The following is a 136,494-nucleotide window of genomic DNA, read 5'->3' as shown; positions in this document are numbered from 1 at the left end:
CCGGCCTGCGTTCTGCCGCCTCTCAAAGCCTCAGGGCAGTGGGGAGGGCAGCCCCAGCTCCAGGGGGCACCCTGGGCCTTGAGGTCAGGGTGAACTGGACACCTCAGGAACTGGTGCAGCCTTGGGGGTGTCCTGCGAGGGTGGCCCTCATTTGCATCTGAGGGAAGGAGGTCTCCCATCAAGGTGACCACAGAGGATTCGGGTGTCCTTTCATGGTGCCTCTGAGGCTGGCCAGCCTCCTGTTGATCCTTCCAACCCAAAATAAACGGCCAGGAACCCGCCCTCGTGGTCAGTGCTCAGTTTCTGCCAAGGCCCTGGTAAGCCCTGCACCCCCTCCTGGTGACCCCACTCCCAGCAACCCCGTCCGTGAGGGTCCCGGGTCAGGAGGTGTCTGAGCTGGGGACGGGAGGCTGGCAGGTGCTCCGGCCAAGGAGACCCTCCATGCAGGGGCCTGGGCTGAAGCTCCCCCAACCTACCTCCTCCCCCACCTGTCCCCCACCCGCCACCACTCTGCCTTTGTCCCACTATCCTTGGCACCTTGTCCTGGGAGGGCCGGAGGGCTCTGAATGGGGATGACAGTCCCTACTCCCTCCCAGGGCCCTGGGGTCCCTGAGCCCCTTCGGTCACTGGCCACCGCACAAGGCCTGGTCAAGATTCCCAGAGAAGCAGCCTGGCTCCCTGCCACCACCTCTCGCTTGTCACCAGCCTCCCAAAATAGCCATCTAAGTGGCCGCCTCTGCTCCCCCACATTTCCGGGGCATCTGACAGAGAAAGCAGCTTTTGTCCCTGCCGGCCCCAAGCAGTGACGTCTGGGCCTCGGAGGCCAGGGTCCTGGAGAAAGGCCCCCTTCTCTCTGGGGCCGGCCACTCAGCCCCGCTCGCGTTACTGACCCGTGGCTGTGGGGCCACTCTGGGGTCCCGTGCCTGCCGACCGTTCCGTCTGCCAGTCCACGACCTGCCAGTCCTCAGACAGGCCCTTTTGTTTGGGGCCCTGGCAGTGAGACAGCCTTAGTGACCGGCCTTGTGGGCAGTGGGTGTTGGGGGCAGGGAAACAGGGGCGGACCTGGGGGTGGGGGAGGGGTCGGCAGCACACACAAGCTGGACAAGCACCAGCACCATTGCTATATGGGCCCGGGGAAGGTCCCAGCCTGGGGAACAAGTGTCCCAGGCGCTGGTGCCACCGACGTCCCTGGTCCCGCGTGTGTGGAACAGAGCCCTGCCGGCCTGTGGTTCCCCGGGAGCTCTGCAAGGATGTGTGCCGAGGTCCTGCCTCGGCGGGTCTCAGGGTCCCCGGAGGAGGGATGGAGGGACGGCGCGGCGGCGGCGGAAGCAGAGCCGGGCCCCAGTGGAGTGACCAGACTGGTCAGGCCCGACTGGCTCCGGACTGCAGGAGTCTATTTTCATAGGGATGCTCACACGGTGTTGAGGAGGACAGGTGCAGGGCGTGCTTATCACAACAGAAAAGGTTCTTATAAAAATAACTGGGAAAAGCGCAGGAAGTTCCACAGACTCATGCTTAACAAAGGTCAGTGTGACCAAGAGGGCCCTCGGTCGGCTAAGCAACAGCAGCTCTGGGCAGCGTACAGGTCCCAGGTGCCCACTGTTGGCTTCGTAGGTAGGCCAACTGTAAGGAATCCTTCAGGGGTATCTGTGCATGGCGAACTTAAGTACTGCTTATTGGAAAAGACAAAGGTTTCTTGTGGTTCAGTTGTCTGAATTAAATGTCTAATTGTCTGTCTAGATATTCTCCTTATTGCATCGTGGTGGGGACATTCTTTGCATTTACTCCCATGAGCTTAGACCACAACATCTGGCCTGTGTCCCGAGCCTCTTTGCCCACCTGTCTCCGTCTGTGATACCTCCTGTCCGGGGTCCAGGAGGGGAGGGGCTGTGCAGAGTTCTGAGCTCCTGTGCTCCAGCACAGCAGGGCATTCCCTCCGCAAACCCCTCCCTCGCGCGGGCAGTTGGTCCGCCCACTGTTTCATTCCATCACCGTTTCCAGGGAAGGAAGCGGGTGGCCCTGGGGCTGGCGGGGCCTCTGTTGCGCAGTCAGTCAGTCCGTGTGTGCCGTCAGAGGGACTGTGCGCAGGCTTCGCAAAACACCAGTGCACCAGAGTCCCGCCATGACGCATGGGCGAGAGCAAGCACGCGAGGGGAGAGAGCCGCGATTTCCAGCCAGAGTCGCTTCTGCCGGGTGACACGTCTCACCCACCCTGACTGTCAGCCTCCGACCAATGTGTGTGCACGGGCGCTGCTGCATGGGTGTGTGTGTGCATGTGTGCTGCATGGTTGTGCGTGTGCATGTGTGCTGCATGGGTGTGTGTGCATGTGTGCTGCATGGGTGTGCGTGTGCATGTGTGCTGCATGGGTGTGTGCGCATGTGTGCTGCATGGTTGTGTGTGTGCATGTGTGCTGCATGGGTGTGTGCGCATGTGTGCTGCATGGTTGTGTGTGTGCATGTGTGCTGCATGGGTGTGTGTGTGCATGTGTGCTGCATGGGGGTGTGTGTGCATGTGTGCTGCATGGGTGTGTGTGTGCATGTGTGCTGCATGGTTTGCAGCTGCCTGTCCTCCGTGGGTCAAGGGCCCGGTTTCTGAGCGGAGACTTGGGGCTGAGACGCTGCCCCAGAAGTGGGGGCTGGGGGCTGGGGGGGTGGGGGAGGAGAGAGTTGGGGTGGGTGGTGAAGGAGGGAGACACCATGTGGGGTGGCGAACACACAACCCAGCACGCAGGGGATGTTGTGTAACATTGCACGATTAAAACTGACACAATTTTATTGACCAGTGTCGCCCAACACACTCAATTAAAAGTAATTCTAACTTTTAGAAAGGACTGGAAGTGGAGGGTACAGGCTGGGCCGCAGCTCTGGGCCGTGTGGGCAGGCGGGAAGTGGCCCGAGGGTGGCGTCCTGGGTTTTACCAGGCTGACCCCTCCCAAGGTCCAGTGTACCTGTCCCCCTGGGAAGGGGCCTCCTCGGCTGGGATGAGGCCATGTGGGCCCTGTATGACCATGCCTTTTGTCCCAGGATGCATTGTCCACCCTTTGTGGCTTTTGTGGCTAACCTCCTGGGAGCAGTCCTCAGCTTCACCTGCATCCCCACCAGCACCAAAGGGGCCGGCACCGGAGGCCAGGCCGCCCTGGCAGGTGAGTACCCCGGCACAGCCCTCATGAAGCGCGGCGTGAGGCTCCGGCCCTGCAGCCTGTGCCCTCGGCCTCCTGCCAGGGTGGGGCTCCCTGGAGCCGGAGCTGCCCAGACCCTGGCCTGCTTGCCGGATGGCTTCCCATCCCAGGCACAGGGCTGTGTGCCCCTCAGGGTGCTAACATCATCGGAGCCAAGCTGGTTGTGGCCACAGAGGGCCTCTTCTCATTCAGGCAGCGTGGAGCCTGAGGTCCAAGGCAATGGAAGGGCTACAAGGGGGCCCCGGGGGTGCCGAGGTGTCAGCAGGGCAGAACCAGGGCAGGATGTGGGGGGCTCTAGGTGCCTCTAGGTGCCCTCACCTGGGGCAGAGGTGAGGGCCCTGCAGAGGGGACCCCCAGGGCATCCCCAGCCCAACCCCTGGGAGGCAGCACAGAGACCGACGGGTGCCTCTGCCCGGTGACAGAGAGCAGGACAGGGACAGAGAGAGCCCCCCGCACCCCCTCCGCGGGAGCCGTCCTGAGACTGGAGGCCCCGGGCAGCTGCTGGGACAGAGGAGGGTGGCGTGGGGACGGGGCTGGGGGCCTGGCCTGCAAAGTGCAGAGGAGGAGGCAACGTGAAGGAGACCCAGGAGAGCAAGCAGAGGTGGCCAGTGACCCAGCGGCGCTCAAAAAAGTCCCCTGGGTGGCTTGGCATCGAGTGTGGCCCTGCTGCCCAGGGACTGCCTCACTGGGTTGGCACACCCTTGCCCCAGTGTGGGCCAGGTCCCTTGGTGCCCAGGCCTGAGCCAGCTTATCAGAGCGGAGGCCCTGTGCTCTCTGAGCACCCCCTGGAACCCGGGGGTCCCCGAGCCTGTGCTCCTGGCAGGTGTTGGGGGAGAAAGCAGGCCCCCCCCCGCCTTGCTGGCCTGACAGGTCTGTCCGGGTATCCTAGGTGGCCCCCAGGCCAGAGTGTTTGACCTGAAGGCCATCAGCCGCCTGCTGCTGCAGCCCGGCGTCCTGCCTGTGTTCCTGGTCAAAGTGATCTCTGGCTTCCCCTCCGGTGAGTCCCGGGCTGTCCCTGGGCAGCCCTGATGGAGGCCCTGGGGACAGAGGTCTGTGCCCAGGGCACCCCCGGCCCCTCGGCCCTGTGCTGCCTGCTCCAGCTCTCTCCCTCTTGCCCCACTGGGGCCGTATCTGGCCACATCTGCCCCAGAGGGGACTCAGTCCCGAGGCACGGAGGTGTGGTGGCTCCGAGTCCTCCCTGTCCTGCAGCCCCGCAGGCCCCCTCGGAGCCCCCGTCACTCTGTCCCGGCTGTCTGGCGTGTGGCCTCCTGGTCCTCTCGGACAGTCTGAGAGGTGGAGCCAGAGCTGACAGCAGGCACACGTGTGGTTAACTCCTGAGTCCCGGCCAGCTGGGGAGGGGTGGACCCTGCGGCATCCCTGGTGGCCATTGTGCCTCTAGACCCCCACCCTGCCCCTGCTCCGTGTGGCCACGCGGAACTTCCTGCCTCCGGGCAACACTGTGCGGAAGCTCTCAGACCTGTGTGGTTCGAGCTGGGCTTCGTCTCGGACCCAGGCCAGCCCGCCGGGGCTCAGGGGCCAGACCACGTCTCCAATCCAGTGACAGGGGCCTTTGGGGGTCCCTGACGGGCCTGGGCCGTTCCTCTCACCTGGTCAGCCCCGAGACCCCATCTATCCACTGCCCTTGCCAGGTGCCACCTGTCTGGGTGTGCACCCAGCCCCTTCCTGCGTGTCCCAGCCAAGTTCGGGGAGGCTCCCTGAGCTGGTCACTGTGGTCAGGCCCCCACACCCTGGTTGTCCAGCCTGGGCTGCCGACCGTCTCTGACCCCACCTCCTCGCCCAGGGCTCTTCACGGTCATGTTCTCTATCATCTGCATGGACTTCTTCCAGCTGGAGGCCGCCCAGGCTGGCTACCTCACATCCTTCTTCGGGGTTCTCCAGATGGTGAGTGTGGGGCGCCCGGTGCGGGCCGGGGCCCGGGAGTAACTCAGCTTCCCTTAACACAGGGCTCTGGGCTGTCACTCTCTGCTCCCGCCTCTCCGAGCCCCCTCTGGCTCCCATGGCTTTGCACCCACCGTGGGCCCACCTGCCAGGGTCCCGTCTGAGAGGGCAGCGAGGACTGTGGGGCGCCCTTGGCCTGCTGTCGGCGGCGGCGTGGCTGTGGTCCCTGGCTCGCTGAGTGTGCCGCTGAGCGCCCAGCAGCAGATGGGACATGGAGGGGACAGACACAGTAGTGGGGTGCAGGGAAGGAGAATCGGGGCCCTGCGTCCTGCCAGCCGACTGCGTGGTGACGGGCTAGATCCCCCACGCTCTGTGTCCCTGAGTCCAAGTTTCCCCACTGGCGAGGCCGGCGGGCCAGCACCGGGGACCCCGGGGTCCCCATCCAAGGCGGAGTCTGGCTCGGGCTCTCTGCTGTCACCGCTCGACACCCCGAGCTGCCCGCTCGGGTCAAAAACTGCCTGAGAAGCAGCTTGAGGCGGCCTGTCTGCCAGCCCCTTGGACCCCCAGCTGCAGGCCCCGCCAAGCCCAGCTTCTCCTGGGCATCTGGGCCTGGCCCGGGGCAGTGGGGACAGGTGGCGCCGAGCTGCCGCCACCCAGGACGCCTGCCTGACAGCCGGAGCGCAGGAGGGGCTATTCTGGGACCTACTGGGACAGGGGCGGGGCTCTCGGCCTCTGCAGAAGCGCGCAGCATTCCCGCCACCTCCCAGCCTTCTGCTCCCCTTCTGCCCAGGACTGGTGTAGCCCCCAGTGCTGAAACACCCCCAGGAGGGCCGGCCTCCAGCAGCCATGGGCAGAGTGGGGAACTTGGAGGAAAGGCAGAGGGAGAGAGAGAGAGAGAAAACACAGCCCTGGCTGGTGTGGCTCAGTGGACTGAACGTGGGCCTGCGAACCACAGGGTCGCTGGTTGGATTCCCAGTCAGGGCACATGCCTGGGTGGCGGGCAGGTCCCCAGTAGGGGGCGTGTGAGAAGCCACCACACATTGATGTCTCCCTTCTCTTTCTCCCTCCCTTATCCTCTGTCTAATCTTAAAATAATAATAATAATAATAATAATACCAACACCCTAAAGCTGGACTCCAGGAGCCTTGCTGTAGATGGCCACTCCCAGCCTGCCGGGGCCAGTGGACCAGCCTGGGCTCCGGCCGGCACCCCCAGGCCCTGGAGACCGAGCCTGTGCACCAGAGGGAAGAGGGAGCCCAGAGGAGCCCAGGGAGCCCCAGGATGGGGTGGGGGTGGGGACTTCGGGCTGGGTTTTGCTTCTGGGGAGAAAGGGCTGACGCTGCCTTCCGCAGGCACCTCCTTGTGCCGCGTCCCCCACCAGCCTGCCCAAGGGCTGGTCCCCAGGGGTCTGGAAAGGCCTTCCGACTGTGAGGCGAACCGTCTGCCATCTGGCCCCTCACAGCTGGGCTCACACCTGCTGCTTCCTTCAGACCATTTCCTGCCCCGCTGGGGGGCTGCTGGATGCCAAGGGGGCTACAGCAGCCCCTGCCCCCACTCCCTGTGTAGGTTGGAGATGGGGGCTGGTGGGCCGTGGTAGCCCAGGTGGTCCTGAGGTGAGGGGACAGCAAGCAGACCCCTCTCCCCAGTGGGCCCGTGGCCCTCTATCCCTTGGAGACTTTGCTCACCTGGGCCTGGGCGTGGCCTTCAGGCTGGGCTTGCCCTGTGAGTCATGACCCTGGGGAATGTCCCTGGGAGAAGACCCACCAAGGGTAGGAAGAGCAGCGCAGAGAAAGTGTCCCCTCTTCAACCAGCTCCTGGGGCACAGCAGAAAGTGGAGGGCTCAGGGACAGGGCGGTCGCAGCAGGCAGCCTTGGAGAATGCTTCCTGTCCCTGGGGACATCACCTGCCCCCACCTGGGGCCCTGAGCTGGTGAGGCCAGCCCTCTGGGCCTCAGTTTATCCAGTTGCAATTGGGGTGGTGGCCTCGAAGAGTATGGGGAGGACACAGCTGCCCCGGGGGACAGGACGAGGCCTCAGCTGGGCCAGCTGGACTGAGGGCACACGGGGCACCAGGCACCGGGCTCAGCCCCTGGGTAACCACCTCTCCTCCGAGCCCTGGCTCCACACCGTGAGAGGGGCAGGCCCTGCCACCCAGGTGAGGGGACAGAGGGGCTGAGGGAGCGGAGCTGGGGCGGGGACACATGGAGGCCAGGTGACACCGGAGGGGCCTTCGCAGGAGCACAGGGGCCTTCCCAGGCTGAGCATTTTCTAATGGTAAGAGACGGACTTTGCCCCAGAAGCCAGGGCCTCCCCCAGCGCCTCAGCAGCCCAATCCCCACCCTTCTCACACTCCCACGTTAGTGGTGCCTGAAAGGAAAGAGACGAGGCTCGTTTTGAACTCGGAAATTGGCCTGTGAGTGGCTGGCTGTGTGGGAGTGTGTGTGTGTGTGTGCGCGCGCGCGCGTGCCTGCGTGTGAGCCACCCGGCCCCCTCCCCCATCTCCTAGGGATGTGGCGGCCCGCCCTTCTGCCCTAGAACTGGTGACTGCAGGGGACCGGGCTGCAGACAGTGGGGTTCCCCAGCGGGGGGGTGGGGTGGCCTCGGTCCAGACCCTCCTCTGTCCCCCTCAGGTCATCCAGGGCCTGGTCGTTGGGCGGATGAGCAACCACTTCTCGGAGGCGGCGCTGCTCCAGGCCAGCGCCCTGGGCTTCAGTGTGGTGGGCCTGGCCATGGTGAGAGCATCCCCCAGCTGGGCACGCCCACCCAGGGCCGCCCTAACGGGACCTCAGGGAAGGGCCCTCCTGCCACAGTCCTGGGGCCCCCAGTCACCGTGGCCCCTGCCCCGCTCCATGCCAGGCGCTGATGTCCAACATCCTCCACTTCTGTCTCCTGATGCCTGGCCTGGTCTTCAGCCTCTGCACCCTCAACGTGATCACGGACAGCATACTGACCAAGGCGGTCTCAGCCTCGGACACGGGTGAGCGCAGCATCCACAGCCGGGCCCTGTGAGGGTTGCACCTGGGGGCCAGAGGGAGGCTTCCCGGAGGGGGCACCCGGCTGGGCTCCAAAGCCTGGGCTGGATCTCACTAGAAAGAAGGAGGGAAAGATGGCCCCCCAGGTCGGCCCCAGCTGCACAAAGGAATGGGGGTGTGAGTCTGAAAGGCTCCCACAGAAGCCAGTTAGGAAGAAAGCCCAGTGGGCGGGGCATGGGGCCGAGGGCCCCAGAGGGGCAGGCGTCCTGCCAGGCCAGGGCCCGAGTGGGTCTTCTCTTCCCTCCCAGAACGGCACCCGGGGTTTCGATGGTGCCTCCTGGGTGGGCAGGTGAGCAAACGCACACAGCTAGTCACGTCCAGGAAGCCCCAGACCTCCGGGGGGACACCGGGGTGCCTGGGCCACAGTGTCCAGGCTCTGACACCCTCCCTCTCCGGGCTGGTGCAGGCCCCCCCCAGGCTCCTATGGAGGCCTCCTCAGCAGCAGGGATAGAGAGCCCAGGGCCCGGGCGGCCTTCGGGTCACTCGCCTATCCGTGGGGTGGGGCTGATGGAGGTGGCCCCACGGGAATGGGGGTGGCCAAGGAGCGCCAGGCCTCCTCTCGGAGCGGCCTCGGGAGCCTACGGAGCCCCCAGACTGGGGCTCTGGGGCCCTGAGAGGCCAGGCTGGGCCCAGAAGGCTTCCTGGAGGGGGCGGGCCAGCACTTTGGAGAAGCCCGGAGAAACTGGTCTGGAGGTGAGGGCGGGGCCTGGCCTCTTGGTTCCAAGGCCCCACCCTCCGCCCAGAAGGAGCCAGGAGCTGGTTCCCAGCGCTGGCCTGGGAACCTCGAGGACAGAGGGGGCGGTGAATTGCTCCCCAGTGTCCGTGGGCGATGGGAGAGGCTGCTACTCCGTTTCCCGCAAGGCCCTGAGCTGGGGCGGGGCCTCGCCAGGCGGCTGCCCCCTCACCCAGCCAGGCTGTCCAGCTCCGGGAGCCTGGGCTCTCACCCTGCCGGACGGGGGCCAGCAGGCAGCACCAGGCACAGGGGCAGAGGCGTGTGGAGACAGGGTCAGGGAGCTGGGTGTGCAGCCAGCCAGCTGGACCCAGAGCGTGGCGCCCCCGCCCCTCCCCTCCACAGGGACCATGCTGGGCCTCTGTGCCACTGTGAATCCGCTGACCCGCACCCTGGGGCCCATCATTGGCGGCCTCCTGTACCGCAGCTTCGGCGTCCCCGTCTTCGGCTACGTGCAGTTTGCCGTCAACTTCCTTGTCCTCCTGGTCCTCTGGAGGCAGCCTCTGCCCCAGAAGACAGACAAAGTCTGGTAACCTTGGCCCCTGGGCACATACTGCCAATAAATTCTCAGGACCTCTTCCAGTCTCATTTCTACAGGGGGCCGTCCAGGCCTGCCTGCAGCTAGCTGGGGCCTCGGATGCGGGCGGGCTTCCTGGAGGAGGGGCCTGCCACTGGGCCCCGGGGCTCTGGGGAGGGCAGAGCCACCCAAGTTTGTCCTAGTGAGAAGTGGGCCCTGCCCCCTGCAGGCCATCACGCCAGTGAGGGTCCCCCGTGCTGCCGCCCAGGCTATTCTGCTCAGGCCCCTGAAGACGGGACCCCTCTGCCCTGACGTCCCGCCTGCTCCTCCGGCATCACCCTGGGCCTCCGGCGGAGCCCACTGCCCACACAGGCCCTCAAAAGTTGTTCCTGTTCATGAAAGGAAATGCTTTCTACTTTTTAAATTGATGTGATGAGAGGGACACTGGTTTTGTTCTTCCACTTACTGATGCATCACGGGTACGTGCCGACCAGGGACTGAACCCGAAACCTTGGCGTGTTGAGACAATGTTCTAACCAACTGAGCCACCGGGCCAGGGCTGTGGGTGTTTTTCCCTCTCACCTGGGTAGGGGAGCCCACCAGGTAGACCCAGACAGCCAGGCCGGAGAACTGGGGCACGCCACCCCCCAATACCCCCACCTGGCTCCCTGGGGAAAAGGCGCTGGGCAAGGGAGGCCAGCAGCTGCTGTGGCCGATGACTGGTGCAGAAAGAACAACCTTGCCGGGGCCCGCCGTACCCCCAAGATGGCGAAGGCCGCCCCTCCCCACAGGCGAGCGTTGCAGGAAACTATTAGAGCTCCCAGTCCTCAACTTCAGAAGTCCACAGTCCCATCAAGAGGGGCCTGAGGGCCAGACCTCCTGCTGGACCCCAGGGACGGGACTCTCGCCCCTGACCCTGGTCATCTGTCCAGTGATGGGGAGAGGTCTCCCAGGTGGGGCAGCGTGGGGCCGACCCTGGGGCCTGGGGACTCCTCCCCAAGGGCACAGGGACTTTCTGACTGGCCCTTCTGGAAACAGTCCCTGGCATGGGACAGTTCCTTCTCTGGACCCGGGTCCCACCCGCTCCCCCCCTCCACCCACCGTTAAGGGACAGCCACGGGCACATCTGACCCTGGAGCCCAGCTCGAAGGCCTGTGGTGGCTGTCCCTCCCCAGGGGCAGGGCGAATAGCCAGCTCTGGGGCCCAGTTTCGGTTCTTCACTCTCCTCCCCGCTGCCTCCCCTCCCAGCACCAGCCCGAAACGAAGGTCCCTCCCCAGCGGGGATCCTGTCCTCTGTTCTACAGTCCCCCTGGGCCTGGTCCTCACCCATACAGCTTCCAGGTTGGGGGGCCCCTCCCTGAGCCCACCCTGCGGGGCAGCTGGGCAGGCGATGCCACCGTGTCAGACTCCTCGGGCTGCTCCACCCCAATGTCCCAGTCTGGGGCCACTCAGAGGCCTCAGCCTCCTGCCAAATCACTGGAAATGCCACAGGCCTCCCCCGACCTGCCCAGCTCTGCCTGCCTTGCTGGCCTGACCTTCAGGGCCTCGGCCAGTGGAGCCTGGGAGGAGGACCACCAAGGCTGGATGCGGCCCGGCCTGCACTGGGGTCAGGTGGGGGCTGGCGCCAGAGGGCTGAGCCGGTGATGAGGGTGGCATGTGGGTGGGAGGGGCAGCTGGAGCTGGAGGGGAGGTGTGTGCTGACCTCCAGGGGACCCTTTGTGAATGACCCCCCACCCCAGCGAGCACTGCCAGCAACCCTACCGCCCCACTCACCCCTTGAGCGGAAGTTAGCCAGGCCAAGCGCCCCGGCACTTCCTGCCTCCAGAGGGGCTGCTTGGTAAGGGGGTGCCACCGGCCACCCACTCATTCCGGCACTCCCCTGCCCTTCGGACTGACCCCTCGCCACAGTACAGGCCTGCCCGGACCCCGCCATCCCCAGGAACATCACCACACCACGCGGGCGGGTAGAAAAAAGAGCAGGTCCCGTAGTTTATTCGGAATGGCAGATGCAAAAACAAAATATTAAGACGTACAGTTTGACAACAAATGACCACCAAAATAAATACATAGATAATCCAATAACTTAACGCGCCCGCGCAGCGGGGGCAGGGCTCGGCGGCTCCACAAGAGAAGGTCCCCTTCTGCGGGGCAGGGACGCAACCCCCGCCTCAGTCCTCGCTGCCGTCCGCGGGAGGAGGGGCTCCGGCCACTCCAGGCACATCCTGGGCTCCTGTCAGTGGGGAGGCCCCGGCCCGACTCGTCCAGTGTGGGGCTCCTGTGGGCAGAGGAGGGGTCAGGGAGCTGTGCCCGGGCCAGGATGGAACCCCACTGCGGTTCCCCTGGGGGCCCAGACACCGCAGGTGCCAGCGACGGCTCTTGACGCGTGCCCACGAGCCTCCGAGACTGCCTGGCAGCCGGTCCCCTTTCCAAAGTGTCCCCCTGCCCTCAAAGGGCGGGACCTTTCTCCCCACCGCCGTCTGCAGACCGGGGATGACACGAGGCGGCACTCACCGCGGCGGGCTCAGGGCGCACGGGCTGTCCGGGGCTCCGGGGCCGCGGCGGGCGCGGCGCGCTCCCGGCGGCTGCGGACGTCCTGCAGGGCGCGGCGGTTCTGGAAGTCGATGAGCGCCAGCGTGATGGCCGCGTTCCAGCAGCTCTCGCCCGCGCAGCGGAAGTCGATCTCCTTGCGGTCGGTGGTGACGATGGTGAAGTAGACGTACTTGCCCGTGCGCTCCACGCAGTCCACTTTGAGGATGGAGTGGAAGCGCAGCTCCTTGGGGCGCGCGCCGGGGCCGGCCGGGAACAGGCTCAGGCAGTCCGGCGTGAGCACGCCGCGCTTCTTCTTCCACAGCTGGAAGAGGCTGTCGCTGCGCTTCTCCAGCTCGCCCTCGCGCAGCACTTCGCCCGGGGTCTTCATGTCGGTGGAGCGCGGGGCAGGTTGCGCGCTCGGGCGGTGGCGAGGAGGGCAGTGCGTCACAGCGGGGACCGGAGCCCACTTTATAGGGACCCCGCCCCGCGCTCCCGGCCCCGCCCCGCCCCGCCCGGGCGCGCCCCCTCGAGATCACGCCCCGGATCCGCTTCGGCGCCCAGTTCCCCTGCGCCCACCCGTCCCTGCCCCCTCCGCAGCCCTGCCACCTCGGCTGCTGGCCGCAACCCCGCCCGCGGTCACCCCCTCGTTTGCGTCTGCAACTCACCAGACGACCCTTCTGTGCTCTGGCATCCCGGGGCGCCAGACCCAGGGGAGGACACGCGGTCCCCACCCCGCCCCGGACGCCGGCCTCGTGGAGGAACGTCCGGCCCTGCCCGGGGTGACTCAGCGCCCGGGAGCCCCGGGAAGCGCCCGCAGCCGGGGCTGGCCCAGGGCGGGGAACTAGGGGTGCCCAGACCCCCCACCCTCCAGGCGCCCTGGCGCTGAGGTCTCCCCTCCGCACTCTTGGGGCAGAAGCGGACCGTGACCCCCACTCCGGTTCCTCCCACACCCTGGGGCCCTTCCCGGGGAGAACTTCCGGTGTCCCCACCACAACAGGCCTTGCCGCGCACCCCACCCCCCCACCCCCGCCCCGCAGGCCTGGCCCACCCAGAGTGAGTGTTCTGACCCCCCCATTTCTGGTCTGCTGGGTGCAGACAGGGACACGTTTTTAGACTGGCAACACCTGGAAAGTGCTAGAACAGCTCTGTGTGGTGCTCAATAAATGTGAGGGGTGGAGGCCGCTTGGGCCTCCCTCCCGGGGAGCCTTCGACTTGGTGTCCCGACCGACTGGGGCGGCTCTGCAGCGACCAGGCGAGCGGGCGCGGGGGGCGGGCCCTGGCCCCGCGGGTCAGCGGGGGCGGCTGAGTCATCGCCTGCCAGCCAGGCACAGCCGTTTTTTTATTTACCCTCTTCCTTTAAAGGGCTTAACAGGAGCAGGAACTGATCGTTGACTCCTACTGGTTCCCAGGGGTGGGGGTGGAGATGGCCAGGGGATTTTGGGGGTGCACAGCCGTTCCAGGGTCCGCCTCCAACACCCACCGCAGCTGTGACCCACCTGAGCAGCAGAGTGGAGGGGTGCCCACCCACCTCCATGTTGCAGGGTCCCTGTATGGTAAAAACGCAGGTCGATGACAGCAAAGTGTCAAACCAGGTGCCAGACTTCCTGGGCACAGGCTGGTGAGGCTGGTCCTGGGACCGGCCCTCCCCGCCTGCCCTCACTGTGCGCCCCGGGTCAGTCTCCTGACCTCTTGGAGGGTGGTCCAGACCCTGGCCCTGTACAGTCACTGTGAGAAATAAGGGGGCTCGCTTGGCTCAGAAAGGGGACCAGGGCCAGGCCCAGTGGTCCGCCCCACCCCTGACCCCAGCAGTGTGGTCAGAGGACTGGTTGGGGGTTGGGAGAGCAGGACAGGACCTGTGAGTACCCATGGGACCCAGAACTCTGACCTGTGGTGGGGAGGACAGGACAAGCATGGGGGCCAGGGGGTCAACGTTCTGCCAAGAGAGGGGAAAGGGGGAGCAAGTTTGGGGAGAGGGAACACAGATTCCCACCTCAAGACAACCTTGACAGAAGTGGGGGAAAGGTACCAGCCACGGACTAGATGAGGCTGCTGACACCTGTGGGGCCTGTGCTGGGGCCTGTGCTGGCCTGGGTGGCGGTGGACCCACCTCCTCCTCCCAGAGAAGGGGGTGCTGCCTGCCACTGCCCCTGGGGAGCCACCGTGAGCCCACCCCCGGGGGTCTGCTGCCTGCCTCCCCCCGCAGGGGCAGGCAGTGGATCCAGAGCTCCCAGCAGACACTGCCTAGGCACCTGCTGTCCTACTGTGCAGCTGCAGGCCTTGCTGGTGCTAGGACTCCCAGAAAAGAGGATCCCAGTGGGTACATGGTGTGTGACTGGGGGAGGTTCTGGGGCCAGGGGACGGAGGAGACAGCTTAGGGGAATCCATGGTGATGAAGGGGGTCCTGAGGGTCAGCAGGGCACAGACCCAGCCTGGGCACAGACCCAGGGCTTCGCCGCCCCACCCCACAGGTGTACATCCGAAAGCCCCAGGGAAAAGGGACTGGGGGAAAGGGCAGCAGCAGCAGAGCGGAGGCGGGGCCTGAGGGGGTTGGAGGCAGCCGCCAGGAGGATGAAAGGGGAGTCCAGGCCAGGCGCGTTCCCCTGCCCTGCCCTGCCCTGCCCTGCGCTGCGCTGCTCTCTGCCCCTTGGCCTGGCCTCTCTAGGGAGGGTGGAGGGGACAGTGTCCTGGAGGTGGTGCCCTGACAGGTGGCACCGGCAGGAGCTGGGAGGACAGGTCGTTTTGTGGTGGGAGGGCGCAGGGACCCCAGGGAGAGGGTGGGAATCCGCCAGGCCCCAGGGCCGAGGCCCACTGCCCTGCCGGGAAGCTGGGGCAGAGGCGGCTGGTTCGTCCCCGCCCTCAGCAGCCACTCCGGCGTCCCTGCTCCTACCACAGCCTGCCCAGCACGGACCTGGAGTGGGGGCGGCCCGGTGCTCCCCACCCCACAGATCCTCCGAGTCCCTCTGGGACACAGCTGACCCCTGTGCCCACTTCTCCCAAGCCAGGGACGGGGCAGTGAGCTGGCAACACCGCCTGAGGATCTTTGAGGGAAGCCCCTCCTGGGGCCACCAGGATGGCTTCCCACCAGGGTCCCCACCCCACAGGGAGCTGCAGCCCAGGGGTCTGGGCCAGGCGAGTATGGGAGAAGGAGCCGCCGGTGTCACGTCTCTGTGGTTGTGGAAAGGACTTTCAGGGAATGAGATCTGAGAGGAAGTGACTGACTCACCCATGGTCACCCAGCCAGCCAGCAGGGGTTGAGTCCACTCTACGGCACCCCAAGGCGTGGGGCAGGAAACAGCCCCCCGCCAAGTGGCTGAGCGGGCTCCAAGTTGGGACCTTGGGTGGTTGCTTCTCAGGAAGGGGCTGAGCCTGGCTGTGGTTCATGGGTGGCCCCAGGCACCTGAGGTCGGGCCAAGTTTACTAATATTTACCCAAGGAGGACGCCTGGGATGTGGGGCACTCGTGGAGCCCGAGGGGGCTCCCCACTGCGCCCCTGCCCCACCATGGCAGCGAGAGGCTGGTCCTCAAACCTCTGGCCAGGGGGGTCTGCCACCCCGTCCAACTGGGCGAGGGTGTCTGGCGGCCGGAAGGAGGGCACCTCTCCGAAACTCAAGTGAGGTCATCCCGCAGCAGTGAGGAGCAGAGCCCTGAGGCCATCGCGCAGCCAGCCCAGCGACTGCTGGTGAGGGAGCTGTGTGTCAGGGTGGAGTGCCTGGGGCTCAATACCGCCCCTTCCGGGGGCGGGGGAAGCTCAGCGCTTCCTAGCCTTGGAGACCCTCGCCCTCTGGCCTCCTCCAGGAAGCCCTCTCAAATTGCCAGCTCCCACCAACTAGAAATGCTGGGCCCTGGGGTCCCTGAGCCCCAGGGAGGGCAAGGGAGGGGGCCCAAGCTGCCTGGAGCCATAGCACCAGAGAGCCGGCCTGATGCCACCGGACCTGGGCCCGAGGGAGGGGCATCTGGCCTCTTCTTGAAGCCACAGCCTGGGAAAGCGAGAGGCCCAAGGGCAGGATGCAGGAGGCTTGTCCCCACCTGGTTTCCAGCTCTGTCGGCCTGGCCTCAGCCACTCAGGTTGTGTCCCTTGAGGCTCCACGTGGCTCCCGAGACCCTCAGCTGCATCTGAAAGGGGAGCCTGGCCTCACAAGGCCCTGGGGGTCTAATGAGACAGTGGTGCCACCGGGCTCACCCACCCTGGCTCCCCGACAGGTCCGCTGGCCCCTCAGAACCCTGTTTGCGAGGCACTACCAGTCCCCGGGATGCGACGAGTCTAGTTCTTCAGGGCCCTGCTCAGGAGGTGTTTTTGAAAAGAAATGAACTCAGAAGTACCTAGCTTGCTGCCTGCAACACCCACCTCTCTGGTCGGAGCAGTTGAAGTCGGTGGAGACCCTGTGCTCGTCAGTAAAACGACAAAACTGGGGAGGAGGGGTCTAGAGTAGGGGGACTGGGGCCGGGTGTCCCTGAAACTGAGCGTACTGCCAGGGCCTAGCTCGTGAGGACAGGGGACCTTTCTGGAAGACTGGAGGAACAGCGGATGAATGAAGGAATGACACGGAAGGAGATGTGACTAAGTTAGGGGCTCTGAAATCCGTCATGTCTTGGAGAAAGACACCAAGCAGGAGCCACGGGAAGCAGAGGCTGGAGACCCCCGGCCCGGCAACGCCTGGAGACCCGAGGAGCTGAGAGGGGCAGGCCAGACCGTCCTGTGTCGAGGGAGCACAGCCCCGCTGGCACCTCGGTTTCTCAGACCTGGAGGCCGCCAGCGACTCTCAGAGCTGGGTTTTCGAGGGTAAGTGGGAGCTCTGCAGGGCGCCACCCTCCTGGGCACACTCCGAGCACATCTGGAAATACAGGTGGAGATGCCACCGAGCCCAGAGGCATAGGCGGAGGCTGGGCCCCCCAGTCCTGGAGTCCTCACTGGGAGTGGACCGGTAGGGGACAGAGGGAGCGGCCTCATGGCCAGTGGGCTCCTGCTCAGAACACTGTCCCCACAGGGCTCCCACTTGGAAGGCTAGAGGCCTCAGCAATCCCTCTCCCCACCTCCCCCGCCACCCCTAGCCCCACTCATTCACTGATTCTCCTGCCTGGGCACCGTGGCCATCTGCCAGAGTGTCCTAGGGACATGGTGACCAATGACCACACACTTGTTGGCTTCCAGAGGCTGGCTGGCTTCCAGAGGCCGGCAGGCCCACAGGTCTTCCAGCTGCAGTCTGACGGTGCCCCCAGCCCTCTGCGGGATGCGGCGGGAGGACCCGCTGGGTCTGGCCTGGGACCCTCAGCAAGGCCCCTGCCCCCAACCAGGACCTGGGTGGCTATCTCATTTCCTCCCTTTCTTCTCAGAGCTCCCCCAGCCCTGCAGGTGTACCTCTGAGTCCCCCTCTCCTCCCACCTGCAGGACTAGGAGAGGGGCCCAGGAGAGTGCGCTTCTTCAGGTCAGAGGGGACGAAGGGGCCGGACCCCGTCTGCTCCCAGGAGGCCTGGGGTCCTGACCCCAAGGATGGCAGCTCGAGGAGCCCTGCTGGAATCTTCCAGCTGCTGACCCAGGTCCCCCCACACCCCACCCCTTACAGTGGCCTAAGGCTGGGGGAAGACCCCAGGCTACCCTGGCCACTGTCTGCCCACACCCGAAAGGTCTGTCTCAGCCGGCAGGCTCCAGGGAAGGCTGGTGAGGGCAGCAGGCCTGTCCCCAGGGACTCTGGAGGATGGAAGCTCTGGCCCAGCGTGTGCTGGCCACCTGCCCCGCTTCTCCTGGGCCCAGAGAAGGTCCTGGGCCAAGTCCCCACGAGGCCGGGCCTGGCACAGCTGGCTCCAGGCCAGGCCTCTGGTAGTCATGGAAAGTAACATCCGGCCACCGCCCACGGCACACTGAGTCAGCACGGCCAGGCTGGGCCAGTGACTGGTGACATCTGGGGCATGTGGGGCTCTGCCCTCTGGGCAGCAAGGCTGAAAGGGCACTCCCAGGTCAAAGGCTGGTGGAACCCAGGCTTTCCTCAGAGTGGCTGTGCAACCCGAGGAGGGTTCCAGGCAGACAAGGTGCCGGAGAACCACACCAAATCCGGAGGAACCAAAGTGCTGCTGGGTACTGCCGTCTGCCAGCGTCTCCGGGGTCGGGGTCTAAGCACCCCCGCCCCCAACTAGGTTCCCTGAGGTTGAGGCGGGGAGGACGAGTCTGCCTCCAGAGGAAGGAAGCTGGGGAGTCGTTGTGAATGGAAGGGGACAAAGTCCAGGAGCAGCCAGGCCAAGAGGCTGGGTGGGCCAGCTGGCGGGGAGCCGGGGGTGCCACTCCAGGGCAGTGCTGCAGGAGACGGCCTGCTGAGGGGGTACCCCCCGCTGCCGCTCCCCCTGGACTTCCTCTGTACGCCACCCCGAGGTACGGGGGGACTGACCGAGATCGGCACCGCCGCCAACACTGGCCTGGCTGAAGCTAAGGGCCCCACCCCCTCCCCAACCTGCCCCGGGGGAAGGCCTCAGTGAGACTGCTGGGCAGCTGGAGGGGGCTGGGGAGCCGCCTGCCGAGCTGTCTGCCCACGGCAGGTGTGGACAGAGGCTCCCTGCCAGGCTGCAGTGGCCACGACTCCCTGACTCAAGGGGAATGCCAGAGTTTTAAGCGAACCACCCCAATTTGGGGCTTCTAAGAAATCAGCTCCACTGAGGTGTAATTCACACCCAGGAGCCGCGTGTACCCATGTGAGGCGAGTCCAGTGGACACACCTGTGTAACCACTTCCTTCTCCCAGACAGCACCGCCCCCAACAGGTGCTGCGGATGCTGAAGATCCCAGAAACCTGTCGCCCACCTGCCCCCACCCCCTCAGGTCCCTGCCGCTGGGACCACTGTTGTAGGGTGCACGGCACTGCTAGCCGCCCCCATCTCTAACTCCTGGCACCTGGTGGAAGCACTGAGCCACCTGGGGAGGTCCTGCCCCAAGTCCTGCTGCCCCAAGTCCTGCTGGCTTGGGGCAAAGCCGGGCCCCCTCACAAGTCGGCGCGATTGGGAGGGAGCTCAGAAAGCGCAGCTGGGCCTGGGCTGGTCTTAGGCGACAGCCAAGACCTAGGCCTGAGGGACAGGCACCACAACAGGCCCCACACCCTCCAACAGAAGATGGTGTTCGGAGAGTCACCCTGAGAACAGAGGGAGGGCAGCAGAGGCCAAGGGAGTAGGGAGTGGTCCTGGACCCTCCCTGGACCCTCTGAAAGCAGCGTCGTGGTGTCTGGGCCCAGAGGTCAGTGGGGACAGTTGAAGCAGCTGTCAGATGGGCAAGGTGGGGTCCTGTGGTGGCTGCGCCGAGCTGGTGTCCACCTGGAGCTGCAGCTGGTGCCACCATCCTACTGCCTCGTGGCTGGGACTCTAGGCAAAGCTCCCGGGAGCTCCGGGACGTCCTGGCACAAGTGGCAAGGCCCAAACCCACCTCTGGAGGCTCTGCAGTGTCCCTGGGGCTCCAAGAGCCAGGAGGGGCCTGCCCCTGGACAGGCCTCAGGCTCCTGGCCACTGGAAGGCCACCTTCCCTTTCCCATGACTGTTCAAGAGGAGCAGATGTGGGCCATGCGGAGGATGAGCTCGCAACAGGCCCGGGTGGGGGCCAGGGCCAGCCACAGCACAGCCCCTCAGGGCCTCAAGCCCACCAGCCCACAGGGGCCCCACCGACCCAGAGAAAGTAACGTGGGCCTGGGGACCCACCAGGCACAGGAAACACAGCCTGGGAAACAATAGAAAACCAGAAAACAGGAAGCCCTGAACCTGCCCACACCACAGGCCCCACGGCAACAGCCCAGGGGCGGAGGAACCACATCCATGGGCCCCGCCAGCCCCCCAGGACCGACCCCCAAGAGACTGCACAGGCACTGGGTCTGTGTTCCACAACTTTAATAGAATACTCTAACTATTCTGTACAAATTGAAAACGGAGTCTTCAGTTACAAATGTATCTTGAGTAAGGCTGAGCACTCTCCAGGCCTGGTCACAGTGTGGACCCGGCATCCTGGCTGCCAGGGACCGCGGTCACACACTCAGAAACCCCACACGCCATTCAAGGCCAGGTCGCGCCGAGCCCAGGGCTTTTAAGACAAGGTGGACGTGGGCTGACAACTGGGAGCTGCTGAGACAGATGCTGACACAGGATGGCTGGCCCTGCCCAAAACCCCACCTGCCTGAGGGTCCCCAGGGCAGGGGGACAGGCTCTGCCAGGGCAGATGGTGGCAGGAGGAAGCAAAATGCGTCCTTCCACACAGGCCCACTCCTGGGGGGCCGCCACCCCTCCTCCCAGTGAGGTCGCCAGGGCTCCAGTCACAAACATGGCTCCAGACACTCCAGGACAGGGGGCCGCAGGCACCCAAGTCCTCACAGCACAAAAGGACAAATAAATACGAGGACGACCACACAAGCCCTGCCTCAGCGCCATGGGCGCCCCGGCCCCACCCCAACCCCGAGAGAAACAAGAACTGCAAAACGGACACACTGAGGAGAACGGACCCCACTCTCCAGCTCCTCCAAGGAACCAGACACAGAAGACAGGTGGCTGGAAACGAAGCGTGTGGTGTCTTCAAATGAGACAGGAGCAGAAGCTCCCAGACATCTGCCCTAGGCTCAGGTGACCTCCCACCCCCACCCCTGTGGTCTACGGGCCCCCCCAAGCCAGGCCTGGGAAAGTCTACGAGCTGCACCCAAGGCTGAGGAGGGTGTGGGCGTTAAACCTCCTACTTCTGAAATGCATTGAAGCTGCCACTGCACAGGTTAAGCAAAACCCTAAGGACAAAGGAAGAGGGAACGTGAACACCATGCACGAGGAGACAGGTCCGGTGCGGGCGCCGCCAGGACAGGGCCTCACTGCTGCTTGCACTCGGAGGGCTGGCCGGGCTCCTTCTGCCAAGACAGAGACCAGACTTCAGAGGACCGCCCCAGCCCCACCGAGCACCCCCACCCACCAGAACCACCCATCGGTTCACTCTAACCCGAGTGAACCGGAACAGCCACTACACATGCACTTCCCGACAGCAATGAAACAGAAGCTAACTTCCCGGGAGTGACATCGAGGCAGCCTGCCATCCCAGGAGGCTCTTGGGCCAAGAGTGGCTCCTCAGGCCGCAGGATGAACCGAGTCACAGGACACCAGGTTCTAGGGCTAAGGGGTAGCCCGCAGTTCTGGGGGACCCACTGCGCCGCCTGTGAGTCATCGGCATGCCCCCCGCATTCCACCCCCATCCCTGGGAGAGGACCAACATTTGACCCTGAAGGGCTCCTGTTTGGCCCCCAACGCCCACAGGAGGGCCCCTTCCCCTTGGCCTGCTTGCCTGGCCACCAGGGGGCGCCCCCACATCTAGGTATCGGGACCTCCAGAGACAGGCCACCCACCCTCCAAGTACGGGAGTGGAAACCCTATCCTCCCAGAAGAGGAACCGAGGGCCCGACTCCAGAACCACTCCAACGTGACCTCTCGTGTGTACCCCCCACTGGCACCCAATGACCAGTGCGCGCTGTGTACAGGCCCCATGGCAAGCCCCCCACCCCGATCTGAGCTAAGCACCCGCATCACTCCGCACGCACCCTGGCGTGCCCGCGGAGTCTGAGAATGACCCGCACTACGGGGCTGTGGAGAAACACGCCTGGGGTAACATAACCACCCCCGCTCAGTGCCAGCTGGGGCTACAGCTCACTCTCTGGAAAACCCCACTGAGAGATGAAACCCCACATGCAAGGGGCCACGGGGACAGAATGACAGTCCTGGAGCCCGGGGTGATGGACAAGACAAGCTTGCACCTACAGAGCTGGCCCTGGGGCCCTGCCAGCACTGGCCAGGGCCGACAACAGGCCACTGTGGGGCAGGGCCCAGGAAAAGGTCTGTAGGGTGACATGGGGGCCTGGGGCAGGTGTGCAGGACAGGAGGGACTTTCCATTCAACACCTGCATGGGAATGACACGTGTCACATAATGGTGCTGAGTCCTGCCACACATAGCTGTGACCAGGAGGCACACATTGCCTCCTTGTCCACCCCAAGACTGTGGAGGGACCGAGACCAGGAGGAAGGGCTGTGGGGAGACTGGTGGCGTTTGGCCTGTGGCACGGGACAGCACCCAAGTACAAGCCTAACACCCTGCCTCACACCACGAAGTCTAATGGCAGCTTGGCCACCCAACAGCGGTCAGTCATCAGTGAAGGGAGCTGGCATTTCAAAGGCACAAACCGAGGGCAAAACCCTGCCCACCCTGGGCCCGGCACTGCAGCCTGAGCACACGCCCAGCCCCGACCCGAGGCCAAATAGACGGTTCTCGGTGCTCCAGAGTCACTGGCCGGTGGGGAGTGGGAGACAGTCTGGCAGACACAGGGGGGCAACAACCTAAAAACAAAAGTAAAGGATCAGCCCTGACCCTGAAGCATCAAGAAGCACTCCACCTAAGATGTGCCTTCAGCCCGGACCTGTGCCCGCACGAGGGAGCCAGGAGGACAGTGCGGACAGACCTTCACAGGTGCTGGTCTGAGTGCTCACACAGGAAGTCCCAGCTTCCACAGGCACAGCTTCGAGGAGCTGGCTTCCTTCTGGCCAACAAGGGGAGCCCCATGACCTCCCAGATAACCCTGCCTATGCTGGTCTCTCAGCATCCGTTCCCCAGCCCCGCTGCCACGACCCCCCTCTCCAGGAGCAAGCGCTGACGGCCCCACACCATGGGGCCCAGCAGCCCCCGGGGCCCACAGCGGGCACTGCCCTTAGGGAGGCAGAAACTCAGCCAACCCATCGGTGCGCACGGACACCTCCGCTGCCCAGGCTGGCAGCCATGCAGGTGAGAGGCTCTGGCAGAGTCCAGTCACCCCTTCACTACCCACTGGTCTGCACGACGCCTGAACCCTACAGGACTGAGCAACTGACAAACACGTCCAGAAAAGTCACATCTCCTCCTGCCATCTCCTACTGCCCCCTGGGGGTGGCGGGGCACAGGGGCCAGCAGGGAGGGGCAAGGGCGTGAGGAAGTCCAGTCTGCCTCCAGGACTGCCGTCCACTGGCTCGTGGGCCCCCCACCTGCTGTCACCTCCTAGAACCCCTTCTCTCTGTGTCCTCTTCCTGGAGGGCAGTCCTGTTGTCATGAAAAATGCCACACCAGTGACCCCTTGGCTGTGTGGTCGACAAAGAACACTGGGCTCTGCCAGCAGGAGCCAAGGCAGCTTCTGTCGGTCGGCTTCAGAAGTGCACACGACACGCCCTGCATGTGTGTGCCCACACGGCAGCACCCTCTGCACCCACAGTCACAACAAGGCACGGGTATCAAGCACAGGTCGACATTTGGAATTTAGGAATGAATGAAATTCCACCTTACCTAGAAATGCATGAATGATTAACAGATAAAAATTACACCTAAACGGGGAAGAGGGAAAGGAGCGGTCAGCGGGGAAGACGACAAGGGCACACGACCACACAGGGAGCAGCCGCCCTGCTCTCTCAAGGGCCACAGGGCAGCACCGCGTGCACGCAGGCCGTGCCCCGCGCCCCCGACTTCCCTCCTCTCCCGCAGGGCAGACCCCGCCGGGCCCCTCTACAGAGTGCGCATCGGGCCAGAGGAGCCACAGAGGGCAAGGTCCAAGTCCCGGACCGCACGCAGCTGACGGGTCTGGCACTTCACGGCCCCGCTCGGCTCGCTCCTACCCGTTCCTCACCAGCTCCCAACAAAGCCACTGGGAGGCCTCGAGAAGGGCGGGGACCGACGGTCCTCTACCTCCTAAGGGTTTGTGGCCACTCGGTGAGAACGCTCTCCCAGAAACCAGACGTGAGGAAAGAGGACAGACCCCAGGAGGAAGCAGGAACAGGAGTGAGGTGCCCACTGCCACCGAGATGCAGCCGGACCAGACAGTGCCCCGAGTCCCAAGCACGCAAAGCACACCACCCTCAGCCCCGCAGCCGACCACGGAGACCGAGGTGGCCTGACGGCAGAGAAAGGGCAATACGCTCCCCTGGGACTCACGCTCGGTGGGGCAAGGTGTCCCCACCACCCAGTTCTGTAACTAACAGACACCTCTAACCACCCCGTCCCCAAGTGTGACCCACTCATCCCGGGCCACAGGTCTGCATCACCCTGTGGCCCCTCACCAGCTGCCACTCAGAGGTGAGCACAGGTGGGCTTTCAAGAGTCGCCCTGGGAGTGACGGGCCAACTCACAAACGTGAGCGTTTCTCTGAGCATATTTAACAAGTGTCGGCCCCCGTGCCCCGCACCCCCACCCCCTCATAGCAGAAACGCCTGCGTGAGCATGCGCATGCAGACACACACACACACGAGGGAGCAGACGGACCCCAGGACCAGGGCACTGCCCGCTCTGCGCCAAGATGGGGAAGCGCAGAGACAGCGCTGATTAACTAGATACACGTGCTCTGAGGTGCCTGGCACGTCGGCGTCCCGACAGCCTGTGAGAGCTGATGGGAGGCAGGTGCGCTGAGCCTTCCACCAGCACCCGAGAGGGGCCCCTGGAGTTCAGCTGACCTGAGACCAGGAGTAAAGCTCAGACTCACAGGTTAAGTTAAGGGGGCCACCCACTCGTTTTGGTCAGGTTTTCCCTAAAAGCCCCCCGGTCTGTTTTAAGTTACAGACACCTACAGGAGTTAAACTGAGTGTTCTCAGCCCAAGTGCGATGGTAAATTATAGTTACAATTCCATCAGTCTCTCCAGTTCAAAAATGGTAACAGCGCCACCCAACCCCTTCTTTGCATCCTTTCCAAAAATAAACACGCAAAGTGCATGCGTGTCAGTTAACTGATCACCTTCAGAGAAGGAAAGCGCCAGGAGGTGACGGTCATGAAACAAGGCTCTGCCCAGGAGCACGCCTGAGAAGGGCTGGGAAGCCCTGCACTGGCCGTCTGCACTCGGCACGCAGGCCGGCACCGGCTATCTGTGGCCGGCACCGGCTATCTGTGCTCGGCGGCCCTCTGAGAAACCGCTTTTTCTGACTGGAGGGGACACGCGCGCAGCCCGCACACCTGTGGTCTGGGCGGCCCTGGAACCACTCACCTTGGGGTTCACCTCGGCATCATCCTCGTCCTCTCCCTCCTCGTCTCCTAGTTCCTGCAACGGAAAGAGTGGACAGGACCTCAGTTCCCATGGACTCGCCACAAGTCAAAGTGACACTGCGACTTAGAAGGAACCGACTACCATCGCTCACAAAGGACTAAGTCGCCTCTTTGGACAGTTAGTCTTTCACGGGTATCTTTGGTTGTCAAATAACCCTGAAATCGACATATTGGTAAAACGTGTCTTCTGCTGATTGATCATTTCCTAAGATGCCCTTCAGCAGCTGAATGCAGGGTCGAACACAGCAGGACGCCGCAGTGGCATCTGCCATCGGCCCACAGTCTTCAGCAGGACCCACGGCTCAAAGGCAGCGTCACATGAACACCGTAACAAGGTGTCAGGGTCTCACACGCTCCGCACCCCCCAGCCCCCAGCAGAGAACCTGAACGCAACCTTGGGGCAATGACCCTGATGCATACGAGCTGGTCTTACCTCCTCTTCTCCTTCTTCACCTTCTTCAAACTGAAAAAGAAACACATTACTAGGTTTCGAAAGCATGGCAGCCACCCGACCCAGACACAGGTCCCATCCATCGCCCCCACTGAGCAGAGGGCAGCGGGGCTCCGGTGAGCCAGGTGGGGCCAGCACTGCAGGAGCGCTGGCCCATGAGTCTTGCCGCGTTACCAGGAGGCCGCTCCCTGGAAACCAGTCAAAACAAGGACTGAGGGTGCGGGTGGAGAAAGGAGACTGTCAGCCTGGGTGTGCCCGGGACCCAACGAGGATGCTGGCTCATCTCAGCAGACCAGTCACCGATGTGTCATTTCGTACCCAGGACTGTGGTGTGGCACGCGTGGGCGGCACTCCGGCACTGAAGTCGGCTGGCCTTGAATGAAGGTCGCTCCCGCCCAAAGATACCACCGGGGGCTCCCACTCAAGCTCCAAACACCAGACTAAGGTGAAAGCCTCACCAACAAGGGAAACGCGAGCACCACGGGCTGCACGACACCCGGTGCGTGACCACCCAGCAGGCTCTTTCTGACCATGCTTCTCGTCAGAGCCCACCCAAGTAAGACTCAGGCTAGTGCGGGTGCTGGCGCAGCTCATTTCCAACACCAGGCCCAGCCCACATGCTCTCCAGCCCCCGCCAGCACCCAAGATGGGAGGGAGCTCGGTGCCTCTTCCTTCCAAGTAGCCCGAGCAGCCCGACCAGGAAAGACCTTTCAGCGCCTCGCAGCCACGGGGCCCTCACAGCATGTCAGGTCAGAAGCAGCTAAAACAGGCTTAAGGGAGGGTTTTCTGAGGTTCTGGACACACCACGTCACCGGACCTCCCTCAGGGAGCTCCGCAGGGACCTGTCTCCAACACACGTCCCTTCGGCAGGGCAGAACACTGCAGCCCGAGGGAGGAGCAGGGCGCTGGGGCGCATGGCAGACCAAGCCAGAGCTGCTCTATCCACTCCACCGTGTCGCCAACACTTCCTGAAGCTTGGGTCTCAGCAACTCCTGGAGCTCTGCAGTGACCCAGCACCAGGCCAAGCCCCAGGGCCCTGCAGCCCGCGGGGGCATTTAACACAGGAAGGTGGGGGAGGAGGCCTGCACAGTGACCAGCAAGGGGACAGGCCGGGCCCTCCTGGCACCTGATGCCCAGCGAGCAGGGAGGCCCAGAAGCGCCCAGGAGACCCCAGAGCTCTGAAAGCAGGGCGAGCACCCTCTGAAATGCCCCTCCAGTAACGTGCCACGAAACAAAACCTTGTCCCCATAAACCAGGACCGCCGGGCCTTGGTTCCAAAGGGACCTGCCTCAGGCGACAGCCGCAGAGCAGCGGGTGGGCTGGGCTCGGCTCATCTCCTCCAGCGGAGCCCGGGCCCGAACCCCTTTGGGGCCACTGTGCCGCAGGCCAGCATGAACCGGCTCTACCAGCACGGACAGCGCGCTGTGGCCAGACCTCTGGGAGTGGGGCCCCTCCCACTGAACAGTCACCCAGAGCTCAAAGGCCTTTAACAGGATGCAGCACCCCCCCCGGGGGGGTCTTAAGGAAGCCCTGGAGTGAGCCAGCAGGTGCACTTTACACACAGGGACCGCTCGGGCCGCCTGCTGCCCCTGCTGCGACCCTCTCTCCCACTCCCCCAACGCCAGAAATAGCGCGCCGTGTGTCCTGGGGCCGTCCCTGAGCACCTACGTTGTCATCGTCCTCCACGGCCTCCCCTGTGAAGTACAGCACAGCCCGGGGGACTACCCGCTCACGGAAGAAGTGTCCAATCTCGAAGTCGGAGGCCAGCGTGAACTCGGAGTCTTCATCCTGAGAGAGAGGGCCTCCACGTCAGCCCACCCAAGGGGCGAGCATCACGCTGTCTCCCCACACCTGGCCCTCACTACTGGGAGCCTGACTGAAGGCCCCAGGTCCAGCAGTGCCAGGTGACAACTGCCACAAAGTCAAGCAGACTTACAGGAACACCAGTGAGGTGGTGAGGGGGGCAGTGAACACACACGCACCCCAGGGTTTAGGCAACAGGACCAGGTGAAAAACAAGCAGGTAACTACTCGGGAAATACAGCCTTAACAGCAACGTAACATAAGGGGCTTTTAGTAGCGACATAAATCTTACCAGTGATTCTCCATCCCCAGAGGCTAGAAAAAAAGACAAAACATGTCCGTGTTACATTGACAAGCAGAAACATTCAACCCACGCAGGAAGCTGGTCTGACAGATGACACGTTAACAGCCCACGGTGCAGGGCTGTCCCTGGAAAGGGCCCAGGCTGGGTGCCCCCTGGTGGACGCCCAGCGGCTCACAGCCCCGGCTGGAGAACACTGCCCTGGGCCCTCCACAGCAGCACGGACACCAGTGCCCACAGGAGTAGGGCCCACAGGAGTAGGTCCCACAGGAGCAGGTCCCACAAGAGCAGGTGGGCGGGGACGTCGAGGAGTCCAAGCAGTGGCCCCGGAGGACACCAGTGCCCTAAGGGAAGCTCTAACTCGCATCTTGCAAAACCACACTCGAAGATTCTGGGACATGAGGGGGCAACCTCCGGGCTCTGAAGCCTCAGAGAAGTCAACACCAGGTTTCTGTCTGGAAAGGAGGAAGGGGAGACGAGGGCACTGAAACGGCTCCACGATGTGGACTATGCCTGTGGGTGAGTGTCCCTCATCTCAGCTCCGCACTCAGCCATGACAGCACGTGACACAGCCAGGAGTGAACTGAGCAGGATGGCCAAGACCGAGACTTAGGTGAATCCACGCTCGGTGAAGCCCGGTGACAGTCAAAGCCCTGACTGTGGAAATGCCTGGCGGAGGCCCTGCTGTCCGCCAGGGCTGCCCACTGCGGGGACTTGAGTGCTGGGGGCAGAAGCACGAGGCAAAGGCCTCCAAGCCTTGGCACGTAAGCATCCCACAGGCTCTTCGAGACTCAGGTTTGGGGGCCCTGGCCTGAGGTCAGGGATCAGCACAGAGACCTCCTCACAGGACCTCAGCCCCTTTCTGTGGGTTTAGGGACAAAGAGGAGCTGGACGAGCCACCTCACGTCCCCTTCACACCGGAACCCACCTCGCCAGCTGCGACGAGCTTCTCCACCGCCACCTCCCACTGCCACCCCTGTCCACCTTCACGGAAGTCCCCGCTAGAAGCCGGCCCCACCTAACTCGTTAGAAGGAGCCGGCCAGGTCGGGAGGCACGGCTGGCAGGCGTGTCCTCCCCGCACACCGGGGAGCTGCAGGTCCACCCCCAGTCAGGGCAGGCGGGACCCGTCGTGCCCGTCTCTCCCACACAGGTGTCTCTTTCTGCCACTCCGCCCCTGCCTCCTCCCTCTCAAGGCAATAAGCACATCCTTGGGTGACGGTTAACAATAAATGCAAGCTCTACCGAGCTGGCAGCCACAGGCCACGAAGCCCGCCCACCTGGGTACGCTGTGGGCGCTGCACAGCAGCCTCACCCGCGTTGCACACGCTCCGATACAAGGAGCGTGAACCGCAGTCCCCGGTGAAGTCCATCGGATTTCATCAAGGGCTTAAAATCCCATTCCAAGGACACTTCCGACCAACCAATGTGTCTACACCATGAATTCACAGGTGCCCTTCCCAAAGGCCACGCAAGTCTCCAAAGGGATCTTCCCTGAAAAGGAACCGGACCGGTGGACTCTGTGGCTCTTCTCACCCCCAAACCAGCACATGCTTCCATCTTCCAGGCTCTGAGACAGGCCACAGAGCACAGCCACCACGATGGGAGACTGGACTGCAGGGTGAGGCGGACCTTGGTTTGGGGGGGGAGCCCCCCTCGCAGCCCCGGACAGAAAGCCTGCACGCGCTCAGTCCCGTGGCAGGGCCGGCGGCAGTGCTTCGTCTGACTGGTCCTGCTCCCGTCTGTGGCACACAGCCATGCTTGTTCCTCGCACGCTGTTGTAACAGGGCCAAGGGCTCTGCCTCCCCGTTCTCTCTGCCCCTACCTCTCAAAGAAGAAACCCCATTCCCTGCTCACCACAATGTGGACGTCTCCAACCCCCCTGGGCCCTATCCGGCCCTGCAGGAGAGCGACTAGGCGGACAGATGACTCCAAGCTGCGCTGTGCGACCCGTGTGCACCCAGGAACGTACACCTGCGGCGTGGGGTCTGTGGCGGAGGGGCTTCCAGGGAGGCCCAGGCAGGTGCTCGGCGCCTCCTCAGAACGAAGCCCAGGGCCACCTCTGCTTCCCCTCCAGCTTTGAGAACCCCGCCACAGCCCTCCTGCGCCCCCACCCTGTGAGAACAGTGCCCCCGAGGCTCTCGAGTTCTTTTACACAAGCACAGGCTTGCCCGCCGTCTGACAGCGTTTCTACGAGCTCTCTCGTGGTCACCATCTACTCTACGGAGCATCTAGTGTGTGCCTGAACCCGAAAACCAGCCCATGAAACCCCACGAAGCAGCACGCGACCTAAAAGAACACTGGAACGCAGTGGGAACAGGGACGGCCTGACACGTACACACCGTGCACTGCGCACCCGAGTGCCACCTCCCACTTCACCCGCTGCCGGGTGCCAACTGAGATGCCACTCTGCCACCGGCAGGACCAACTTTGGCAGCTTTCAAGGTGCCGTCCTCTGCCTGTGGATGGTGGATGCAGGTGAGTTCGATGCACGCACTCTGCCTGCACTTCGCTCACGACGATGGGAATCCTGTCTAGCCTCCCATGGAGCGCAGCACCCTCCCAGCTCAGTGTGGACAAGGCCCAGAGAGGACGGCCCTGTCAGAGCCACGGGCTGGGGGCCGAGCAATGGGTGTGGTCACAGGGAAGGCACTCAGTGGGGCCGCGCACACTGCTTGGGGTGGACGCTACTGCCAGTGTCTCGGCTTGTATGGAACACCCATTGACCCTGACGGTCACTTTCCGCCTTTTTCCCTAAAGATGAACCCCTCTGGGTTTTCTCCGGGGAATAAAACAGACACTAATGTAGGTCTGTCTGTGAAAGTGGAGCGGTGGGGCAAGGGCTTTTGGAAAGCGGGGGCGCCCGTCTGTGTCGGCCCGCACACCCCACACTCACCTTTGAGCGGGCTGAAGAAGTTGAAAAAGGAGTCGTTGGGGACCTGCTTAGTGATAGTTCGGACGGTGCCACGGCCCTTGTGCTTCTGCTTTTTCTTGATCGTTTTGACCGTGACGTTCTTTCCTTTCTTCCAGTCAATAGTGCACCTACCGGGACGGGACAGCCATCACGGTCGGCCCGCCAAGAGGAAGAAGACCCATTACTGACGTGCACAGCAAGTGCACGGCGGCTCTAATGCTGAACCTGGACGTGTGATGAAACCCGCCTGCCAGCCAAGCACCCCAGGCCCGCCACCACTCTGAGTCCCCAGCACAGGCCTCCAGAGCAGCCATGGCCTCACGTCCCCACAACTGTGTGCGCAGACACTGAAGTGTGTGTTCCATCACCAGCCCCAGTCAAGGTGCTTCAGAGCCTGTCACCCGCTGCCCTGGACAACCCCCAGAGACCACCCAACGTCAGCACGTACACATCCAAATTCTCAAGACAACCCAGCAAATGGGACGAGTTGTGGAAAGGAAGCAGGTGACCCCCCATACAGACACCCAGTGCAGAACACACAGGGTCCAGGGGTGCGTGCTGAGCAGCCCTGGGGGGCCGGGCACAGCACCCTGAGACTCCCCCAATCCCCTTGGTCCAGCATGACCCCTGACGGCACCGGAAGGGGAAGCCAGGCCTGCCTCTCCCACCACGGCGGCTGGCCTTGGGCAACGACCCCATCAAAGTCAGTCCAGCCGTACGAGTGTGACCAAGCGTAGCTAAGGCTGGAACTGTCCACACGGGGAAGGTCATGAGGACAAGTACTTGGGGGTTCCAGTGAATAGAAATGATGTTTCAATTCAAAAGAAACATTTTCCCAAACCACCTCAAATTAACCAAGAGGAATGAACTCAAACTACATTCACTCCTCGGTGACCTCAGACCCACATTGCCAAGGTGCCTGGCCATGAGTGGAAGGGCATTTCAAGTGCCCACCAACCAGCCAAGCAAGCAGCCGACCCACGCCCTGCTGGCACAGCACCGCATCCGCCACCAGCAGCCCCATGCCAGGGGAAGCAGCCCAGCTTCATGACAGTGACCAGAGAACCCCAACCCCGTTACAACGGGGATGACAGGCCCCTGACCCACACCCCTCCCACGTCACCAGGCAACATCTCCCAGCACTGGCTGCCACATCCCCGAAAAGAAAGTCGATTCAATGTAAATCTTTGTCTACTGGGCTTTTCGGCAGATCAACAACTCCCTGCTCTATTCCTAATGTCCCTCTTACTTGCAAAGCTCTAAAATCACCTCCCGGTCTTGTTCCAGAAAAAGGCAAAACGGCGCTCCTCACCCGTCACAGTCGACGATCTCAGGCCCTTCGAAGGAGAAGGGGTCGGCCTTGTCCGGCTCCGACTTCATCCTGTACGTCTTCGTCAGGACCGCGTTGGAGAAGTACTCGTTGGGCCCGAAGTGGAACTCCAACACAAAGGACTGGAAACAGAACGCGGCGTCACACCACCCAAAAGTGACAGGTACTCAGCGACCGATTCTTATCAGCCCCACAGAACTTACTGGAAACCAGCCCCTCTCTAAACAGGACAGCACAAGCAGAAGTCACAGTTAAAAGGGCAACAATGTGGCTATGTCACAAAAAATTCTTTGTGGCAAAAACTTAGTCAAAAAGTTAAAGGACAAAGGATAGGCTGGGGGGGGGGTCCGTAGCCTTTGGTCTGCAGAGACAAGTGGGGTCGTGTGTGCCCTCCAGGTGGGGTGGAGGGTCTGAAGGAGACATGGGGGCTGCCAGCCCGCCCCCACCCCCTCCCCTGGACAGACACAGCCTCCTCAGCCCTACGGGAAAGTGGCAGACCCATGGGGGGAGAAGAGCAAGCACAGCCCATGGCAGTGAGAAGCCCTCCTTCCGTCGCAAAGCCCTCCACAACCTGGAGAGACAGGGACTGGATGGCCCGATAGGAAAAACAGACAAAAACGTTCCAAGTGGCCATCACAAATAAAATCCCACGGCCGGCAGGAGAGATACTCACGTTTACGACTATCGACAGAAACGAGACATCCCCTTTTTGGTTTTTTTTTTTATTTTTTTATTTTTTTTTAAATATATTTTATTGATTATACCATTACAGTTGTTCTATTCACCCCCTTCTTTCCCCTCCACCCGCACACTCCCTCCCCCACCCTTCTCCCCCCCTTAGTTTATAACCACGTGTCTCAAGTTCTTTAGGTCCTGTATTTCCCCCACTATTCTCACCCTCCCCCCTATCTATTTTCTACCTACCATCTATGCTATTTTCTGTGCCTTCTCCCCCCTTCTCCTCCTCCCACCCCCCTGTTGCTAACCCTCCATGTGTTCTTCATTTCTATGGTTCCACTCCTGATCTAGCTGTCCTCTTGGTTTGCTTTTGTTTTAGGTGTGGTTGTTAATAACTGTGCGTTTGCTGTCCTTTCACTGTTCATATTTTTCATCATCTCTTTCTTATATAAGTCCCTTTAGCATTTCATATAATAAGGGCTTGGTGATGATGAACTCCTTGAACTTGACCTTATCTGAGAAGCGCTTTATCTGTCCTTCCATTCTAAATGAAAGTTTTGCTGGATAAAGCAATCTTGGCTGTAGGTCTTTGGATTTCATGACTTGGAATACTTCTTTCCAGCCCCTTCTTGCCTGTAAGGTCTCTTTTGAGAAATCCGCTGACAGTCTGATGGGTACTCCTCTGTAGGTGACTGTCCCCTTATCCCTTGCTGCTTCTAGGATTCTCTCCTTCATTTTAGTCTTGGCTAATGTAATTATGATGTGCCTTGGTGTGTTCCTCCTTGGGTCCAACTTCTTTGGCACTCTCTGAGCTTCCTGGATTTCCTGGAAGTCTATTTCCTTTGCCAGACTGGGGAAGTTCTCCTTTATTATTTGTTCACATAAATTTTCCCCTCGTGGCTGTTTCTTTCCCCCTTCTGGTAGCCCTATAATCCGGATGTTGGAACGTTTAAAGATGTCCTGGAGGTTCCTAAGCCTCTCCTCATTTTTTTGAATTCTCATTTCTTCATTCCTTTCTGGTCGTTTGTTTCGTTCTTCCTTCTGGTCCATTCCATTGATTTGAGTCCCAGTTTCCTTTCCATCACTATTGGTTTCCTGGACATCTCCCTTCATTTCAATTAGTTTAGCCTTCATATGTTTCTCTAATTTGTGACTGTACTCTACCAATTCTGTGAGCATCCTAATAAATAGTGTTTTAAATTGGGCTTCTGAGAGCCTGGCAATCTGTTGGTCGCTTAGAGTTATTGGCTCTGGGACTTTGAGTTCTTCTTGAGCCATCCTTTGGGCTATTTGTGCCTGTTAAGTAGCAGGAACGGAGCCCTAGGTTTTCACCAGAGCAGGGCAACTCAGTTGCTGGGTTGTGACGCTGTACATGGGGGTGGGGTCAAAGAGGAGCAATGGCGTCCCGTCTGCCACCTCCCACGGCTCTGGCCGCAGCTGCCACCGTCACCGGGGCCCTCGCGTTTCGTCCCACTGCACGTGAATGTGCCACTGCTGTCAGCCCTCCACCACTGGGTTTGCCCCCTGGGGCCTGTGTGATCCGTCTCACTGCGCGAGAGTGTGCGACCTTGGTCAGTCTGTTCCGTACCCCGACTAGTTCTGGGCTGCCTGCGCTCCTAGATCTGCCCTGGCTGACCCAGCTCTGCTGCTGGTTCTGCCTCTTACCGTCCTCGTTGAACGGTTCGTATCTGGATGTGTGGTAGTTCACCAAAACTTTTGTTGTATCCAAACTTGGTTGTGGGAGAAGGCACAGTGTTTCCACCTATGCCTCCATCTTGGCGGAAGTCGAGACATCCCCTTTTTGGACAAAACGCACAAACCACAGAATGTAGGGGTGACAAGTGTTCGGGAAACCTGGGGCACCCACACTGTAAGGAGCTTTTGGAAGGACAACTTGGCAATTATCTAAGTGAATGAATGAGTCAGTAACAAAATGAAAAACACCACTCCGTGCCCCCTACCAGTCCGAAGAATTCGCCCATCTGCGAGGAACCGTGCGCACACACACACGCAACCACCTCACCCCCAGGGTCACGAAGGACCAAAGACAGTCTCGGCCAGCAAACCACAGCGAGTGTGCGAGGGCCGCCTCTGGGCTCAGACAGCCGGGGTTCCGATCTCTGCCGGCAGCACCGCGTGACTTGGAGAGTTACCCAGTGCCGCCACGCCCCTCGCGTGACCGTGATGTAAAACTAACCAGCACCCCCACAGCTGACCTGGCGAGCAGCCCTTGGCAGCAGCACTTAGCACACGAAGGGGAAGGGAAAGCAGGGCTCTCCGGAGGGCGGTGAAGGCAGAGAGGCCGCGCGGGCTCAGAGCACAGAGCCAGGCGATGAGAGGCCCGAGGGACTTCCTGCCAGTTTCTAGAACAGACAGCAGAGGGCCCAGCAGGAAGTGTGGACGAGAACCAAGGAGCTGGAGCTGCGCTACTCCCCCACCCCCACGGGCCATTCTGTACAGGGAGCGGTGGTCACCTTTCCTCTCTCCCTGTGCCCCGCCCCTTCTCCACACCAAGTGAACCTTCTTTCTGTTGCCCGACTTCTTCCTTCCCCTAAGCCTCTGTTTATGAAGAGTAACCCACACACACTGGGGTGAAGTGTTCGATGGACCAATAAAAAAGGGCCCCAAGATGAGGCCACGTCATCTGCACCCCCCACCCCACGAAGAATGACGTACGACAGTGGCTCTCCTCTCTGCCCAGAAAACCGACTCGGTGGCCACTGTCTTCGCCAATACTGATCCTGAGGAGACAAACTCGCGTCCCCAACCTCCATGGCTCCTGGGGTCAAGGTTGACAGCAGACGTGATTCTCTGTGCTCTGCTCTAAGCTTGAATCATCTCAGAGAGACCCCCTTTGTTATTTTTGTAATAGAAATTACCACAAAAACGGAGCGTGGAGAAACACTCTCTCCCGAAGGAGTGCACGCTCTGGGCGTCACAAACGTTCAGATCCACTGACCCGGTCGGCCCACGAAAAGGAACCGTCAGAAGTTTCAACCCACACTTGCACTGGAGGGTGCGGACCACAACGCAACACCTCAGAACGAGGCACAGGTGGGGGTGTGTGACAGAGAAACCACTCAGAGCCAACAGACACACTAAGACTTGTGTCCTGCCCGCAGAGCCCGTGTGACACAGACAGACGGCACAACAGTGTCCGAGCTGCACCCCGCCGCTGGTGTGTGGGGGCGCTGGCCCCAGAGGGAGGGAGGGAAGAAGCTGGTGTGGACAGGGCCAGGGCACAGCCCGCCACGCTCTGAAGCCGGGCAGCTACACTTCCCCTTTGCAGTGTCGGCGACATCGGTGTTCCACAACAGCCAGCGAGGGCAGGGGACTGTGCCGGCGACGGCTGGAAGCCGCGGCTGCTGGGCATCCCCAGATTTTCTGCAGCAGCACTGTTCCCTCGGTCCCCTCACCACGCAGGAGTCCAGCCTTCTGGGAGCCACGTGGGACGGATGGGCGGGAAGCACACGGGCCGAGGGAGTCTCAGACAGCGCCCAGAGAGAGCAAAGGAAGGAAAAAGGAAATGGACCCAAAGGAAACGGCGGCAAAATGAACCTACATGGGTGACCCGTGAGAACGCAATGAGGGGAAAAGGATTCACCCATCTCGGCAGATGAGGCCCCAGGGACACAGGCGACCTGGAGGGGGGCATGCGATGATAGCAAGGCCTCTACTTATTCAGAAGAAGGGACAAGAGGGGACACTGGGACACCAGGGTGCTGCAGGAGAAGGCCCCCACCACCTGGGAACAGGCACTGCCCCGGTTTAGGCCCGCACCCCACCCTGCAGCAGGGTGGCGATGCCAGTCCCCTCCCACAGAGCGGCAGACGGGAAAAGGAGTGGGACGCACGCTGCCGTGTCCCCTGCCCCACCAGCAGTAAGGGCCACCTGAAGGACTAGAGAGAAATTGCACTCACACTGGCCCTCACCCCCACCCAAGGCAGGTGCTCTGTGACAGGGTGGGGGAGAAGAGTCAGGCCAGGGCCCCCCCAAGACCCCTCACAGACAGTCCCCAGGGGCTTGTCTCCAAGATCTGAAACTGAGAGCCATCGGCCAGGCACCCAGTCATGTGTCACTGGAACTGCTCTGGCACTGGAATGGAACCCGTCAGCCACGGCAGGTTGACGGGTCACGAACAGTGCTCCGGTGACACCCCGCTCAGCCAGGAGGGGTGCACCACCCCAACACAACACGTGGCCTCAGGTATCTCGGGAAAACGGGTTCTGTCACAAACCAAAGAGCAGAGGAGATAGCGTCTTTCGGTCTCCCGCATCTGTAGGCGCTTTTCTGAACAGACGCGCAGCAGGTCATTCCATCAGTGCCTTGGGTCGCTGGTCAAGTACAGCTCCTACCCACTGTCCTTTTAGACAGACTTTACATACCACGTCCTTGAAGATGTAGGGGATGCTAAGGAAGAGGATGGCACAGGGGCAAACTGGCCAAGAAACAACAGTGTGCCACAGGGGATACCACATGGGCCCAAGAGTCCAACCCCATGTCCAACTCCTGCACCTGCCTCCAGACAGCGAGTAGCCGAAGTCACCTGCCAGGCTGCCCTAACTCTCTGGGAGCACCTGGCTCCAGTCACCCAACATGTGAGCAGTGGGTCTGACGTCTTGCTCTGGCCCCAAGCCCTTGACGCTCAGTGTCCTGACGCCCCGACACCAGCCAGAGGCTCAAATGACTGGTACTCACCATAGGCTGTCCAGGCTCGGAAAACTTCACCTGAATATCCTGCAGGTGTTTCAAGATCGGCTCATCGTATTCCTGAACGGAGAGAACACAGGAGCCTCCAGTGAGCTCTGAGAGACGATCCACACGTCCCTGTTGAGTCGCCGGTGCATCACCCCTGGATGCTGGACAATGGGCCCCAGTGGAGTCCCGTCCTTGTCAAGTACTGACTCCCAGGAAGCCACCCAACCCATTCCCCGATGACCACTGGAGGAGACAGCAGAGAGGTGCCTCATCACTGGCAGCCCTCAGAGCCAGGCCTGAGCACAGCGCCTCCGAGGCCGGGACAAGAGCCCCGACTGCGCCCGCACCACAGCCCGCTGCACCCGGGGCAGAGGTGCCGCCCGCAGCGAGCGGTCCGAGCATCTCCAAAGAGACAGAACCATGAGGCAGGCCTAGATCAGCCATGGCGCTGGCAGCCATTGCCCCCACACTGGCCTGCAGCAATGAACACACGAAGCCCGCCCCACGGTCACTGCCAATCCGGAGTACTTGCCAGGCATGGCTGAGAACTCCTGGCAGGCGCCAGAGCGCCCAAAAATGGCTCCGGCCTTTTCAGACGCCACCAACGCTGTCATTACAGAAAATCCAAGAGACGGAAAGAAAGGCAAGACTCGAAAGCCAGAGACCACCCCCCAGAGTGGGGCTTCACCTGTAGAATAGTCACTCCCTAACCCCTGCCGACTAGGGGCTGAATGGGAAAGGCTTCTTCAGGTTCCACTAAGTTCTAAGAACTGAGTCTGACAACTACCAAGTTCCCAATATTAAGAAGAAAACAGCCCACGCTGGTGCAGCTCAGTGGATTGAGTGCGGGCCTGTGAACCAAAGGATCTCGCGGTTCGATTCCCAGTCAGGGCACATGCCTGGGTTGCAGGCCAGTTTCCGGCAGGGGACCTATGAGAGGCAACCACACGTTAATCTTTCTCGCCTTCTCTCCTTCCCTCCCCTCTAAAGATAAATAAATAATATCTTTAAAAAAAGAACAAAGCAAAAGACAGCCAACAGCAGACACTCGGCAAGTCTCCAGATGAAAAGTAACCTGGTCTGAGATCAAGGCTCTGAGCCCTCACATCACTGACAGCATCTGCGCCTTGTCCCAAACACTCAGGTGGACAAACGTCTTCTCTGGTGTGTCCCCAGCACCACAGCACCAGGTCTACAAACACATCCCTCAACGCAGCAGTGCCTACTGGTATTTCTCCAAATCCAAGAAACAAGCACTGCGTCCTGCCCAGCCCTTGAGGACAAGAGCTCCATGTGGCCGAAGTGCAGCGCTGCCGCAGAACGAAGGGCCCGGAGGCACGGCCCTGGGCACCGAGAGGAGGACTGACGCCGCCCCCCTGACTTTCACAGCCTCCCTGCAGCCACCCCCTCCCCGGCCACCCCACAGAGAACAGGACTCAGGTCCCGCTGGTCGCTGGGACTTAACAACCCACGGACGGAGCCTCCGACCACCAGCCGCCCCCTGGCACTGGGTCACCGTGCCCACGACACCTCACTGCCCTCGCACAGATCACTGTGCCCACGACACCTCGTGGCCCCTGGCACCGGGTCACCATGCCCATGACACCTCGCCGCCCCCGCACAGGTGAGCAGCTGCCAGGCCAGCGAGTCTTTGCACAGCTTCAGGGCAGAAAGCAGCGGGACTCTGCAGCCTGAACACCGCAGCCGCCACCAATGCAGAGGTGTGGGGAGAATGAATGGCAGCTCACTGGAGAGTGCCCAAGGGCACCGCTGTCCTCAAAACCAAGGGGGTGCAGGGGCCAAGTGCCATGACCAACCCCTGGGCACTAACCAGCACCAAGGGCTGGTCACCCTGGCAAGTCACCTGTTGGCACAACAAGCCCCCATCACTGAAAACCCACCACCATGTGCTGTGGGCCCCAACCAGCAGCACGGGCATCACCCTCAGGCCCCACCCAGGCCCACGGACTCAGAACCTGCTTGTCCCTGGGAAGGGCATTACTACTGAGGTCTGGGACAGCCTGTCCTGTGAGTCTGTCTGTCTGCTCCGCTGTGCGGGGAGTTCCCAGAACACTTCCCTGGGGCACACCAGAACCCCGGCTCTTCTGAGCCACATTTTAGACGTGGCCCCAGTTTGGAAGGAGATCGAGACCACTCCTGAGTGGGGAGCACAGCGAGAGCCTCTCCACCTGCACGGGACGCCGCCAAGCACCTCTGAGCCCCAAGGTGGGCTGCTCACCTGGACCAGCTCACTCAGCATGTCCACATTTCTGAAGATGGTGAACCAGAACTCCGGAATGCCTCTGGGGCTGGGCTCCTCCGCGGCTGCAGCCTCTTTGTCTGCTATAACGACTTTATTCTTCATGTCCCCCTGAAGATCATAGACGCAGAACAGAACACTCACCACAAAGCAATGCAGTGGCAGTCGGGCAGCTTAACGTGGGCGCCCATTTCAGAGCCCCATGCAGACTGCTGCCACAAACCCATGACCTTGGAATCGGCATCTCCAGGCCACCAAGCAGGTCACGATTTCAAATGTTTCTGGGGACAAAGCACTCAAAGCACCCCCCACCCAGACGCAATCTTGTGATGTAACTTAAACTGGCAGGAAGGCTGAGAGGTGGTCTGAGGAAAGGCTGTGTGTGAGGTGTCCATCTGGGGACCGTCACCCAGATCCACACACAGCCCCAGGGGCCACCGCACCCAGAGGCCTGCCCAACTACAGGATGGCAGCTCCAATCGTCCCACCAGACTGAGGCACCATGGGAACACGAGGGTGGTGACCGGAAAGGCTCAGTGGCAACGTAGAGATGCCGGGACCCCGAGGAGGGAGGTGAGGCCAGCACTGCACAGGACTGAGCCACAGCCCCGGCTTCAGCTGGCCCAGACTCTGCGAGTTCTCCAGACCAGAAACACACAGCCACCAGAGTTACACACACTTCAAGAAAACCCCTAAAACTTCGGTTCACAGGATGGAAGCTCGCCATCTCCCCAAAAGAAATGCAGGCTGACAGAGAGAACTGGCTGGCATGCTGGGACACTCTGTGGCAGTGGAAGGGGACTCCTCATCAGAAAAGGCCGTGAGCAGGTGATGGACAGGGCACGTCACCAAAAGGACCCCTGACTCCTTCACTTCAAGTGGTGACGGGCACTCTGGCAGGATGTTTCCAATGTACCCCGCCACATCCCCGCTGGCAGGTGACCACCACCCAGACACATGACTGAGACTCCCACAAACGTCTCACTAGTCCCCACTCAGGCGACACGTCCCCGACCCCCACCCCGCACACTGTGCAGAGGCGCCTGGAGGTGCCGAGCTGGGGGCAGGGGTGTCTGGCTCGCTGCAGTAACTGACGCATGTGGTGAGGTGCGGGGCCCACCGGCCGGCTGCTCAGTGCGTGTCCACGAAGACCTCGGAACACCCGGCCTGGGGGGGGTAGCACCTGCTGCCGTCAGCCCTTTTCTTTGTGAAGCTGTCCCAGCCACCGAGAGAGGTTTCTTACTCCTACCAGTACCGAAACAGAACACCGGTTGCAGTTGATAAAAAACAACAACACGTCAACTTACAGCCAATTTGTCCTCCTCTTCATTCTCACTGTGCCACTCCGATTCCGAGTCTGTCGGCTCGACGTCGCCAGTGACGAACTCCCTTCTCTAAGTGAGAGCGAGACCTTCTTAGAGTTACGTCACTCAGAAAGGCAAGAGTCAAGGCCACAGGTCTGTAAATGTCTAGGAAAGGACTATGAACACTGAAGGCTCCTATAACTTATTCTAAGACCCGAAGTCAAAAAGGGCTTAAGAAGTAACCTTCACTGATCTACTGTGTAAACCCGATGCTTCAGCTCAAGGAAGGCTGGGAGGTGAGCCTCAGGGCACGAACAGTGCTGCCCACCTTGTCGAAGAGAGGCTGGTAGAGCGCTGCGTACTTCCTCTCCAGGTCATGGACCTCTTCGTAGAACTTGGCCTCTATGTGAGCGCACTTCACCTGAAGCTGTTTCAGGGCGTTGATTCTTCTTTTTACCGCTTTGGGTAAACTAAAGAGGGAGTTAAAAAAAAGCTGCATTTCATTAAAATAAATTAAGGTTAACAGAATAACATCCTTACTATGAAAAAGAGCTAATCATTAAGAAACGGACACGCGCTCCAATGGGAGGATAAAGGGGGGGGGAGCTAAGGAGACAGTAGACAAAATAAAAATAAACATGGAAGAAAATCCATCTCATAAAACGCCCAAGAGAACGTGGTTAGAAAATCCCGCCTTTCTTTCCCAAGTGAGCGATCATAAAAGGAGCCAGCCCGGCCTGGTGAGGCAGGGAGCAGGGCAGCCCGGGCCTCGCTCCCAGAAGCAGTGAGAAGAGGAAGACGGCCCTTAGGCCCAGGCACGCCCCCCCACCCCCGAGGACGTATCCCCAGGGAACAACCAGGCGTCTGTGTGCAGAAACATCCACAGCACCTGCCTCCGTGCGTCCCATGCCCTGGGGGGCTCTGGCAGACACCCCAAGGGAGCCCAAGAAATGGGTCGCTCTCTTCTACTGTCAGGCAACTGGGGGCCTCTCTGCCTTCCCACACTCTTCTAGGCTCTGAAAGACATTGCAGTTTGTGAGCATCGCTTTTGTAAATTGGAAGGAAAAGCCACGTTCAGCCTTTGCTCACAACCTAGAAGGCAGAGCAGATCCTTGGGCTCCACCACAGACCAGACCAGAGCAGACCCCCCCACCCCACTGGCAGCCCAGCCCCACCCTCCGAGCCCTCCACCACGGGGACTGAGTCCTCGGGGCGGAGCTTGCAGTGCACACATAGCCCCTACGCTGGGTTTGTCACAACCAAGGCCACCTCAGGCTGAATGCTGTTCACCAGACCCCAATAAGCACGTCTCTGGGACTCGGGCCGGAGAGCGCGGAGGCACAGAGTACGAACCCCACAAAACAGTGACAAGCTGGCACCCGCGCAGTTTCTCTGCACTAGTCAGACGCTTTGAAATTTCCTAAAAAAGTTTTCAAGTCCTCCCGGTGGAGCACAAGTAACAAAGGACTCTAAGCAAACCAGACGGGGTGTGCCCAGCCGTCCTGAGTCAGCACCAGTGACAGCGGCGCCCCCTCTGGCAGGCGCTTCAGATGCAGGGCACCCACCCCACAAACCCCGCCCACCACCCAGCTTCCAAAGCAGAGAACTGGGAACACCTCCCGAGTGGCCTCCAGGAGAGCCCCCATCCAGACAAAGCAGACCCCAAGTGCCCCCCGCCCCCCTGTAACAGCCTTCAAACACACAGAGCCCCACGTGGGGAACCATAGAGAGGGGGGAGGTTCAGAGACTAAGCTGCACTGACCGCGGGGACAGGCCCAGCAACAGCCCCTCCCTTACAGGAGGAAGACAGCCTGGCCAGGGAAGGGCCAGGCCAGTGAAGGGAGCCTGCTGGCTGGGCAGCGCTCGCTGGGCAGCACTCGCAGGACACGGGCCTCCACTGAGGCCCGGGTGTCTGTGCTGCAGGCCTCAAGGGGAAATCACGGGGCAGGGGCTCTCAGCTGGCCCGGAGCCACCAGAAAGAGAAAGCGCTTTGCCCTCCCCTGGCTCATCTTCCCTGCGCCACCCAACTCAGGCCGGGCAAGGTCCTCTCAAGTGGCCACCAGATGGCGCTATGCGCTCACCTGCCAGGGACCCCCACCAGCCGCCTCCTCCCCATCCTCCCCATCCGTGTGGGTCCCTCCCTCCACCAGACTCCAAACCCAAGTAAGCTCATCTGGAGCCCAGTGCCCTGCTCAGCAGGCAGCGCTGCCAAATGAAAAACACACTGTTTCTATTCCATGCAAGTCGTTTTTTCTTCTTTGTTCCTTCAAGTCACACGTCTCACCCACAGCACACTTACGTCTCGATGTAGCTGGAAGGAGTGTGGGAGACACTGTCGAGGCGCTCCTGCAAGGCTGCCAGGACCTGAGGGTTCTGCATCACCTGGTCCGTGAGCGTCTCTGTTCAGAGTTAAAAAAAAAAATGCAGGGAACTGTCAGGCGTGCTCACTCCAGAGCAGCCAAGAGCTGGGATCACCAACTCATGACGACTCAGCCACGTTCATCTACTGTAATTTCTAAACACAGCAAAGTGGCTTGAAAAGATGTGTTCTGAAGAATACTTAAAATATATTTTACAGGCATGGGATACTCCCTGTTAATCACCTGCGTGGGTGGGTGGGTGGTTAGAACCTACTGAAAAGTACCAAGACTTTTGGGTCTCACCTTGGCTGGTTAAGCCCCAAATCTCCAACTGAGGACACCATCACTTCCTATCATCTTGCCCCGCCCCCAGGCATCCCGCCCCATGGTGGGGCCTAGAGGCGAGCAGGGGGTAAACAGACAGATGGTCTCTCAGAGTGGGTGCCCACTGGGGCCCAGCACTTAGCCAGCAAAGCCCAGCTCTCACCAGTTCCCTGGTGGCCAGACTGCCGAGTGCCCTGTGGTCCACCTCCACCTACAACGTCATTCTGCCCAAACCCACCTCCTGCACAGGTGTGTCCTGACCAGCCCCTCGCTGAAGTCGCTTGCATCCTCTGCCACACTGCCTGTACAGCCCACACTCAAGACACCAGCAGAAAGTGGGGTATGTCCTTCCACCCCACTCTCACCGCGGAGCTGACAGCGCCTGGCCCACAACACTGACTCAGTGTCTGCAGGCCCGGTCCCCTCCCCCTGGCTCCCTAGAGACTCAGACGCAAAGGCAGCCAGGACCCGGCACTGGCAAGTGCTCTTTTTAACCAGGAGAGACCACCACTGTGCGGCACCGTGTTGAGTGTACACAAGTGCTACACACAAAACTGGGTCCTACAGGTGGCCACACCCATCCCCTCTAGCTCTGGCCACTACAAGGCCTAAAAACAATGACACCTAGCACCTACGTTTTGGTTTTTAACTCTCTCCACTAATAAATACAGGACCCCTTCAGTAACTGACAGCACCCAGGTATGGAGCAAGGAAAGTTCGAGGGAAGACAGCGGAGCGTCACTCGTGCCACAAAGCTACCGAGAACTGATGGGGTGCGGCAAAAGAGCGCAGAGGCCAGCCCGGAGGGCCCCTGCAGTCACGCGGGACAATGTGCACACCAAAATGAGTAATGGTGGCCACTGATGAACAGGTATCCTGTGTCCCTACAGCAACACCGAAATCGACAGGTCTGACAGTGGCCACACTGGGCAGGGTTGTCAGATTTCGAACGGCCGCCTCTGCCCACCAACCACAGTCAGCACTGGCTCAGCGAGGGTCGCCAGTGGGTGCGAGTCTGATGGAGGACAGGGGAGCCCAGATCACTTAGTAAGAGGACTCTTAGGATGGACCATTCTGGCAGGTTGGCGGTCCTAACCAAGTCACCAAGCCCAGGGCCCGCATGGGCCTAGCTGCACCTCCCCCGACCTCGAGGCCTGCTGCCCAAAGGGCAAAAAAGTGGGGGAGTGGGGGTGCCCCACACAGGAGACAGACAGAGCCACACACGACGCACGCTCGCCACTAGTCCTGGGTTTGGGCGTGGGGAGCGATGCAGACCCGCTGAGAAGCGGCCCCACTCAGGTTACACTTCTTGGTGGCGGTCACGAGGGTTCACTCCAGTCTCAGAAGTTCACACTAAACTGTTTCAGGGGCTCTGAGCCAGTACATGTAGAACTTGCTTTTGAAGAGTTCGGAGAGAGAAAAGCGTAGTCAGACTTGAACACGGAGGGGAGGAAGCACACCGGTGAGTCGATGGGCGAAGGGTGTTACTGAGACACAGCCCAGCACAGTCAGGGGAAGAGAAGGCACCGACAAAAAGACCGGTCACTGGTCAGTCCACATGGACACCAAATGATCAGAGTGTGCATTTCCTATGATAAAAAAACTCCATCCCTGGCTGATGTGGCTCAGTGGACTGAGCACCAGCCTGCGAACCAAAGGGTCACGAGTTCGATCCCCAGTTGGGGCACACGCCTGGGTTGCAGGCTGGGTCCCCAGAAGGGGACCACATGAGAGGCAACCACACACTGATGTTTCTCCCCCACTCTTTCTCCTTCCCTTCCCCTCTCTCTAAAAATTAAAAAAAAGAAAACTACTGATTTTCATTTTAATTAGTCTAAATTTCCTAAAGGCTTTTAACTCTTTGCACTGTTAACAAACGTTCCAGAGCAGGAGACCCCGCTCCGCGCACAAACGCTCCGACTACTAACCCCCCTCGTGCAGGGACTGACCTGTGGCACTGGCATCTCTCCCGGGCTCCGTGGACTCTGACGGAACTCCATCTGAAAAGCTGAAACAATGTTGAACAAAAGTGTTACTGTAAAGAAAGCTCCAAGGACAAACAGCCCAGGGCATTCTTATCTAACTGCTAGGAGGCGTCTCAGTACTGACTCCACGTTACACGTGACTTTGTTATTAAAACACTTGATCATTTAGCAAGCCCACCATCCCCCCACACCCACACCATTCTTCACAGTTTTAATTTCCAACCTGGAGCCCTGGCTGGTGTGGCTCAGTGGATTGAGTGTGGGCCTGCAAACCAAAGGGTCACCGGTTCCATTCCCAGCCAGAGCACATGCCTGGGTGGAGGATCAGGTCCCCAGCTGAGGGTGCAGGAGAGGCAACTGACTAATGTTTCCCCCTCACACTGATGTTTCTTCTCTCTTTCTCTTTCCCTTCCTCTCTAAAAGCAAAGAAATAAATCTTAAAAAAAAATGTCTACCTGTAACCCTAGAAAAAAATATGCTCCCGGCTCTCAAACCAAACCCACCAACCAACCAACATGGTGAGGAGGGCTGCTGACCACAGCAGAGCCCACCTCTGGGGTGGGGGTGGGGGTGGGGCAGTGCCCACAGCAGCCCCGTGAGCCAGCCACACAGCTCCACACTCGACTCTGCCTCACACTCGGTCTCCGCTCTCAGAGAGGCCCAGACACGCCCTCCGTGCCCACGGCACACCACGTCAACACTGCTCACCACAACCCAGTGGGACCCTCGGCAGGAGCACAGGACCATGCCCTGGGCCACAGGGGCACAGAAGGTGAGGTGGTGTCAGGTCAGTCACAGGGCTTCCCCTGGCGGCGCTCCAGCTGGAGAAGCAGGAGGTCCACTTCCCACCAGGGTTTCAGCCTCAGTGTCTGAGACGCGTCCCCGTGGGAGCAGCTCTTTAAGGGGCTCAAGTCCATGGGGAAAACGGGGAAGGGAGAGCACCATTGGCTGGAGCACCTAAGATGTTTGTAAAATGAAGCTCACCTGTCACTCAACAACTAAAATTGAAACTTCAATAAACACAGTCCATTTGGCTTACCTGTTATCTGCCATCTGAATGTTTTTATCTCCTAGAAATTAAAGAAGAGTTGTAACTATTAACATTACTGAACACTCACAAACAAAAATTAATTGGCAAATGCATTCTTTTACCAGCGTTCCCCACACGGACACGATCTACTTATTAGGAGGCGCAAGGAGCACTTTCTGGGGTGATGGGCATGTTGGAGACTGCGAATTGGTCACCTGGACGCATACACTTGCCCAAACTCGTCAAATTACACACTTAGGATCTGTACACTTGAGTGTGAGTACACTTTACTCATTAAAAAACTTCTCCTGCTGGCACTAAAATGACAAGACTTCAGAATAAAACCCGCCAATTCTAATTTGCCTTATCTCTAAGTTTTAGTAACAGGAATATGTATTTATGCAAGACCAATTATTTTACAGCAATTTAAAGCACTCACTGGTGGGTGCACCGTCGGGGGCTTACTCTGCACACTCTCATTTTTACAGAGAAGGTGCAGCGCGGATGTGAGGACACGGAACACACTCCACGTGATCCCTCTTTCACGAGACTCGTAGTTTATCTCCAGCTCGGGCAACTTACACCTATGAACATTAAAGCTAGTGCTGGAATGAATACTTTTTAGAAACCACTTGACAATGAAATCTCAGAACCCCACCTAAACGCATACAGCCCTTAAATGAAAAACACAGTGAAGCCTTCCTAATGTAGGTTCTTCACCTTGGACTCAGCAAATGCCCCTCAGAGTCTCTCGGAAGGTTCGTCACAGGCTGACCGGTCTCATCTGTGGGTGCTTCAGCGCCACCCAACCCCCTCAATCACAACATTTTCAGGTAAAACAAACACCCTTCATATTCAATAAAAACAGCTTCAACTGAAAATGACCTGCAACTGTCTTGTATTTAACTCAACCACATTTTCCTTAGGTAATTTTGTTTCAAAATGAGACATGTGAATTGTTTTTAAAGTTTAAAATATTACACTATCTTTTTCAGAAAACTAAATGAGTTAGGGAGCAGATGAAAGCATCAGAACAAAAAAAAGCAACAAATACAAACAAAAAAGGGCAACAAATACTACATCGGCTGGGCTGAGGGGCCAAGTTAGAGCAGGGCCCCGGAGAGCTTTCCAGGGTCCCCCGCACCTCCCCCACTCCAGGCTCACCCCCAGGAACCCCAGTCCCCACACCTTCTGGCCCTGCCTCCCCACACTTACTCCCAGCTCACGCTGCTCCGCAGGGTGCAGGGACGAGCACGGACCTGCAGTCACAGGGTTCCCAAGCGCCACAATCCACCCCTCCACACAAATGCAGAGTGTGAGGCGATTTGATGTGCGGGGAGCAAATACACTTCCCACTGACCAGCCATTAAACACCGCGGGTTTCCCCTCACGATGTCCACGTCACCCCAAGTCACCCCAAGTCACTCCATTACAGCTCTCCACAGTCTAACCCAGAGGTCCCCGAGCCCCAGGCTGTAGACCAGCCCCGGTCTGTGGCCTGTTAGGAACCCGGCCGCACAGCAGGTCAGCAGCAGCGAAGAAGCTTCCCTCAAATTACTGCCTCCTGTACCCCTGGCCCTGCCCAGTCCGTGGAAAACTTGTCTTCCCAGAAACTGGTCCTGGTGCCACAAAGGCGGGAGCCGGCTGTCTCTCTCACTCACTCACTCACTCACTCACACACACACACACACACACCGCCCCCACAGCCCTGCCAACACTGACTGCTGGGAAAAGGTGCTGCTCTCTTGGGGCAACGTCACTGCCAGCTGAGCGGACAGACTCCGGAGTTCACCACCTGACCAACAACCACTGAGCCGCGCACATATTCCACCGCCTCCTATGCCAGCAAGGGGCCTCCATAGCAGCGCCTGCCTACACTTGACACTCAGTGGCTCACCCACGGAGGGAGCACACCCAGAGCACAGGGGAGGCCACGGGGGCTGGGAAAGAGGAGCTGGCGGAGCCAAGGCCACCTGGCCAGTAAAATGCAAAGGTGGGTTTCTGCCCCCCTAAAATACCGGTGGTGAGCTCACACTCCCAGAGACAGCGCATTCGAGAACAGGAAAGGGGCTGCAGTTTGCGACAGGCAACTGGGCTAGGACCGCTGCTTTCTTTTGGTTAGAATTTTATATTTTATTTATTTTCAGACACGGAAAAGGGAGGGGGAAACAGAGGGAGAAAAACATCAATGGGTGGTGCCTCTCACATGCCTACAAACCAGGCATGTGCCCTGACTGGGAAATGAACTGGCAACCTTTCAGTTTGCAGGCCAGTGCTCAACCCACTGAGCCACACCTGCCAGGGCATGGACCGCTGCTTTTATGGGCACAGTACAAAGGGGACACCCAAGCAGGGGCCACTAGGCAAGTCCGCTGGCTCACAGGTGGGAGAGGTTCTGGGAGGTGCTCACTGGTCAGAGGATGTCTCCATCTTCTGTACGCCAGCCACTCACGAGACCCAAGTCCCTGGTCTAAGTTTCATCTTTCTGAGCGTGCATGTGTGAGATCCTCCATTTCACACCCTTGCTCCACTTTAGACTAAAATCCACACATTTCACACCCAGACCCTCCCGACCCTCCCCTGCCGCCACCACCCACTTCACCCCCTGCAGCCACTTCCACCCGCTCCACTCAGGACCGGGGACAACAGCTGACATCTCTGATCTCCATCAGGGCCAGGCCAGGACCCTCAGGTCAGTGGCGCCCCAAGACGCCCGCTGCCGAGAAGCGGCGTGAACGCTCCTCCCAGCCCGAACCACAGGTGGTCCAGGGCCCGAAACATCATCTGGCACAGCCAGTATCTGCCGACGACTCGGCACCTACGGCCAGTCCCAGGCCAGAGGTTCGCCCCCTTCCCTTGTGCTGACACCACTCCGCCCAACGGACCTCCACTGCCATGGTCCACTAGCGGTGCCCACCTGTGTGAAGGCTCGTGCTAGTTCTCAATCCCACTGCCGGTGACATTATGGCAAAGTTAAATTAAGCCAGACACAACGTTCTCAAAAAAATAAAAAAGCTAAATCAAGGACAGAGAGAAAACAAGAGAGTGAGTTTAAGGAACGGGAGAACAGCAGTAAGCCCAGCACGCACTGTCTGGGGCAGAGCAGACCCACAATAAACGACCTGCTTGTGGCCTGGGTTTCAGTCCTGTCCCCACCATCTCTTGTGCGTGTGGTCTCGAGTCAACGCCCATGAACTAAAGGCAGAACTACACGCGTGAAGTGCTGTGCCCAGTCCGCTGCCCCTCCGGGTCTCTCCCTACGCTCCTAACTGCAGTGTGCTCACAGAGCATCACAGCTATGGCTTCGCGAGAAACCGACCAACCGGCTTAAACGCTGCTCCCTTTACCTGAGGACAAACAGCGCAGGGGCAGCGTCACAAATGAGACATGGTTCTCTCGGCCAAGTTTCAGCAACACAGAGGTGGGGTGGGAGGCGAAAAAGGCAATCAAGTGAAAATACGAAATGGACACTGGACAAAAGACTAGTCTAAAATATCCAAAGGAGGTAGAAGCGGGCTCCCCCACGAGCCTGCAGTTCTAGGTGTGCACTGGCACACACACATGCGTGACTGCACAGACGCGTGTTCTGCTTCCTTTTACACAAGATAACTCATAATCTGACAGTTAACTTACTTTTACCCAAACAACAAACCTCTTTTCAGGGAAAAATTTTTTAATTTTTGCAGCAAATTATCCAACGTAATGTTAAATTCTTAATTTTAAACTGAAAACATTTAGTCTATAGGTTAGAGTAATTATGACTTCAAATTGGGCCACTTTTGAAAGTAGCTGTGAGCTGGGAATATAACCCAAATGTTTATGCCTTTACCACGTCTGAAGTCGAAGGTCCTCAAGGCCATGAGATAAGCGACTGGGGCCCCTAAATGGAATCCATGTTTCTGGGAGAATGTAGAATCCCGCCAGAGTCTGTAATTCTTAACCATCAGGTTGGGGCCACGTAAACCCCACAGCCTGAGTTCTGGGTTCAGTGTGAAGGGCAGTGCTCTCACCCTGGCAACCTGAGCAGGCTGGTCGGCCCCTGGGGCCAGGTTCAGACCTCCAGCAGCACTGCCCAGGTCAGCTGAGGACCACACTGGAAGGGACAGAGGAGCCACCTGTTCTAATAAGGAGCCAGGATCCCTCCTGTAGGATACCCCACGCCTCCACCCAGAAAACCTGGCCAATCCACACAGCCCCGGACAGCCCCAGCCTCACCCGCCTGATCTCACCAGCAGATTCTTTACCTGACCTATCGCCACATTCCTTAGCATCAGAAGACAACTGGGTGGAAATCAATAGGCCAGAAGGTAAGTGAAAACAAGTGTGAAGACCAAATTGCTCAGACAGGTTCCCAAAACAGTGGCGGACATTCCCGCTGAACAACACATCCTCCCTTGCACCTGTGATCTCTTACCAACTAGACAAAGAGAGGCCCAGGCTCTAGACTCACTGAAGGCAGTCCTGAAACGATGTTCACGTTGATTCCAGTCACAGGCAACTACTGATAATCTAATCCGTACGTGCCTCCTTCTTTAGGCACGTAACAAAAAATTTAATTTACCCCTGGCTGGTGTGGCTCAGTGGACTGAGCACCAGCCTGTGAACCAACAGGTCACCGTTTGATTCCCAGTCAGGGCACAAGCCTGGGTTGTGGGGCAGGTCCCCAGTAGGGGGCGCGTGAGAGGCAACCACACAGTGATGTTTCTCTCCCTCCCTTCTCTCTCTAAAAATAAATAAATCTTTTTAAAGATTATAATTAAAAAAAGTCACATGCATGTTTACAGACATTAACTAAGTTACTATTAACTTAGTTATTAACTAACAAAGACCGGCAACTAGTTAGTTGGTGCTGGCTACGAGAGAGCACTAGTCTGCTTGTATGGGACGAGTGCTCACCACAGGCTAAGAACAGAACGGCCGGCTGTGCCTGTCTCACCCTGACGTGCGAGAAGCCCCACGAGGGCAGGAGCCTGTGCGCTCGCTCAGCGCAGAGATCCCTGTGCCCAGTGTGGGCCTCAGCAGGACACGGTGGCCAGGCAGCCGCTTGCTGGCGCCGAGTGACAGCCTATGTGCTGCCCGTGTGCTACCTGCGTGTGGCCAGGCCCCTCCCAAGCAGTTTTAAGACACAGAGGAAGCCACCCCGCTTACACGACCCAGCTGCCCCCAGACAAGAGAGGGCGGTCTTTTCAGAAACCTGCTAGAGGCCAAGCCCTGTTTTTAGGAAGAAACCAAGAACTTATTTCCTTTTCTTGACCGAAACACTATTTTTACTGAAGGCACAGCAGTTCTTCATTGGCCATAGCTCCAACTTCCTCCTCTGTTCCCTGCAACTCACTAGCAAACTGAGAAGGCAAACATTTCACGTTTTCCTAACAAAGACAGGAGTTCAAGACCTCGCTGCCCCGTCTGCAAGGCTTTCCCTCTCCACCCTATTTAAATCTGTAACCCCAACCCCTATGACCTCTCTCTACTTTTCCTCTCAAAAGCACCTACACCATCCAACCGGTCTGTCACTGGGGAGAGGAAGATCTGTCTCGTGGCTTGACGGCTCGGCGCCTAGAACCAGCGCACAGACATGCCCGGGACTGGCCACTTCACTGTAACCAGGGAAACAAGGGATGCTTTAAATCAGAATACAAGCGCATTCTTATAACCTGTCCACATAACTGCATCAAGTGTAGAGGGGGTGTTTCTACCATGAAACCATTAAAGAAACCCCTCTTGCTTCTGGCTTCTTGAGGCTTTGGGTTGTAATAACGAAATGCACGGGCCGGAAGCACACTTCAGCCCCAGGAGCTGGCAGAGCCGACCTGTACGGAGAAATGCGAGGCTGCACATGGTCAGGACCAAAGGTAAAGACCACAAAGTGACCTTCCATAGTTTTCTTACTACAAAAATGCACTGCCTCTCCAGTTACTAAATGCTCAGGAAACAAAGTTCAATGGCAAACTGCACAGTGGCCCTGCTTTCTCGGAAGAGGGCAGGGAAGAAGACCAATGGCTGTCAGATGAAAAATTTAAAAATCCATGCCACCACGAACCACTTACAGTCTCTCACAAAGCTTCCACTGCCCATCCCGAAGGGTTTCCCCGGTTGCTGTGGGTGGGCTCCCGGACACGTCTCACAGCTGCAGTGCAGGGAGGCCAAAGTGAGCGAAGGCCCCCCATGGGCAATGTCCTGCAGCCAGTCAGTCCCCTCCAGCGGCTCACTGCTTCTAAAGTCGCCCCGCTGGAATGTCAGCTTTTTGCACCGGATGCCTACAAACACTTTCCTGGCTGCGGCCGCACTTCACGCACAGGCCAGCAGCGGGCGCCCGCGCGTCTGCCCCACGTGCAGCCGGATTCCCCCTATTTCCTGCAGCTGATGGTCTCACAACCCAACTCAAAGTACTTCATCTCTAGAAAATTGTGACCTACCCCAGCAGATAAAATCCCTAAACTCAAAATTCCACAGCAGAGCCTGATAATCTAAATGGCCAGTTTCCAAACTACAATACCTGTACAATTTCAGAGGCCAAACAACCCTAAAAGTATCCTTTTTAGAACTGTTTACTGAGGCTGACAAACCAAAAATGATACAATCGGTTACTGAAAACAACTTGTGTAGTTTCTCCAATCACTATTCTGCACTTGTTTTGAAAAACAACGCAAAATTCAAGAGTGTTTAGATGCTACGATGCAGAGGCACAGATAACGAACAGACCCTCAGCCCAGGGACGGCAAACCTCTGTGAAGGGACAGGTATTTAAACCAGTACTGCAGCGCTGAAATAACCACAACCTCATACGATTCTAAGTAATTACTCCGGGAACAATTATTGTCATCGTACCTTGAAGGGAGACCTGAAGTTCTAGAAAACGTCCCTAAGGAACCTCGGGAAGGTCCCAGTTCCTACACCCACCTCACCTGCAGAACGAGGCCCTTCTGTCCCGCTTCTTCTTCATCGAACTGGGTTTTGAGATTGTATTTATATCTACCAACAAGGTCTCGTCTTCACTGGTGTTTTCAAACCTCGCAACAGGACAACTGACCCTCAAAGAAGAAACAACTGTCCTTGTCCCCAAACCAGCAAACAGCTCACAAGCGGAGAAGACTCGCTTCGGGGTCTTCCGTCTCTAGCCCAGGAGAGGGGACCCCCGTGCGCGGCCGCTGAACCTCCGGAGGACCCACCCCCGCCCGCCCGCCCGCCGGGGTCCGCAACCATTTCCGGAACCCACGCGGGGACGTTTAGCGGAACCACAGGACCACGAGCTGGACACGACCAACCCGCTCAAGCGCTCGCGCACCGGCTTCGGCGCGTTCACGAGCGGACGCGACTCGACGGGGAAACTTTCATCCCCTCCAGCGAGGCGGCGGTGAGGCCGAGTTCGGATCTGGCGGGGGCGCGGCAGCACCCGCGGGGCAGGCGCCGCCCCAGGTGTGCACGGTTACAGCCGCAGGGGGGCGGTGACTCCGGGGGACAGGAGTCCGCCCGGCCCGGCCAACCCCGCTCTCCGAACCTTTTACCGGGCCGCGCAGGACGGCGGAGCCGACGACCGGGAGACCGAGCCTGGGGGGACCCGCACGGGAGCCACGCGGCCCGAACGGCCCCCGGGGGCCGCCTCCGAACCGGAAGACTCGCAGGAAACTTTCCTTCCCGGAACGCGCCCGGCGACTCACTCCGCCTCTGGGGAAGGCGCCACTTCTGTCTCCGGGGGCTGGAGGCGGCGGCGGCGGCCCCGCCGGCCAGCGCCCCGAGCCCGCAGGAGGGTCCTCCCTCCTCGGCTCCGGACCGCAGCCGCGAGGCACGCGCGGGCTGCCTCTTGGTAAACAGACCAACCCCCGCCCGACGGACGTCCGGAGAGGAGCCGCCGAGGTCGCGCCCCGCTCCCGCTCCCGCCCCCCACCTCCGGGACAGCGCCAGGTCCGAAAACAAAGGCCTGCAGGCGGCTCCGCGCTCCCCCGCGAGCGGAGGCCCCGGCCGGCTCGAGCGGCACGGGAGGGACTCAGCCAGCGACCTTAACCTTCCCGGGGACGCCGCGCGCGAACAAAGCTGCTCCTGACCTTCAGGGCCGCGCCGGGGGCGGGCGAAGCGGGGAGGGACACCCGCCGCCCGCCGGGACGCGCCACGAGCCCGCCGCCGCCTGCCCGGCCTCGCCGCGGGCCCGCCGTCGCCGCCGTTCACGGCTCCGCCCTTGCAGCCACGGCCTCCGGAGGTGTCCCCCCGTCCCCGACCCTCGGTCCTGCCGACGACCCCAGGGCGCCGTCACCCGGCTGAGACCCCGCGTCCGTACCTCACGCCTCCTGCGGCAGTAGCGGCGGCAGTGGCTTCGCTCGCTCCTGGGACTGCGCCGCCGTGGCCGACAACAACGCTGTTTCCCATTGGCCGAGACCTCTGTCTCCGCCCTCCTCGAGGAAGGTGGGCTGCGATTGGGCTGGTTCGGCGCAAGTCAACTACGCATTGGCGCCGCGGGCGACGACCAATCAGAGGCTCGCCGCGCTCAGACTCCGGAGCCGTATGCAAATCCAGTGAGCGACGCCAGCGGAGGCGCGCGCTCTCCGGCCCGAGCTCCTTCCGCCTCTTTAAGGGACGGGGGCGCGTGGAGTCCACGTGGAGGGAAACCCACCCGAGCGCCCTCTTTCCTGTCCCTCGTGGGACCTCCACTCCCTTCCCACCCTTCCACTTCGGCTCCACCCCAGTAACGCGTCGCGCTGGCTCAGGGGGCTCCTCCTCCCTCCAGGACTATGCCCGTGGGGTCCTCTCTCTCACCCCCCGCATCCCACGCACGCAGGGTCTCCCGCCGGCCTGCGCCAGTCCCGCGCCTCTCAGCGTCCGCGCCTGGCTGACACCCAGGGGCCAGGGGTCCCTGCTGCGGGCGGGCGCAGGTGCCGCCGCGGTCCGGGCGACCTCACGGTGTGCAGAAGAGCGCTGAACTAAGACCACCTGGAGTGGGGTGACAAGTGGGTTGGGAAACCGCATCCGCAGGCTGCGGGTTCTGAAGGCTCGTTTCCACGCTCTCCCTAAAACTGGGGCCTTTCTTTTTGTTCACTTTCTCAGAAACTTTGCGTCGGGTTGCCTTTGAAACAGTTTCTAATTTCTAGCAAAAGTGCTCCTTCCGGACTGCCCTGTGGTGTTTAGGGGGTGAGTGTGGAACCATCCGGAGGCCCCTGGTTGAGGGGCTCAAGGCCATAAGGTCACGGTGGCCAGGGGGCCCCGGGGCACTACCCACACCTCCGAGCTTCACCACAGGGACAACCGTGAGAGACGCCTACATGCCTTCCTTGGATCATAGGGTTTTTCTGTAAAGACGGTGCTTCGCTATCGCCTCGGGTGGGCAGAGCTGGCGAGAAAGAGAGTATTTTCAGGTCGGGAGGTCTTTCCTGTTTAATAAAGGCTCAAAGAATCCGGCCCCGCTCAGACGTTGGGGGTTGGTGCAGTCAGCACGGGGCTGGTGAAGCTGCCCGCCCCCCAACTAGTGGCACTTGGGAGGTCCCCCCCACCCCCAGTGGGTGGAAAGCTGGGCCTGGTCCCTGGGGGATCCAATGAGGGTGGTGGGCTGGCTGTGGCAGTGGGGCGTTCCCTGAGTCATGTGCTGGCCCACCTTCCCAGGAGCGGACAGGAAGGTGGGCGGCCAGGGCCACACAAAGCCTGTCTGTGAGTGTTGAGAACAATGTTTTAACACCCACACCAAAGTGCCACAAAACGAGGGGCCTTAGAAAGCACAAGAGACGTGGAATCTCACCGGCCCAGAGGCTAGGACAGAAACCTGAGGTGTTGCAGGGCTGGGCTCCTGTCCAAGGCCCCACGGGAGGGTCCTTCCAGCCTCTTCCAGCTTCTGAGGCCCTATCCCCCCAGTGTGTGTTACAGTCTTCACGTGGCCTTGTGTCTGTCTCCCTGGGTCTCGAGGACACCCCAGTCACTGCATTGGCACACATCCTAACAGCCTCGTTAATTTAACACCTGCAAAGACCCTGCCTCCCGATGCCCAGCACACAGGCTCGCATCCCTGGGGGTTGCCACCTGGCATGGTGAGGTGGTCAGGTGTCCTAGCCAGCAGGCCACACAGCGGTGGACAGCGTGAGGATGCAGGTACCCCGGGGCCGGCCCCGGGCCCAGGCGCCTGCTCTACGGACTGTGGCAGGATGGCCCTGGCCAAGAGCCTGTGCTTCCATCTCATCTGTAACCTGGGGGCACTTGGGGGCCTGCTCAGTGGAGCTGGGGGAGACTTGGAACAGCCCTGGGCCAGCAAGCAGCTGGGTGCGGGTGTCAGCTGTTGTGACCACCCCAGCAGCTCAGTGGGGAGAGGGGACTGAATGCCTGAGGACACAGGTCAGGGAGAAGGTCTTCGAGCTGAAGCCCAGGCCTGTCCTTCAGTGCCCGTCCCCCAGTCCCCAGAAGTCTGTCCCATGTGCAGCTCAGCCTGCACCTCATCCCAGGTGGCACCCCACCAGCCCTGGCGATCAGGATGACAGGTGGCAGCCACCACAGGGCCTAGATCCTGAGTCCAGGGCTGCTCTGGGCCAGAGGGCTGACTGCTGGGTCCACCTGTGGCCCAGACACTGCCTAGAGAGAGGCCAGGCCTGGGAAGGTAGAGCCCACACCCTCTGGCCTGCTGCCCTGGGGATCTTATGGGTTTGGCAGAAGACCCCTTTCGGGGGATTGTGGGTGAGATCAAGTGCTCACCCACACTTTTCCCTGTCATTTTGGTCCAGCCGGATGGTTGCTTCCTCCAAGAGGCCTTCCCTGAACACTCCCGCACCCCACCACCCCCCTGCTTCCCTCCATCAGGGTGCCCCATGCAGGCTTTTCTGAGCACAGGCTCGTTCACACGATTTTGTGTTGTCTGTCCCTCCCCGCCCTGTGTCCTGTCCATCCCCGCCCTTGGAAGGAAGAGTGCCAGGCAGGCTGACACCCAGGCTCAGGAGGAGGGGGTCGGCAGGGTGGGTCGGGGCAGAGAGCCCCATGGAGGCTGGGAGGCAAGCAACAGTGTATCTGGGACTCACAGAGTGGCCCGAGTCCCTGAGGATAGTGCCTGGGGACCCCACCCCACGGGAGGGGAGCCCAGGGAAGGTGCCTGGGATGAGTTTGCACGGCAGAGATTTGGGGGAGTGGGGTGACGGCAGGTGACGCCTGGGGCAGGCTGTCCTGGGTGACCTCACCTGCAAGTGGAGGTGATGGGGGGGGGCGCCAGGCGCAGTGACACCAGCGTTGCCATCCCAAGCAGTCCACCTGGGCCTGACATTCCCTCAGATCTCGGGCACAGGGGCGTGGATTCCCTGGCAGGAGTAAGGGCCCCACACGGCCACTGCGTGCGGAGCGGTGCTTTAGGACCTGCAAAGTGGCCCATTCCTGTCTCAGCGAATGAGGCCACGGTCCTTGCCTACCTGCATTGTGATGGTTTTTAACCCATGTCACAGCCTCGAATGGACGTGTTTAACTGAAGGTTGAAGCTATCAGATATGTCTCTGTTAGAGGGAGGAGAACACAAGAACGTCGGTGTCCGTGGGTCCCCTGGGGCGGCCACTCCACACCCCAGTAGTGGGCAGCTCTGTGCACAGAAGGGTGTTTGCCCCAGTCTGGATCCAGGTGTCCCGGAGCCACGCCCCCCTGCAGGCTCCGGAGGAGGGTCGGCCTCCCTTGTCGAACCTCCAGGGCTCCAGGGGCCCCTCGAGTCTCAGCCACTGTTGTGGCGCGGCATCCGTGTGCGTGTCCCCTTACAAAGACCCCAGTCGTGTGGGACTTGGGGCCCAGCCACCTCCAGTGTGACCCCTTTCCAACCTGACCCCAGCTGCAGGGGCCCTACTTGCAGTTAAGTCACACTGTGGGGGATGGTCTTCACCCCAGTGTGGAACTGCTCTGGGGAACCCCGGGAAGTGGCCGCCCCAGCGGCTCTCCCTCCAGCGCCTCCCACTCAGGGACCAGCTCTCGCTGTCCTAGGTCCTGGGGACGTCCCCAGCCACCGGGGGCGAGATGCCCACCAGCAGCAGTGGCCGCACTGGCTGCCAGGGGACGGGGGCTCCCAGCATCTGGGACCTTGTGCGTGAAGGTGTCACCCCACCCTGAGCCACAGGGGGCGAGGACCTGCTGAGAAGCTACCCCTGGAGCCCCACGCCACGAAGCTGGTCCCCATTTCACAGGACGCCCAGAAGGCAGGAGCAGGCTCCTGTCCACCCTCAACACTTTTGCTCCGTACAGTGTCCTCGCCTCTGCCCCAGGCCCTTCCACACACACCGAGCTTCGCCGAGGTCGGGGCCTCGTCCTCTTCCGCATCTCCCAGTCTCTCCATGGCCACAGCCCTTTCTGATGGTCCCAGCAGCGGGGGCACCAGCAGGCAGGTCTCTGCTTAGCCGGGAGGGCCTGTCCCTCGCAAGCTAAGGCCCCTTGTTTCCGTGGTTTGAGGTCATAGCCCATCTTCCTGCCTGGGGGACATCCCTGCTACCCCCACCCTCCACACTGTCCACCAGCGTGCAGGCCAGCTTTGACCAAGCCACTCTGCGGCTCCACACCCTTTCATAGCCCGCTGCCCACCCCCAAGATCAGAAGGGGCAGATGGGTTTGTCTGCAGGTGGTGATGCTAAGTGCCACCGAGGCTGAGAAGCGCTGGCATCAGAAACCCCCGTGCGGGGGTCCCCAAGGCCTCTGGCCACCATGTGAGTCTCGTCTTCCCAGTGTCTTCACTGCCTCTGAGCTCCTGCCCACGGGCCACAGTCCCTGTCTGCGTGTCCTCTGCAGCCTCCCCTGCCGGCTGGGCCATCCGGCCGCCCTGCCCTTGCTTGCTCACTGCTCCTTGGCCAGCCCCCCTCGGCGGCTGCCCCTAGACCGAGCTCAGGAGTATGGGCCCGGCCTCCTCCCCACTCGGAGGGCTGTGCCTCATCTCAGCCTCAGTGAATGACAGCACCGCCCCAGCCCATCAGTGTCCTGGGTGGACCTCATCGCCCCCACCCCCAGAGGAAGCAATGGAAACCCAGGATGGGTAACTCCCCGGGCCCCGCAGCTTAGAAACAGCCAGGCCCAGCCAACCTGCCTGCAGGCAGCAGCTTGCTGAGCGCCCCAGAAACTGGCAGGAGAGGGGGCCCCGCAGTGTCCCCCCACTGGGTGGTGCCACCCAGATTACGAGGCACTCACAAAATGGGCATGTGGAAATGCGCAGGACCGAGCAGACCCGCAGCAGGCAGGCGCGTGGAAACGTCTCCAGTGTTCCATGCAGCAGACCGGTCTCTGCTTAGACCCGTCTTAGCTCCGAGTGGATGGGCGAACCTCATACCCTCGGAAGGGAAGAGTCCAGAGGCGTCCCCAAACTGACAGGCTCTCAGATGGCCTTGCAGGGACACTCCGTTTCTACCCCAGGAGGTTTCTGCGTGATTTGATTTCTCAGTAACGAAGCCGATGTTTTTATCGTGGAAACACCGAAGCTTTCTCTTCAGGAGGAGGACAAGCCTGGCTCCTGTCTGGGAAGAGGCTTCACACACATGGCAACACCTTTCACAGGTGAACTGACATCATATAGTGACGGAGACTTCTGCCCTGCCTGCTGCAGGGGGTCGCCGCCCCCCCGCCACCGCCCCCACCCCGGCGTCCCTCATGTGCCCAGCCCAGTTATGGAGTCCTGAGAACGTNGCTTTCTCTTCAGGAGGAGGACAAGCCTGGCTCCTGTCTGGGAAGAGGCTTCACACACATGGCAACACCTTTCACAGGTGAACTGACATCATATAGTGACGGAGACTTCTGCCCTGCCTGCTGCAGGGGGTCGCCGCCCCCCCGCCACCGCCCCCACCCGGCGTCCCTCATGTGCCCAGCCCAGTTATGGAGTCCTGAGAACGTGGTCTCGTGCAATCACACAGCACGTGCCTGTGAGGTCGGTGCTTCACGGGCCCAGCGCAGTCCGACCCGGCCAGCAGTTGTGTCACTTGTTTGTCCCTGTCCTGTGTCACAGCCCTATTTGTCTGAAAGCTTCCCTCGCGGGCACCTACCTGATGGTCCGGACCCGTACTCCTGCTGCGGGCCTGCGCCGGGCGGCTCTCGGAGGAGCAGGGTGGGACCGGGCTGTGCAGGGGCTCCTGGCGACCAAAGCGTCCTGCTCAGCCTCCGCGGCCAGGAAATGCCATCGTTCGAGCATCAAGTGCCAGCGCACGTGGTTTCCCCAGCTCACGCGTGACGCCATGGCAGTTCTCCTCAAGGCCCCCGATTTTATGCTCCCAACAGGCCCCACTCGAGACACACGGCACGGCACAGCGGCGAGCTCTCTGAAGGGGCCCCTCTCAGCAGCTCTGCAGCTGTGCCGCAGACGGCCCTTTCCAAACAGTGGCAGTGGCATGTCCGGGCCCTCGCCACTCCCCTCCCACGAGGGGACTCCACATCATCCCCTTGGACATGGGGGTGTCTCCGGGAGGAGGACCCTGGAAGTCCAGCACTGTGACTTCTGGGCCTGAGCCCTCACAAGGAATGCAGTGTGTCTCTCTAGGGACAGACACCCCTGGAGCTACAGGCTACCCCTGTGGGCGGGGGTCAGGGGGCGGGCTGGAGGCCCCCCCAGGCAGCCCCAGGGCCAGGCGCCATGTGCAGACCCCCTGCGTGGGAGCGGCTGACCAGCGTGGCCAGTCAGCCTGAATGTGACCGTGTTATTCCAGCCACGATGGTTTTGGTGGCTTGTCATGTTGCAGAGGGTGACTGAACAAGTCTGTCGCTGTTTGGGGGCCTGCTTTTCTTACTGGTTCACACAGGGCCTGTCCTGCTGCCTCCCAGCCACGGTGTCCCCCCCAAGACTGCAGGTGCTCCCAGCAGTGCAGAGTGCCGGGGACAGACGCGGCACATCACACCGCACAGCTGCGCCTCCCGGAGAGCACCCTGCCGTCGGGGCTGCAGCGGCCAAGGAGGCAGGGCCCTGCCACACTCACCCACAGGGCGATTGCCACCTCCAGGCCCCCAACCCGGACGGCCACCCCACCCAGACAACGTGGCTGTCTGTTCCGGGAGCCAACTCGGGGATCAGCTGGCTCCTTGGTTGGTACGGATCAGGACGGCTAAGCCTGCTACAGCCCAGGTGTCACTTTTTTTTTTAACTTTTATTTATTCATCTTTAGAGGGGGAAGGGAAGGAAAGGAGAGAGGGAGAGAAACACCAATGTATGGCTGCCTCTCCTGCATCCCTACTGGGAACTGGCCCACAACCCAGGCATGTGCCCTGACCGGGAATCGAACTGCAATCCCTTGGTTCGCAGGCCCATGCTCAACCCACTGAGACACACCAGCCAGGGCCCAGGTGTCACTTTGGCCCTAGTGAGCAAGAAGGCTTGAGTAGCTGGTGAGGGCCTGGTGTCCCCAGCTGCCCTGATGTGTGCAGCCCACCCCCTCTGGACCCCAGACCCACTGCCGCCGTGACCAGTGTGCTGGGCAGTGGCCAGGGCCCACCTGCTGAGCCGGCCATTGGCTGCAGCCCGAAGTGGGTGTTGGTGACAGATGACAGTGCGCTTACTCCTCAAGACAGGAGGCCGCCCGAGCAGGCTTGGTGTGGGGCGTCTGTGGGTCCGGTGGCCTGGGCCACCTTTTCCTGCTCCAGGCCTCCCCAGGGGCCCACACAGCCGTCAGCTGACCTGCCCGGGGTGGGAGGGTGGGGCGCAGGGTTCCTCCACCGGTGAGGCAGCTCAGCTGACGGGGCCCCTAGCCGGCACCCTGCTGAGCATGCGGCTACGGGCCCAGTGCTGAGTGTGTGGCAAGGACGGAGAGAGTGGCCTGGCTGTGAGGAAGACTTTATTACCACCGTCCCTGAGCCGGTGGTGGCCCAGCCCCGTGAACAGACTCCAGGGCGAGGGCCCGTGAACACGCTCAGAGCAGGGGGCTCATGCTCAGACCCCAGCGGGTCACTGGGCGCTCCCGTTCTGAACCATCTGCAGGTACTCCGTGTGCAGCTTCTCCTGAGCTTCCAAGAGCTTCCTCAGCTTCTTGGCTTGTCCTTTGCTCAGCTCCTTGCCGTCTGCGTCGTGTGTGGGCAAGCCCTGGCGAGGGAGAGCACAGATGTCACCAAGGGCACAGACCCCTCCAAGCCCGGGCTCCTGGCCCCGAGTGGCTGCTGCTGATGGTGATGTGCTGGGCCCAGTACGCAGGTTCACATGCCTGTCCCAGCTGCCAACACCGGCCAGGCTGGGGCGGCCTCCCGCCTGGGGTGAGGGCCAGGCCCCCAGCACATTTGACTCGGCAAGCTCAGCAGAGTGGAGCAATGGCGCCCAGGCCCATAGGGGCCTGAGGGTCTCAGACAAACTGAATGGCCAAATGAAGAGCCCGGGCAGTGGGCACGTCTGGCCAACTTGGGAGACAAAGACGTAAATTCACGGGTAGTCTTGCTCTGCTGGGCTGCAGCGGTGGAGGGAGATGGCCCCGGGCGCCCCGGGCTGCAGGCGCTGGGCCTAAAACAGGCGCCCACGGCTGCTGCCTCCCTTCCAGCTGTTCCCCAGACAGAAAATCTGCTCCCCAAGGTGACACGTGCTGTCACCCAATTTAATGGGTCTCACACAGCCCTGAAAAGAAAACAGGTTCTCACGTTTTCATCAAACCTGGAGTACTTGTCCCGTTCCGACAAGAACAGCTCACGGGGCGGGATCCTCATCTTGGCCAGCTTGGCCGCCTGGAGCAGAGTCACGTGGTCAGCACCACAGGGCCCACGAGGTGCCCCCAGGACCACACGCCCTCTCCCAGCCCAGCCCAGCCCAGACCCCGGACTCAGGACTCAGAGGCTGCCCGACAGGCAAAGGGAGCCGGGGACAACTGAGCCCTGAGTGGGTGCTTTCCTGTGGGGACATTGGGCTGGTCCCAACAGGTGAATTCTACGGATGTTGTCCGGGGGCTCGCACCCGGCACAGGGCAGCTCCCTTGCCGGGGCTGCTGTCTCGTGGGGGTGCGGGGCATGTGAGGAGGGCCTGGGCAGGTGCCGTGGGGACGGAGGCGCAGAGGGCAGAGGGCACGGGCTGAACCCTGCCACACGTGGGCATTACCTCCTGTTCTTGCTTTTTCCTGGCGGCCTCCTCTTTCTTTCTCCTCCTTTCCTCCTCGACCTAGGGGACAGAGCGCAGCCCCTGACCAAGTCTGCTCCAGGCACCCCTCTGCGTGGGAGGTGGGACAAACAAGGACCCTGCCATGCCCCCGGGTGAGGCCTGGCCTGCCCGGTGCACGGAGATGAGCCAGCAAGTGAAGATGGGCCCAGGCAGCGCCTCAGGCCCCTGCTCTGCACAAAGGGCGCATGCCGGGAGGCCCGGCACACAACTGGAAGGAGAGCTGGCCAGGGAGGGGCGCTGTCGGTGGAAACCAGAGGCAGCACGGTGAGGGCCTGGGGCAGACAGGACAGGAGGACAGAGGCCGGGGTGGCCGGTCCAGGAAGGAGGGGCAGGACCGGGTGCTTGTCAGGGTGGGGGCAGGGAGGTGCTCCAAGGTGGCCTTCCGTCCTGTGCCGCCCTGTGCCGCTGCATGCACAGTCAGGCGGCCACCGACAGGAGGCAGCAACTGGTTTGGGGGTTGGAACCACACACTCCCTTGGACGCCTTGGGTTTCAGGTGCTTCCTGGCCTGGTGGGGCTCTCAGGTGGGCAGCGGGACACGGGGGTCTGGGCAAAGGCGTGCTTGGGAGGAGAATCCGGAGAGAACGGACAAGAGCCGTGGCTACGGGTGGAGATGGGCCTGCTGGGTGGGAAGTGGGCTGGCAGGAGGGCTGGAGCTGGAAAGCTGGGGGTTCCACTCTTCCTGGAACAGGGTGTGTTTGTCTGTCTGCTGGGGGGTGGTGTCTGGGGTGTGGTGACAAGGTGCCAGAGAGACCCGGATACACTAGGGCTTCGGCGCTCCCACTGCCTGCAGCTGGGTGGCCCGGCAGCGCAGCCACAGCCCGGGGACTTCCTCAGGCTGTCGAGCTACTGGCAGGAAGGCTCAGCTGCCAAGGGGACACTCCTGCAAGGCCCCGGGCACTGCGAGGGCCTGCAGGGACGGGGCGGGCAAGGGTAACGCAGGAGCTGTGTGCGTGCTTCTTAGGAGGCACCGCCCTCCACCCCACGTCCCCTCGTGGCAGGTCCCAGCAGGCCTCATCCTGTGCTACCCAGGGAGAGGTGAGACCCCTGCACAAAACTGGGGTGACTAAACATGACAGAAACAGGGGCGGCCACATGGACAGACCCCACTCTCGACCCTTCCAGCACGGGGGCTGCGCAGGAACTCACGGGCTGCACTCGGTCCAGAACGTGCCCAGCCCCTCACTCCGGCGCCTCCCACCCAGCGCCTTCCCGGCCCGCGCCTGCCTGACCAGTCCCTCAGTTCCACTTTCTGATCGCCCCCCCCGCCCCCCCCCCGATCTCCCACTCGCGCTTCACGGTGCCACCTCCCGAGGTGCCAGCCCCCCGCTTCCTGCGGGGCAGGGGGCCGGGGCCTCTGTCCCTGTCTGCGTCCTCCCAGGCGCCACACAAGCTGCGCCCGCGGTTCTGACGTGTCCAGGGCACGTTCCCACCTCCCCTCTGCGGGACACCACAGGCTGCGACGGCCCGGGCTGTCCCACTCCACGGTGGCCCCAGGCCGCCACCCAGCCCCGCAGGGAAGGTGCCGTGCTGCCTGGGCGCTTGGGGAGGGCCGGCTCCACCCAGATGACACAGGAGCCACCACTTCGGGCGGGAGCAGGGAGTGGCCGGCAGGTTGGCTCCACAGCTGACTCAAAGCGACCAACCTTCCCTGAACGCCCGGGAGTCAGGGTATGAAGAGGCCATTCATTAGAAGGTAAGCTCTTCGTTGTTACCAAATCGCCAATCAGTTACCTATCTTCTTAATTTCTCCTCTGACATTCACAAATGCTGGGACTTGAACACAAGTATAAAACCGACTTGCCCTGGCCAGGAGGCTCAGTCGGGTGAGCACGGTTCCCCCACTTTCAGTAACTGCGGGCGCGGGCCCGCGGGCAGTGCTCACCCTTTTCTTCTCTTCTCTCTCTCTCAGCAAGGTCTCTCTGTCCACCAGCTTGACCACGGTTGGCAGTCCTAAACAGAAGCAAGCGTCCAGAGGGAGGCTGCGGCCCAGCGCCCGTCTGTCTGTCCAGCCTCCCTGCCGGCCCCCAGGCACGCCCGGCTCAGCACCCCGCCACCCCGGCCGCCACGCCCACGGGCCCCCGAGCACGGTGGGGCGCCTTTCTGGCTGCTCCTGGCGGAAAACGTGAAACCACCAAGTGAGACGCGTCATCTGAATTTTTAAAACCTGATCATCTCCTTTCCAAAGATACGCTGTGACCCTGCTGACCATCACGTGACACAGACTGTCTCCTAAGCGACAGGTTTTAAGAATAGGTGGCCAATGGCCCGGCATGAACAATGGCTGTCAGGCTGCAGGAGGGGACGCCCTGACGCCTTCCAACAGAGGAGGCACCAGCAAGGACTCTGGGGAGATGACGGTGCAGGCCGGGGCCCCACTCTGGGACTCCCCAACACGGAAGAAGCATGGGGGCCTGGGACCCCACACCAGGACCTCCTCCTGCTGCTGGCATCCCTCCCACCTCGCAGTCAAGAACCGCTGCGCAGACGCACCTTCGTGATCTTCCAGCCGTACTCCGAGCTCGGGCAGGACGTCATCCCGCAGGGCGTCGCTGAGCTGCAGGACCTCGGGCACTGGGCACAGAGAGTGGCTCAGGGGCAGCTGGGACCCACAGGACGTGCGCGTCCCTGAACCTCGAGAGGGGACCGAGCTGCTCGACCGGCCGGGGGAGGCAGGGAAGTCCTGAGCTAACACCCCAGCCTGGGTCTCACCCCAGGACAGCCCTGTCAGCCCTGTCTCAGGACTGGCTCCGAGGGAGCGCGAATGGCCCTGGGACTCCCAGCAGGGAACAGTCGGGGGCGGGGGCGGGGGTGGTGGTGGTGGAGTGCACCGGGCATGTCCATGGAAACTTGATCCCACTGAGTGGAGGCAAGGCGCAGCACGCACCGTGTTCCAGTCCGAGACCCAGACACCCCAGGGCACACTGGTTGTGGGCCTGTGCCCTGAAGTCACCCAGAAGTCCTGGAAAGCCCCCCCCTTCACACCTGGGCCACCTGGCCCAGGAGTGCCATGGCTCCCAGAAGCCACTGGCTGGCAACAGCCAGAACTGGGCTGGAGTGAAGGAGGCAGCAGACACCGCTCTGGGGGTTCAGGTGACCCCCAAGGTGCCAGCATCTCTCACCAAGAGACCCTGGTCCAGCAGGGGTTACAGACAGGCCAGAGGCTCGGGGGCAGGAGTGGGTCCCATGCCCCACCTCAGTGACATTCACTGGCTCCACTTTGGCCAGGCCTTGCCCACTGCCGAGGGAGGTGGCCTGCGAGGACCAGGAGGCTCACTGAGGCCGCCTGGGGACAGCAGCTGGACCAGGGCTTGCACAACCTAAGTCCAAGAGGTGCCCAGAACGTCCCCACAAGAGGGAAGGACCGGCCTGAATGTCAACAGTGCCAACTGTGTGAGTGCCACCCAGGGCCTAAAGCCAGCGAGGAGGCACACGCCCTCGGGGCCCCGGCTGGGCTCACCTTTCTTGTCCCGGGCGATCTTGCGCACGCCCTCCCTGAACTCCGACAGCGCCTGCAGGTACGGCATGACCGTGCTCTCGAGCTGCGGAGAGAGGGTGTCCTTCCTGAGTGGGGCCCCCTCGCATGTGTCATGGCCGAGTCCAGCACACGGCCCGGCCCGTCACCAGCAGGCACGGGGGCTTGGAGAGCAGGGAAGCTTCCCACGCCATCCAGCTGGAGGGGCGCCGAAGACTGTCTGGGGCCGAGGCGGGCGTGACAACACCACCTCGCACACTCTCCCCGCTGGCCCACCAGCAAGCAGCAGACACAGGACAGCTGAGGAGCACACAGCCTGCTGGGGCAGCACCGCCAGAGGGGGCAGAACCCAAGCCGCAGAAGCAACAGCTTCCGGAAAGTCTTTTTGTTACACCTGCCATGTTTTCCATTCCGCCTCTGGGCCCAATCTCCCCAGCCTCTCCCGTCACCTGGCAGCTCTGTAGCCAAAATAACACTTCAATGCGAAAGCCAACAAGGCCAGTGAGCCTTCAGGAGGCCGAGGGTCCCCGGGCTGACCCTGAATGTGGAGAGGGGCGTGGCCTGCAGGGCAGGGCTGGGCTCCTGGGTCTTGGCCCTTCCCCTGTCCCTAAACAGGGAGTCAAGGTTGGGGGTCCCGGTACATGGAGGGACAGCGGCTCTCACACTGCAGCCTCGGCAGGCGGTCCAGCTGACCACTTGGTGCTGAGCCGCCTCCCCGGCTCCTCAGACAGTTGGGTCTGGAAGTGAACCCTTGATCTTCAAATGGCACGGAATGAGAGGCGCCCTGGGCCCCAGCAGGCTCACCTCCCACGCTCCTGTGGCCCGCAGGGTTCCTGGGGACCCGAGGCCACAGCCGACTGCGGGCTGCACCCCACCCCCAGAGCAGCAAACATGAAGGTCATACTTTGTCAAGTTCAAAGCTGGGCTGTCTGTAACCCAAGAGGGTTGTCTCTTAAAGAAAATAAACACCCAGAGTCACCGGCACAAGAGGACAGAGGTCCGTGCGGCTTTTCTCCCTAAGAAGCAGGAAGGGGGTTCCCACAGGACCCAGCCCAGGAAAGCTCCAGCAATGAGCTCCAAGACCAAGGGAAGCTGGGGGGCCTGGCAGCGCTTCTGACAACACGCAGCTGCATCCTCCGATGCTGCCACTTGGGGGCGTCTGCGAGCCCCCTGCAGACCTTCTGCCCTTCATGGGGCGTTGGACTCCTGTGGGCGTCTGAGAGACAGCTGTCCCACTCAAGTACTCACATCACTGAGATCATTCTGATCCCTTTGTGACGGGGTGTCCCTGACTGGGGGAGGGCGGAAATGCGCCCCAGACGACCCGAAGGTGCCCTTGTCACGGATGGCTGTCCCACAGCGCGAGCTGTGTGGGTCTGCGCCCGCACCAGCCTCAGCAACCGCAGGGGCATTCTCTCACCAGGGTCCACACTGCCACAGGCTGCAGCCTGAGCCAGGCCTGGGCCAGGCCCTCTGGTCTGGCCTCCCAGGACTGAGCTCTGATGGACAGTGCAGGTCCCAACTGGCAGCCCGTGAAGAAGGCCAGACCCCGCACGTGGGAGGGGCCACCGCCCAGCACATGTGCACAGGTGTGACCCAGCACGGGAGCAAGGAACGGGGAGAGCAGGTGTGGAAGGCAGGAGGGTGTCCCCTGCAGGGGCACCACTGCCCGGGACGCGGGTGACCCGGGGTGGGTGGCAGGGACTCAGGCCCGGTGGGCTCACTCACATTCAGGCTGCTTCCAGGCCCCCCAACGGGGAAGCCCAGGGGGCTCTCCTCTTCTATGGCCCCGAAGACCTGGGAGAAGAAACAAGTGTTGGGGGGAAGCGGTCCCAAGAGCCGGCGCTCACTGGCCGGTCTGCACTGCAGGGTGCTGCACACAGCGGGGCGAGGTGGCGGGTCGCCCTGAGGTCCGCCTGTGGCAGAAACCCCGACCTGGCCGGCACGCAGGTGCACGGGGCCGCACCAGGTGTGCTCGGGTCGGGGCCACTTGCTCTGCTTTCCAAACCTGGCGGGGGAAACTGAGGCACGGGGGGTACAGCCACTCAGAGCCAGGACCGCAGCACGCGTCTGCTTGGCACAGGAGCCCAGACCACGTCCGCCCAGCACCATGCTGCACCCCGGTGCCGCACCTTCAGCATGTGGGTGAGGTACAGCGCGACGCTCCCCAGCAGGCCCCGGTTGGGCCGCCTCCTCGCGGCCTTTCGGGCGGCCATGTACAGGTTGCACTGGCCGACCAGAGCCCGCATCTCCTCCAGCGCCGTGCGCGTGTCCACATTGTCACAGAGGGCCTCGTGCACCGCCGCCTTCCTGCTGTGAAAGCTGAGCGAGGGGAGGACGGCGAGGGGGTGTCAGCACCCAGCCGTGCGGGCCGCCTGTCGGGCAGCCGAGGTCAGGGTGCGCCGCAACCCGAGGAGGCCCCGCCTCACCTCTCGTTCAGCCCTGCTTCCTCCTCCTCCCACTTTTCGAACTGGCCGGCGCTGTCGACCGGAGCGCGGAGAACATCTTTCACGTTTAAGAAAAACTCCTGAAGTCAGAGAGTCCCGCTGAGCAGCACGCTGACGGCTCGCCCACTCCGGCCTTGCCGATGAGGCGCAGCTGTGTGGACCGGCTCTCCCTCCGGCACCGGCTCGGCCCAGGCGGGCCGCCCGCCCAGCAGCAAGAGGATGAGGCCCCTTTGCTCTAGCAGGGGCGCGGACCCACCGCTGGAGGACATCGGATGGAGTCGGCTCTCCCACTGCGCTGGCCTCCGCCCGCACCCCGTTCTGGTCAGCGTGCCAACCCAGGGGACTCACGTTCATGAACCTCTCGTACTGCAGGGCCGACTCCATGGTGTTGGCCGAGTAGTCCAGGGTGTCCTTCCATGCGTGCATGAGGAAGGCCAGGCGCAGCTGCCTCGCTGCAGAGGGAGCAGCCGCGGAGGCCCTTACTCCCGGCGAAGCCCCCGGCCCCGCCCCCGCAGTCGCCGCCCCGCACGTCCAAGGGAGCAGCGCCTGCCCTTCGGGAGTGGCCAGTGTGTACCTGAGTGCTTCTTCAAGGCCTCTTTGATGGTGACGAAGTTTTTGAGTGACTTGGACATTTTGCAGCCCGCGATGGTCAGGTGGCCGGTGTGCAGGAAGTACCGGACCCAGCAGTCGTTCTCGAAGTGGGCCTGGGCGTAGAGAGAGGGCCGCACGGCGCTGAGCCTGCGCCCCGGGGCCAGGGCCTCCCCACCCGCACCGTGAAGGCGGGAGCGTGCTGCCTTTTCTGGGTGGGCCCTGGGGCTCAGGGGGCTGCCTGGGCCAGCCCCCCAGGAGGTAGCCCTGGCTTCCATCTGGCCTGTCTGTTCCCGAAGACTGGGCTGTTAATGTGGGAAACGGGCCTAGACAATTGGGGCCCCGCTTTCTCGCTGACAGATCCCTGATGAGGGAGCAAGGCTGTATGCAGACCTCAACCCCTACCCCTGCTGACAGCCCCCAGTGCTGCTCAACCGGGGTGGGGACGCCAGGCCCGCCCATGGGGCGTGGGCATTCCTACCTCCGACTGGGCGAGCTCATTGTCGTGGTGGGGGAACCGGAGGTCAAAGCCCCCTCCGTGAATGTCCATCGAGGCTCCTAGGAGGGTGCCCGCCATGGCAGAACATTCGATGTGCCAGCCTGGACGGCCCTAGGGATGAAGCGGCCCAGTGACCGGCCAGCCAGACCCCCCTCCACTGCCCCCAGCATTCAGACCCTCAAAGCCTCTGCATTTCCTTGGGACAGCCGTTAAACTGCACCTGGAAGCAAAGGGGACCAGCAAGGGGTCCCGCCCGAGCAGCTCCCCATGGCTTCCTGCTGAATCTGTGTCTCCCCAGTGCCCCACCCACGGCTCTGGGCTGTGGGGACACTGTCACACATGGGGCATGTCACGGTGGGTTCGGCCCCAGAAGCCCGCAGAGCTCAGCGTTAAAGCTCATGGGGATGTAGGGACCTCCAAGGTGGTCTCATAGGCCCCCTCCCCGCAAGACGGGCAGACAGAGGGCCCAAGGGCAAGCGACCTGCCCACAGGCCTGTGCAGCCCCACGGCACCGGGACCTGGAGTGGGGCAGCCGTGCGAGGACACTAGCAACGGACCCTGCCCACGCCACACCCTTCACCCCCTGCCCCACGCCCTCTCGGTGCTCACCTTGCCCCACGGGCAGGGCCAGGATGGTTCCCCGGGCTTGGAGGCCTTCCACAGGGCGAAGTCGTTGGGGGAGTGCTTCTCACTCAGGCGGTCCGCTGAGACACTCAGGTCGCCTGCGGACGGCACGAGGGGCGGGGTTGCCCAGTGTGGCCTCGTGGGAGAGGCCACCTCACTTTGAGGCCAGTTTAAAGAAGTTGTTTTTTATCCCCACCCTAGGACATTTTTTTCATTGTATTTTAAGCAGGAGAAAGAGATAGAGAAACACTGATTGGCTGCATCCCATAAGCTCCCTGACCGGGGATCGAACCCATGACCTTTTGGTGCATGGGACGACGCTCCCACTGACCAAGCACACCAGCCAGGGCTCCAGGCCAGTTTTGTGCCTGCCAGCCAGGCCCCCCAACTGCTGTCCGTTGGCGAACAATGGTCAGTGTGCCCCTGTGTCCCTCTACCCAGAGAGGGTATGGCCTGGTGTCCGGTTTAGGGAGCCTGTCCGCACGCTTGGGAGTCGATGACCCACTCACAGGCCCGTGGCTAAGGGCCTGGCCCCTTCCTCACCTGCCTTCCCTCAGACACTTGTCCCGCTGCCCCTGTAGCCTACGTTAGGTGACGGGCTCTGGTCTAAGGGGAGGTGACTCATGGTGGCAGCCAGCGAGCGCACCTCAGGGCCCTGGCTCAGCAGGGGTCTCGAGTCAACAGCTGTGGGCCAGGCAGCACACAGGGCCATGGACCCTCCTGTGCGGCTTCCCAGGCCTGGAGGTGGCCCGTCGGGACACTCGGTGACCCTCCGTGTTCACAGACGGAGGTGACAGGAGATGGGGAGGAGGCCACAGGCCCCGGAGGGCAGACGAGCTGGTCACCCAGAAGAGGGAGCATGGACAGCACTGGGGACGTGCAGGCCACGCGTCGGGCCCACTGGACACTCCTGTGCTGCAGGAACAGAAACCTGCCCGGTGGCCCCACCTGCTCACCGAGTCCCGTGGTCACAGGGAAGAGCTGTGTGAGGGCGACTCCGCCCACTCGGAGTTGGGCTGGTCTGGCCTGGCCCTTTCCTGGGCACGGTCGCCCCCTTGCGGAAGACTCCGGAACAGAAAAGCCGTTCCTGGTACCAGCCTCCGATACAGGGTGAGCTCATGAACGCCCCTTTCTGACTATGAGGAAGGCAGGTGCGGGCGCTGCGAGCATTTCTCCAACTTCACGGTTAGAAGACCCTCTAAATGCCGAGCGCTCAGCAGACGTGGGGAAGGATCCGGAGAAGCGACAGGGTTGTGTGCGTAGGGTCCGGCACTCTCCTTGCTTTGGCGTAACGATGGGCAGCTCTGTGGTTTTCTGAACCCAAACGAGCAGAGCGCAGCTGCAGCCGGCACACGGGACTCGCGCTGTCCCAGGTTCTATCGACTCCTCGCGTCTCGGCACCCGGGCAGGGACCACTGGCAAACACTGGCTGGGCCTCGTGACGTTCTTTCTCAGCCGCCCTCTGACCAGCGACACTTAGGTCTTCGATATTTCGTTGAGGAGAACGTAGCCACTCACAAACGTGCCTGACTTTTAAAATTTACCGTGGAAGTTCCTGCGGCAGAGAGAAGAGGGCCTTGCTCTGCACACTGCCCCCAGTTGTCACTGTGTGGTGACAAGGTGACTTGCTGGAGATGTTTTTAAGACAGAGAAGGCCCTTTCCTTCCCTGCGGTGTCACTCTGGCCCCCCTGCCAGAGGCACCCGCTGGGCCCCCATGTGGCACGGGGAGGGCCCGTCACCAGCCCCCACTGCCCGCTGGAGTCCCACCATGTAGATGGAAGAGGACACTTCCTTGTCCTGGGTATCACATGGCTGAGTGTCCCCAGCAGGTGGAAGTGGAAGTAAATGTCCCTGAAGGAAGGGCTGCGCCCGTCATCCCTGCGTGCTGTTGAATCCGCCCCTCTCGCCCTGGAACGCCAGCCGGATCTACAGTCAGGCCGTGAGAAGACGGGCGGGGAGCAGTGCAGCTTAAAGACAGCCCCGCGGGTCTGATGGCCGGGCTTACCCTGCAGCTGCGTGGGCTCCCGCGCCGGGAGGCTCCTTATGCACACAGCCTTCAGGGGCCGGGCCGCCTCCGGGGCTCTGCCGCTTGCTCCTGCGTTTGAGCCTCGAAGGCCCTGGGGGCTCAGTGTCCCTTCCTCTGACGCCGCTCCCGAAGCCGCGGTCGGGTCCGCTTTGTCCTCGTGCTTCCGGAACCTTCCCCTCCACTCACCGGTCTCACTGCCCGCCTCTCCCTGTCTGAAGCCCAGGCTGTCTCCCTCTCACTTCCCTGCTCTGTCTTCTCTCCCTCTCCCGGGGCCGCGGCTCCACGTCCAGCGTTCAGACGGAGCGCCTGCTGCGTGGGCTGCTCACCCTCCCTGGTCTCCATCCCTGAGCCCCAGTCGGGCGACACGGCCCTTGGCAGCCGGCAGTGCAGACGCCCCATCCTGTCCACACGGCCTCCTCCTGCGGCTGCTCGGGAGAAGAAGGGCTTCGCACCGGTGTGCAGGGGCCTTTTTCCTTTCCAAACAGTGAAGCAGTTTCATACTTGGATTGGCTGGCTGAGATGGCGCAGGTGCGGAGAGCCCTTCCTCTCTGCAGGAGGCCTGACTGGGCGCTGACCTTGGCCACGGACTCCCCGGGGGGGCTGGCGCTCGCTGGCCCTGACACCCACGGCAGACACGGGGCTGTCGCCTTCTGTCCTCCTCACATGAGGCTGAGCTGGTCATCGGGGAGTTTGACGACGGCGGAGAGGTTGGCCCATTTCTCCCAGGGCATCCGGCAGGCCACGGGAGGGCGGGTGGCGTGCACACCTGTGCACACCAGGAGGCGGGGCTGCCCGTCAGCTCTGCCCCCTTGGCCTCTGAGCCCTGGCTGTGGCTTCGGCAGGGCCACGGTCCTCCTCCCGCATGGCCCCGGCCCATCAGGCCCCTGTGGTCCACGTGGCCCGTCAGCGCCGACAGCAACCGTCCCCTGCGGTCAGACTACGAGGTCCTGTGTGCAGTCCTGCCAGCAGAGGCCAGTCCAAGGTCCCGGAGGTGATGCTCTGGTGTTAGACCACGGCCGCTGCCGTGTGTCCCAACCCCATCAACACCATGCGTCCCTGTCCAAAGTGCGTCAGCCTCGTCACAGGTGTGGATGTGTCTGCTTCTGGGCGCCAGAGACAGGCCCCCAGGGATGGGGGTCTGAGCATCGCGAACCCGCCCTCCTCTCCTCTGACAAGTCTAATGTGAGGCCCTTGATGTCACGTTAATGCTGATTAACTGACTTGATGTCCTCCGAATGTTTCGTTTTCAGTCCTGGTATTTCTTTCCCACAGAGCCCTAGAGGTCATGTTATTCATCAAGAAGTATTTCAAAGGCTAAGCCCCTCCCTGAATCACCGGTGGGACAAGGACTGTGGGTGCGGTCTGTGAGAAGGCTGCCCCACCCTGCCCCTTCCGTGGTTTGTCCCCAGGCCAGTCAGGGGCGGGGACGGAGAAAACACTGCGGAAGACACACGTGATGACCTGGCACAGAAGAGCCTGCGTCTGCGCGTAAAACGTTCAGCCAAGAGGGGCAGGGGCTGCTGGTGCACACGTGCCACCTGCTTTGAGCTGCCGCCTGGGCACTGTCCACGGGACAACGGGCTCGCCCCGGGGGCCGGGCGTGTGTAGCAGGACCTGCACTTGGATTTCGGCCTCAGGTTCCCACCTTGCTTTTCCCAGGACACCTCCCGAAGCCGCTGCTCAGAGCAGAGCCCAGAGAACGGGAGACTCCTGCAGCCCTCAGCAGGAGCAGGTGCCGCGCCCGCTCCTGGCTCTGCTCCCTCCCGACCGGGTCCCGGGCGGCCGGCACCTGCCCCTCTCACTGTGCCTCCATCTCCAACCTGTAGGTAACAAGCCTGCGACCTCATGTCCTCGCCTCCATCGACAGGGCCCTGGATTTTCGCTTCCCCAAACGGGCGGCTCAGGTGCCGAGGGAGCCCATGCCGACCCCTGGGGGTGGCCTGCGCCTCCTCACTCAGGCCAACAGCCCGCCTGTTCTCAACCACCAGCACCAGGTTCCCCGACATGAGCCCACGGCGCCCCCGCACCAACCCGAGGGTCCACAGCTCCATCCCTAGTCAGGGCACCGGCCTGGGTTGTGGGCCAGGGCTCCAGTGGGGGGTGCGTAAGAGACAACCACACACTGATGTTTCTCTCCCCCTCTTTCTCCCTCACTCCCCCTGTCTAAGAATAAATAAATAAAGTCTTTCAAAAAATCATAAGGAAAATACTTTTACAGTATTTATCAAAAACAACCTGAGCATAATGGACCATGCAGTTCAAACCTGTGTCATTCAAGGTTTGTTTGCTTATTTAAAAATAATGCACTTTACAAGCTTAGTGTAGAAAACTCCTAAAATCTCTTTTAGGTGAGAAAGCGTGGTCCCAGGAATCTCAGTGCTGGCTTGGCCCACGCCCCCAATCTCCCCTACCTGCCCCCCACTCACCTTCCCCTTCGTGCAGGGCCTTCTGGTCCCCCACAGCCTCAGGCACCAGCTTCCCGTACGAGTGCCCCTCACTGGACGAAAACTTCACCGTGTCAAAGTAGACAGACCCGTTTGAAACGTAGCTGGAAAACGAAATGGAAATTGGGAAGAGTGTGCCGGCCCAGAGTCAGCCCCACACTACCACAGGACGACGCCCTGAAAGCCCACGGGTAGCCGCCTGGGGCCCACCGTACCCTCTGCTCCGGGCCCCGCCCTCTGCAATGGGATCCCAAACCCATGGTGCTGTGGGCTGAGCCTGACAGGACCAGGACACGCCCACGGCAGAAGCAGAGGCAGCGTGTCCCTCCACACAGACCCCCTGCCTCGTGTCCTGTGAGCATGCGGCTCCCGCCCTGGCCCTGCCTCGGTGACAGCCACATCCTGGAGACAAACCCTCGCCTCCCTACATCCCAGGAGCCCGCGATGACCTGTCCTCTCGCCTGGGCCTGGCACACACACACCACTCGGTGTGCACACGTCTTGTGCCGCCCTGCCACGACTGTGTGGCGTGGGCAGAAGGGTCAGCATCCTTTGTCCTGGAGACCCCGAGCTACCTTGGGTCCCCTCGGGCCGTGTTTGACTCTGGAGAGGCCATTGAGGGGAGACACGGCAGCTAGGCCGGGCCCCATCCCAGTAAGACTGGAGGAGGAGGAGACCGAGCCAAAGGGGAGACACGGGGCCCACACCCACAGAGCCACGTGGAGACGCAGTGTCGGGCAGCCATCTGTGGGCCAGGGCGGGCACCTGAGACAGGCCTTCCCTCACAGCCCGAGGGGCCGGCCTGCCCACAGGGTGGTGTCAGGCCTCTGCCTCTGTGACAGCGGCCCGGGGCCCCTGCGCCATGCTGCTGCCCGAGAAGCCCTCTAGGGGGCACCGTGGGGCTGAGCTCACCCGTAGCCGTTGTCCACGATCCTCTGGACAAAGCTCACGATCTCCGGCACGTACTCGCTGACCCGGGTCAGGGCGTCGGGAGGGAGGACCTGTGGAGACAGAGATGCCCGGTGCCCCTCCGGTTCGCGCACACCCCGTGCCCGGCCCCGGCGGCAGGCGGCCCCTCGACACTCACGTTCAGGGCCTTCATGTCCCTGTGGAATTCGTCTTCCCAGAACCTGGGCAGCTCGGAGAAGATGGAGTTGTCGGTCACCTCGCTGCCGCATGTGGAATCCAGCCAGTCAGACAGCACGTCTCTGGCTTCCTCCAGCAGCACCTGCAGGGGAGGCGGAGGCCGTCTGCCTGAGCCCACCAGGGTGACAGGGGCGCCTCAGGCGAGCCGGCCGCGCCCATCAAAGGGGCGCCAAGCACAGCCCTGACCTGTGCATCCGCCACCTCCCAGAGCCCGCGATGCTCACGGATGGCTCGGCACCGGGACAACCTGGGTCCTGAGAGTGGGAGGCTCAGAGGCGCCCTGTGTGCCGGAGCTCCCACCGCTGTGGAGGGGGCTGGAAGGCCACATGCTGGGAGGACATGGGCCAGGGCAGGAGCACACAGGCCCCGCACGCACGCACGCACGGTGGACAGGAGACGTGGCCGCCTGTGACGGGGTCAGGGCTGCGGCCTAAGCTCTGTCGGCTGGGGAACCTGCGGCTGCCCTGGAGGAGTCCAGTCTGCGCAGGTGAATCGATGCCGTGCCAGGGACTCCCTCCAGGCTGGTGCCTGGGTGGGCACGCCGAAGACACAGGGCCCCTGGGAGGCTGTCAGGCGTGCGGCCAGGTGAGCGAGGAACCCACCCCAGGGCGGGCCGGGGGAGAACACCCACGGGGTCACATCCCTGATCCCAGGGAGGCAGTCGTCACCCCCACATAGGCAGCTGCGGTTCCAGCCCCGGGATCGGCAGCGGTCGTGAGACCCAGCTCTGGGCGTGGGCCCCAAGCAGAAGGCACCCGAGAGTGGGGCCTGCGGAGATGGCCTTGGACAGGCACTGGCTGGGGCCCCGCGTACAAAGCGACAGGTGCCCAAGGCCTGACGGAGAAGGACTGGAGGAAGCCAGTGACAGCAGGACTCTACCGAAGAGGCCCGAGTCCGGAAAGGGGACATGGCAGCCCGAGGGACAGAACTCCCGCGGGGCGGGCAGGGCGGCGGAACAGGAGGACGGACTGAGGAAGTCGCCCAGAACGAAGCGGCGGGGAGGAACACCTGGGGACAGGCGAGAGACGCAGGAGCGGGAGCAGAGGTGCGGCTTGCGGCCAGTGGGGTCCTGGTGGGCAGGAGAGGGGGGACAGAGCGGCGGTCCTCGACAACGTCTCCAAGAATTTTCCAGAACCGAGGCAACACTCCACAGATGCAAAGCACGAAGAACACCCCAGAGCACAAGTGAAAAGAAACCCTAACAAAGTCCGGATGCCAACAGCAGAAAACGAGAGCTTTTTCCCAAGCAGCCGAGAGACAAGACCTGGTCACCTCGGAGAGAAGGGCGACGGGAAGGGCAGGAGCCTCCCCAGCAGCGGCGGGGGAGGTCAGCGAGCACCGGCCCCACGGGGCCGAGGAAGCAGCTGTGGATCTTGGCCCTGTGACCAGCAAAGCCGCTTCCAAGAGGAGACGAACCCACTCCAGTGACACAAAGACGAACCCACTCCAGTTACCAAGGCCTGCCGGAGGTCAGCCCCGAGGCCCCAGGCCTCTCCTGGACGGGTCCGGGTGCAGCAGGTCTGCGCGTGCCCTGCTCCCAGCACACACTCCAGGTGACCGACTGGAGGATCCTGGACAGTCTGGGGGACACCAGAATCTGGCCCATTTCAAGTGTGCCAACACTCACATGTGGCCTGAAGACCTGTGGCGGGAGCACAGGGCAGCTGCTGGCAACGCAGAGCTGTGGTCCGCCAACACCCAGCCACCAGCCTCGGATCACCGGAGCCCGCACTCCTGGGAAGGAGAGGCTGAGAGGAAAACAGGGGCGCCTAGATGGGGAGAGAAATGCCACGGGCCGGGGCTCCTAAAGCGAAAGCTAAGCACACTGTCCTGAAAACACGGTGCATAAACCAGGGGCTTCAGGTCAAGTTCAAGGGCTCTCAGGTCCCCCGTGGCCCGGGAAAGGGGACACAGTCCCGAGTGGAAGGCATGCAGGAGGAGACCAGAACTAGGAATGTCCTGCCTGGCAAAGCCGAGAACGTGAACAGCTGACAAGAGAGACCAGGAGGAGAAAATCTAAGTGTGAAATGCAGGACCAAGACCCAGAGATAAAGTCTGACGACAGAGGCAACTCATTCGGACTGTGGTCCCAAGTCCCCAGCCAAAGGCACACCACACTGCTGGCTCCCAAGCACACGCTCTGGCTGCACGCTGACAAGGAGGCCCAGAAACAGAGAGAGGAGGGCGCGTGGGCAGGGGCTCCGCTTCCTCGGGAAAGGAGGCCAGGGGCAGAGGGTCCTGGACAGAGTGGGCCGCGGCCTAAGGAGAGACTGGGGAGCCCTGGCAGGCAGCTCAGTGGGTCCCCACATGGTCCCGATGCGCCAGGGCTGTGGGGCTGCTCCCGGTCAGGACACGCACAAGCATCAAGCCACGAAGCCGAGGTGAGTGGAACCACAAACCAACGTCTCTCGCGCGCGCCCCTGTCCCTTCCCTCTGCAATCAATCAACTAAAAACACAAATTCAATTCTCCTGCAGTGAGAAAGCCACACTAAGCCTCAACATCCTAATTAAATGGCCTCTAACTGTATAAGAAAAAAGATGTCGGCACAGGGAGGGAGGGACGAGCCCACCCTGGGAGGGAAGATTATTTTTTTAAACAAACGCTATGTGAACAAAGCTGGCAGGAGAAATTGGCAAAGTACTGACCACATGGCTGATGGACAAGCCCGACGTATTAGACATCGTGTAGGATTTCACACCAAACCATCAGAAAATCAGAATCTCCTGCACACAAGACGATGTCTCCCAAAGTGAGCGCGCTGGGGGCCACGCCTCAGCTCCAAGGTCAAAGAACCAGGGTAGGGGACGGGAACGGGGGGGCCATGTTCTCGGGCCTTTGTTCCCCAGGAAAAGACACTCAGTTGAAAAAGGCTGTCTTTTTGGAAATTAAAAGCATGCTTCCCAATGATTTCTGGACTTAAAAAAATTAAAATAAAGATGAAGACGACAGACTGTTGGGGTGTGAGTGCTGTCGGAATGCAGCGAAGCAGCAAAAACAACACTCGGGGGACTCGGGGCCTTAGCGCCCAGCCCGGAGAGTGAGCAGAACCTGAGACGGGGGACCGACCCCGGCAGAGGGACCAGAGGAGAACGAAGATAAACGAGGCCCGGTAGCAGTGACGAAACACGGTCTCCTGGTTTCCACTCCATCCCAGCAGGAGGGATGTGGAAAGGCCGCCCTGGCTGATGTGGCTCAGTGGGCTGAGCACCAGCCTGTGAACTGAACAGTCACCGGTTCGATTCCAGGTCGCGGCATAGGCCTGGGTTGTGGGTTCCGTGCCCAGTGGGGGCCCATGCGAGAGGCAACCGATCGATGTTTCTCTCCCCTCCCTGCTCTTCTCTCCAAAGTGGAACAACAGGAGCCGCTGTGGTGCATCTCCCAGAGCGGACGTCGGCGTGTGGGACATTTCCAGGAGCGAAGAAGGGCAGCCCAGTGAGAAAGGGTCCCTTCACCAAGGAGAGCGGGCAGTCCCCCGCACGTGTGCGCCTGACACCAGAACCCCAAACGCATGGGGCACGGACCCAGAGTCACCAGGAGAACTCGACGAATGCTTGATCTGGGTTGGAGACCCCACCACGCTCTGCCCTTGGCACAGGACAGGCGGCCGCAGGCGCTCCCACAGCCACCTGCCCACTGGCTACGCCCCACACCTGCGCACTTGACCCGACAGTGGGCAGCACACACGGGCCTCCATCTCGCAGGGATGCTCGGCAGGACCAGCTGCAGGTGGGCCCCAAAGCCAAACGAACCAAAGGACAGCAGTCACCAATGTTCGTCGTCGGACCAGGTGGGACTAACCCAGAAACAACCGGAGAGACGTGACTGGGAAGTCCCCAAGTCATGACACTGAACCGCACACTTCTAAATGGCACTGGGCCATAGAGCTTAAGGAAAATTTAAAAATATTTTTCGGTGCTTAGAGAAAACGTGTAACATGGGTAGATGTATTAGCAAAATGTCTAAAATCAATCATCTTAAGCTTCCACCTTAGGAAATTAGAGAAAGAAATTAAATCCAAAGTAGGCAGAAGAAAATAATAAAATTTAAAACAGAAAACAAGAAATCAATAGGGAAAATCAACAAAAGCAAAAGCTGGTCCTTTAAAAAGTCAGGGAAATTGCCCTGGCTGTCAGTGGATTGAGCGCGGGCCTGTGAACCACGCGATCGAGGTTCGATTCCCAGTCAGGGCACATGCCTGGGTTGCAGGCCAGTTCCCGGCAGGGGACTCGAAAGAAGCAACCATACATTGATATTTCTCTCCTTCTCTCCTTCCCTTCCTCTCAAGATAAATAAAATCTTAAAAAAAAGAAAAAGAAAAAAGTCAGGGAAATTGACAAACTTCTAGCCGGCTGGCCAAGAGAGAGAGAGAGAGAGAGAGAGAGAGAGGACACCGATACTGCAGTACCAGAGGAAGCACAAGAGGGGGCGCCACCACAGGTCCCGGGGACACTAAATGGGTAATAAAGTAATGAAGGGATGTTATGAAACAGCCGTGTGCCCAGCATTTGATAAGCTATGTTAATGGACTGAGTTTTTCAATGGCACAAGCTTCCAAAACTCACACAAGATAACACAGATAATCGGAAGTCTGTCAAAGAAACGGAATCAGTAATTAATAACCTCCAAGTAGACAGCACCGGGCCCAGGTGCACTGGTGATGTCCACCAAACGTCTAAGAAAGAAGTGACACCAACTCCCCACAGCCTCCTGCCGGGGACAGAAGCACAGAGAACCCTCCCTTACCTGCCCCGTGAAGCCAAAGACAGAGAAAGACGGCACGGGAGGCCCCACACCGGCACGCCACGGGACCGGCACAGGAAACCCTGACAGAGGGCAGCAAGTTGAGGTCACAGCCGCACAGGGAGAGCTGTGGGCCCCGAAGGGCGGGACCCCCCCCCCCCAGCCCTCGAGGCTGGTCCGACCCTGTAGATGGAATCCACGTGGTTCATGGGATCATCACTTCGACAGGTGTCAACACACCACGATCACATCCACAGATGCCAAGAGCCCACACCCCTCACGGTGACATGGCTCACTGGTGTGGGAAGAGGGCACCTCCCTGACGAACCGAGAACGCCCGGAGAAACCACAGCGGATGCCGCGCCGCACAAGCCGCAAGGTTCCCAGCTGTGTCCGGCCAGGGCGCAGCTGCCCCTCTCGCTGCCTTCCCAGCGCCGGACTGCACGCCCTCGTCAGCGCAGCCAGACAGAAAGGAAGAGAAAGGTGTACTGACTGGGAAGGAGGCCGGGAGACTGTGCGCCAGCAAACACAGGGGACTGCACCCCAAGGCCACGCCGCCATCTGCGTTGCCGTCCCAGAGAGAAATGCTGAGAAGACACGGATCCACGGCACAGCACACGAGCCCAGAAAGAGCCGCTCAGACACGGCGACTGATCTCGGGCACGGGGGCAAAACCAACACGACGGAGCGGCGGCATTCTTCTCGACAAACGGCACGGCAGGCAGTGACCTGACGGCCACGTGAACTCCAGGTGGACCAGGACCGGGACCAGAACCTAACACACAAACCTGTGCCCCCGAGAAGGCACCACAGGAGACACTGAGGTGGCCTTGGGGTGGCAGCGATTTCTGAGAGGAGACACCAAAGGCAGGACTCCTGAAAGGAAGGACCCGACCAACTCCATCCGGGCTTTGCTGAGACGGACCATCTCTGCCCTGGGGAGGCCAAGTCAAGAGAACCAACAGACCGGCCGTGGACGGGGAGAAAACCCTTGTAACAGACACACGTGCCCACTGAGGCCACACTGACGATGACTCCTGGAGGTCAAAGACTTAAGTGGGAACAACTGTCACAGCTGAAAACCCGTAGGAAAAAGGGTCCAGGCACATGGTCAGGTTTTAGGGAGGGAAGATTTCTAAAGACACGAAAAGGCTGAGTACAGGAAAAAACATACAACTGATTGCATTAAAATTAAGACCGTCTGATATGTAAAAGAGGGAAGAGAAAACCCACAAACTGGGAGAAAGCGTTTGCAACACAGTTGAACAGCCAAGGGGTGGTGGCATGCAGGCCCACGGGCGGCTACAACCAGTGGGGAGGGGCGCAGCCGGCTGACCGAGAGGCGGGCCAGCAGGGCCAGCCAATCCAGATGAAAGGACTGCCTGTCACTCTTGCAGCCCACCAGTAAAAACGGAGGTGTGGCCCCAGGGAGCGAGGTTACGTGCAAGGTAACAGAACACTAGGGACCTGCAACGAGCGTGATTTTTTAAAAAAAGCTATGAGTGAAACAACTGGGAAAATCCACAGTGGCCCTCAGGCGACCAGTGAGCACGAGGGGGGCGAAGAGGGGGCCTTGCTGTCCATAGCTGTGACGGTGGCCTGCCCCCTGCGGCTGCATCTCAGGGCTCACCTGAGGGAAAGTGGGGCTCCCGACCTTTTTCCTAGAGGTCAGAAGGAGCACACCCGAGCCACCTGCCACGTGTGGACACCCAGGGGCAGACCCGCTGGGTGGGCTCTGCAGGTGTCCCCTGCAAGTGTCCCCGGTTCAGAGTTTGAAGGTGGCCAGCAGGGGGCGCTGGTGCAAAGGAGAAAGGCCATCAGGTGGCTCTGATGGCCAACTGCAGGGTGACAGGGGAGAGCTGCAGCCTAGGGGCCCCAGGTGGCTGTGCCCCCACTCTGTGGGCAGGGGGCCTCTCCAGGGGCAGATGCGCCGACCCAGTGGTGCCAGGGGCCCGCGGCTCTCCCCCACCGCAGTCTCTCGTGCCTCTCCCTCCAGGCACTGCCCTTAAGAGAGGCAGGGGCGCCCACAGGACACTCGGGGGTAATTTCAAGGGAAGGCTGCTCCCCACACATTCCAGGTGCGCCTCCTGCTTGTCGGAGGGGAGGGGTGGGAAGGGGGAGCTGGGATCCCGGATCAGGCCCCAGCGGAGAGCCCTGCGGGGCCGAGGGCTCACCTGTGCACGGCTGTCCACGTCCTCCGAGTTGAGGCTGGCCTGCAGCGCTCTCTCCAGCGGCTCCACAGCAAGCCGCGCCGCCTGCAGGGTACGCTCCAGCATCTGCCTCTTGTCGGGGTCCGTGGTCTCGCTGAGTCTCACTGAGAACGGCTGCAACCGAGAGGAGCAGGCAAGCCCGTGAACCCCCAGACCCCGTCCACCTGGGCACTCGGCCTAGGAGGACCAGTCCCCATCCCCCACTGTGTCCCCAAGAGTGTCGTCCCAGCTTCCCTCTGCGCAGGCGGACCGGGGCAGGGCACCCGAGGCCCAGGCCCAGGCAGTGCTGGGGCGGCCTCGCCCCATGGACCCTGAGCCATGTTCCACCCTGCGACTCTGCGCCTCTGACATGTAATGGCCTGAAAGCACATCACCTAAGGCTGTGCCGGGCGTGACGCAGGCATCGCCTAGGGACGCAGGAGGTTCCACCAGCCACCCACCTCATCACGAAGGTGCCCACAGCAGAGTGGGCCTTCCCCTCGTCAGCCTGAAAGACCGCTAAGCTCTACTTTTACTCCATCTCTTTCTCCAGAATAAAGCGGCACAAGCACACCAGCAATCACGACCCCAGCCAGTAAGGCAGTGACTCTTGGAGAGGATAGAATGGCCTACGCCAACCACCCCAGGCAATGCACCAGCGTGTGGCACTGCTTGCTCCAAACGGGACGTCACAGAGGAGACAGCCCATCTCCCCGAGCAGCCCTGCAGAGCCCCAGCAATGCAGCTGGGGGGGGGCTGGCTGGCCCCTGCGTCGCAGCCAGAGCAGCTGATGGGCTGTGACCAGGCAGGGCGGGCCGGCAGCAACCACAGAAGCCATTTACAAGGAGGTGCCTCCCAACGTCTCCCACCCATGGCCCGACGGCCACCTACGCTGCATCCCAGCCACACGCCTCCGTCCTGGGCATCTGTCCTGGCGACTGAGCCTGCTGACTCTGGGGGCCTGGCTCCCGCACCATGCACGAGCACAGCCCTGCTGAAGGCCAGTGGCGCATGGACAGCCACGGGCCCTGACCAGGAGCGGGGCAGACCCACCTGCAGGGCGGCACGCACGTCCTCCAGGAGCCGGGCCGCATGTGGCCGCCTCTCCCGGTACCGCTGGAACAGGTGGTTCTGCCGGGCCCTCCTGATGATCTGGAGGGAGAAGGTGAAGTGGGCGCCCGCTGAGCCCCGCGCCTCACTGTGCAGCGGGAGCTCGCTGAGTGGGGACAACTGTGCTGAGAACACGCACACACCCTCCGCCTCCCAACCAGCCACGTCCAGCCTGGGCCAATGCAGTCTCTCCACTGCCGAGAAAAGCAGCAGACCCCAGAGCCCCCCCAGCGCCACACGCAAGGCCCTCGGTGATCACGTGATCAGCCAGGCAGGTAGACACGCTGCTTTTAACCAGCATCGTCTCGTCTGAATCCGAGACGCCTCGTCTGCAGGGACTGGGACCCCAACCCATCAGGGGGCTCGGATTCCCGTCTTGAGGGTGAGGTTGGAGCCGGTCAAGCCTCCCAAAGTTTGTTTACCAACCCCAAGGCCTTTCCTTCTGTTTTTTTTAAAAGATTCTTATTTATTTATTTGAGGGGAAGAGAGGGAGAAATAGAAGGACAGAAACGTCAGTGTGTGGTTGCCTCTCACACCACCCCCCACTGGGGACCTGGCCCACAACTCAGGCCTGTGTCCTGACTGGGAATCGAAGCAGCGACCCTTTGCTTCACAGGCCGGCACTCAGTCTGCTGAGCCTCACCAGCCGGGGCCCAGAGTCGTTTCTTCAAAGTGCCGTCTGGGGAGCCCCTACCTTGTCATCGATGTCCGTGATGTTCATGCAGTAGAAGACGTCGAACTTGAAGTAGTCCCGCAGCACTCTCCTCAGGATGTCGAAGGAGATGTAGGACCTGGAGGGAAGCAGAGGGAAGCAAGGCCGACCTCTCCTCGGGCACGGCATCTTCACGGCAAGGACACGGTCCCCGTGGCCAGGCGGCCACACCCCGCGGCTGCCCCAGGCCCGGTGTCAGGGACACGGGGCGCCCGGCCCCCGCCAAGCTGCAGAGAGCCTCTAAGTGCAAGGCCACCCCGCCCGGCCGTCACCCAGGCCATCGGCAACAGCCCACGGGGCGTTTTTCTTCGTGGGGCCAGGGCTCCCTGATGTTTCTGGGACTATGATGCTGACGGAGGAGAGTTTTCATCCGAGAACACGAGGAGAAAGTTCCGGGCTGATTCTCCTTTCCCGCGCCCTACCTGGCGTGCCCCATGTGCGAGGCGTCGTACACGGTGGGCCCGCAGCAGTACCACGTCACTCTCCTCCCGTTTTGGGGAACAAACACGTCCTTTGTGAGAGATGAGGTGGCAGTCAGGAGAAATGCCACGGTGTGCAGGACCCCCCCACCGAGCCAGCGACGCCCAGCACGCCGCCATTTGTTTGCTGTAAGTCAAATTCAACGAGGACCACACTGACTGAAAAAGTGACAAAGCCTGGGCTGGGGCATGTAGTCCACTGGACTCTCCAAGGCACCTTCCCAGAGACCAAGGAGCCCTGGTGCCTGGGCTCCCTCCTCCCCGTACTCCATGCGTTCCCGGAGGCGGGCGGTGGAGCAAATGAACTCTCGTCTCCTGTTGAAAGCCTGCTGCCGTAGCCACGGCGGCTAGCGAGTGCCTCCTGTGTGCCCAGCATGTGCCACGGCTCTGATGCACCTGGGTCTGTCCCCAGAAACAATCTGGGAGAAGGGGGTGCTAGTGTCTTGTCACAGTGAAGATGCGGGTTTCAAGCACGTCCCAGGGTCCACACCCCCGAAGGAGCCGGCTTACAGGCCAGACCACCCAAATCGAGCCTGTTCCAGCCGCTCCACCCCCCACCCGACAAATGGTCCAACAGTCTCAGACCAGCTTGGGGGCCGCCGTCACCTATGGGGTCCACCAGGGAGGCCCTGTCTGCTAAACATGCTCGCCAACAGAAACCCCACCAGGCCGCACCGCTGGCCACTGGCCAAGCCGAGCGAACCACCTCTGGTCTCGACAGCACCTCTCACCTTGCTCTGCGTGTCTGGCCAGGCACACACGGGGACGTCTGCTGCCACCGTGGGCCCTCTTTGAAAGCGGCCGACACTCAGCTCAGCTGAGCAACCAAGAGTGTTCATGCCTGGGCCGGGCCCAAGAGCTACTCGGGGACCCCACATTGACGGGACGACAGGCAGGCTGGGTTTCCGACACAGCTCCGCCCGGGCCACACACACAGAGCTCACAGGGGCAGCTCGGGGGCTCACAACTGCATTCACGGAAACCCAGGGCCCGGCAGAACCAACAGACCCCATCCTGGGGACCCCTGCTACCTTGCTCCGGGTGAGGCTGTTGTACAGGCGCAGCTTGCATGGCTCGGACCCAGCCGGAGGGGACCACGTGGGCTGCACCCGCCGGCCTCCACCTGCAGGGCACAGAGAGCAGCCGGGTCACTTGGCTGGCGGAGGCCTCGTCCTCACACAGGGACATGGTGCTAAACGGGACTCCCTGAGAATGAGCCTGCCGGCTCCCCCACGCTGGACCGGCCGGCCACGTCTCCATTCAGCTCCACTTACCATCTGGGCTGCGGGGAACCCCACGGCCACCCCGACACCCATCCATCCCGCCGCCCTCCACATATGTGTCAGCCGGGGACACCGGGTCACACCTGGCGCTCGAGTGCCCCACAGGGCTGCCAGGGACAAGGCGGCTGGCACACACCAACTGCCGCCCTGGGCCTGGCTCACAGACACTTCCCTCCAAGTCCCTCACCGTGGGGACGGCCCTGAGCGCTGAAGGGCTCCCTCAGGAGCAGGCGCCCCCCCACGGAGCCCCGCAGCCTGCCCACTTGGATCCAAGTGCCTCCGCTGCGCCCACGTCCCGCTGTGCCCAGCTCCAGGAAGAAACGGAGGCAGCACCAGGGTCTGACCTCCGTGTCCCAGGGTCCCACAGTCTGTGGCCGTGGGGAGAGGACACGCAAGAGGCACAGGGGCTTGGACCGGGGTCTCTATGGGGAGGACAGTGACAAGTGATGACGTTTGGTGCCGGAGGCCTGCCCGACAGGAGCAGGGACTGAGGGGAGGCAGGTGGGGCACGGGGGCGAGAGGCGCCAGAAGACTCCTGCCCGGGATGGGACGCCAGGGCCCTCGGAGACAGGCAGCCGCTCGACCGTGGCAGCAACGGGGACTCCAAGGGCACTGGGACCTGCCAAAGGACACAGGCGGGTGGACGGGGAGCAGCTTGGGCCCAGCCCCAGCTCGCGGGCTGGCAGCTCCTACATCGTGCCCAGGGCCCGGCTGGCCTCGGGGACGGGACGTGGAAATGGGGGGGCAGGAAAATGCCACCAGTGCACCCAGGTGCTTCCCCCCAGTCCTACTCAGTCTAGCTCAGGCTTGCTCACTGCAGGGTGCCACTGGCCCCGAGCGGCCCTCCTGTCCCAGCCCCGGAGGACGCAGGGCCCCAGCCTGTATCTCAGCCCGGATGATGTCACTGCACTGTTTTCTCACCAGGTCACTCAGTGGCGCCCCTCCCAGGCTGCACCGTGGGCTCTGGGGCCCAGAGGACACCCTGACTGAGCCCCTAGAGAAATGCGTCGGATGCCACCTGGGTCACTGTGGGTCACCTAGATGCCACCTGGGTCACTGTGCTGGACACACAGGAAGGAGACGGCCTACAGGGCATTGCTCCCACACTGCTGGGGAGGGGGGCTTGCACAGGGATACCCAGAGCCCCTCCCCCACAGTGCCGCACCCCATCTGTTGCAGAAGGACCAGGCCAGGGTGCAGGAGTGTGGACAGTCCATCAGGCTACCCACGCCCACGCAGTGACAGGAGCCAGACTTGTGGGTTTCTCCAGGGTTCCGTGGCCAACTAACGCTGAGTGCCAGGCCCTGACCTTGGAGGTGGCCATTGCCCTGGGAAGGCGCTCCCGTGATGGACCCCTGCCCTGCTACTCACTTGCTTGGAGCTCGCCAGGCCCCGCCACCACTGCGGGGCACCCAGGACAGGTGCTACCTGCTTGAGCCACAGGGCCATGTAGCAGAAACATGTGTCCCTTCACGGGGCAGAGACTTGTGTCCGCAGGAGGGGACGAGAACCGCCCAAACACACCCACGTGGGACAGGGAGCAGCCCTGCAGGTAGCCTGGCACTCAGGTGCTCCTTCAGGACCCGCACCGCGGCCACACATCGCCGAAGCCGGGAAGGCCCTGGAGTCCGGAGCCCCAGACACAGAGGCACAGGGTGTCCCGCAGCAGAAAGAGGACACCCCTTCCCAGAGCTGAGCCGACCAGAGCCCGCAAATCCGCAGACGCTGGGTGCCGGGGGCGGGGAGGTGTGCTGCTGATGGGGTTTCAGAGTGGTTCTTCCTGTCGCTTAGTCTGTTGTCGTTTCTCCACACTCAGTACATTTTACTGACTGACAGGTTGTCCCGTTTTTCCTCCCTTTCACCCCCTTTGCTCCCCACCTTCCCCCACCAGCATTTCCCGCCCTCAGTTCACGGCCCTGGGTCCTGCCTGTGAGTTCTTTGGCTCCTCCATTTCCCACACTATTCTTAACCCCCCTCCCTGTCTATTTAGTACCTACCACTCGTGCTTCTTATTCCCTGGACCTTTCCCCCACTCTCTCCCTCCCCCTCCCCACTGATAACCCTCCACGTGATCTCCATTTCTGTGATTCTCTTCCCGTTCTTGTTTGCTTAGTTTGTTTCTGTTTTTCTTTTTAGGTTCAGTTTTTAATAGTTGAGAGTTTGTTGCCCTTTCACTGTTCATATTTTTTTATCTTCTTTTTCTTAGATAAGTCCCTTTAACATTTCATATATTAAGGGTTTGGTGATGATGAACTCCTTGAACTTGACCTTATCTGAGAAGCACTTGATCTGCCCTTCCATTCTAAATGAAAGTTTTGCTGGATAGAGCAATCTTGGCTGTAGGTCTTTGGATTTCATGACTTGGAATACTTCTTTCCAGCTCCTTCCTGCCTGTAAGGTCTCTTCTGAGAAATCAGCTGACAGTTTCATGGGAGCTCCTTGTGGATAACTGTCTCCTTTTCTCTTGCCGCTTTTAAGATTCTGTCCTTATCGTTAATCTTGGGTAATGTAATTATGATGTGCCTTGGTGTGTTCCTTCTTGGGTCCCACTTCTTTGGGACTCTCTGAGCTTCCTGGACTTCCTGGAAGTCTATTTCCTTTGCCAGACTGGGGAAGTTCTCCTTTATTATTTGTTCAAATAAGTTTTCAACTTTTTGCTGTTCATCTTCCCCTTCTGGAACCCCTATGATTCGGTTGTTGGAACATTTAAAGATGTCCTGGAGGTTCCTAAACTTCTCCTCATTTTTTTGAATTCTTGTTTCTTTATTCTGTTCTGGTGGAATGTTTATTTCTTCCTTCTGCTCCAAACTGTTGATGTGAGTCCCGGTTTCCTTCCCATCACTGTTGGTTCCCTGTACATTTTCTTTTATTTCAGTTTTTCCTCTGTTTTGCGACTATATTCCACCATTTCTGTGAGCATCCTGATTATCAGTGTTTTGAACTGTGCACCTGATAAGTTGGCTATCTCTTCATCACTTAGTCCTTTTTCTGGAATTTGATCTGTTCTCTTATTCAGGCCGTATTTTTCTGTCTCGGCATGCCCGTTATATAGTAAAGAGTGGGGTCTTAGGTATTCGCCAGGGCGGGGCAACCCACCTCACTGTATTGTAGTGCTGGGGGGGGGTTCCAAAGGGAACAATGCCACTTGCTTGGCTCCCAGCCGGCTTTCAGTCACTTCCCCCATTAATCAAGCAAATTGGGCCCTTCCGGTGCTAATTCCCCGGTGGGTAAGTTTGTGAATGTTCTGGGACCCTGTGGGTCTCTCCAGTGAACTTTCCTGTGAGGCTGGGAGTTTCTCCCGCTGCTGCTGTAACCCCCACGGGTTTTTACAGCCAGAGGTTGTGAGGCTTTTTGTCTCCGCACTGGAACCCTGGCTGTGGGTCTGTCTCGCTCCCCAGTTGTTCCTCCTGGTCTATCCGCACGTGAATGTGGGACCCCTGGTCCTCCAGCCACCACCGCGCCGTGCGTCCTCTCCGCCCGGCTGCCCGTCTCCACCCCTCCCACCGGTCTGAGTGAATGTTTCTTCTTTAACTCCTTAGTTATTGGACTTCCATACAGTTCGATTTTCTGTCAGTTCTGGTTTTTTTGTTTTTAAATTTGTTGTTGTCCTTCTTTTGGTTGTGCAAGGAGGCACAGTGTGTCTGCCTACACCTCCATCTTGGCTGGCAGTCAGGGTCTGAAAGTGTTTTAGGCAGAGGTGGTGGTCACACAATATTGCGAACGCCACAAATTCTTCCACTTGAAAAGGTCAGCTTAATGTCAAGTGGATGTCACCTCCGTTAACGAAAACGCCAGCCCCCTCCTCTGTGGCGCACACACCTCGGCCAGGTGCAGGGCGCTGAGGACCAGCTCCTGGGTGGGCGAGGGCAGGGTGACTGGGAGCCGAGAACTCGGGCCTGGGGCCTGGCTGGAGCCCCACGGGGGGCGGGGGGGCGTGTGACAGCCACTACACATGCGGCTTCGGGGAGGAGCACCACTGCTGAACAGCAGGTCTGAGAAAGCGCCACCCACTGGGGGCCAAGGGCCTCCGGCCCCGCCCCCTTTCTCAGTGCCACTGCTGTGGAGCCCTGACAAGCGGGGACACACTCTCTTCCACCCCACGTGTCTCCCGGGGACCTGAAGCAGCTCCTGAGGGAGGACGGGCCGTGCCATCTCTGGGAGGAGACCCCCACCTTCGGGGACCAGTGGACTGGGGGTCGCAGCACAGGGACACTCGCCAGCCCCCCGCAACCGCAGCTCCCGCCCATCATGACCACCCGCCCCTCCGTGCAGGTCGGGCAGCACTTGGCTCTCCTCCACTGTCACAGCCACTCCGGAAAACCTGTCCGCGCCTCTGCGTGGGCGGCTCAGGACGGGCAACCAGGCCCTGTGGCCCAGGGCCAGAGCCTGTCGGAGGTGCCCCCGGTGGCCAGGCCGGCGGGGGCAGTGACCCAGCATGGCCCCTTTCTCACGGTTCCCTCAGAGCTAAAGGAACTACCAGGACGACAGGGCCTCCACACGGTGCCGCGACCATCCCGGATGCGTGCGCACTCTGACCTCCCTCTTGTCCGTCCGGCTCAGGGCCTCTGCGGCAAGCTCGGGGGCCAAACGCTCCAAGGGCCAGTGGCGTCCCAGCACTGACGAAATAATGGGGAAGCTGCTGGGGGCCACCCTGTGAGGCTGGCCCCCCACTCGTGGCAGGGTAGGGGGCAGGATCCCAACAACCTGAGCCTGCGAAAGCGGGGAGCACAGGGAAAGGACACTCACAAGTGCTGGGGCGCCAGGCTCGGAGCCAGCGCCTGGCTGGCCATGACCGGCTGTACCGTCACCCCCACTCCATCTCATCTGCGACACTGCATTCAGCCCAGAGGGTCACCCCAGGAGTATCACCCAGGGCCCCGCTGTCTGCGGCAGTCTGGGCCAGCTCCTGGGACAGAGGCCAGGCTGGGTGCGTGGGCCACAGGGAGCCGAGTGACAGGCTAGGACTGGGAGGCAGGTGGGCACCAGCGTAATTGCAGTCGCTGCACCCGGCACATCTTGCGGAACCGGATGGAAACAGGTCGGCTTTCCAGGCAGGCGGGTTGGGGTCGGGCTGCACTCAGACACCTGCCTGCAAAGTCAAGGTCACACAAGAGGCCCCCAGCCAGGACTCATCTGCGGTGGCCGCCACACTGAGCCCCACAGCAAACTCCTGCTGGACATCCACATGGCCGGTCCACTGGCATTTCTGTGGGGAAACACAGGATGGCCGCCTTCTGATGGCGGGAACACCGTAAACACAGCTGCACCACCTGCTTAGAGAGCTGTCGTCTGCACAGAGCAGCTCAAGGACTGGGGGACGAGGGTGTCCCTCGTCAGAGGTGCCAAACCAAACTCATCCCACCCCTGCCCTGAGCCCTGGACAGGCTCCCTGCACCCCCTCCGTGGCCCCGCAGCACTGAACCCTGTGCGCCTCCGCCTTCCACCCCCACCACCTGGGAGCACAGTCCTCCTATCTCCCCGCACCCCCACTTAGGTGGGTCCCAGCAGCAGGGGAGCCCTGGGAGGTGCCCTGGCAGCACCAGCCCTGCCCACCACCCCACCCACCACGCTCCCCTGGCTGCCCTGGCTCCCTGTGCTGGGGCCCCAGGTGCCCAGGTGGCTGGCTCACCCAAAGGTGCGGGGAAAGGCTTCCACAGTGCATCCCAGAGGGCGCGGGCACCCTGCTCTCCACCTGCTGGGCAATGCCACCCTCCAGGACCCAGGGCCTCCCCGACACGCCCCCTCCTTCCTGCTGAACACCAGCCCGAAGTCTACTTGTCACTTGTCCCCAGGCTGTCTCCAGGCATTGCCTCTCAGTCTGAGCCTGGGCATCAGTCACAGGGAATGGATGGCTGTTTTCCCCGCAGGAGCTGAAGCTAGGCACCTCCGTGTCTTGCCCCCCTTCTCAAACCCAGCACCAACCCCGGTTCTCCCAGCCTGCCCAGTGCTGCCCCCAGCTCCAGCCACTGCCACATGGGTCCTCCCTGGTCTCCCTGCGTCAGACACCTCCCCTCCCTCCCATCCTCCATGTGGGGCAGAGGGGGATGACCCTTCCAACAGTCAAGGCAAGCCCGGAATCCTGCAAACGGGTNCCCTGCCCTGAGCCCTGGACAGGCTCCCTGCACCCCCTCCGTGGCCCCGCAGCACTGAACCCTGTGCGCCTCCGCCTTCCACCCCCACCACCTGGGAGCACAGTCCTCCTATCTCCCCGCACCCCCACTTAGGTGGGTCCCAGCAGCAGGGGAGCCCTGGGAGGTGCCCTGGCAGCACCAGCCCTGCCCACCACCCCACCCCCCACGCTCCCCTGGCTGCCCTGGCTCCCTGTGCTGGGGCCCCAGGTGCCCAGGTGGCTGGCTCACCCAAAGGTGTGGGGAAAGGCTTCCACAGCGCATCCCAGAGGGCGCGGGCACCCTGCTCTCCACCTGCTGGGCAATGCCACCCTCCAGGACCCAGGGCCTCCCTGACACGCCCCCTCCTTCCTGCTGAACACCAGCAGGAAGTCTACTTGTCACTTGTCCCCAGGGTGTCTCCAGGCATTGCCTCTCAGTCCGAGCCTGGGCATCAGTCACAGGGAATGGATGGCTGTTTTCCCCCCAGGGGCTGAAGCTGGGCACCTCCATGTCTTGCCCCCCTTCTCAAACCCAGCACCAACCCTGGTTCTCCCAGCCTGCTCAGTGCTGCCCCGGGCTCCAGCCACTGCTGCATGGGTCCTCCCTGCATTAGACACCTCTCCTCCCTCCCACCCTCCATGTGGGGCAGAGGCGGATGACCCTTCCAACGGTCAAGGCAAGCCCGGAATCCTGCAAACGGGTCCAAGGCCCTGTGGACCCAGCGCCCAGACCCATCTGCACCACCCCCCCCGCACCCTCTGGCCCCAGGAACTTGCTGGACGCAGTGCTCTCTGCCCGGACCCAAACCTCTTCTCCTCCAGGCTCATCTGCCCTGCCCCTCCCTGCCACCCCCCACTCCTGGAGGGCAGAGTGCTGGGGGTGGGGCCAGGGGAAGTCCCAGACCAGGTCCTCTCTGGCTCCTGGCTCGGTAGGCAGTTGGTCAGCAGGCCCACCACCCACAAAGCTCTCTCGAGACCCCAACACCACATCCTGCCCAGGACGACTGGCAGGCAGGACCCTGAGGAGGCTCTGGCAGACGGTGCAGCCCAGGGGGAAGGGGCCTGTTTTCTGAACCACCTGGCTGGACCTGGCCCACCCAGCCGCACGCACACTCGGAAGTGAGTGACCAGAGGGAGGTGACCAGGTGACCCTTGACCTGAGGCTACGAACACATGCACTTCCTCTGGGAAATGCGGTCACCTTGTCCCCCTACCCCAGCTGCCCCCCAACTCTGGAAGGGGCCCTGCTGTCACTCTGCAGACAGCCCCCAAAGGCCGCCGGGTGGGGGCTGGGCTCCTTGCTGCAGGAGACTGGCCCAGGCTGAAAGCCTGGTCCCCATGACCCGCTGTGGCCTTGGCCACATCACTGGGCTTCTCTGACCCAAAGGTGTCTCGCTTCGCTGTCCAGGAGGGTAAGGGTGGCACCCCCTACAGAGGACTGCTCAGAGGGTCACAGGCTATAACAGGTGTCGCGTCCAGGACCCACCACCCTCATGCTGCAGGGTTGCTGTGAGGTCCCTCAGAGAGAAACTGTGCCGGAAATGAGGCTGTGAGCCTGACCTAGGCAGTGGCCACCAAAGGGCCCTGAGGCTGCAGGGCACAGCCCTGGAGAGGTGCCCTGTCCCTTGGGCCCTCAGAGAGGAGGCCGGACCCCCTGGACAGCCATGCATGCCTTCAAGCTAAAAAGGGAGGCTGTGCACTCTATGTCATCACTGGGGACCACAGGCTCTGAGTCAACTTAGAGAAAGTGACCTGAAAGGAGACGACTATTCAAGATGAGGGCCTCTGAGAACATCTGCAGACACGGTCACTTTTAGAAACCAGCAGCCTCCAGAGACTGGGTCCCAAGACCCTGCAGAATCCTGGTGGCTCTGTTCACCCTGTCCCATCTCCCTGAAGGTCCCATCGTCCACACAGGGACATAGGGGGACCAGGAGACGCCCCAAGGTGAAGGGAAGCCCGTGAGCCATCGGACCTCCCTGGTGGAGGGTCCCACCCCAAGCCTCACGGTGCAACACAGGGCGCCTCTCACCAAGGCTCCGAGAAGCTCAAGTTCCGAAGCCACAGAAAGGTACAGAAACACAGTGAAACACGGACCAAGCACTCATTTCACGGGAGAGATGACAGGACCCATGCTGCCCTTCCCCACCGGGACAGGCTGTCCCAGCCCTCGCCCCCTGAGGCCTTTCCGTCCACTGCCGCTGGGACCCACCCCAGCCTGCCTACTCCCCAGTCGGCCCGTGAACCCCGGCTGTGCTTGGGGACGATGCTGGCATCCAGGCATCCCTGCCGGTGGCGTGCTAGGCACCCTGACAGTGGGTGCTGGCACCTGGGTGCCTCCCTCGTCACCGAGCCGCCACCTGGAGGCCCAGCACGCCCTCAGGAGCAGGGGGACCATGGGGGCCAAGGGCCTGGCACAGCCTGAACTGCGGGCGCTGGGGGCTGGGGTGCCTCAGAGGAGCTGGCCTCTCATTTCCACCAGCCAAGGGGACCCGCCCCCACGCGGCGTCTCAGGAGAGTGGCGTCTGTCCTCAGAAGAGTCTGCCCGGACGGTCAGGGATCCGCGGGTGCCTGGGCACCAGCCTGCAGACACCCCAGTCCACCCCAGCGACGCCAGTGACCGGGTGGGCAGGGCTGCCCGGGCTGCTCACCGAACCTCCGGGCCAATAAAGGGGTCACATGACGCCCAAACGCGCGGTTTGCCGGCCGCGAGGAACGCTGTCATTAAACCCCGTACTTTCATGTGAGCCGCGTCCCCAGCTTCCGCAGCCCCATTGTCCGAAGGGCTAAGAGCTCCGGCGCCCTCCGCCCACTCCCGGACGAGGTACCGCCCGCGGAAACCCAAGCGCTCCTCCAGCTCCGCCTGTCCAAGAAGTCCAGCTGGGGCAGCAAGGCAATACCCGGCTGGGGACGCCCAGGGCCATCTCGGGTGTGGGGCGCAAGAGGGCACCGGCACAGCCCAAGGAGGGACTGACACCGGGCAAGGGGTGGCCTCCGGGGCTGGAGCCAGGGGCCAGTGTCTGTAGGGTGCCACGCACGAGCTCAGGCTCAACCCGCTGGGGTCCCGCACCCTCCTCTCGGCCCTGCAGACAGAGTCGCCTAGGAGTCTCGGGCCTCGCCCGGCCGGGAAGATTGTTCCTTCAAAACCAGGCACACAGACCCTTCGGGTCGGGTACCAGACCCCCGGCTGGGGTCACCCCTCGAGCGCCCCGTCGCGTGCACTCACCCTGCTCCTCGGAGGACCCCGCCATCCTAAGAATCCTAGACTCGCAACCCTGGCGACTCCTACCCAGAATCTGATGCAACTGCCGGCCCGGAAGTCCCGCCCCCTCTCCGCGTCCCACCCCGCCCCACTCCTGGATAGCCTACCAGACACATCAGGTCGCTAGGCAACCGCCGCCTCCCGCGGGAAGCTGGGAGTTGTAGTCTTTGCAGGGTAGCGGGAGGAGCGCCAAAGCATCTTCCCCAGGACCACGTTCTGTAGAAGACAGTCGCGAGCCTAGACCCCGCGCGGGGCGGGGTCAGACAGGACGTCCTGGGGCTGCAGTATGGCAGCTGGTCTGGACGGACAAACAGTCTCAAGGAGGCTTAGAAGGAAAGTTTTGGGGATGGACGGGGGCTGTGTTCCAGGCAGAGTGGACTGTCCTGCGAATGACCCCAGGAGAAGGGAAGTTGCTGACAAACTCACCTTGGCCACGGAACCCACGTGGCAATGCCAGAAAGAGGTTTGGTCTTGGGGCGCGGGCTGGGGAACAACCAGGAATGGCAGAGACCCTCTCCAGGGGGTAAGGGTGGGTGGCAGGGAGGGCAGTGGCCAGATCCCCACTCTGACCCCCAGTCCAGTGCTAGTGGAGGAGACTGGACTCGGGGAGGCCGGGAGGGAGCCTGAGTGGACAGGGCTGAGTCAGTGGCGGGCAGCAGCGTGAATGGAGGCGGGGCCTAGGGGGCTGGGCACACAGGTCTGGGAGGGCCAGGGGACTGCCACACCCTGGGGTGAAGGGGCCCAGGGAGGAGATGCCAGTGGGGATGACGCCCAAGGTTCTGGGCGGGAGAGGCTGGCTGGAGTGGCAGGGACGTCACTGAGGGACTAGGTGGGGGCTGAAGGTGCTCGGCGCCCACGGGAGTGCAGGGCCGCGAGGGAGCATCTCCAAGGACTGGTGCTGGTCCGGGTGAGAGAAGGGGCAGGGTGGGTGCGTTCTCAGGGAAGTGCTGGGGGGACGGTGCTGTCATTCCCAGGGACAGAGGCCCGGGACGCCAGAAAACACACAAGGGGCCACTCCAGGCTCTGGTCCCTGTTTCGGGGCTGTGCACCCACAAACCACACCCGAGGTTCCCGAGACTCTGTGCATGACGTCACCTCCCAAGGACAACACACCCAAAGTTGTCCCCACAACAGGAATGACAGAAAACACAATTTAGAATATAAATTTTACTGGGTGAAAAAAATTATAAAACCATGTGAAAACACTAAGATATAAATCTTAACATGTAAAGAAAGTAAAAACATAAAATGGACCGCTTACAGAACTGTAAAAAGGCCTCCATAGCTGTTACTGTCACGTGCCATGCCCCACCCTAGCTGACCTAGTGACAGCTGACAGTGGCCGCTGGTTTGTCTCTCACCCACTGACTTATTTGTGTCACAGCCATTGCCAAAAAGGCCGACTAGTTCGGGGGCTCTGCGTCCTTACTACCTAAGATATCTTCTGCAACCAGCTTGTTTGTAATATTTTCCAGACATTCCCGCAGCCGCATCTGACAGAGGGCCGTCATGAGCCTGGAGGGGGTCGCTATCGTGTGGTGCTGCTCCCGCAGGTTCCCCGGGTTCTCGTGCTCACAGATGACGATGTCGTTCTCCTCCAGTCCCGCCAGCCTCATGAACATCCTCCAGTGACTTTTGGGAACCTCCTGCCCGAATTCGAAGTAGATCCTATTCATGGCTGAAAAAAGGAAATCAAGGAGGGACACTTAGCCTCGATCCTGGAAGGCAGGTGTGGCGTGGGCTGTGTGTGCTGTGAGTGTCCAGCCGACAACCAGGGCCCGGGGTCAGGGGAGGCCCTGGGTGCCCAGGCGGCCCTTCACTGAAGGGACCAGGCTCAGGGACAGGAGAGCGCAGTGGGAGGTGACCTGGCCGGGCTTCTGAAGGCCTGAGGCTCATTCACATGGAAACAGTGAGCCTGGCAGAAAGGCCTGGGGACCTGAGAGTGGGAAGCCCTGGGTGGTGACGTGTCCTCCAGGTGGCCCCCTCCTGTGCAGCTGGACCAGAGTGGCTGTGCGGGCAGCAGGGCGAGGTCTGTAACCTCGCTGGGCTCCCGACTGCCCCACCTTCGGATGTCACGTGGGGGGTCCCCCTGAGATGGCAGAGTATAAGCAGCACCCAGCCCGTCAGCACAACTACAGGAAACGCCCACCCTCGTGCCTCTGACAGCAGCGCCGCAGCCCCCGGGCCTCACCAGGCCAGGGTCACCCAGGCCTTCCCACCGGCCACTCATATCCCTGCTCAAACCCGTGGATGCGCAGTAACCGGGGGCCGCCTGTGTCCGTCCTCACGGTCAGAGCTGACACTGGACAGAGGCCCACGTGCCCTGACCTGGGCAGTGAGTGTCAGGCCGAGAGTCTGATGCCCACAGGACGTCCCCGAGCCTCCTGCGGGCCCAGGGTCCTGCTTCCCAGGAGGAAGGACACTGGGTCTTGACGTCGCCTCTGACTGGTCGCTATAAAGGAAGACTTCAGGTGCCCTACCCTCAGGGGACCCGTCATTTAAAACGTACTTTTGTTCACATTTCTGTGGCAAGAAGGGAACAAAACTGTTCCACGAGGAGACACCGGGCGGCTTCCTGGCGGAGTACCCTGGGAACACCTGTCAGGGACGTCACCTGGCCACTCAGTAGGAGCAGAGCTCACAGCCCACCGGCCTCCGGGTCACACTCCCCAGGACACTGCCTGCATCGGGGCAACACTGGGCTTCCTGCTGCCCTGCCCTGGAGGGACACGCAAGCCTGTCCTGGACGCTGGGCAGGCTCTGCACCCTTCTGAAACCCTGGGCACACTACCCCCCTTTCCTGAAGGGTCCTGCCCCCCAGGGCCACGCAGGCAATGTCTGCTCCTCCTGTCAAGTTGTACTCAGCTGTCAGGGCCTCGTTACAGCCCCCAGGCACGGCTGGACACGGTGCCCACTTCCGTCCCACAGGGTGCTGTGTGTGCACCCTGCCCGTCACTCATGGCCGCCGGGCCTACCCCCACTGGACAACACACACGGCACAGAGGAGGCACTGGGGCCGCAAGACCTTGGAGGCCGGTACATGGTGGAGGCTGAGGGGTCAGTGCCCACAAGCCGGGCCTCCTCCAGGCAGCCCCCTCCCAGTGCTGGACCCTGGGTCTCCATGGTTCCCAGGGACAACAGACGTGGTTGGGGCAGTTACGGGGAGCACTGTGCCCCCAAAGATGTGGAGGCCTAAGCGCAGCAACTGGGAGTGAGGCTTTCTCTGGCAACTGGGTCACCACCGATGTGACCTGTGGAGATGAGGCCCTAATGGTACAAGATCGGTGCCCTCTTTTAGGGACACGGACACACACACACACAGGGACAACGCCACGGGAACTTGAACTCTGCCCCCAGAACAGGGAGACAGTAACGTTCTGTTAAGTTGCCTGGTCTATGGAGCTGCGTCGAGGTCACCCGGGAAACTCAAGACAGGAAGTTAGGGGACGCAGGGCAGCACTGTGCACAGGCCCGGCACACACGTGGCACATGCTCCACACAGGCAGGCACCCCTGCCGTCACACCTGCCCAGACCCCCTCACCTGCTCCGGGGCATGGAGGGCTCCTGCCCCAGCCTGGTCCGGGTCCCTGGAGGCATCTGGGTCTGCAGTGCCTGCTCTGGGGAGGCCCCGCCCCCTGCGGACACCACCTCCTGCAGCTGGAACCTGGCCTCAGGGTCCTCAGAGGGTGCCATGGCCGTGCCCTGCTGCTCCAGCAGTGGGATGGTGTCCATGCCAGGGGCTGGTGAGCTGCGCCCCGCATCCCTGGGCAGTGGCAGAATGGCCCTGGACAGGGTGCCTCCCTGTGACTGAAGAGCAAAGCCGTGACTTTTGGTGGCAGGGGCCTGCAGCGCAGCCCTCCCCAACCACTTCGGAGGAAATGCCACCTCGTGTGACTGGTCGGCCAGGGCCCGGTGGTAGCAGGGAAAGTACTTCGTGGGGTCAGGTGCAGGCTCCGCCCCCAACACTGAGGGGCATCCCACACAGGGGGGCTGTGGTTGAACCCAGCAAGACAGGTCGGAATCTGGACCCCTGGGACCAGCGAATTTGGACTTTGCAGATGAAGGAACCGTACTGGACCAGAGTGGGCCCTACGTCCAGTGCCCACTGAGGTCATCAGGAGACAGACCCACAGGGAAGAGGTGGGGTGAGGACAGAGGCCGGTGCTGACTGATGGGCGCCCACGCCAAGGGGCACCCAGGACAGCTGGCCACCAGAGAGGAGGTGAGTGCAGAGACAGGTGGGACCCACCCCAGGGCCTTGGAGGAAGCCAGCCCCTGCGCACCCCCACCGAACACCTGGGTCAGACTTCTGGCCTCCACATCCGGGAGACGGTCAGTTCTGTGTCTCTCACCCCGAGTTGGGGAGCACGTTTCTGCAGCCCCGGGAATTCGTACCCGCCCCGTGCCCTCCGCACCCCCGTGTGCACCCCGCGGTCTAGACCAGCAGAGCGGGGTCTTCCCCAGCACGGCTGCTCTGGGCTCTAGTGGGGGGAGTGGACGCCGCCCAAAAGGTTGAGCTGCGAACTCTGGGGATGAGCAGGGACGGGGATGGGGGCTTACTGAGCTCGTCCTGCAGCTTCTCTGCAAAGGAACAGAAAAAGGCAGTCCCATAAGGGGGATACAGAGGAGGATCCAGTGGTGGGTGTGGGCTGGGCAGGGAGGTGGCGGCCGCCTGCAGCTGGGCCTCACCTTGGGTGCTTCCCACCCCTGGGAGCTGTGCCTGCACCACTGCTGTCTCACCTCGTGGTCTCTCCCCTTCTTCTGGGACGGGGCCTGGATCCTTTTTTGCCGTCGCCACAGGCAGTACAACACTACCAGCAGGAGCACCGCAAGAGCCACCAGGACTGGGAGAATGAACGCCATCAGAAGCTCTGTGTTCCTGAAGAAGGGGCCTGCGACGGGGAGTAGCGTCAGACCCTGAAATGACCTTCCTGTCCCCAGAGTGCCCAGGACTCTTACTGTCACACAGTAGGGACGTTTCTCCTGGAACGTCTGCCTCCCCCATGGGATCAGATCAAGTACGAAGAAACACAGAGTGTCACTGAAGTCGCCTCCGCACCCCACCCCCCAACACGCACCCCACCCCCCAACACTGATCATCTGTGTCCCCAGTCACCGGAGCCTGGTGAGGAAGAACAGAACTCTGGGGCTGCAGGGCCTGGGTTCCAGCACCGGGTCCCCTGCCTGACCAGCGCTGTGACCCTGAACTAATGATGTCACCATCTGTTGCTGGCGTCCTGATCAGTCAGAGCATTAAGTTAATGCTTGTACAGTGCCAGACACAGGGTGAGTGCCACGCAGGTTTCCGTAAGTTGTGAAAACTAAATATGTTACTTTATCTTGTCTGCATCGAAATCAGCCCCTATGCAGCCAGCATGCATGCTGTGTCCTCTCTCCTCCTGTGACTGTAACAAAGGTCTGAGGGACGGCCTCCCCACAGCCCGCCACCAGAGGGCGACCTGACCTCGTTTTTCACTTCTGCTGCCAGTTTCACAGGTGGACAATAGTTCCCTGTTCCGTCAGATTTGGCATCCTCCTGAGTTTTACTTTTGTGTGGACCGATAATTCCCGTTTTTGCTCTTTTATCTACTGTGTCCCTTTATATTGTAATAAGATGACTCTTTCATTAAGATTTCAGTTATATCTATTTTCCTCCTTCCTGTGGTGTGTTTACTGGCCTTTACCATCTGTCCCCAAGTCCCACTGCCTGGAACCGTGTGTGACACACAGGAAGTGCTCAAAAGGGGTCTTCAGGGGAAGGAACCCTGGGTCCCTGTGCCCTCTGTGCCCCCCAGGGACCCAGGCCAGCAGCAGACCACTGCGCCTCCCCCAGGGGCACGCAGGAGCCCAGGGCAGAGGGCAGGGCACTCACCTGGGATGGAAAGCCTGGCAGACCTCTCCTGGCCCAGCAGGGGGTTTCTGATGACACAGGAGACCTCCTCCTCAGAGCCTTCTTCCAGGACCACAGAGGCTGAGGCTGCATAAAGGCCCTGGGGGTCCGCAGCCTCTGTGACCACCCCATTGGAAATTTTCTGTCCCCTGGCGTCTCTCCACTCGATTTGGGGTGGCGGGTACCAGCCCGCAGACATGCAGGTCACGCGGACCCCGCCAGCCTCATAGGCCTTCATTTTGATGTGGGGATAGGAGCCCAGTGCTGGGGAGGAAAAGTGAGCTGAATCATGGGGGGCCCTCTGCACTGGTGGGGTCTCCATGCAGGAAGGGCACCCACACTGAACGGCCCAGCAGGGACTGAGGGGAGCTGTCCCCAGCTATCCTCAGACTGACCCCTGATGGGGACACTGCCTGACCATGGCTGGACCCTCGTACGGGACCCAGGGGGACCTGGGCCAGAGCAGAGGCTGCTCCCCCTAAGTCCCCTTAGAGACTGCCCCGCCCCCCTCCCCCAGGCCCCAGACAGGCTGGTCCCAGGCACAGCCCCTCCCCCTACCCTGGGCAAGTATGGAGGTGGTGCCCCTTAGCCTAAGTGGTTGTCACCCACTGCCCGTCTGTCCTGCCTGTCCTGTGGGGAACGTGCCCTCCTGTGAGCAGGAAGAGACACAGGGTGTCCTGTGGCTGCCTGGAGGTGACGGGTGTGCAAGGCCCCTCGGGAGGCTCTGGCTGCACTTACTGCCAGGCCCCTCGGCTCTCCCTCCAGGGTCCTCCCCCCAGAAGTGTGTATAGCGAGGTTGTGCAGGGGGGAAACTTTCCCATGGAGGACAGCAGACCCAGGGCCAGGAAGAGAGGAGTTACTGCCACCTGTCCCCAACCCCTGAACACAAGGATGGGGGAAGAAGCCCTGTGAGGACCAGAAAACACAGAGTCCTGCAGGGAGGGCTCCATCATCCATGCTCTACCAGGGCCCCTGCACTGGAAGCCACAGGGCAGGGCTGTGTCCAGGGAACTCGAACTGCAGCCCTGATGTCCGGACACGAGGGCTTTCATGGGTAGCACCTCAGACAAGGCGCTTGGTCACTGGGATGGGTCAGGGCCACTCAAGAGTCGGGGGACAGCAGACAGGAAACAGGAACTGTGTGCAGTGACCAACCTCCCTGTGCCAGCTGAGAGGGACCAGTGACACCCCCGCACCATCCTGACAGTGTACCCCCCAGAGCACAGCGCTGTTTCCGCTTCCCCCCAAACCTACACAGGGTGCTCCCTGATGCCCTCCCTGAGACCCCCCGGCGTCCCCGCCCCCAGGTGAGCGTCCTCCCCTGCTGCACCAAGGACGGACACAGCCTGATCAACTGCATGTGTGTTCCCGGGGATTCGTGGGGGATGTGGGCCCCACAGGCCAGCCTCCTGGACACACAGCAGTGGGCACCAGGGGGCCCTTGGCCACAGTCTGGGTCACACTGAACCCAAACACCCATGTGCCTCCCACTGCGGGGAGGTGTCCTCATCCTTCCCGTCCCCGACCTTTCCCCTGCTGAGACTGGGGTGTGGCTCGGGGGAGTCTGTACTGGATGCAGGAGGAAGTCACCCTGGGGGACACCTGGGTCTGTCACAGGCCTCAGAGGCGCAGAGACGGAGGTGGGAGGCCATTGCTGGTGAGCAGCCGCACCTGCTCTGGGGTAGGTTTGCAGCCTCGGCCCCTGGCCCACAGGGAGGAGCCCAGAACAAACCTGGGACTCATCTGCCACCTGCAGCTCCACCTGGGCTTTTGCATAGAAGTCTCTGTCTTGGAAATAACACAGGTAGGTCCCGTTGTCCGAGGCACTGACATTGCGAATCTGCAGAGCAGCCTTCCCCACAGTGACGTCCTCTCTTAACACCGAAGTTCTCCCTCGATACTCCTCTGCCGGCGTGCCCTCCTGCCTGTGTGCGTACTTGTGCACTACCTGCCTGAGGCTGGGTCGCACCCACATCAAGTCCATGGTCTCAGCATTCATCTTTGGGGACAGGTGACAGGGCAGGTGTGTGTCTTCACCCACCATGACCAGGATGGGCTCAGGAGGTCCAAGCACAGCAAAGTCAGCTGGTCATCAGAAGGGGGGTTCCGTCAGAGTGAGCAGGGCCAGAGGGCCAGGGGGTGTCCCAGGCAGAGAGGGAGAGGTGACAGACACCTAGACGGGAACTCAGTCCTGACACAGGTGCCATGTGGACGGGCCCTGTAGGGGCAGGTAGAGTCCCGGGTTCTGGCTGGGCCCAAAGGTAAGGGATTCAGACACAGACACAGGGCAGGTCCTACCTGAGCAGGGGCTGAGCAGCTGGACCGTGACCAGGCAGACAGTGAGGACAGGCAGAAGGGGGACCAGGCACCTCACCATCCTGATCTGCTGTGCACAGAGAGAGGCCAGCAGACGTTGGGGAGCAGTGACCACCTAGAAAGGGGAGAATTCCACATGCAGAGGCTGCCTCTGGTACCACCCTGATCACTGGTGACCCCAGAGCCTCCTCTGCAAATGTCCCCTTGGGCGTCTCTTCACCTTGGATCCCACCATGGAAGTCAGCCAGGAAACGTGGAGCGGTAATGTATGGACGTACCTTATCCCTCGGCAGCAGAGAGCACCGGGCTCTCCTGTGCGAACCTGCTCAGAAGCCCTCCACCTGCCCACACTTCCCTGCCCCAGCCAGGTGCCTGCCCCCAGCACCACCTCTGAGGAGGGCCAGCCCCTGTGCTCTGAGTCCCTGATGCCACTGCTGCCCCCTGCAGGCTGAGGTCCACACAGCAGCCAGCGCCTCCTGCCCCCTCACCTCCCTCCTGCTCAGCCCCTCCCACAGGGTCCTCCTCACCCAGGGCAGAAGCCCATGGTCTTTGCACCCTGTGCTTTAAAGTATATGACTGTTTTAGGGGATGGCTGGGTTGGGGTGCATTTTTCAGGGAAAATGGAGACAACTGTACTTGAACAATACCAATAAATACATAATAAATAAATAAAAATAATAAAATTATATGAATGTGTTAAAGTCTAAAAGGTTCCAGAGTGGGGAATACATTTCCACATATTTTGGAGGATATTTCCTGTTTTTCATTCCTATCACAGACCATTTTAAAACATAAAACATAAAAGAATGAAACTTACATAACTCACAACGGTAATTACCTCCTTCGTTTCATGGGACTGTGAACACCTGGGGAGGCATCTGGCCACATGTACACAAGGGGGGCCCAGAACGAGAATTTACTCGTAAAAACTGCGCTTTTATTCTCACACCTTCAACCCTCAGTCACCCTCGAATGCTCTGCCCTGGACGGGGGACACCCACGGAGACGCCCCTCCACGGCCCTGAACACTCTCTGGACCCGGCGACTGTGATGCCTCTTAGTGGTTCTGCCGTTTAATCTCACATCTTACATGTTGAGATGCTTCCCTTTGTAGATCCTGTTCATCCGGGAAAGAAAAATAGTCGTTCTGGGTGAGATCGGGTGAATAGGGAGGGTGGGGCACGTGAGGTTGGCCAAAAAACTGCTCAACATTCTGCACAGTGTGGGCAGGTGGTCTGATAAATCACCGGTCGTGAACTGGGCCAACGCTCTGGAATAGTCGTCAAACACAATTCACTGAAGCCCAACACAGCCTCTCACAACAACGCCAGCTGGTCACAGATGCAGATGGGCTCCCGGAATTCTCCCCTAGTGGGGGGCCTGGACCACAAGGGGCCCGGCCTCCAGAAGGTAACTTCTGGTGGTTTTTCCAGTCCCTCCTCGTATACCAAATATCCTGTGTTTTTTTGTCTGTTTGTTTATGATATTAGTTATGTATTTTTAGAGAGTGACAGGGAGAAATAAAGAGAGGGAGAGAAACATCCCTTATTGGCTGCCTCTGGCTCGCCCCTCCTTGGGGGCCTGGCCCACAACCCAGGCCTGTGCCCAGACTGGGAATCCACCAGCCACCCTTTGGTTCGCAGGTCAGACCTCAAACCATTGAGCCACCCCAGCCAGGGCTGAAAATGTTTTTCCTTAGTCCCACAGACTACACTGTCAGGAATTACTCTTCCTGAAACACTGACCCTGTATCACAAAGCAGCAAGCACCTGGGGACAAGTGCACCCAGAGAGTAGACAGTCTGCGACCTGACGGCCGTAAGAACCGAGAAGGGAAATGAAGGGGGGACACGCCATGGGGGACACGCTCAGCTCAGGGTCGGCAGGAGCAACACTGTCACACCGTCCTTGCTGCCTGAAGCCAAGCGCACACTCAGGCTGTCCCTGTCAAAATGCCGATGGCCTTCTTCTCAGAAGGACAACAAAGAATCCTGAAATTTATAGGGAACCACGAAGGACGCCATGTGGCCAAGAAAACATCTAAAGAAAGAACAAAATTAAAGGTATCGCACCCCCTGATGTCAAGGCTCTGGCAGAAAACAGCCGCGCGGGTCAACGGGATGGAAGAGACAGCCGGACACGAAGCGTGACCTACACGGACAACTCATCCACGACACAGGAGGCGAGAACGTACAATGGGGAGAAGACAGTGTCCTCAAAAGATGCTGGGACAACTGCACAGACACATGCACGGGACCGTGCCTGGGTCACATCCTGATGCCGTGTACAAGAACGACCACAGACTGGGGAACGAGACAAGCATGAAGCCCCAAACAGAACCCGGGAAGAAACCCAGGCCACAGACTCTCCGACTCCGCCCTTCACACCGCCTCTTTGGGCACGGCTGCTCGGGGAGAGCGGCAAACGAGGACACGAACAAACGGGGCCACGAACAAACGGGGCCAGATGGGACTCACGTGTCTGCACGGCAGGGGACCAGCAACACTGTGAAAAGACAACTTAATGGGAGGGAGGTGGGGAGCACTGGGGAGGGGCAGGGCTGGGAATATAAGACAGAAAACTGTACTTGAACAAGAATTAAATTTAAATAAATAAATAAGGAAATAAAAAGAAAGAAAAAAGACAGAACAACGTCTTTGAGGACAATACGATGAGTCAGGGGTTAATATCCAAAATGGTCAGAGAACACAGATCATTTAAGACCAAAAAAGTTCTCCCAAACCATCGGATTTTGCAGATGGGCCGCCACCGGAACAGACATTTCTCCAAAGAAGAGACACACAAACTGGGGTCCCTCTGGCCACACAGTGTGTGGCAGGTCCCAACTCCGACTGACGTGTGTGTGCGCTGGTTCAGATTTTATGTTTTACGAATAACTGTGTCAGACACCTTTACATACAGATCTTTAAGGTGCACAGCTTGTCACCCGCCCCACTGATCTCTTCACGTTCTTTCTCAGCAGGTACGTGGTGACCTGCCGACTCAGATGTGACGGCAGGGAAACAGCCTGTGTGCCTGAGAATTCTCGACTCGTACCGAAAGGAACTGAATCCCACCTGCAGACGTTCAGCTCCCAGACGCTTGCTGACCTTGAACCAGTTGCCCCAACAGACGGTGTTGCTGGCACACGGTCCCCTGGATGCAGAGCTCACAATACCCTCCTGAGTGAGTTTCTCCTGTCCTTTGTCCTTCCTTCTCTCTCCTTGTGAAACCTCAGCCCAGAGGTTCCTGACACAGGTGGGAGGAGACCCCAGCTGTGCACTCCTGTGCGGGTCACTCAACCCCTCTGAGCCTCAGATTCTGGAAAAGCCCCATCAGGTCCCTCATGCCCTGGGTCCTCAGGAGGTACAGCACTTGCTGCTTATTTGTCACTGAGGCAGACGTGTGGGGGCGGGGGGAAGCTGCAGCCTTTCCAACTGGCCTGAGCCCCAGCTCAGATTTAAGTGCCCCACCCAGTGCAGGGGAGTGTGGGTGGAGGGTCCCTGCCAAGGTGGCGGGCAGTGGAGGGGTGGGAAGGTGGCAGAACCCGAGTCTCCTCCACAGACTGTAGGGCACCTGGACACCCTAGTCACCTGTGACACCTGCCCTTAGGGTGATTCCTACCAGCTGGGTGGTTCCCAGGCAAGATGCAGAAACCAGGGAGCCCCGCGCTTCACTGCGCCCACTCACCCTCTGGGAACTCAGCACACGACAGGCAAGAGGTCTCCGGGTAGCAGTGGGTGGAGAAGGAGCCAAGCTCCCAAGGGCTGCACTGGGTGACTCGGTCTCTGCACACACAGGAGCCTGGGGGAGGGGTGGGGCAGAGGTGATGGTGGGGCCCAGGGCACAGACCACACCTGGTCCCTGCGGCCTCTGCCTGTGGAGGTGCCACAGCACCTGGCGGCCGGTTCCCAGCACAGCACCGACCCTCAGCTCCAGTCTCCTTGAGACCTTCTGGGCTGAGAAGCCGGCTCCACGCGTCCCAGGGGCTGGGGACCTGGCTCACCCTCGGCTCTTCCCGACATCCTGCAGCTTTGGGAAGAGGGGTGCTGAGGGGTCACCCCTGGGCCCGCCCCTACCCCGCCCCCCAGGAGCGCTCCACAGCATCTGCGCCCCTGCCCAGGCAGCCCAGGTTCCAGAAACAGGCGTCCATCCTGTTGTGCTGGAGTTCATTTTTAGCAAATAAAAGACTGGCTTCTTAAGAGAAACTCTCCCGCCACCCTCGATGGGGTGGTCCTGGCGTTGGCAACACCTGCGACTGCGCCCCTACGCCACGGGCGCCCCGCCCTGCTCCTCCCCATCCAATCCCGCCTCCAGGCCCCGAACTCGGAACCACCCTTGCTCCGCCCACCACACCACACTTTCCCGCAAGCAGGGACCCCGCCCGCTAGGTTCCACCGAGGTCCGGGCGGATTTTGGACACTCTCCAGCCCCCTCAGAAAACTGAGGACTCCCCTCAGGTTCCCCTGCGCCAGCGTCACCTGCACCAGGGCGCATACCCCGCAGAGCGGAGGCAGCCCCAGCCCCGGGCACTAGGGACCCTCAACTGCGCAGGGCTGGAGGAAGGCGGTCCGGGGCCGCCTGGGCACTGGCTGCCCGGAGAACAGGGGTCGCCAACCACCGGCCGACGACCGGTCCCGTTACGACCGGTCCCGTTACGGGGGTGTTAGAAACCGGGCGACCAGCAAAGCTCAGCTGAGCTCCGCTCTCTGTTTCCCCCGCCCGGGGCCTCTCCCGTAGAGAATCTGGGGTCCCTCAGGAGTGGAACGCGGGGCCCCCCGGAACAGAAGGCAGCAGGGCTCCCCCTCCCGCAGCCCCGCTCAGAGCTCGCACTTGGCCCGCGATATTGTCCAGCCCCGGGCGACACCCGCCCCGCGGTCGGGGTCTGGCCTCCCCGAACACCCCGTACCCACCTGCACACCGACGAGCAGGAGCGACAAGTCGGGAGAGGGGAGCGCGGACACCGCAGCGCGCGCCGCTCTGAAGTAGCGGCCGAGCCGGTTGCAGCAATTACATTTACGCGCCCACCCGCGCCCGGCGGAAACCAAAGACCGGTCTAGAGCGGATTGGCTGCTTGTGGGCACCTTCCGTACAACTCCGCCCCGTAGTGGATGACGCAATTAGGACGCTTCTTCGGCTCTAGCTTCTTCCCGGGAGGACGCGGGGCTCCCACTGAGTCCCCTGGAGCCACACCAGGAAAAGGAAATGCCGAAGAAAGCGCACCACCCTTCAAGTGGCCGAGGGGCAGGTCGTCCCGGGACTCAGGGCAGAAGAACCGTGTTGGCATCCGGGCGGCTCCGCGTGGGTAGGGGTTTAAGAAGGGGGAGAACCGGAAGTCCCGGCAAACGTCCCGCCCAGTCCTGACGCAGCGCCCGCCCCTCCCCGCCCCGCCCCCAGCCCGGGCTGTCACTCACTTTCCTCCAGTGGCTCCAGCTCTGAGCGCGCACCCCTGGGAAGCCCACTGCACGGGGGCTTGAATCCTCCGTCTTTTGGCTTCTTGACGCAGACAATGATGATGCTGCTGATGTTGTTGATGCCCAGACAAACCCGGGGCAAGATTAAACAGCTCCCGAATAAAGAGAGCTGGTGTGTGCTCTCTGAAATTAAGAAAAACAGACAATTTCTCAGTCAGGTCAAAAGCTGCTATATTTTCCAGCAGCCGCGGGACCGAGTCCAGACCGACCCCACGTGCGCTCGTGAAGGGCGTGAAAGGCCCCAGGCGGGGCACCTGCACCCCGAGTCCACGGCACCACCGCTCACAGGGGGAGACACAGACCCCCTCAGTGAGATGCACAGAGCTGATGCATGTGTGCACAGACACAACACGCACACACGCGTACACACACACTGGAACCCGTCACCACAGGAAGAAGGACCTGTGTAATCACAGCACCGAGGACCCACGGAAGCATGGGGGCTCTGTGAGTCACTCACACAGACACAACCCCAGGTGACCCCATGTCAGGAGGGCCCCAAACACCACCCAACGTCGGGAGACATCCCCTCTGACCCCTCCAGGGGTTTTGTCGTGTTCAGACCTTGCAGGGAGGTGTTTGGGTCATCGCAAGTTCGTTTCTGTGTCTGTTGTGATGTCAGGGCCCAACTCCTTCGGGGCCTGGGGATGTCCAGGGTCCCCAACACCACTTACTGAGAAGCTGTCCTTGTCATAGAGCATTCAAGACTCAGGGTTTGTTTGTTTAAAAATGTCCCAAGCCCATGAGCAGGACAGTGAACACCAGCACGCGTGTCTGTCTGCACCTACATCTGAGTGTCACTCAGCCACACAGAGAGGTGACGCCCTGGCTGGTCCCACTGTGACCCAGGAGCTGGGGCCTCGAGCCTGAAGGAGAGAAGCCGGGTACACAAGGCCCCGTGTCATTGGATTCCGTGTCTGTGACACGTCCCTATGTATTTCTGAAAATGCCCCCTGCCCCCCGAAAACTGCCCCTCAGGGCCCCGAAAACTGTGCCTGGGCCCACCCGAAACCTCCCAGGGGTGGTGGGGTGTTTCTGTGCCAGGAGGTCGCTGTGGAGACTCACTGTTGGCGGCCAGTCCATCACTTCCTAAGAGAGAAATGTACCCGGGGCCGAGGGTTGCCGCCTCTCTCAGTCTGTGCGCCATGTGCCCGTCGTCCGCTCTCCCTTTGCTGCCCCTGCGGCTGCTCCTGGAGGGCGCAGGTGGGTCGGCGAGGGTGGCCCCCGACAAAGGGTGGTGGCTCTGGGGACCGGACCACAGCTTGGACACTGGGGCCTCTGGGAGGGCGAGCTGCCCTGTTCCGCGCCCGAGCCCCATGGTCCCATCGGCGGAGAGCGGGCGCCCTCCGGGAGCAGGGCATGCATGTCCGGCATCCCCACGGCAGTCCTCACACGCAGCCCGGCCGGGCTCGGCTGGTAGCCTCCTCCATGGCTGCCCCCCTGGGCAGAGTGGGCAACGGGGCACAGGGCCAGGCCGCTAGTCCTCTCAGCTTGGACGTGGTGCTCTGAGGGGGCCTGGGCAACCGCGGGTGGACGGGACCCTCCTAATGATGCTTTTTCAGTTTGTGGGTGGGGGTGTCATAACAGCTCCAGGAGGAATAACTGATCCCCGGTGAAGTGCACATTTTACCAGGAACCGCTGGCCCTGGAGGGGTGGCCCCTGGGCACGAGAGCACCCCCCCCACCCCGTACCACCCAGGGGCAGAGGGCCATCACTGAATGGAGCAGCGGGGAGAGGTCTTTCACAGTGGGTGCCGAGAAGTTCAGAATATAAATAGGGAAAAAAAATTAGGAAGGAATTTGAGAGAAGACAGTAAATGAAACATGTAGGCCTAAGTGGGAGGGAGGGCCAGGAGGTTTCTGTACACCAAGAAGCCCTCAGTCTCCTTCTGTGCTGGGCACCCCCAGATGGCTCCTTGCTGGTGCTGGCTTCACTGTCACTAATTCCTCTAGTTCCCAAAACCTGTGCATTGTGACCCGTCCCAGCCCAGGCAACGGGGTGGCCCGGGGAGGCCCCCTTCCTGACCCCACGTGTGGAGCCAGTGAGCTGACAGCCTCGGGTGCTCGGGTGGGGGCACTGGCTGGATTCTTGGGGGGTCAGGCGTGTGAGGGGAGGGGCCCCAGCTCTGCAGGGAGAGGGTCTGGGAAGGAGACCTGCCGGGTGTCGGGGGACAGCACCTGCCACTTGTGGGGGTGCTGGGATTCACCGAGCTGAGACGTGTGGGGAGATGAGGGAAACGCCCTCCGATGCCCAGGGGCCAGGACAGGCGGGCAGTCTGGGAACGTTTCTTGTTCAGTTCCAGCTGGTGGGGACCGCCCCGACCCACTGGACCTCCCAGCAGAGCCCGGGGCGCCCCAGCCCCACCCACAGGTGCGGGCCCAGTGAGTATTGGTACACAGGCCACTGCTGCCAGCTCTGCCCCGCAGGTGAGTCCCGGACGAGGCTGCCTGGCGGGACCACGGAGTGCACGTGTGTGGGGCCTTGGGGAGGGGCCCTCTCCTGACAGTGAGGAGGGAGGGCTGGCTAGCAGCACCCCTGAGGGGGACGTGGCACAGGGGGCACCTTCTGGAAGAAAGCGCTGTCTGCCCTCAGTGAGCCTGGCAGGAACCTGCTGGCCCAGTGAGGTGCTCTGGGTCGTGAAGGGCACGCCTGTCCCCTGTGAGTGGGAACTGGGTGGAGGTCCTCCTGGAGGCCGAGCCTGGGCCCTGGCTGGGAGGCGGAGCGCTGGGACGCGGTCCTGCTGACAAGAGGCACGTCCTCCAGGTCTTCAGTGTCTGCCGGTCTGGGGGCCGGGGTCCCTGTGGTGCCCACAACACAGCTGTCAGAGGGGCGGGTGCAGGGCAGGGACAGGAGTGCCGAGGGGGGACCCCGGGCGGTCTGTGCTTCCTCATGTGCGAGAAGGTGTGACGTCCAGAGGTCACTCTGATCCGAAACGGCAGACAGAAGCGTCTCTCTGTTCCCACTGGCGAGGCTGCCCCCAGGACGGGGCGAGCAGGCCCCACAGCAAGGATGCCCCTCGTGCCGGGGGGGATCCAACCACAGCGCCCACCTCCTGCACAGGGGGGCATGTCCGTGAGCCCTGCAGCCGCCCCCACACCCCGGGGAAAGTGCGAGAAGTGTGACAGAGGCACCTTCACGGCGTCCCCCAACAGCCTGGAGTCCTGCCTGCTGTGTGGCACCTGCTCCGAGGGTGAGTCTCTGCCAGGCACCTTGCCTGACCTTGACCCTGCCGTGGCCTACCCTCAAGTCGGCCTCAGGACTTGGCCACAGGGATGCTGACGGCTCAGCGGAGCAACGCTGGGGGGGTGGGGAAGCCGGGGCCCTCAGGTGAAGGAGGGACATCACGGCCCTGCAGAGACGTGGCAGGAGAGGCCCATAGGCGCACACATCAGTCCCCAAGTAGCGTGACAGCAGGAGAGTGACGGGACCCAGAGAGCCACCCGGGTTCCACGTTCTCGGCCCCGTTTCTGTTCTTAGTCGTCACATGCAAATGGGAAGGCGGTCAGTTCTATGTGGAAAAGTGGGGACACCCTCTTTTTCCAGACAAGGAGGCAGCCCGGTACAGTCACCCCTCAGGATGTCAGGGACTCTTTATTGTTCACTGCCAATACCGTCCAAACCGGGGGGGAAGTGAGGAATAGAACAGAGGCCACCGACCATTTAACAGTTGGCGGTGTTTGATCACCTGTGTGTGTGTGTGCAAGCGTGGACCAGCATGTGTGTGCATAAGTGTGTTTTTGTGTGTGCAAAGGGGTGAGAACTACTCGTATGTCACCTGCAGATGTCACTGTGTTCCACCCCAACTCACCACCTCCCGCACTTCCTACACCCACCAGGGGTGCCTCACCCACCCAGGGGAACCGGCAGCGACCCCCAACACCAGCCCACACTCGGACGGACTGTCACCCGTTTCCCTTTGAAGACGCCCCCATCATGTACCTGCAGAGAGCGGGGTGGAGGCTCTGCCCACCCGCCTGCTGCCCCGACGCCCTGGGTGTGGCGGAGGCTGGACTCCTCCCTCACTCCCAGTCAGACGACCGTGACCTCACCTCCGGGGTCCACTGGCTGTGACCCCTGAAGCCTCAGTGTTCCCGCGGGCCCAGAGGCCATAACCACACTTTACAAGTGGCCAACCCCACAGGAAAAACACCCCGATTTTCTCGTAGCCACAAAGCTAGACACGCAGTATTGATGAAGAACACGGTCAGGCAAGTTCTTCCTTTTTTTAAAAAGGAAACTGCCTGGTGGTGGCATTTTGAGACTATGGTTCACAATGTGTCCATGTGACCCCATTCCTGTACCAGCACCCCAGCTCCTGGCGCGGCCCCTGGGGACACAGATGTGGGACCAGGTGGCAGAGGTGTCCCCTGCAGGTTTACAAGAACCCTCGGACCTGCCCAGGGTCCAGCCGTGGAGGCCTGAGCTCCAGCCGGGCCACAGGGTCTCCAGCCCAAATCCCGAGCAGGTGGCCCTGTGCACGGGGACAGGACGGGTCCCCAGGACTGACGCAGGCTTTCCTGAACTGCAGATCAAGTCGAGGTGGGGGAGTGCACTGCCACCAGCAAACGGATGTNATTCTGCCACTGCCCAGGGATGCGGGGCGCAGCTCACCAGCCCCTGGCATGGACACCATCCCACTGCTGGAGCAGCAGGGCACGGCCATGGCACCCTCTGAGGACCCTGAGGCCAGGTTCCAGCTGCAGGAGGTGGTGTCCGCAGGGGGCGGGGCCTCCCCAGAGCAGGCACTGCAGACCCAGATGCCTCCAGGGACCCGGACCAGGCTGGGGCAGGAGCCCTCCATGCCCCGGAGCAGGTGAGGGGGTCTGGGCAGGTGTGACGGCAGGGGTGCCTGCCTGTGTGGAGCATGTGCCACGTGTGTGCCGGGCCTGTGCACAGTGCTGCCCTGCGTCCCCTAACTTCCTGTCTTGAGTTTCCCGGGTGACCTCGACGCAGCTCCATAGACCAGGCAACTTAACAGAACGTTACTGTCTCCCTGTTCTGGGGGCAGAGTTCAAGTTCCCGTGGCGTTGTCCCTGTGTGTGTGTGTGTCCGTGTCCCTAAAAGAGGGCACCGGTCTCGTACCATTAGGGCCTCATCTCCACAGGTCACATCGGTGGTGACCCAGTTGCCAGAGAAAGCCTCACTCCCAGTTGCTGCGCTTAGGCCTCCACATCTTTGGGGGCACAGTGCTCCCCGTAACCGCCCCAACCACATCTGTTGTCCCTGGGAACCATGGAGACCCAGGGTCCAGCACTGGGAGGGGGCTGCCTGGAGGAGGCCCGGCTTGTGGGCACTGACCCCTCAGCCTCCACCATGTACCGGCCTCCAAGGTCTTGCGGCCCCAGTGCCTCCTCTGTGCCGTGAGTGTTGTCCAGTGGGGGTAGGCCCGGCGGCCATGAGTGACGGGCAGGGTGCACACACAGCACCCTGTGGGACGGAAGTGGGCACCGTGTCCAGCCGTGCCTGGGGGCTGTAACGAGGCCCTGACAGCTGAGTACAACTTGACAGGAGGAGCAGACATTGCCTGCGTGGCCCTGGGGGGCAGGACCCTTCAGGAAAGGGGGGTAGTGTGCCCAGGGTTTCAGAAGGGTGCAGAGCCTGCCCAGCGTCCAGGACAGGCTTGCGTGTCCCTCCAGGGCAGGGCAGCAGGAAGCCCAGTGTTGCCCCGATGCAGGCAGTGTCCTGGGGAGTGTGACCCGGAGGCCGGTGGGCTGTGAGCTCTGCTCCTACTGAGTGGCCAGGTGACGTCCCTGACAGGTGTTCCCAGGGTACTCCGCCAGGAAGCCGCCCGGTGCCTCCTCGTGGAACAGTTTTGTTCCCTTCTTGCCACAGAAATGTGAACAAAAGTACGTTTTAAATGACGGGTCCCCTGAGGGTAGGGCACCTGAAGTCTTCCTTTATAGCGACCAGTCAGAGGCGACGTCAAGACCCAGTGTCCTTCCTCCTGGGAAGCAGGACCCTGGGCCCGCAGGAGGCTCGGGGACGTCCTGTGGGCATCAGACTCTCGGCCTGACACTCACTGCCCAGGTCAGGGCACGTGGGCCTCTGTCCAGTGTCAGCTCTGGCCGTGAGGACGGACACAGGCGGCCCCCGGTTACTGCGCATCCACGGGTTTGAGCAGGGATATGAGTGGCCGGTGGGAAGGCCTGGGTGACCCTGGCCTGGTGAGGCCCGGGGGCTGCGGCGCTGCTGTCAGAGGCACGAGGGTGGGCGTTTCCTGTAGTTGTGCTGACGGGCTGGGTGCTGCTTATACTCTGCCATCTCAGGGGGACCCCCCACGTGACATCCGAAGGTGGGGCAGTCGGGAGCCCAGCGAGGTTACAGACCTCGCCCTGCTGCCCGCACAGCCACTCTGGTCCAGCTGCACAGGAGGGGGCCACCTGGAGGACACGTCACCACCCAGGGCTTCCCACTCTCAGGTCCCCAGGCCTTTCTGCCAGGCTCACTGTTTCCATGTGAATGAGCCTCAGGCCTTCAGAAGCCCGGCCAGGTCACCTCCCACTGCGCTCTCCTGTCCCTGAGCCTGGTCCCTTCAGTGAAGGGCCGCCTGGGCACCCAGGGCCTCCCCTGACCCCGGGCCCTGGTTGTCGGCTGGACACTCACAGCACACACAGCCCACGCCACACCTGCCTTCCAGGATCGAGGCTAAGTGTCCCTCCTTGATTTCCTTTTTTCAGCCATGAATAGGATCTACTTCGAATTCGGGCAGGAGGTTCCCAAAAGTCACTGGAGGATGTTCATGAGGCTGGCGGGACTGGAGGAGAACGACATCGTCATCTGTGAGCACGAGAACCCGGGGAACCTGCGGGAGCAGCACCACACGATAGCGACCCCCTCCAGGCTCATGACGGCCCTCTGTCAGATGCGGCTGCGGGAATGTCTGGAAAATATTACAAACAAGCTGGTTGCAGAAGATATCTTAGGTAGTAAGGACGCAGAGCCCCCGAACTAGTCGGCCTTTTTGGCAATGGCTGTGACACAAATAAGTCAGTGGGTGAGAGACAAACCAGCGGCCACTGTCAGCTGTCACTAGGTCAGCTAGGGTGGGGCATGGCACGTGACAGTAACAGCTATGGAGGCCTTTTTACAGTTCTGTAAGCGGTCCATTTTATGTTTTTACTTTCTTTACATGTTAAGATTTATATCTTAGTGTTTTCACATGGTTTTATAATTTTTTTCACCCAGTAAAATTTATATTCTAAATTGTGTTTTCTGTCATTCCTGTTGTGGGGACAACTTTGGGTGTGTTGTCCTTGGGAGGTGACGTCATGCACAGAGTCTCGGGAACCTCGGGTGTGGTTTGTGGGTGCACAGCCCCGAAACAGGGACCAGAGCCTGGAGTGGCCCCTTGTGTGTTTTCTGGCGTCCCGGGACTCTGTGCATGACGTCACCTCCCAAGGACAACACACCCAAAGTTGTCCCCACAACAGGAATGACAGAAAACACAATTTAGAATATAAATTTTACTGGGTGAAAAAAATTATAAAACCATGTGAAAACACTAAGATATAAATCTTAACATGTAAAGAAAGTAAAAACATAAAATGGACCGCTTACAGAACTGTAAAAAGGCCTCCATAGCTGTTACTGTCACGTGCCATGCCCCACCCTAGCTGACCTAGTGACAGCTGACAGTGGCCGCTGGTTTGTCTCTCACCCACTGACTTATTTGTGTCACAGCCATTGCCAAAAAGGCCGACTAGTTCGGGGGCTCTGCGTCCTTACTACCTAAGATATCTTCTGCAACCAGCTTGTTTGTAATATTTTCCAGACATTCCCGCAGCCGCATCTGACAGAGGGCCGTCATGAGCCTGGAGGGGGTCGCTATCGTGTGGTGCTGCTCCCGCAGGTTCCCCGGGTTCTCGTGCTCACAGATGACGATGTCGTTCTCCTCCAGTCCCGCCAGCCTCATGAACATCCTCCAGTGACTTTTGGGAACCTCCTGCCCGAATTCGAAGTAGATCCTATTCATGGCTGAAAAAAGGAAATCAAGGAGGGACACTTAGCCTCGATCCTGGAAGGCAGGTGTGGCGTGGGCTGTGTGTGCTGTGAGTGTCCAGCCGACAACCAGGGCCCGGGGTCAGGGGAGGCCCTGGGTGCCCAGGCGGCCCTTCACTGAAGGGACCAGGCTCAGGGACAGGAGAGCGCAGTGGGAGGTGACCTGGCCGGGCTTCTGAAGGCCTGAGGCTCATTCACATGGAAACAGTGAGCCTGGCAGAAAGGCCTGGGGACCTGAGAGTGGGAAGCCCTGGGTGGTGACGTGTCCTCCAGGTGGCCCCCTCCTGTGCAGCTGGACCAGAGTGGCTGTGCGGGCAGCAGGGCGAGGTCTGTAACCTCGCTGGGCTCCCGACTGCCCCACCTTCGGATGTCACGTGGGGGGTCCCCCTGAGATGGCAGAGTATAAGCAGCACCCAGCCCATCAGCACAACTACAGGAAACGCCCACCCTCGTGCCTCTGACAGCAGCGCCGCAGCCCCCGGGCCTCACCAGGCCAGGGTCACCCGGGCCTTCCCACCGGCCACTCATATCCCTGCTCAAACCCGTGGATGCGCAGTAACCGGGGGCCGCCTGTGTCCGTCCTCACGGCCAGAACTGACACTGGACGGAGGCCCACGTGCCCTGACCTGGGCAGTGAGTGTCAGGCCGAGAGTCTGATGCCCACAGGACGTCCCCGAGCCTCCTGCGGGCCCAGGGTCCTGCTTCCCAGGAGGAAGGACACTGGGCCTTGACGTCGCCTCTGACTGGTCGCTATAAAGGAAGACTTCAGGTGCCCTACCCTCAGGGGACCCGTCATTTAAAACGTACTTTTGTTCACATTTCTGTGGCAAGAAGGGAACAAAACTGTTCCACGAGGAGACACCGGGCGGCTTCCTGGCGGAGTACCCTGGGAACACCTGTCAGGGACGTCACCTGGCCACTCAGTAGGAGCAGAGCTCACAGCCCACCGGCCTCCGGGTCACACTCCCCAGGACACTGCCTGCATCGGGGCAACACTGGGCTTCCTGCTGCCCTGCCCTGGAGGGACACGCAAGCCTGTCCTGGACGCTGGGCAGGCTCTGCACCCTTCTGAAACCCTGGGCACACTACCCCCCTTTCCTGAAGGGTCCTGCCCCCCAGGGCCACGCAGGCAATGTCTGCTCCTCCTGTCAAGTTGTACTCAGCTGTCAGGGCCTCGTTACAGCCCCCAGGCACGGCTGGACACGGTGCCCACTTCCGTCCCACAGGGTGCTGTGTGTGCACCCTGCCCGTCACTCATGGCCGCCGGGCCTACCCCCACTGGACAACACACACGGCACAGAGGAGGCACTGGGGCCGCAAGACCTTGGAGGCCGGTACATGGTGGAGGCTGAGGGGTCAGTGCCCACAAGCCGGGCCTCCTCCAGGCAGCCCCCTCCCAGTGCTGGACCCTGGGTCTCCATGGTTCCCAGGGACAACAGACGTGGTTGGGGCAGTTACGGGGAGCACTGTGCCCCCAAAGATGTGGAGGCCTAAGCGCAGCAACTGGGAGTGAGGCTTTCTCTGGCAACTGGGTCACCACCGATGTGACCTGTGGAGATGAGGCCCTAATGGTACAAGATCGGTGCCCTCTTTTAGGGACACGGACACACACACACACAGGGACAACGCCACGGGAACTTGAACTCTGCCCCCAGAACAGGGAGACAGTAACGTTCTGTTAAGTTGCCTGGTCTATGGAGCTGCGTCGAGGTCACCCGGGAAACTCAAGACAGGAAGTTAGGGGACGCAGGGCAGCACTGTGCACAGGCCCGGCACACACGTGGCACATGCTCCACACAGGCAGGCACCCCTGCCGTCACACCTGCCCAGACCCCCTCACCTGCTCCGGGGCATGGAGGGCTCCTGCCCCAGCCTGGTCCGGGTCCCTGGAGGCATCTGGGTCTGCAGTGCCTGCTCTGGGGAGGCCCCGCCCCCTGCGGACACCACCTCCTGCAGCTGGAACCTGGCCTCAGGGTCCTCAGAGGGTGCCATGGCCGTGCCCTGCTGCTCCAGCAGTGGGATGGTGTCCATGCCAGGGGCTGGTGAGCTGCGCCCCGCATCCCTGGGCAGTGGCAGAATGGCCCTGGACAGGGTGCCTCCCTGTGACTGAAGAGCAAAGCCGTGACTTTTGGTGGCAGGGGCCTGCAGCGCAGCCCTCCCCAACCACTTCGGAGGAAATGCCACCTCGTGTGACTGGTCGGCCAGGGCCCGGTGGTAGCAGGGAAAGTACTTCGTGGGGTCAGGTGCAGGCTCCGCCCCCAACACTGAGGGGCGTCCCACACAGGGGGGCTGTGGTTGAACCCAGCAAGACAGGTCGGAATCTGGACCCCTGGGACCAGCGAATTTGGACTTTGCAGATGAAGGAACCGTACTGGACCAGAGTGGGCCCTACGTCCAGTGCCCACTGAGGTCATCAGGAGACAGACGCACAGGGAAGAGGTGGGGTGAGGACCGAGGCTGCTGCTGACTGATGGGCGCCCACACCAAGGGGCACCCAGGACAGCTGGCCACCAGAGAGGAGGTGAGTGCAGAGACAGGTGGGACCCGCCCCAGGGCCTTGGAGGAAGCCAGCCCCTGCCCACCCCCACCGAACACCTGGGTCAGACTTCTGGCCTCCACATCCGGGAGACGGTCAGTTCTGTGTCTTTCACCCCGAGTTGGGGAGCACGTTTCTGCAGCCCCGGGAATTCGTACCCGCCCTGTGCCCTCCTCACCCCATGTGCACCCCGCGGTCTAGACCAGCAGAGCGGGGTCTTCCCCAGCACGGCTGCTCTGGGCTCTAGTGGGGGGAGCGGACGCCGCCCAAAAGGTTGAGCTGCGAACTCTGGGGATGAGCAGGGACGGGGATGGGGGCTTACTGAGCTCGTCCTGCAGCTTCTCTGCAAAGGAACAGAAAAAGGCAGTCCCATAAGGGGGGATACAGAGGAGGATCCGGTGGTGGGTGTGGGCTGGGCAGGGAGGTGGCGGCCGCCTGCACCTGGGCCTCACCTTGGGTGCTTCCCACCCCTGGGAGCTGTGCCTGCACCACTGCTGTCTCAGCTCGTGGTCTCTCCCCTTCTTCTGGGACGGGACCTGGATCCTCTTTTGCCATCGCCACAGGCAGCAAAACAGTCCCAACAAGACCACCGCAAGAGCCACCAGGAATGGAAGAATGAACGCCATCCGAGGCTCTGTGTTACTGAAGAAGGGGCCTGCGAAGGGGTAGCGTCAGGCCCTGAAATGACCTTCCTGTCCCCAGAGTGCCCAGGACTCTTACTGTCACACAGTAGGGACGTTTCTCCTGGAATGTCTGCCTCCCCCATGGGATCAGATCGAGTACGAAGAAACACAGAGTGTCACTGAAGTTGCCTCTGCACACCCCACCCCCCAACACTGATCATCTGCACCCCCAGTCAGCGGAGCCTGGTGAGGAAGAACAGAACTCTGGGGCTGCAAGGCCTGGGTTCCAGGACCGGGTCCCCTGCCTGACCAGCGCTGTGACCCTGAACTAATGATGTCACCATCTGTTCCTAGCGTCCTGATCAGTGAGCGCATTAAGTTAATGCTTGTACAGTGCCCGACACAGGGTGAGTGCCACGCAGGTTTCAGTAAGTTGTGAAAACTAAATATGTTACTTTATCTTGTTTGCATCGAAATCAGCCCCTATGCAGCCAGCATGCATGCTGTGTCCTCTCTCATCCTGTGACTGTAACAAAGGTCTGAGGGACTGCCTCCCCACAGCCCGCCACCAGAGGGTGCCCCCAACCTCGTTTTTCACTTCTGCTGCCCATTTCACAGGTGGACAATAGTTACCTGTTCCGTCAGATTTGGCATCCTCCTGAGAGTTTTACTTTTGTGTGGACCGATAATTCCCGTTTTTGCTCTTTTATCTACTGTGTCCCTTTATATTGTACGAAGATGACTCTTTCATTAAGATTTCAGTTATATCTATTTTCCCCGTTCCTGTGGTGTGTTTACTGGCCTTTACCATCTGTCCCCAAGTCCCATTGCCTGGCACCGTGTGTGACACACAGGAAGTGCTCAGAAGGGGTCTTCAGGGGAAGGAACCCTGGGTCCCTGTGCCCTCTGTGCCCCGCAGGGACCCAGGCCAGCAGCAGACCACTGCACCTCCCCCAGGGGCACCCAGGAGCCCAGGGCAGAGGGCAGGGCACTCACCTGGGATGGAAAGCCAGGCTGACCTCTCCTGGCCCAGCAGGGGGTTTCTGATGACACAGGAGACCTCCTCCCCAGAGCCTTCTTCCAGGACCACAGAGGCTGAGGCTGCATAAAGGCCCTGGGGGTCCGCAGCCTCTGTGACCACCTCATCGGAAATTCTCTGTCCCCTGGCATCTCTCCACTCGATTTGGGGTGGCGGGTACCAGCCGGCAGACATGCAGTTCACGCGGACCCCTCCAGCCTCGTAGCCCTTCATTTTGATGTAGGGAGAGGAGCCCAGTGCTGGGGAGGAAAAGTGAGCAGAATCGTGGGGGGCCCTCTGCACTGGTGGGGTCTCCACAGCAGGAGGGGCACCCACACCCACCAGCCCAGCAGGGACTCACCGGGAGCTGTCCCCAGCTATCCCTAGCCTGACCCCTGATGGGGACACTGACTGACCATGGCTGGACCCTCGTACGGGAACCAGGAGGACCTGGGCCAGAGCAGAGGCTGCTCCCCCTAAGTCCCCTTAGAGACTGCCCCGCCACCCTCCCCCAGGCCCCAGACAGGCTGGTCCCAGGCACAGCCCCTCCCCCTACCCTGGGCAAGCATGGAGGTGGTGCCCCTTAGCCTAAGTGGTTGTCACCCACTGCCCTTCTGTCCTGCCTGTCCTGTGGGGAACGTGCCCTCCCCTGAGCAGGAAGAGACACAGGGTGTCCTGTGGCTGCCTGAGCGGTGACGTGTGTGCAAGGCCCCTCGGGAGGCTCTGGCTGCACTTACTGCCAGGCCCCTCAGCTCTCCCTCCAGGGTCCTCCCCCCAGAAGTGTGTACAGCGAGGTTGTGCAGGGGGGAAACTTTCCCATGGAGGACAGCAGACCCAGGGCCAGGAAGAGAGGAGTTCCTGCCACCTGTCCCCACCCCCTGAATACAAGGAGGGGGGAGGAAGCCCGGTGAGGACCAGAAAACACAGAGTCCTGCAGGGAGGGCTCCATCATCCACGCTCTACCAGGGCCCCTGCACTGGAAGCCACAGGGCAGGGCTGTGTCCAGGGAACTCGAACTGCAGCCCTGATGTCCGGACACGAGGGCTTTCATGGGTAGCACCTCAGACAGGGCGCTTGGTCACTGGGATGGGTCAGGGCCACTCAAGGGTCGGGGGACAGCACAGAGGAAACAGGAACCGTGTGCAGTGACCAACCTCCCTGTGCCAGCTGAGAGTGACCAGTGACACCCCCGCACCATCCTGACAGTGTACCCCCCAGAGCACAGCGCTGCTTCCGCAACCCCCCAAACCGCACAGGGTGCTCCCTGACGCCCTCACTGAGACCCCCCGGCGTCCCCGTCCCCAGGTGAGCGTCCTCCCCCGCTGCACCAAGGACGGACACAGCCTGATCAACTGCATGTGTGTTCCCGGGGGTTCGTGGGGTACGTGGGCCCCACTGGCCAGCCTCCTGGACACACAGCAGCAGGCACCAGGGGGCCCTCGGCCACGGTCCGGGTCACACTGAACCCAAACACCCATGTGCCTCCCACTGCGGGGAGGTGTCCTCATCCCGTCCCCGACCTTTCCCCTGCTGAGACTGGGAGGTGGCACAGGGGACTCTGTACTGGATGTAGGAGGAAGTCACCCTGGGGGACACCTGGGTCTGTCACAGGCCTCAGAGGCCCAGAAATGGGGACAGGGGGGCCGTTGCTGGTGAGCAGCCGTACCTGCTCTGGGGTAGGTTTGCAGCCTCGGCCCCTGGCCCACAGGGAGGAGCCCAGAACAAACCTGGGACTCACCTGCCACCTGCAGCTCCACCTGGGCTTTTGCAGAGAAGTCTCTGTCTTGGAAATAACACAGGTAGGTCCCGTTGTCCGAGGCACTGACATTGCGAATCTGCAGAGCAGCCTTCCCCACAGTGACGTCCTCTCTTAAAACCAAAGTTCTCCCTTGATACTCCTCTGCCGGCGTGTCCTCCTGCCCGTGTGCGTACCTGTGCACTACCTGCCTGAGGCGGGGTCGCACCCACATCAAGTTCATGGTCCCAGCATTCAGCTTCGGGGACAGGTGACAGGGCAGGTGTGCGTCTTCACCCACCATGACCAGGATGGGCTCAGGGGGTCCAAGCACAGCAAAGTCAGCTGGTCATCAGAAGGGGGGCTCCGTCAGAGTGAGCAGGGCCAGAGGGCCAGGGGGTGCCCCGGGCAGGGAGGGCGAGGTGACAGACACCTAGACGGGAACTCAGTCCTAACACAGGTGCCATGTGGATGGGCCCTGCAGGGGCGGGTAGAGTCCTGGGTTCTGGCTGGGCCCAAAGGTAAGGGATTCAGACACAGACACAGGGCAGGTCCTACCTGAGCAGGGGCTGAGCAGCTGGACCATGACCAGACAGACAGGGAGGACAGGCAGAAGGGGGACCAGAAACCGCACCATCCTGACCTGCTGTGCACAGGGAGAGGCCAGCAGGGGCTGGGGAGCAGTGATCACCTGGAAGGGCGAGAATTCCACATGCAGAGGCTGCCTCTGGTACCACCCTGATCACTGGTGACCCCAGAGCCTCCTCTGCAAATGTCTCCTTGGGCGTCTCTTCACCTTGGATCCCACCATGGAAGTCAGACAGGAAACGTGGAGCGGTAATGTACGGACGTACCTTATCCCTCGGCAGCAGGGAGCACCGGGCTCTCCTGTGGGAACCTGCTCAGAAGCCCTCCACCTGGCCACACTTCCCTGCCCCAGCCAGGTGCCTGCCCACAGCACCACCTCTGAGGAGGGCCGGCCCCTGGGCTCTGAGCCCCCGATCCCACTGCTGCCCCCTGCAGGCCGAGGTCCACACAGCCGCCAGCGCCTCCTGCCCCCTCACTTCCCTCCTGCTCAGCCCCTCCCACAGGGTCCTCCTCACCCAGGGCAGAAGCCCATGGTCTTTGCACCCTGTGCTTTAAATTATCTGACTGTTTTAGGGGATGGCTGGGTTGGGGTGCATTTTTCAGGGAAAATGGAGACAACTGTACTTAAACAATACCAATAAATACATAATAAATAAATAAAAATAATAAAATTATATGAATGTGTTAAAGTCTAAAAGTTTCCTGGGTGGGGAACACATTTCCACATATTTTGGAAGATATTTCCTGTTTTTCATTCCTATCACAGACCATTTTAAAACATAAAACGTAAAACCATGAAACTTACATAACTCACAACGGTAATTATCTCCTTCGATTCATGGGACTGTGAACACCTGGGGAGGCATCTGGCCACATGTACACAAGGGGGGCCCAGAACGAGAATTTACTCGTAAAAACTGCGCTTTTATTCTCACACCTTAAACCCTCAGTCACCCTCGAATGCTCTGCCCTGGAAGGGGGACACCCACGGAGACGCCCCTCCACGGCCCTGAACACTCTCTGGACCCGGCGACTGTGATGCCTCTTAGTGGTTCTGCCGTTTAATCTCACATCTTACATGTTGAGATGCTTCCCTTTGTAGATTCTGTTCATCCGGGAAAGAAAAATAGTCGTTCTGGGTGAGATCAGGTGAATAGGGAGGGTGGGGCACGTGAGGTTGGCCAAAAAACTGCTCAACATTCTGCCCAGTGTGGGCAGGTGGTCTGATAAATCACCGGTCGTGAACTGGGCCAACGCTCTGGAATAGTCGTCAAACACAATTCACTGAAGCCCAACACAGCCTCTCACAACAACGCCAGCTGGTCACCGATGCAGATGGGCTCCTGGAACTCTCCCCTAGTGGGGGGCCTGGACCACAAGGGGCCTGCCCTCCAGAAGGTAACTTCTGGTAGTTTTTCCAGTCCCTCCTCATATACCAAATATCCTGTGTTTTTTTGTCTGTTTGTTTATGATATTAGTTATGTATTTTTAGAGAGTGACAGGGAGTAATAAAGAGAGGGAGAGAAACACCCCTTATTGGCTGCCTCTGGCTCGCCCCTCCCTGGGGGCCTGGCCTACAACACAGGCCTGTGCCCAGACTGGGAATCCACCAGCCACCCTTTGGTTCGCAGGTCAGACCTCAAACCACTGAGCCAGCCCAGCCAGGGCTGAAAATGTTTTTCCTTAGTCCCACAGACAACACTGTCAGGAATTACTCTTCCTGAAACACTGACCCTGCATCACAAAGCAGAAAGCACCTGGGGACAAGTGCACCCAGAGAGTGGACAGTCTGCGCCCTGACGGCCATAAGAACCGAGAAGGGGGACACGCCAAGGGGGACACGCTCAGCTCAGGGTCGGCAGGAGCAACACTGTCACACCGTCCTTGGTGCCTGAAGCCAAGCGCACACTCAGGCTGTCCCTGTCAAAATGCTGATGGCCTTCTTCTCAGAAGGACAACAAAGATTCCTGAAATTTATAGGGAACCACGAAGGACGCCACGTGGCCAAGAAAACATCTAAAGAAAGAACAAAATTAAAGGTATCGCACCCCCTGATGTCAAGGCTCTGGCAGAAAACAGCCGCGCGGGTCAACGGGATGGAACAGACAGCCGGACACGAAGTGTGACCTACACGGACAACTCACCCACGACACAGGAGGCGAGAACGTACAATGGGGAGAAGACAGTGTCCTCAAAAGATGCTGGGACAACTGCACAGACACGTGCACGGGACCGTGCCTGGGTCACATCCTGATGCCGTGTACAAGAAGGACCACAGACTGGGGAACGAGGCAAGCATGAAGCCTCAAACCGAACCCGGGAAGAAACCCAGGCCAAGGACTCTCCGACTCCGCCCTTCACACCGCCTCTTTGGGCACGGCTGCTCGGGGAGAGCGGCAAACGAGGACACGAACAAACGGGGCCAGATGGGACTCACGTGTCTGCACGGCAACACTGCGAAAAGACAACCTAAAGATGGAACAAGGTCTTTGCCGATGATACGATCAGTCAGAGGTTAAGATCCAAAATAGACAGAGAACACAGATCGTTTAAGACCAAAAAATGCCCCCAATCCATCGAACTTTGCAAATGGGCCACCACCAGAACAGACATTTCTCCAAAGAACAGACACACAAACTGGGGTCCCTCTGGCCACACAGTGTGTGGCAGGTCCCAACTCCGACTGACGTGTGTGTGTGCCGGTTGAGATTTTATGTTTTTCAAATAACTGTGTCAGACACCTTTACATACAGATCTTTAAGGCGCACAGCTTGTCACCCACCCCACTGATCTCTTCACGTTCTTTCTCAGCAGGTACGTGGTGACCTGCCGACTCAGATGTGACGGCAGGGAAACAGCCTGTGCGCCTGAGAATTCTAGACACGGACTCCAAAGGAACTGAGTCCCACCTGCAGACTTTCAGCTCCCAGACGCTTGCTGACCTTGAACCAGTTGCCCCAACAGACGGTGTTGCTGGAACACGGTCCCCTGGATGCACAATTCTCAACACCCTCCTGAGTGAGTTTCTCCTGTCCTTTTTTCCCTTTTTCTCCCTCCTTAACAAACCCCGGGCCAGAGCTCCTGCCACAGGTGGGAGGAGACCCGGGCTGTGCGCTTGTGGGCGGGTCATTCAACCTCTCTGAGACTCAGATTCTGGAAAAGCCCAGCCAGGTCCCTGGTGCCCTGGGTCCTCAGGAGGTACAGCACTTGCTGCTTATTTGTCAGAGGCAGACGTGTGGGGGCGGGGGGAAGCTGCGGCCTTTCTAACTGGCCTGAGCCTCTGCTCAGATTTAAGTCCCCCCCACACCCAGTGCAGGGGCTTGTGGGGTGAGGGTCACTGCCACAGTGGTGAGCCCAAAGGTGGGAAGGGGTGGGAAGGCGGGAGAACTGGAGCTTCCTTGCAGACTGCGGGGCTCACAGAGGTGGGGTGTGAACCCTTCTCCATCTGGGACAGTGGCCCTGAATCCCGGGGACCTAAGGTGGACCCTTCTACCACAGATGCTTATCATCCTCATAGACACGCATCCTGGCTGCCCTGTCACCCTGTTCACCTGTGACAGTTGCCCTTGGGGTGATTCCTACCAGCCGGGTGGACACAAGGTGGCCTGCAGAAACCAAGGGGCCCCCACACCTCACTGCGCCCACTTACCCTCCCGGCATGCGGCACAGGGCAGGCACATGGTCTCCTGGTTGCTGTGGGCGGTGAAGGATCCAGGCTCGCACGGGCTGCACTGGGTGACTTGGTCCAGGTGGCAGTCTCTGCAGATGTAGGAGCCTGTGAAGTGGGACACAAAGGTGATGGTGTGGTCCAGGGCACAGACCACACCTGGTCCCTGCGGCCTCTGCTTGAGGAGGTGCCACAGCACCTGGCAGCCTGTCCCCTGCACAGCACCAACCCTCAGCTCCTGTCTCCTTATAACCTTCTGGACTGATAGCCCAGCTCCATGTGTCCCAGGAACTGGGGACCTGACTCACCCTCAGCTCTTCTCAACATCCTGCAGCTCCGGGAAGAGGGGTGCTGAGGGGTCACCTCCGAGCCCACACCCACCACAATCCCCAGGGCTGGTCCATATCTTCCAAAACAGGGCCCAGGGCAGCCCAGGTCGTCCAGAAACGGGCATCTGCCCCGTTCAGCCAGAGTTGATTTTTAGCAAATAAAGGCGGGGCTTCTTAAGAGAATATCTCCACCCATCCCCGGAAGGGGAGGCTTTGGTTTTGGCAATTTACGCCCCAGGTAAATGGCCCCAGCTCCTCCCCCTGCAATCCCTAAGGCATTACCAGGGTGGGAGGGACTGCTCCTCCGGCCCCGCCATCCCGCCCCAACTCCCCGGGGTTGCCAAGGCTACTACCCACCCACACTCCCGTAGATTGGAAGGGGAACAGTGCTCCCCTTCCTCACACTTTCTGCACAGTCAGGGATTCCGCCTACTAGGCTCCACGGAGGCCTGGGCAGACGTGAACGTCAACAGTCTCCAGCTTCCCCTCGTCAGTCCCCCTCGTGAACAGTCCCCCTCGTCAGCTTCCTGCCTCAGGGCGCAACCCCACGGACGGGAGGCAGCCCCGGCTGCTCCGGCCCTCGGCTATATAGGGTAGGAGAAGGTGGTCCGGGCCGTTCATGCACTGGCTGCCGAAGACCAGGGGTCTCCAGCCCCGGGGTGCGGACCCGTCCCTGTCCCGGCGTGTTAGGAACCAGGTCACAAGCCAACTTGGCTAAGCTGCGCGTTCTCTCCTTCCTCACCCCCCGCCCCAGCTTCTCCCGTAGAGAATCTGGGGTTCGGCAGGAGTGGGAAGCGGGGCCGCCCGTGCGCTGGAAGAATTCCCACCCTGAGCCGCTCGGACCCGCGGGTACTCGGACCCCAGTGCACGGGTGCGGGGGGGCGGAATAGAACGCGCTCGTCTCCCCGTTCCCCGGCCCCGCTCGGAGCTCTCACTTTGCCCGCGATGTTGTCCAGCCCCCAGCGACACCGGCCCAGCTGTCGGTGACTGTCCTCCCCGAGAGTCCCGAACCCACCTGCGCCCCGAGGAGCAGCACCGAAAAAGTCCGGAGAGGGGAGCGCAGAGACTGGAGCGAGCCCCGCTCCGGAGCAGCGGCCCAGCCGGGTATGGAGGTTTCACTTACACGCCCGCCCACGCGGATCCTCCCGGCCGACTGTTGGCGGCGGGAACCGTAGACCCGTCTAGTGCGAATTGGGCGCACGAGAGCTGCTCATATACAACTCCGTCCCCTAGTGGACGACGCAATTAGGGCGCCTTCTGCTCTAGCTTCTTCCGGGGAGCACTAGGGCTCCCACTGAGTCACCTGCAGCCAACCCAGGAGAAGGAAATGCCGAAGAAAGCGCATCACCCTTCTGGTGGCCGAGGGGAAGATCGCCCCTCAGTGCAGGGGTCCCGGGGACTCAGCGAGGAAGAACCGCGTTGGCTTCCGGGCGGCTCCACGTGGGGAAAGGCTCAAGAAGGGGAGAACCCGGAAGATCCGGCCGAGGCCCCGCCCTGTCCTGACGCAGCCTGGCCCCGCCCCCAGCCCGGGCTGTCACTCACTCTCCTCCAGTGGCTCCAGCTCGGAGCGCGCACCGCTGGGGAGCCCACACTTGGGAGCCCGCTGTCCCGGGGCTGGAATCCTCCGTGTTTGGGCTTCTTGACGTAGGCAATGATGGTGATGATGGTGATGCCCAGACAAACCCGGGGCAAGGTTAAACAGCTCCCAAATAAAGAGAGCTAGTGTGTGTTCTTTGAAATTCAGAAAAAGAGACAATTTCTCAGGTCAAAAGCTGCTATTTTTGAGCAGCAGCGGGACCGAGTCCAGACCGACCCCACGTGCTCTCGTGAGGGGCGTGAAAGCCCCCGGTCGGGGTACCTGCACCCCGCGTCCATGGGAGCACTGCTCACGAGGGGGAGACGCGGACACTCTCAGTGTGATGCACAGATCCGCCGCGTGTGTGCACAGACACACACGCACACACACTCATTGGAACCCGTCACCACAGGAAGGAGGACCCCTGTCATCGTAGCACCGTGGATACACCAGGGGACGGGGGCTCCGTGAGGCACTCAGACAGAGAGAACCCCCCCAGGTGACCCCATGTCCCCTGGGCCCCAAACACCACCCAGTGTCGTGTGATGTCCCCTCTGACCCCTTCAGGGGCTTGGTTGTGTTCAGACCTTGCAGGGAGGTCTTCGGGTCATTGTGAGTTCGTTTCTGTGTCTGCTGTGACATCTAGGGTCCTCTACACCACTTACTGAGAAGCTGTCCTTGTCATAGAATGGTTGGGGCTCAGTGTCTGTCTGATTTAAAATGTCCCCGAGTCTGTGAGCAGTACTGTGAACACCACCACAGGTGTCTGTCTGCACCTTCGTCTGAGTGTCACTCGGCCACACAGAGAGGAGACACCTTGGCAGGTACCACTGTAACCCAGGGGCTGGGGATTCGAGCCTGAACCAGAGAAGCCGGGCACACAAGGCCACGTGTTATTGGACTATGTGTCTGTGACATGTCCTGAAAGGGGAACCCGTCCCAGAAAGTAACTCGGGTTTGCTGGGGGCGGAGGGGAGGTGAGTGAGGCTGGTCCCAGGGCTCATGGGAACCATTCGGACCTGCACTGCACCCCCCACCCCCACCCCCCGTCAGACGGTTCTCCCCGCGTTATGGGGTTTTCAGATTACATGGTGCAGGTCCCAGTTTACAGACACGGGTCCTCTATGCAACATTTGGTGTTCTAAAATGGCACTGACATATCAGAAGATCAGCGCCCTCTGAAACCTTACCACTACCAGACCTCTTCTGTTGCCTGGATCCAGGGTGACATTTGAAGACCAATTCTCTGCCCAGCGCTTTAAAGAATTTCCATTTCAACGTCAAGGTGGGAGAGAAACATTGACTGGCTGCCTCCCGTGCATACCCTGACTGGGGATCGAACCTGCAATCTTTTGGTGTAGGGGACAGAGACTGCTCCTGCCACCTGGGCAGCCCAGCCAGCGCAGCACTCTCTGGTTTTGACTCACACCAAATGTGACACGAGGTGTGCACAGGCCCTCAGCAGCCCTCCCACCCCAGTTACTCAGGTCCAGGTGGGCCTTCCTGGGACTGGACACACAACCTTCTGCAGAGGGCATGTGTCACTCGCAGCCCAGGTCCTGCTAAAGGCTGCATCCTGAGTGTTAGGGATTTGGGACCTGAGCAAAAATCACCACAAGGTGGCAGTAGCATACTGAGCTTTATTCAGCTGCGTCCGGGGTCGAATAGGAGGGGGAGTCCCTTCCTCCCCGAGCAGTTCCGAAGCAGCGGAGCAGGGGTGTCTGTCCAGGGAATGTCGCTGAGTGTCGAGATGGGGGTTTCGGTCGGAGCCCTTGGCGGCCCTGCAGCGGCTCGAGGACTCTCCCAGCCCGAGGGTGAGTCCTGTCTACTGCCAGCAGGAGTGGTGCGCGCTCCTGCAGTGCGCACGCGCCGGCAGTCGGGCTCTCACGGCCTAGACATACGCATTCTGTCTGTATTTCAAGCCATTAAATGTGTAAAAAAAGTCTGGGGGGAAAATAATTTGCGTTTCAAGAGGAATTCATTTCATTATAAGTCGTGTGAGGCCAAATCTCTAGATTCAATATTAAACTAACATCATTAAAAGCAAAGAAAACTAACTACAACAATGTTGAAAATGTCTCAAACCTGAAAATTGATTTCTCTCCGGACCAGATATTCAGAGGCACCCTGAGTCGCCACTGTCGAGCAAATATTCACATTTAGTAAAATTGTGTAAAGTTCTAGAGTTACCTACCTAACACATACACTTAAGAACCTTGTCTCAGCCCCCGCGGGTGCGGCTCAGGGGACCCAGCGCCCGCCAGAAAACCGACCCTGGGATTCGGGCCTGCTTTGCGGCCCCGTCACCAGCTGGGGGCGGGCGAGAGCCACCCTGGGGTGGTTTCTCTCGTGGTTGTTTCCGTCTCTTGCCCCTCCCTTACCCTCTTTCTGAAAATAAATAAAATATATTTTTCTTTTTAAAGACTCATTTTTTCCCCCTGGCTGGTGTAGCTCAGTGGATTGAGCACGGGCCTGTGAAGAAGCAAAGGGTTTGATTCCCAGTCAGGGCACGTGCCTGGGTTGCAGGCTGGGTCCCCAGTACGGAGCACATGCGAGGCAACCACACATGGATGTTTCTCTCCCACTCTTTCTCCTTCCCTTCCCCGCCCTGTAAAAATAAATAAATAAACAATACATTTTTTAAAAGACTCATGTTTCCATTTATATCACATTTCAAAAGGCTCCGCACTGGGAGCCCGGCGCTGGGCGGCCCGGACGCTTTGCCTCTGCGAGTTTCCCGGACCCCAGAACTTACACTTTGTCCGGGACTGTGTGCAAGCCGCGGCAAGTCCCCTTCCCGTGCGCGGTCTTCCGGCTCCGCTCCGGAGCGGCCAGCTCCGCACGCCCACCTGCGCCCGCAACAGGCAGCGGAAGCGGCGGCAGCAGCGGTGGCGGCAATCTCGCCAGTCGCAGGGTCACGGTGCCGACGAGGCCTGGGGCTGGGAAACTGCCTTTGATAACCTCGGCTTTTGTAGACCAGCACGACCTCGTCACCCCTCTTGTGCATTCCCGACTCGCGAGATGGGAACTTAGTCACCCGCCCGTTTCCAGGTGGGTTCGCAGTTTTACGCAGCCGCGCGGCGCGCTCGTGGTCAAAAGCGGCACCTTTTCCGAAGGAACGGGTGGGCCCTGCGTCTCGGCCTCCACTCGGCTCCCCAGCACGAGCACCGCGGACTCCTCAGCCGCAGAGTTCACTCCTGGCAGAGGCAGGGGGGGCAGCCCTGAGAGGGCTAACTTTTTGTGTCTTTTTCTCGCAGGCGGAGTTCTGAAGTGGGAGGGAAGGGAGGTGGAGTCTGGGGTTAAAGGAGGCGGAGCCGGGGGCGCCGGAGGCTTTGGACTGTTTTGTCGACTTTAGTAAAGACTCTCTAGGGAAACAGCTCATTGGTGGCCTGCAGTTGAGGGCTAGGGAGGGGCCACTTTGGGGTGATGGCTGTGTCCATTCTCCTGCCGCAGGTGGCTTCACGAGTGTACACGTCACATCACTACACTTGCCTCCAGTGTGTCCCCTACTGGGGACCTGGCCCACGACCAGCCTGGGAATCCAACCTGCAACCCTTTGGTTCCTACGGGTAGTTTGCAGGCCAGCCCAGCATTCAGTCAACTGAGCCATACCAGCCCTGGCCTACCAGGGAGGGCTAAAGAATTTTCTTTTTAAAAACGTTTTATTCATTTTTATTTTTATAGAGAGGGGAAGGAAAGGAGAGAGGGAGAGAAACATTAATATGTGGTTGTGCCTTGCACACCCCCTACTGGGGACCTGGCTCACAACCTGGACATGTGCCCTGACTGGGACTCGAACCAGCGACCCTTTGTTTTGCAGGCCTGCACTCAATCCACTGAGCCACCAGCCAGGGCAAGAATTTTGATTTCAAGAGGAAGTCATAGCGTTATAAGACTTGTGAGGCTAAATCCTCAAATTGAGTATTAATCATTGAATTACTATTTAACATCGTCGAAAAAATGCAACGTCAGGGCTGATTTCCCTCCAAACCATATGTTCATGGGTGAATGCAGTTACCACTTTCAAGCAAACATTCAGATTTACTAAAAAACTTCCAAGTCCTTGTACTCATCAACCTAACACGGAAAACCGCTGAGAATCTTGTTACAGTCTGTACCACTTTCAAACACTTTGCCCTGGGATTCTGACTGCTCGGTGCTGCTGCGCCTGCGGCCCGGGATTCCTGCATCCAGAACTCCCGGGCAGCATTTGCGGAGCAGGCCAGGAAGGGGCTCCTGCCCGTCCCCTGGGCCGGCACAGTGCCTCCATGTGGCTGACCCGAGACAAACCCAGCTGTCCCAGGCTCCGACCTCAGCCCGGGGCCCAGCCCAACCCCGAGGCTGTCCCTCCCTCTCTGCTCAGCACACAAGGTCTGGCAGCCTCTGGGGGGGTCGGCAGGGAGTGTGGGGGGCAGTGGGGCTCAGAGAGTACACAGTTCTCCCAGGACCCTCCAGGGGAAGGGGACCCGACCTTGCAGGGGGTGACCAGGCACAGCAGTGGCAGGGCTCTACCCCATTAACCAGCCAACCCTCCTCCAAGGACCCCCACCCCTGCCCACGGTCTGGGAGAGGGAGGGAACGGCAGCTGCGGTTGGACTGGTTGCCCAGTCCAAACGGAGCAGGAAAATTGTCACTTTTTGGCTCCTTAGGCTGGCAAAGGCCACTGAAATGACTGTGTCCCCTGACCGTGAAAACAGCAGGGGGTCAGGCATGGGGTCAGGCAGCTTCACAGCTGGCAGGAGTCCTCACCCAGCGGGGGTGGCGTGAGTGGGGAAAAGGTAGGACCAGCAGCCTGGGGATGCAGACATGGAGAAATCACAGGGAGACGTGGTACCACAGTCCCAATCAAGTGAAGGCCCTGTAGCTTGGGTGCCGCCAGCAGACCCCCACCAAGTCCAGGGCGCCCCCTCCCAGCCCAGGCTCAGCCCTGTCCCCGCAGACTGACGCAGGCACATTCCACAGACTGAGCCAAGGCAGGCCTGGTGTGTGGCTGTGCTGGGGTGGGTGGCCGGATGGGGAGGTGTATGAGCACCCACTTTCCTAAGCCAAGGAATCTCCTTCAAGTTGCTGGGTTTAAAGAGAGAAGGAAACGGATGGGGGGCACACAGGGCAGAGCTGGGAGGGGGAGGGCCTGGTGAAGGTAGAGGCAGACAGTAGCTGCAGCCACTGCTGGGGCAGCCTTGAGATTGCCCGACACTGGGTGGGAGACGAGAGCGCCCCAAGTGAGAAGCAAAGCCCTCTCTGTCCCTGTGGGGCGGTGGGGGGCTCTGCAGTGTGTCCAGGGCCATGGCGGGAGGCTAGGGTTCCTTCTCGGCCACTAGACGGCCTGGTTGGGTCCAGCACCCCCACCCCCACTCCACGCTCCCTCCCCAGACTCTGCAGACGGCAATTTGGCCATCGTGTGCACCTCTTCTGGAATAATCTGCCCAAGACACGTTTCCCAACATCTCCCGCACGTCCTAAGTGTTTTCCCTGAGGACCTCAGAGGAGCAAAATGGCAGTCATGCTAACAGGGCCACAGGCCAGCCTAGCCAAAGGCCCCATGGTAGCAAGTGGCACTGGCTGTCCTCCCACTGGTCAGCCGGTTGAGGGCCTGCTTGGGTCCTGCTCCCTTCCTGTGCCCCCAGACCCCCACTGAGCCATTGGGTGTCCTTCTAGAGCAATCTTTCCCAAGCACGTGCCTGACACTTCCTGCACGTGCCTGACACTTCCTCTGGAGCCCGGATTCCCGCTGAGGCCATCGACTCTGCAGTGAGGTCTTGAGCAAGGGCCCCTCCAGCAGTGACCACGGCTGGGACTGTCCCCAGGTCGTGCCCTTCACCTGACTTGTGCCCTCACATCTGTCCCCGCTGAACGACCCAGCACCTTTCCAGTCTGGCGTGGTCTCAGCTCTCCCGACAGCAGCAAGAGGGGCCGCCGGGTTCCGCCACTGGGAACGCAGCTCCCCAGCCATCAGTCAACAATGCGGACTCATGCCCGCGTCCTACACAAAGGACCCAGCCTGCAGACCCCGACGTCGGCTCGGCGAGAGCCAGGCTGCACCTCCACCTGCACAGATGTACGGTGGTAGAGGTGCACTGTGTCGGGTCAGGAATGTGCGCTTGGTTGTCACAGCAGCCAAGCAAAATGGTGAAGCTGGTGAGTACACCCTGGGGGTAAAACCTACAAGCAGCTGCACTGAAGAGTGAACATCACGGCCACATTTATTTAATGACCGTGCCCTGACACCCA

At 60.9% G+C, this 136,494-nt stretch overlaps 6 protein-coding genes, 1 long non-coding RNA gene and 1 other non-coding gene across 14 annotated transcripts in view; 2 read left to right on the top strand and 6 right to left on the bottom strand.

Moving 5' to 3' along the window:
- SLC67A1 (solute carrier family 67 member 1) overlaps positions 1–9,417 on the top strand; it is a 20,237-nt gene extending 10,820 nt beyond the window's left edge. Inside the window, exons 6-11 of the mRNA XM_037047792.1 lie at positions 3,025–3,143; positions 4,069–4,176; positions 4,981–5,081; positions 7,708–7,809; positions 7,934–8,054; positions 9,185–9,417. Coding sequence (XP_036903687.1) covers positions 3,025–3,143; positions 4,069–4,176; positions 4,981–5,081; positions 7,708–7,809; positions 7,934–8,054; positions 9,185–9,372 — 739 coding nt within the window. The 3' untranslated portion in view covers positions 9,373–9,417. The remainder of the gene's footprint in view (positions 1–3,024; positions 3,144–4,068; positions 4,177–4,980; positions 5,082–7,707; positions 7,810–7,933; positions 8,055–9,184) is intronic.
- Positions 9,418–11,321: 1,904 nt separating this feature from the next.
- On the bottom strand, positions 11,322–12,451 carry PHLDA2 (pleckstrin homology like domain family A member 2). The gene is made up of 2 exons (XM_037047791.1): positions 11,868–12,451; positions 11,322–11,631 (listed from the first exon to the last, which is right to left on the bottom strand). Exon 1 carries the CDS (start codon positions 12,271–12,273, stop codon positions 11,878–11,880), a length of 396 nt encoding a protein of 131 aa, XP_036903686.1. The 5' UTR covers positions 12,274–12,451; the 3' UTR covers positions 11,322–11,631; positions 11,868–11,877.
- A 7,270-nt stretch (positions 12,452–19,721) lies between these two features.
- Positions 19,722–54,709, bottom strand: NAP1L4 (nucleosome assembly protein 1 like 4). 3 transcript variants are annotated; one of them, XM_037047790.1, is made up of 16 exons: positions 54,627–54,709; positions 46,364–46,394; positions 45,289–45,347; positions 42,955–43,054; positions 40,984–41,125; positions 40,659–40,745; positions 39,331–39,462; positions 37,092–37,163; positions 31,698–31,837; positions 30,368–30,513; positions 27,465–27,487; positions 27,039–27,158; positions 25,353–25,382; positions 24,861–24,914; positions 23,179–23,216; positions 19,722–20,733 (listed from the first exon to the last, which is right to left on the bottom strand). In XM_037047790.1, exons 2-15 carry the CDS (start codon positions 46,375–46,377, stop codon positions 23,211–23,213), a joined length of 1,125 nt encoding a protein of 374 aa, XP_036903685.1. In that variant the 5' UTR covers positions 46,378–46,394; positions 54,627–54,709; the 3' UTR covers positions 19,722–20,733; positions 23,179–23,210. The 3 variants fall into 3 exon arrangements, with proteins under 3 accessions (XP_036903685.1, XP_036903683.1, XP_036903684.1); XM_037047788.1 differs by lacking the exon at positions 23,179–23,216; XM_037047789.1 differs by lacking the exons at positions 23,179–23,216; positions 54,627–54,709 and adding an exon at positions 54,013–54,129.
- LOC118988341 (small nucleolar RNA SNORA54) lies at positions 36,415–36,540 on the bottom strand. Its single transcript, XR_005066752.1, has one exon. It is a non-coding gene; the product is annotated as a small nucleolar RNA SNORA54 (small nucleolar RNA).
- Positions 54,710–62,061: 7,352 nt separating the features above from the next.
- On the bottom strand, positions 62,062–96,569 carry CARS1 (cysteinyl-tRNA synthetase 1). The gene is made up of 22 exons (XM_037047780.1): positions 96,477–96,569; positions 86,890–86,981; positions 85,802–85,890; positions 85,362–85,458; positions 84,611–84,709; positions 83,543–83,692; positions 76,568–76,708; positions 76,393–76,481; positions 75,463–75,584; positions 70,995–71,107; positions 70,368–70,496; positions 69,873–70,002; positions 69,647–69,750; positions 69,281–69,378; positions 68,984–69,173; positions 68,580–68,648; positions 66,837–66,918; positions 65,870–65,950; positions 65,262–65,329; positions 63,318–63,377; positions 62,867–62,950; positions 62,062–62,324 (listed from the first exon to the last, which is right to left on the bottom strand). The coding sequence occupies exons 1-22, from the start codon at positions 96,499–96,501 to the stop codon at positions 62,190–62,192; spliced, it is 2,247 nt and encodes a 748-aa protein (XP_036903675.1). The 5' UTR covers positions 96,502–96,569; the 3' UTR covers positions 62,062–62,189.
- Positions 96,570–97,589: 1,020 nt separating this feature from the next.
- LOC118988318 (butyrophilin subfamily 3 member A2-like) lies at positions 97,590–130,089 on the bottom strand. 5 transcript variants are annotated; one of them, XM_037047785.1, is made up of 9 exons: positions 129,703–129,890; positions 128,341–128,466; positions 104,702–104,834; positions 104,147–104,488; positions 102,386–102,667; positions 101,203–101,405; positions 101,074–101,094; positions 100,055–100,320; positions 97,590–98,190 (listed from the first exon to the last, which is right to left on the bottom strand). In XM_037047785.1, exons 3-9 carry the CDS (start codon positions 104,778–104,780, stop codon positions 98,181–98,183), a joined length of 1,203 nt encoding a protein of 400 aa, XP_036903680.1. In that variant the 5' UTR covers positions 104,781–104,834; positions 128,341–128,466; positions 129,703–129,890; the 3' UTR covers positions 97,590–98,180. The 5 variants fall into 5 exon arrangements, with proteins under 5 accessions (XP_036903680.1, XP_036903678.1, XP_036903679.1 ...); XM_037047781.1 differs by lacking the exons at positions 97,590–98,190; positions 100,055–100,320; positions 101,074–101,094; ... (3 more) ...; positions 104,702–104,834; positions 128,341–128,466 and adding exons at positions 118,074–118,167; positions 120,032–120,297; positions 121,050–121,070; ... (2 more) ...; positions 124,107–124,448; positions 124,662–124,794 and having other exon boundaries at positions 129,703–130,089; XM_037047782.1 differs by lacking the exons at positions 97,590–98,190; positions 100,055–100,320; positions 101,074–101,094; ... (3 more) ...; positions 104,702–104,834; positions 128,341–128,466 and adding exons at positions 118,074–118,167; positions 120,032–120,297; positions 121,180–121,382; ... (1 more) ...; positions 124,107–124,448; positions 124,662–124,794 and having other exon boundaries at positions 129,703–130,089.
- LOC118988320 (tumor necrosis factor receptor superfamily member 1A-like) lies at positions 114,774–117,236 on the top strand. The gene is made up of 2 exons (XM_037047786.1): positions 114,774–115,006; positions 116,871–117,236. Exons 1-2 carry the CDS (start codon positions 114,787–114,789, stop codon positions 117,143–117,145), a joined length of 495 nt encoding a protein of 164 aa, XP_036903681.1. The 5' UTR covers positions 114,774–114,786; the 3' UTR covers positions 117,146–117,236.
- A 6,354-nt stretch (positions 130,090–136,443) lies between the features above and the next one.
- Positions 136,444–136,494, bottom strand: part of LOC118988321 (uncharacterized) — a 1,799-nt gene continuing 1,748 nt past the window's right edge. The window contains exon 2 of the long non-coding RNA XR_005066746.1: positions 136,444–136,494. This exon is cut by the window's right edge and continues 186 nt beyond it. This is a non-coding gene — a long non-coding RNA (uncharacterized LOC118988321).

Source organism: Sturnira hondurensis, unplaced genomic scaffold (assembly GCF_014824575.4).
Source record: "Sturnira hondurensis isolate 20B ecotype Veracruz unplaced genomic scaffold, ASM1482457v3 Scaffold0006383, whole genome shotgun sequence".
NCBI classification, from domain to species: domain Eukaryota; kingdom Metazoa; phylum Chordata; class Mammalia; order Chiroptera; family Phyllostomidae; genus Sturnira; species Sturnira hondurensis.
Note: the sequence above shows the minus strand (reverse complement) of the source record. Positions and strands in the feature narration are given on the sequence as shown.

Bases quoted from the DNA above. Each gene is read 5' to 3' on its own strand.
- PHLDA2 (XM_037047791.1), bottom strand. From the start codon at position 12,273: ATGAAGACCCCGGGCGAAGTGCTGCGCGAGGGCGAGCTGGAGAAGCGC.
- NAP1L4 (XM_037047788.1), bottom strand. The intron at 39,463-40,658 runs GTAAGTTGACGT...TATGATCTTCAG, and splicing joins AAGAGGAGGACAAATTGGCT to GGGGACATGAAGAATAAAGT. The intron at 27,488-30,367 runs GTGAGTGTGGGG...CTTTTTTTCTAG, and splicing joins CTTCTTCAGCCCGCTCAAAG to CCTCTGGGGATGGAGAATCA.
- CARS1 (XM_037047780.1), bottom strand. From the start codon at position 96,501: ATGGCGGGGTCCTCCGAGGAGCAGG. The intron at 75,585-76,392 runs GTGAGCTCAGCC...TTCGTTTTCCAG, and splicing joins ATCGTGGACAACGGCTACGG to CTACGTTTCAAACGGGTCTG. The intron at 71,108-75,462 runs GTGAGTGGGGGG...TGCCGTCCGCAG, and splicing joins GGCCCTGCACGAAGGGGAAG to GCGACCTGAGTGTCTCAGCG.
- LOC118988320 (XM_037047786.1), top strand. From the start codon at position 114,787: ATGCGGGGCGCAGCTCACCAGCCCCTGGCATGGACACCATCCCACTGC. The intron at 115,007-116,870 runs GTGAGGGGGTCT...TCCTTTTTTCAG, and splicing joins CCCTCCATGCCCCGGAGCAG to CCATGAATAGGATCTACTTC.
- LOC118988318 (XM_037047781.1), bottom strand. From the start codon at position 124,740: ATGGTGCGGTTTCTGGTCCCCCTTCTGCCTGTCCTCCCTGTCTGTCTG. The intron at 122,629-124,106 runs GTGAGTCCCAGG...TTTCCTCCCCAG, and splicing joins GGTGGAGCTGCAGGTGGCAG to CACTGGGCTCCTCTCCCTAC. The intron at 120,298-121,049 runs GTAAGCCCCCAT...TTTGCTCTTCAG, and splicing joins GAAGCTGCAGGACGAGCTCA to TCACAGGGAGGCACCCTGTC.